Source organism: Cervus elaphus, chromosome 22 (assembly GCF_910594005.1).
Source record: "Cervus elaphus chromosome 22, mCerEla1.1, whole genome shotgun sequence".
In the NCBI taxonomy this organism is placed as follows: Eukaryota; Metazoa; Chordata; class Mammalia; order Artiodactyla; family Cervidae; genus Cervus; species Cervus elaphus.
Window position 1 is genome coordinate 59011535 of NC_057836.1, and position 144179 is coordinate 59155713.

Genomic DNA, 144179 nt, shown 5'->3' on the forward strand with positions numbered 1-144179 from the left:
ATGAGCTGTAGTCTATCAGGCTTCTCTGTCCATGGGATTCTCCAGGCAAGAATATTGGAGTGGGTTGCCATGCCCTCCTCCTCCTGAGCTGGGGATCTTCCCAACTCAGGGGTTGAAGCCGTGTCTCCTGTGGCTCCTGCATTACTGGCAGATTCTTCACCGCTGAGCTATCAGGGATGTGGGTTTATCAAACATGACCTTTGTTATGTTTATGTATGTGTGTATATTATAGGATGCAACGATTACTAATTTTACATCATAGTATTTAAGTTATGGGATATAAAGGAGCAGAGTAAACATCACTCAAGGGTTTTACCTTCTTTTTTGGGGAAGTGATTAGTGCATTTGGGTTGTATGTAAGATAGCTGTATCATATTAGGTGGAGTTATGACCTTATTATTGTATTTGTGGGGGGGGATTAAGTATGGCTCAGGCTTCCCTGGTGGCTCAGGTGGTAAAGAATCTGCCTACAAGGTGGAAGATCAGGATTCAATCCCTGGGTCAGGAAGATTCCATGGAGAAGGAAGTGGTAACCCACTTCAGTATTCTTGCCTGGAGAGTTCCATGGACAGAGGAGCCTTGTGGGTTACAGCCCATGGGGTTGCACAGAGTCGGACATGAGAAAGCGACTAACACTTTGACTTTGAATTACGGTTCAGAGAGATGTGTATGGTTTCCAAGTTGAGAAGGGGTGAATTTATTACTAATTTATTTCATGTGTCAACTTGACTACGTCACAGGATGCTCAGATATCTAATTTAATATTATTTCTAGTGTGTCCATGAGGGTGTTTCTGCAAGAGATTAGCTTTTGAATTGGTGGCCTGCATAAAGCAGACTGCCTTCTCCGGTGTTGTAATGCTCATTGGCCTGAATAGAAGAGGCTGAATTCTCTCTCTCTGCCTCTGACTGTTTAAGTGAAACATCTAGCTTTCCCTCCTCTTGGACTGAGATTTACATCACCATTTTTTTTGCATCTCCAGCTTGCAGAGGGCAGACTGCGAGACAGCCTCTGTAACCTCATGAGTCAACTCCATAAAGCAAACCTCATTCTAGATATTTCTGTCTGTGTATTATCATCTATCATCATCATTCATCTGTATACCTATTTACTATGTATCTATCTATACATCTATGTAGTTCGATCACCTGTTCATCCTATGGGTTTTGTCTCTCTGAAGAATCAAGATTAATACAACTATTAAATGGTAGAGTTTTATTTGTAACTTACTATACTATGATATTTTGATACTTCTTCCAAGAATTCTCAAAAGGTTTGTATTATTTCTTTTTCTTGTATGGTAAAGTTTCTTAGTCTTGGTGTATCTGAGAATATCTTTATGGCATCCTTTCATTTAAATTAGAACATTTTAAAGTCCTAAGTTCTTGACTCAATTCCCTCAGTGCAGCCTTTAAAAAGTCAGATGGCAATATCACTCTTTTTCCCCTTAAGGTCATCTATTCTTTCTTTCTGAAAGGTTTTAGGAATTCTTAAATATTACTATATTCTAAATAGCATGTGTGCATGCTAAGTCATTTCAATCATGTTCAATTCTTTGTGACCCTATGGGCTGTAGCCCTCCAGACTGCTCTGTCCATAGGGTTCTCCAGGTGTGAATACTGGAGTGGGTTGCCATGCCCTCCTCTAGGGGATCTTCCTGACCCAGGGATCAAATCTCTGTCTCTTAAATCTCCTGCATTAGCAGATGGGTTCCTTACCACTAGCACCGCCTGGGAAGCGGTGCTTTAGATATAAGAATATCTAAATAGCATAGATATTCTTAAATTTTACCATACTATGTATCTGTGTTTTCCTTCTTAAATGTTATATTTAGTCTTCTATGAGTGTTTTCTATTTGAATTTGTATACACACACACATACACACAAATATGAAATTCAGATAAATTCTTAATATAACTGTTTTTCCACCCATGTCTAGCCTGGAGCAAAAAAAATAATGAGATGGCTGTGGTGTTCTCTAAGTTCAAAATAAATACCTATTTATTTAAAGATTGTGTTTCTTTCTTTCCCCCAATTGCTTAGCGGAAAGGAAAAGAAAACATGAAAAAGTTATTGTCAGAGACAGAAAAGTCTTTCTTAAAAAGTGTTTCCTAAATCATGGTCTTTGATTCTTTACTTCTACTTTTACAATGACAATTAAGAAACAATGATTATAACAATGACAAAAATTACCAAAACTTGACTAGGCCTACAAGGCACCATGCCAAATGAAGCAGAAAAAAATTGCTCAGAAATTCATTAAATTTAAATCTATTACACACTATTCTCTGTCTGAAAACAACTTGTGTATAATAAATCCCAGTGGGGAGATTCTAGGTCTGTTTGATAGGACGGTAATGAAGGAAGTTTTTGTACAATGTAGTTACAAACATTAAAAGTTCAAGAAGAGAAGCTGTAAGATCACTGGTGATTGGGAGACATGTTTCTTCTGTATATGCAGATTCAACTCAAATATCACAGATGATTTATCATGTCATCAAGTGACTTTTTCTGTCCTAATTCATCTCTTCTAACTTCTGAAACTGAAAAAACTCCTAGATAATCTCTATTAGCACCAAAATTACTTAATGAATATATTACACAATTGTTTATTTTAGTCACCTATTTTGATATTATTTCTAAAAAATTTATTCAATGTGGATAATAGATCCCAGATTCAAGGAGTAGAATTATTTATTCTTTATAATTAGAAAAATATATCAGTTCCTAAGCTAATCTCTAAACTTTTCTATCTTTTAAATTTTTAATATGGTGGATTAAACTGAGTTGACTGTTAATTTCTTTTTTTAATTTTTAAATTGAAGAATAATTGATTTAATTTTATTTTAAAATTGAAACATAGTTGTATTTAATTTCTGCTATACAGCAAAGTTCTTCTGCGTATAGTTCTTATGTGTGTTCTTACCACCTCTTCTTAATATTTTCTGCTTCTGTTAGCTCCATACCATTTCTGCCTTTCATTATGAAGAACTTTACAAAAAAGATCTTTATGACCCAGATAATCATGATGGTGTGATCACTGACCTAGAGCCAGACATGCTGGAATGCAAAGTCAAGTGGGCCTTAGGAAGCATCACTACACAGAAAGCTTGTGGAGGTGATGGCATTCCAGTTGAGCTATTTCAAATCCTAAAAGATGATGCTGTGAAAGTGCTGCACGCAATATGCCAGCAAATTTGGAAAACTCAAACAGTGGACACAGGCCTGGAAAACTTCAGTTTTCATTCCAATCCCAAAGAAAGGCAACACCAAAGAATATTCAAACTACTGCACAATTGCACTCATCTCACAGGCTAGCAAAGTGATGCTCAAAATTATCCAAGCTAGGCTTCAGCAATGCATGAACTATGAAATTCAGGATGTTCAAGCTGGATTTCAAAAAGGCAGAGGAACCAGAGATCAAATTTCCAAAATTCGTTGGATCATTGAAAAAGCAAGAGAGTTCCAGAAAAACATTTACTTTTGCTTTATTGACTATGCCAAAGCCTTTGACTGTGTGGATCACAACAAACTGTAGAACATTCTTAAAGAGATGAGCATATCAGACCACCTGACCTGCCTCCTGAGAAACCCATATGTAGGTCAAGAACCAACAGTTAGAACCAGACATGGAACAACAGACTGGTTCCAAATAGGGAAAGGAGTATGTCAAGGCTCTATATCGTCATCCCGCTTATTTTACTTACGTGCAGAGTACATCACGCGAAATGCTGGGCTGGATATAGCACAAGCTTGAATCAAGATTGTTGGGAGAAATGTCAATAATTGCAGATATGCAGATGACACCACCCTTATGGCAGAAAGTGAAGAAGAGCTAAAGAGCCTCTTGATGAAAGTGAAAGAGGAGAGTGAAAAAGTTGGCTTAAAGCTCAGCATTCAGAAAACTAAGATCATGGCATCCAGCCCCATCACTTCATGGCAAATAGATGGGGAAACAGTGGAAACAGTATACTGAGACTTTATTTTCTTGGGCTTCATAATCACTGCAGATGGTGACTGCAGCCATGAAATTAAAAGATGCTTGCTCCTTGGAAGAAAAGTTATGACCAATCTCAGTTCAGTTCAGTTCAGTCGCTCAGTCATGTCCGACTCTTTGAGACCCCATGGACCACAGCACACCAGGCCTCCCCGTCCATCACCAACTCCCAGAGTTTAGTTTACCCAAACTCATGTCCATCGAGTTGGTGGTGCCATCCAACCACCTCATCCTCTGTCGTCCCCTTCTTCTCTTGCCTTCAATCTTTCCCAGCATCAGGGTCTTTTCAAATGAGTCAGCTCCTCACATCAGGTGGCCAAAATATTGGAGTTTCAGCTTCAACATCAGTCCTTCCAATGAACACTTAGGACTGATCTCCTTTAGGATGGACTGGTTGGATCTCCTTGCCATATAAGGGACTCTCAAGAGTCTAGTTTAAAAGCTAGACAGCATATAAAAAAGCAGAGATATCACTTTGCCAACAAAGGTTCATCTAGTCAAAGCTATGGCTTTTCCAGTAGTCATGTACGGATGTGAGTGTTGGAATATAAAGAAAGCTGGGTGCTGAAGAATTGATGCTTTTGAACTGTGGTGTTGGAGAAGACTCTTGAGAGTCCCTTGGACTGCAAGGAGGTCAAACCCGTCAAATCCTAAAGGAAATCAGCCCTGAATATTCATTGGAAGGACTGATGCTGAAGCTGAATAAACTTTTTAATGATGGCCATTCTGACTGGTGTGAGTCAGAATGTGAGATGGTACTTCAGTGTAGTTTCACTTTGCTTCACTGTAGTTTCAATTTACATTTCTTTAATAATTATTAATGTTGAGCATCTTTTCACATGTCTATGGCCATTTGTATATATTCTTTGATTAAATGTCTGTCAAGGTCTTTTGCCTATTTTTCAATTGGGTTTTCGTTGTTTTTTTTGTTGAGTTGTATGAGCTGTTTGTATATTTTGGAAATCGAGGCCTTGTCAGTTGCATCATTTGCAAATATTTACTCCCTTTCTGTATGCTGTCTTTTTGTAAGATTATTAATTTCATGAACTACACAAGGAACATATATGTATTAGATATGACTAGTGTTATAAAATGTAGAAATTGACTTTCAGGTGAAATACAATCAGAACATTTTATTCCAAGGGCAGTTCTAGCAGGTGCTACAAACCTCAAAAAGGAGGTGGCTAAAACTTACTAACACAACCATTAACCTCTCATCTTCAGTAGGTATATAAAATAGTCTAGAGGATTTAGAAGGACATAGAGGAAAACTGTTGTGTAGTGCACCTCTCTCGGTCCACAAGGATCTGAAGTGTGATATACTTCCATCTTAAGCTGAAGTCAAGATTGCAGTTTGGTCCTGTTGGCTTAGAGAGCATAATATGTGTCTCCTCACATGAGTGGGATACAGTGTACAGGTTTCTGACTCCACCAATTAAAATGGCAAGAAATAAGCCCTTTAAAAGGGGAAGAAATTAAAAGGGCAAGAAATTAGCAGGCTAAACACTTTAAGGTAGAGGAACAGATGTCTCGGAATAGGCAGGTTTGCCTCCACATTTTTAGGGCAAGATGTGCCAGCTTTACCTGTAGACTAGACATGAACTACACACCCTTTCTAAGATGCTGTTCAATATGGCTTCTTGGGGAGATGGGTCACAGATCTCATGGAGAGAGGCTGGTGATATCATAGGATTTCCAAATGCAGAGGCAAGACTAGTTCAGTTCAGTTCAGTCGCTCAGTCGTGTCCGACTCGTTGCGACCCCATGAACCGCAGCATGCCAGGCCTCCCTGTCCATCACCAACTCTCAGAGTTTACTCAAACTCGTGTCCATTGAGTTGGTGATACCATCCAACCATCTCAACCTCTGTTGTCCCCTTCTCCTCCTGCCCTCAATCTTTCGCAGCATTAGGGTCTTTTCAAATGAGTCAGCTCTTCAGATCAGGTGGCCAAAGTATTGGAGTTTCAGCTTCAGCATCAGTCCTTCCAATGAACACCCAGGACTGATCTCCTTTAGGATGGACTGGTTGGATCTCCTTGCAGTCCGAGGGACTCTCAAGAGTCTTCTCCAACACCACAGTTCAAAAGCATCAATTTTTCGGTGCTCAGCTTTCTTCACAATCCAACTCTCACATCCATACATGACCACTGGAAAAACCATAACCTTGACTAGACGGACCTTTGTTGGCAAAGTAATGTCTCTGTTTTTTAATATGCTGTCTAGGTTGGTCATAACTTTCCTTCCAAGGAGTAAGCGTCTTTTAATTTCATGACTGCAATCACCATCCGCAGTGATTTTGGAGCCCAAGAAAATAAAGCCTTAGTATACTGTTTCCACTCTTTCCCCATCTATTTGCCATGAAGTGATGGGGCTGGATGCCATGATCTTAGTTTTCTGAATGCTGAGCTTTAAGCCAACTTTTTCACTCTCCTCTTTCACTTTCACCAAGAGGCTCTTTAGCTCTTCTTCACTTTCTGCCATAAGGGTGGTGTCATCTGCATATCTGCAATTATTGATATTTCTCCCGACAATCTTGATTCAAGCTTGTGCTACATTCAGCCCAGCATTTCACATGATATACTCTGCACATAAGTAAAATAAGCAGGATGACGATATACAGCCTTGACATACTCCTTTCCCTATTTGGAACCAATCTGTTCATGTCTGGTTCTAACTGTTGGTTCTTGACCTACATACAGATTCCTCAAGAGGCAGGTCCGGTGGTCTGGTATTCCCATCTCTTTAAGAATGTTCCACAGTTTGTTGTGATCCACACAGTCAAAGGCTTTGGCATAGTCAATAAAGCAGAAATAGATGTTTTTCTGGAACTCTCTTGCTTTTTCAATGATCCAGTGGATGTTGGCAATTTGATCTCTGGTTCTTCTGCCTTTTCTAAAACCAGCTTGAACATCTGGAAGTTCACAGTTCACGTATTGCTGAAGCCTGGCTTGGAGAATTTTGAGCATTACTTTACTAGCATGTGAGATGAGTGCAATTGTGCGGTAGTTTGAGCATTGTTTGGCATTGCCTTTCTTTGAGATTGAAATGAAAACTGACCTTTTCCAGTCCCGTGGCCACTGGTGAGTTTTCCAAATTTGCTGGCATATTGAGTGTAGCACTTTCACAGCATCATCTTTTGGAATTTGAAATAGCTCTACTGGAATTCCATCACTTCCACTGGCTTTGTTTGTAGTGATGCTTCTTAAGGCCCACTTGACTTCACATTCCAGGATGTCTGGCTCTAGGTGAGTGATCACACCATCGTGATGATCTGGGTCGTGAAGATCTTTTTGGTATAATTCTTCTGTGTATTCTTGCCACCTCTTCTTAATATCTTCTGCTTCTGTTATGTCCATACCATTTCTGTCCTTTATTGAGCCCATCTTTGCATGAAATGTTTCCTTGGTATCTCTAATTTCTTGAAGAGATCTCTAATATTTCCCATTCTATTGCTTTCCTCTATTTCTTTGCATTGATCACTGAGGAAGGCTTTCTTATCTCTTTTTGCTATTCTTTGGAACTCTTTATTCAATGGGTATATCTTTCCTTTTCTCCTTTGCTTTTCACTTCCCTTCTTTTCACAGCTATTTGTAAGGCCTCCTCAGACAGTCATTTTGCTTTTTTGCATTTTTTTTTCTTGGGGATGGTCTTGATTCCTGTCTCCTGTACAATGTCACAAACCTCCGTCCATAGTTCATCAGGCACTCTGTCTATCAGATCTAGTCCTTAAATCTATTTCTCACTTCCACTGTATAATCATAAGGGATTTGATTTAGATCATACCTGAATGATCTAGTGGTTTTCCCTACTTTGTTCCATTTAAGTCTGAATTTGGCAATAAGGAGTTCATGATCAGAGCCACAGTCAGCTCCTGGTCTTTTTTTTGCTGACTGTATAGAGCTTCTCAACCTTTGGCTGTGAAGAGTATAATCAGTCTGATTTTGGTGTTGGCCATCTGGTGATGTCCATGTATAGAGCCTTCTCTTGTGTTGTTGGAAGAGGGTGTTTGCTATGACCAGTGCTTTCTCTTGACAAAACTCTGTTAGCCTTTACTCTGCTTCATTCCATACTCCAAGGCCAAATTTGCCTGTTACTACAGGTGTTTCTTGACTTCCTACTTTTGCATTCCAGTCTCCTATAACGAAAAAGGAATCTTTTTTTTGGGTGTTAATTCTAAAAGATGTTGTAGGTGTTCATAGAACTGTTCAACTTCAGCTTCTTCAGCGTTACTGGTCGGGGCATAGACTTGGATCACCATGATATTGAATGATTTGAAGCAAGATAGGTAACCAGTAAAAATTTAAAGTAATTATTGTCACCAAGGGAAACACAAGGAATTGGAAAGCATTCCTGAAAAACTTATAAAAACTCTTAGTGAAATAGTCATTTTTTCTAAGATTTACTTGGCATGTCCCACATGGCTCAATGGGTAAAGAATCCACATGCAATGCAAAATACACAGGAGATGCGGGTTTGATCCCTGGGTTTGGAAGATCCCCTGGAGGAAGAAATGGCAACCCACTCCAGTATTCTTGCCTGGAAATTGCGTGGAAATAGCCTGGCAGGCTACAGTCCATTGGGTTGCAAAGAGTCAGACACAACTGAGCAACTAGGCAAGCAAGCAACTTGGCATGTGAGTATCATGGTAGCTCATAACAGCCCTTACAAGGTGGGTCTAAGTCGACAACTTTCATAAGCTTTTTACACGATTAGTACTTTTTTTATTGTAATACTATTAAACGAATAGTATCCATCAAGTAAGAATTTTGTTCTTTCCCCTTCCTGCCCTCTCATTATGAAATGTTATGAAACATACACAAGATGGGAGAGAAGAGTTCCCAGACAAAGAGAAATTAAAGCTTGGTTCTATTCTACTACTGTAGGAGTCTTCTCTTCAGCAAACTCTATATATGTGTGTTGTGTTATAAATTATGCGATAGTTATTCACCTACTCTTTTGTGAATTTTACCTCATGGTATAATATACCTTGAAATGTGGTGTTTATCATGTGTGTACTTCCAGCTAAAATACCCAGACACTAGTGTCATAAACCGTTCCTTTATTTTCATCCACAGATGTACATTTACCTATAGGTAATATCATGGGAGGTCTTCCAAGGCAGGTCTAAGTCTATAATTATTTTTGAACTCTTAAAATGATTACTACTTTTAACTGTAATGCTATTAAATGAATAGCATCTTGGGTCAAAGCCATTCCTGTTCAAAACATAAAGCACATATACAAATAAGCTTATTTTCCAGAGATATCTACTGTCAACATTAATGTTTCTGTATATATCTATATAAACACTATTCTTTACTATTTAAGGGAAATTGTACTGCATAGGTTTTTAATTCAGCTTTGCCTATTTATTAATTTTGTTAATTGGTTACATTATTTTTATCATTAGTTTTCTTTTACTTTTCAGTTTTTTTTTCCTTTTGATCAGATGTGGTTCAAGCTGCATTATCTCAACATATTTTGGGGGGTCTTTAATCACATAAATATCTGATGAATGTCTATGTGCCAGAGATAACATTTATGCTGTTTCAAAGTCTCCATTTTGTTATTTTATGTTAATTCAGGGTTTTATTTTATTTTTTTGTGGTTACATCAGATTTCAGTCTTAAATATATAAAACAGAACTATTTTTCTTTTAAATTTAAGTTAATGTCATCCTTTCTGTGGTCTGGAGATCTTTTTTTTGGTACCTAACATATTCAAGTAGACATTTAGAAATGTGTGCTGCTTAGAAAAGTAGACATACTTCAAGAAAGGAACGGTAATGCCCAGTAGTAAGAGATCAGTAGGGAGACCCCTTAAGAAACTAGGAATAAAACTACCATATAACCCGAGTTTTTAAAGGAATTCCCATACTGTTCTCCATAGTGGCTGTATTAATTTACATCCCCACCAATAGTGCAAGAGGCTTTGCTTTTCTCTACACCCTCTCCAGCATTTATTATTTGTAGATTTTTTGATGACGGCCATTTTGATTGGTGTGAGGTGATACCTCATTGTAGCTTTAATTTGAATTTCTCTAATAATGAGCAATGTTGACCACCTTTTTGTATGTTTAGTAGCCATCTGTATGTCTTCTTTGGAGAAATGTCTGTTTAGGTTTTCTGCCCACTTTTTGATTGGGTTGCTCTTCTGGTAGTGAGCTGCATGAGTTGCTTGTATATTTTGGATTTTAATCCTTTGGTGGTGGTTTCATTTGCAATTAATTCCTCCCATTCTGAAGGTTGTCTTTCCACCTTGTTTATAGTTTACTTTGCTGTGCAAAAGTTTGTAAGTTTAATTAGGTCTCATTTGTTTATTGTTTTTATTTCCACTACTCTATGATATCTCTGAGGAAAGCCTTCCTCAGCGATCAACGCAAAGAAATAGAGGAAAACAATAGAATGGGAAGGACTAGAGATCTCTTCAAGAAAATTAGAGATACCAAGGGAACATTTCATGCAAAGATGGGTTTGATAAAGGACAGAAATGGTATGGACATAACAGAAGCAGAAGATATTAAGAAGAGGTGGCAAGAATACACAGAAGGACTGTACAAAAAAGATCTTCACGACCCAGATCATCACGATGGTGTGATCACTCACCTAGAGCCAGACATCCTCGAATGTGAAGTCAAGTGGGCCTTAGGAAGCATCACTACGAGCAAAGCTAGTGGAGGTGATGGAATTCCAGTTGAGCTATTTCAAATCCTCAGAGATGATACCATCAAAGTGCTACACTCAATATGCCAGCAAATTTGGAAAACTCACCAGTGGCCACAGGACTGGAAAAAGGTCAGTTTTCATTCCAATCCCAAAGAAAGGCAATCCCAAAGAATGCTCAAACTACCACACAATTGCACTCATCTCACACGCTAGTAAAGTAATGCTCAAAATTCTCCAAGCCAGCCTTCAGCAATATGTGAACCATGAACTTCCAGATGTTCAAGCTGGTTTTAGAAGAGGCAGAGGAACCAGAGATCAAATTGCCAACATCCGCTGGATCATCGAAAAAGCAAGAGAGTTCCAGAAAAACATCTATTTCTGCTTTATTGACTATGCAAAAACCTTTGACTCTGTGGATCACAATAAACTGTCGCAAATTCTTAAAGAGATGAGCATACCAGACCACCTGACCCACCTCTTGAGAAACCTATATCCAGGTCAGGAAGCAACAGCTAGAACTGGACATGGACCAACAGTCTGGTTCCAAGTAGGAAAAAGAGTACATCAAGGCTGTATATTGTCACCCTGCTTATTTAACTTATATGCAGAGTACATCATGAGAAACGCTGGGTTGGAAGAATCACAAGCTGGAATCAAGATTGCCGGGAGAAATATCAATAACCTCAGATATGCAGATGACACCACCCTTATGGCAGAAAGTGAAGAGGAACTAAAAAGCCTCTTGATGAAAGTGAAAGAGGAGAGTGAAAAAGTTGGCTTTAAGCTCAACATTCAGAAAACTAAGATCATGGCATCCAGCCCCATCACTTCATGGCAAATAGATGGGGAAACAGTGGAAGCAGTATCAGACTTTACTTTTTCTGGGCTCCAAAATCACTGCGGATGGTGACTGCAGCCATGAAATTAAAAGACACTTACTCCTTGGAAGGAAAGTTATGACCAACCTAGATAGCATATTAAAAAACAGAGACATTACTTTGCCAACAAAGGTCTGTCTATTCAAGGTCATGGTTTTTCCAGTGGTCATGTATGGATGTGAGATTTGGATTGTGAAGAAAGCTGAGGGTGGAAAAATTGATGCTTTTGAACTGTGGTGTTGGAGAAGACTCTTGAGAGTCCCTTGGACTGCGAGGAGATCCAACCAGTCCATCCTAGAGGAGATCAGTCCTGGGTGTTCATTGGAAGGACTGATGCTGAAGCTGAAACTCCAATACTTTGGCCACCTCATGGGAAGAGTTGACTCATTGGAAAAGACCCTGATGCTGGGAGGCATTGGGGGCAGGAGGAGAAGGGGGCGACAGAGGATGAGATGGATGGATGGCATCACCGACTCGATGGACATGAGTTTGAGTAAACTCCGGGAGTTGGTGATGGACAGGGAGGCCTGGAGTGTTGCGATTCATGGGGTCGCAAAGAGTCGGACATGACTGAATGACTGAACTGAACTGATAATATCTCTACAATGATAAAAGTTATATACAAGAGGTTGACGCTAGTAGGTAAAATTGTTTTGAAGTTCAAAATATGCAGTTTATATGAAAGTACTTAGAAAAATGCTTGACATAATTTGAGTTTTCAATAAATTTAATAAATTATTTTGTCACAACTGTTTTCAAATTACTTCAAAAATCATTTTTATAATAAAAAATACATGAATTCAATGAATTAAAAACATTTTTTTTGACTATAAGATTAATAAGATGAAATAGTCAAAGCAACTTTCAGTCATCTGTCTTAAAAGTAGTATATATCACAAGTAATTAGGCAGTGATATTTCAAGGTGGTAGATTATATCTAGCCTGATATAAAATATTGGCAATGGGATTTTTTCAAGGGACACTAGCAAGATATTATAAAAATAATTCAGTTGCTGCTGAAAGGAGATCCTAATTGAAAATAGGGACATTGCATCCGGAGATGAGAAGTAGTATGGGACAATAATGCATTTGTCTTTTTACATTTTAAAAGATGCCATTTAGAGAATTAAACAAAGATACTGAGTATTGATTCAGGAGCAGAGTTTTGGAAGGAAGCTCTGATAGTCAGGTGGGTAGAACTGCTACAGGGAAGCAAACTTTAAAGAAAGAACTTTCTAATAAGGAGTCTTGTCCAAAATAACTTAGTCCCAGGAGTATTCTATAAGTGAAGAAATCACTCTGAGTGTTCCTTGTGTAGTCCTCATGGGATGGTTCTGGAGTTTGTCCTTGTTACAAAATTATAATTGACTTATTTTACAGTCCCCTCTCAGAGGGACTTCTTCCTCCAAAATTCTGGAACACTTTCTGCTGCAATTCTCTGAAATAGTTTCATGGGACTGGAAAAAAATTTGACTACCATGGATTCTGGCTGCCACTATTTGTGTAGCTCATCGGGGACCAGGGAGTCTAGCTGCTTGTCTTAAATTTCCATTTTGCTCCCATCTTCACTCTAAGGCCTGTGAAGCATGTAGCATGGAGGCAAGAGATTTTCATGTAGTTTGATTTCATAGATTCCTTGTCACCTATTTCAATTTTGGTAGCAAAATATCCATAATTCTCTAAGAGAACGAAAGAGACCTAATCCATCATCTCCACCCAGTGTTCGTGAAGACAGATACAACCGGTTTTCAGACAAGAATGTATTAAAGAAAGAGCAAGCTTTAATAATAGGTAATGGAAAATTATGGACCTATAGGCAATACCACTAACGAAGAATATGGTTATGCCATGCTTAAGAGTGTTGTTGTTTTATTGCGGAGTAAACAATATTTGAGATTAATTTTGATGCTGTCTTTGAGAGTTTTTATTTTTCAACTACATCTTTTTTCCTAGACTGAAATAAAAAGAATTTGGATCTCTGCAATTTTCATGAAAAAGTTCACAAGATAGAAATATACATTCAGGTAAGAATAATTATAGAAAAAGCACACCTATTTTAGTCACAAATAAGGCAGCCAAGAACACTTTCTATATGATTAAAATATATTTTTCTTGAATTTCAAAATGTGCCATGAGTGAAAGATTATCAAGATGAAAGTGAACCTTGATAATTCATATTCCAATGCTTGAAGGAAAGTCATGGTTAAATCAGACTGGCGAATGATAACTGATGTTTAAAATATATTACTAAAGATGTATATTCTATGATCTTTTTTATCTCTTGTTGCATTTCTTAGAATTCAAAATTATAAAAATCCTCTGTTTTCTCTAATTTATTTCTTGCCTAATATGAACTCTTTATAATTCTTCTATGAATAGAGGTGAATCTTTTCATAGTTCACATCCTATAATTTTGTACAAAGGTGATATATATGATATTACTCTACTATACTATCCTAGGTTAGGTTATCCTTGAAATATTAATATATTACTTTTATTGATATGGCATCAAAAATGTAACATTTGACTTGGCCTAAGAACAAATTTTCTTCCCCTTCTCCATGTTCTACTCCTTCTTCTTCTTCTTTGCCTCCTTTTTAAACAGGAGCAAAGTGCAAGGTTTATTAATCATGTGACTCTTTGCAGAAAGAAGTTACATGTAAAATAATTTTAGCATGTTTCAAAGGTACTTTCTCTTTTGAGTCTTTTTTTGACTGTAAACCAACATATGGTGACCTATGCTTGAAAATGTTCCATTCAGCTTTATGCCTAAAAAGAGTCATTCTATTAGTTCTAGAATAAAATTTAACTGTCTTCATGGATGTTAACCTGTAAACTTAATTTAATTTATTCTGTCAGACCCTATTAAAACCAAATTGCAATTATTTGAATGGGTTTCACACATGTAGTTTAGCAGTAGAGTGAGGCTAGCGACTGAGAATAGTATTATTTTGTTCAGCCATTTACCCATGAATTAAGTTCATGGCTTTTTTTTTTTTTTTCTGGCCTTGCACTGTGTGGCTTCTGGGATCTTAGTTCTCCAACCAGGGATTGAACTTGGGCCCTTGGCAGTGAAAGCATGGAGTCTTAACCACTTGACCACCAGGGAATCCCCTTATGTTCTTTTTGAGAAAGTTTTTGGGAAAAGCAACAAATGAAAGAAGCAGAGAAAGTCATGAAGGTTTCAGGATCCAGGGGATTTTTTTGTAGATCATAAAAAACACAAAATAAAAGCTCTTACAATTGAGGGAATCTTCAGATTCAAAATGAAACTCAGCATATTTTCTAAGGTTTTGATTGTTAGTATACATTCATTTTAATTTTGTTAAAAATATTTTGTGGATCATTTGCTAGCTTTTATTATTCATACCAGTCTTTGAAAGGATAAATGACAGTTGCTTGAAGTATCATCAAGAAGAAAAGACGTGTAAGGTTATCCTTAACTGCTAGACAACTTAATTGACAACGAGTGCATTGTTTCATGGAGAAATAATAAAAATATTTAAAATTAACCAAAATTGTCTTGATTGCTTAACAGGTCATCCAAACCCAAATAAGTTAATTTGGATGCTTCCAGAAAGTCAATACTTTTGTTCTCAAAACTACTCAATACTACTGAGCTCTAACCTCATATTACGAGTTCAGTAAAATTTGCTATTTAATATATTCTTTTACACAGTTAACATTTTTGATTGGTTCTTTCTCTCATTTGGAAAAGTCTGAGATGAAGTGAATGTCTTGACAGATTTACACAGAGAAAACCAGGATCAATAAACTTCACAGGATCAAAAATATAAAGGTATCACTCGCATTTTACTTTCTCACTTAAATAAAATTAGACTAGTTCCAGAAGTTGAAGATTTATTTTATTTTAAAAGATCTCAAAGTAAGGCAATTTAGTTCTTTAGTAATATACTTGGAATTGTAAAAGCTCTTTTGTGTAGAAAGTTCATACAATCTTGGAATGTACTTTTAGCTTCTTTTCCTTCATTAATCTTTTATTACTGAATTGAAGCAAAGTATTATGTATAAAAGTGAATATTTAATGATAAAATTTATGGAAGTGTCTTTTTCGTAGTACAAACTTATCAGATTTTAGTATTTTGAAATCACAGATGACATCTCACAAAATATCTCATTTGACAAACTCTGTTGTGTTGAAATTAACACTAGACTTGATTTCAAAATATTTCATCTTGAGTCTAAATTCCATTTTTAACCAGTTGTGTTACCTCAGGCAACTCAAACTCTCTCTCATATTTCTTTTGCTTTGTGTAAGCTTAATAGAATAATGGATATGAAAATATTATGTCAACTATAAAGTATTTTTGGATGTAAAGTGTTATTTGTGATACTAGCGAGAGAGGAGAAACTTCGCTGACTTTCTCTTGTGCCTTTAAGCAGAAGTCTGCATGGGTGACCAGGGAGGAGACAACCGCTCAGAAGTGACCGACTTCATCCTCGTCGGCATCAGGGTCCGTCCAGAGCTCCACAGTCTCCTTTTCCTGCTTTTCCTCATTGTTTACTGGATGGTCCTTCTGGGGAACCTTAGCATGATTGGCATCATTGTGACTGATCCCCGGCTGAACACACCAATGTATTTCTTCCTAGGCAATCTCTCCATCATTGACCTCTCCTACTCCACTGTTATTGTACCCAAAGCCATGGTCAACATCCTATCTCAGAAAAAGACCATATCCTTTGCAGGCTGTGTGGCTCAGTTGTTTCTTTATGCACTTTTCATGGTAACAGAGGCCTTTGTCTTGGCAGCCATGGCCTATGACCGCTTCATTGCCATCTGCAACCCGCTTCTCTATACTGTCCGCATGTCAAGAAGTCTCTGTATCCAACTGGTGGCTGGTTCTTATCTTTGTGGCTGGGTCAGTTCCATCCTTCAAATCAGTGTAACATTTTCAATGTCTTTCTGTGCCTCTCGAGTCATTGATCACTTCTACTGTGATTCAAACCCAATTGAGAAGATCTCCTGTTCCAATGTCTTTATGAATAAGATGGTGTCACTTAGTTTGGCTATTCTTATTATTTTGCCCACGATAGTTGTTATTGTAGTATCTTACATGTATATTGTGTCCACAGTTTTAAAGATCCGCTCTAGTGAAGGAAGGAAGAAAGCCTTCTCCACTTGCAGCTCTCATCTGGGGGTTGTAAGTTTGCTTTATGGGACTGTCTCCTTTGTGTATCTCACACCTCCAAATAACCCGGAACTTCGTAAAGTGGCTTCAGTATGTTACATTTTATTCACACCTATGCTGAACCCTTTAATCTACTCTCTAAGAAATAAGGATGTTAAAGATGCTATGAGAAAAGTTGTATGGAAGAAACAAGTTTTACTCTAAATATGCTTCCACTTTTACTTTTTCTCGCATCCTTTGATTTTGTTCTCCAAATCTTCTAGACTTATGCATTTAAACCTCAAGTTGTTTCTCAAACCAAAGCAAAACCAAAAACCTTAACAGTTTTATTCAACAGCATTAATAATATCCTATAAAAAATTCCACAAATTCACTTTTCACTATTTACTTTTCACTTTTCCATAAGGCAACGTTAAACCTGAAAGTTTTGGACAGCCATAAGAAAAATTCATTGTATTTCTACAAAGAGATGTATTTTTCACTCTCCAGGTAATAATATATATGTAAATGGAGAAGAATGAAATACTATCGTTTCTCTTCCAAGTATACCTAAGTAAAATTTAGAAAATATCTAAGTATAAGGATTCATTTGGAAACTGTGTGACCCAATTGGTTTACATGCAAATAATGGTATAAATGCTAGTGTTGTGTTTTGTTTTTGACATCACGCCAAAGATGTGAGGACATGTGTATATGATGAAAAGAAAAAGGAAAGATTACATAAACAGTGATTTTTGTTGAATTAAATAGGGGCCAAATAAAAATGAACATGGGAAGATTGCATTCATTTGGTTTAAATTATGACATTTGTTTGGTTTTCCTTGAATGGCATGGTCATTCTACTTTCCTCCCATATGATGAGAACATTTTATGATATTTATGAGGTTTTATAGCTCATGTCCTCTATCTTTTGGGTAATACAAATTATTGGTAGTGAATATGCTATTAATGGGGGCCTTCCCAGGTGGTGCTAGTGGTAAAGAATCCACCTGCCAATGCAGGAAATGCAAGAGATACAGGTTTGATCCCTGGGTCAGGAAGATTCCCTGGAGTAGGAAATGGCAACCCATTCCAGTATTCTTGCCTGGAAAATCTTATGGACAGAGGAGACTGGCAGGTTACATGGAGCCACATGACTGAGTGACTGAACACACACACACACACACACGCACGTGATTAATGAAAACACTCAGTTGAAATAAAGTCAGTTTGAAAATCTCAGTTAAAAATATCTTAAGGCTTTATAATAAGCTCTACGGATAGTTGGGTTATACATAAATGTACATACATGATTGTGTGCACGCATGTGTGCATTTCTCTGTGTATGAATATGTTTGGGTTATTTAAATATAGGGTAATTTTAAAATGTGATTAGTTCTAAATATCAGGTGTCAATTGAGAAGGGAAGTCAGGTTAAAGCAGCATCCCATAGGTCTGATAGGTATTAAACTTAGGAAGCCAGGTTCTAGAGAAAGTTGTGCCAGAGTTACCATTTTTACAGTTGATGTAAGTAATGCTTTAGCTAAAAAATTACAGTGCCTAAGTCAGGACAACATTAAATTCTAGGCAAGAACTAATCTTAAGAAATAAAATAAAATTATGAGTTTTGTCCATACGCTTGGCATTGAGAAAACCTAAAATATGGGTCTTTGATAAGGTCTTCTGTTTTTCTGCTTTTAAGATAGCAAAACTTCCTTTGATGAATGCACAAAGGCAAACATCATGGGTTAATGTTGATTAGGGTAAGAGATTTGAGAGGGTAATATTCATTTGAGAAATGAATATTTTTATTGACTAGACAAAGTGAGAAGCTAAGTGACTTAATAAATCAAGGTTATATTTATCTTTCTCCCTAAACTGGTGAATATACCATTTTTCTTGATGCTCAGATGCTGCCATTTTCCTTGATATTCAGAAAAATATCATTTAAGAGGGAAATGTGAATTCAAATCAGCTTGGGAAATTGATCTTTGGCATTGATTATTATAAGTCTGGAAAACACCCTTTTTAGGTTTCAGTTTTACTTATTTCCATTGCATATTTGATACTCTTAGAATGTCACTCTTTGATGTTTCTAACAAGTGTGAGTTATTAAAAACTACTTGGAAAAAGCAACAAAATAGTGATTAACAATAAGGCCTAGATTCATTTGCTTTAGATTTTAGTCTGGAGGATTATATTTTCTGTTTTGCAGCTATAACAGATTACAGTATTCCAATGCATAACCTTCAAAGTGGCATTGCTTAAACCACTCCAGGTGTCGGAAGAAACCTGGGAAAGTTGAAAACCAAGGCAGAACGCTCTCAAGGGTGTTAAGTTAAGCTCTCTCTTACTTTCTTCTAATTGTCATAAACAATATTCTTGGTAAATTCTTTTTCTGTTTCACAGGCCTTATGTGAAAAGTAGTGCCTAATTTATATCTCTCCCATTATGTGTGCCATCGAGATTCCATCTGAACCACCTGATGTCCTATCAACGTTTTGTTGGCTTTTATTGACGAAGTGTTTCCTTTTTCAGTGTTGCATGAATTGCTTATGAAATACCGTCACATTCCAAGGGAGTCTGAAAATTGTATTCTCCATCATGTACATCATAAGTCATTACTTTGAGGGAACTTTAAGTCTGTATTCACATGTAGAAGTCTCTCAATAGTGATATGATATTGAGAGGCAGAAGATTGCATTAGATGTCTCAAACATTCTCCTTCGCAATGCACTGTCTATTCCTCCCCGGTTCCAAGTTTTGGGACATGTGCATATATTGATTGTCCTATAATTCCATGTGTTACATTTTGTCTTTAAATTTTTTGGGTTGTTAATGTTTACCTAATGTTTAGTGCATTGAGCTTTGGTGAGGACATTTAGAATATTTTCTATTGCCAGAGTGCTAAGATGATCTGACTTAGATAATTTCAAATGATAATTCAAATATTCATAAATATAAGTTAAAATTACTAAATTAAACATCGGTTGGATAAGCACCCAAAGCACGCTCCATTTGTTTTCCTTAGGATAGTTTTAACTCTTATTATGAGGTTTAAATTATTGTAGTAATTGGAGTAGCTGAACAGATTAGATATTGCAAAAATGTTGAAATTTGAATTGATATTGGACTGTTACTCTTGTGTAAAGTATATGTCACTTTATCCCATCCCATAATACCAGTATAAGTCATAAAATCAATAAAAATTTTTGAGTGTGTGTACCTATTATATAATTGAAGACAAAGCTACTTACTGTTAAGGGCTGGGCAGGGAGGGAGGGGAAGAAGAGGGAAAGGATGGGATAAGAGAGAAGCAAGGTATCCTAGAACTTAAAAAAGAATCCTTTTCAATCATTTTGTTTTTCTTTTTAACGTGAAGTACAGATTTTATTTTCTTTTTAAACACTATTTTTTCAAATTATTTTCCCATTTAGGTTGCTACATAATATTGAACACATTTCCCTGTGCCAAGCAAGTAGGTCCTTGTTGGTTATCTGTTTTAAATATAGCAGTGTGTCCATCCCAAACTCCCAATCTATCCCTCCTACTCTCTTTCCCTCACCCTTCCCCTCTTGTGACATTAAGTTCTTTCTCTAAGTCTGTGAGTCTGTTTCAGTTTTTTTAAAATAAGTTCATTTGCATCCTATTGTTTTTTAAGATTACACATATAAGTGATATCTCATGTGGCTTAATATCATCAAAACAAAGAGCCCAATTAAAAAATGGGCAGAGGCATATATACACCTATGGCTAATTCATGTTGATTTGACAGAAAACAACAAAATTCTATTAAGCAATTATTCTTCAGTTAAAAATTAAACAAAATTTAAACAATGGACAGAAAACCTATACAGACATTTCTTCAAACAAGACATACTGAGGGTCAACATCATTTCTTAACTCTTATAATACTGTGAAAAAAACAACAACAACAACAAGACAAATGCCCCAAAAAAACTTCAATCAAAGACTAAAGTTGGCTTAAAACTCAACATTCAGAAAACTAAGATCATGGCATCTGGTACCATCACTTCATGGCAAATAGTTGGGGAAACAATGGAAACAGTAGGGACTTTATTTTTTGGGACTCCAAAAATCACTGCGGAGGTGACTGCAGTCATGAAATTAAAAGACACTTGCTCCTTGGAAGAAAAGTTATGACAAACCTAGACAGCATATTAAAAAGCAGAGACATTACTTTGCCAAGAAAGGTCCATCTAGTCAAACCTATGGTTTTTCCAGTAGTCATGTATGGATGGAAGAGTTGGATCATAAAGAAGGCTGAGCGCCAAAGAATTGATGCTTTTGAACTGTGGTATTGGAGAAGACTCTTGAGAACTCCTTGGACAGCAAGGAGAGCCAACCAGTCCATCCTAAAGGAAATCAGTCCTGAATATTCATTGGAAGGACTGATGCTGAAGCTGAAACTCCAATTGTTTGGCTACCTGATGAGAAAAATGGACTCATTTGAAAAGACCCTGATGCTGGGAAAGATTGAAGGCGAAAAGAGAAGGGGACAACAGAGGATGAGATGGTTGGATGGCATCACCAACTCAATGAACATGAGTTTGAGTATGCTCTGGGAGTTGGTGATGGACAGGGAAGCCTGGAGTGCTGCAGTCCATGGGATCGCAAAGAGTTGGACATGACTAATCGACTGAACTGAACTGAATTTTCATAGTTCTTACTTTTACTGAATATGACCTCTAGATTTTAGAAATAGTTTTTTTCCCCCCTTATCAATGTGTAAACATTGTTTGACATTGTGATGATTGGTATCGGGTTTCTCAATTGCATGTCTTATAGTTGGGTGTCTATAGTGGTAACCTACATAAATGAACTTTGGATATTTTAAGCAAAAGACAAATAATTGGACACATACTTTTTTCTTTTGCTCCAGCTGCACATACACAATGAGAGGGCTGGAGAGGGTGAGTCCTTTGGCAGCAATCTAGGAAGTTAGAATGTGAAAAATAGGCAAGAGTCTTCAAGTAGGATTCAAACTTGTCAAATGTCACACTATTAGAAACTTTTACTCTAAGAAATTTCAAGTTCTTTGTCCCTCTGCTGGACAGTCCTGAGACGGGATCTAATATATAGCTCTGTTGTTGCGGTTACTGTTGCTTAGTCATTAAGTCACGTTCGGCTCTTTTGTGATCCCATGGACTGTAGTCCTCCTGGCTCCTCTGTCCATGGGGTTTTCCAGACAAGAATACTAGAGTGGGTTGCCATTTCCTTCTGCAAGGGATCTTCCTGACTCAGGGATGGAACCCATGTCTCCTGCATTAGCAGGTGGATTCTTTACCACTTAGACACCAGGGAAGCCCAATAAATAGCTCTATAACACCACAAAATGTTTGGAGAGTTCCTCAAACATTTTCTTCAGTGTTCAGTCATTTGAAAATTAGTCACCAAAATATTTGGAAGGTTTTGGAAGGAATTCAGTTCACATCTTATTCAAGAGTGAATTCAGTGATTTCAGTTCACATCTTATTCACATCTTCATTCCACTGACTCTCTGTGACTCAGCTCAGGTCTAAGAATTGGGAGATGGGCATTATCTGAATCATGGTAGCTCAGGTCAACTTTTGATCTTATCTAATGCCTCTCTCTTTTTGTCTCTCTGTCTTTTGCTCTCTCTCTAAAGAGGGTTCACTTATTTTCTTCCTAGATACCTTATGATTAGCTAACCTTAGGTGGAGATTACTATGCCATATTCATTTTTGAACTAATAAGTTGCTACTATCATGTTAACCAAATCTTCCTTTGCTCTCAGTCAGAAGCCATAATCTGAACACTCACTCCTCTATTCTCACTGATATTAGAAAGGCCACTTTAACCTCAATGTCTGCTACCAACATCCTTAGAGAGAAGTATCACATCTGCTTTGAAAATTTCTAGCTGTTTGCTTTGTCATTGGTGGAGGAACACCTCAGGGACAACTAGGCAGGATATATGAGAACAGAATATCTATGGTTAATCCTCCTTAGCACTACTGTCTCCTAAAGATATTAAATTTCTATACTTTTCTCAAAGTGTTTCTAGTGTCTTAATTTCCTTTAATATCCAGTATTAATTAATAAATTACACTTGTCATCTCAACCAAGCATTAGACTTCAACTTAATGACATTAGCTAGCACACTAATTATCAAATTTTGGTAAGTAAGAATTCTATCAAATAGCTTCCTCCCTCTCAAGTAAGAGAGCCCTAAAATTCATTCACATCAAAGCAATTTTGCCAATATGTACCCCAAAAATATACAAAAATTTAAGCCAGTCTTCTATAAATACTCCATCTGCCTTGGGGCAGTATTCATGTTCTTGCACTAATAAATGAGCTCATAGAATGAAAATGAGGAGTGGAAAGGGGGAACTATAGCTTCTTCCTTCAAGGAAACTTCTTCAGGTAAAGGAGTAGCAGTATTTTAAATTGAGCAGGGAATAACTGTTAGGAAGATAGGTCTGCTTCCTTCTGCAAAGGTGGTTGAGGTAGTTTCCAAAATGTCAGGATTTTCAAATGTTTTAAGTATTGTTACAATTCAGGACTCTTGCCTGGAAAACTCATGGACAGAGGAGCATGGTAAGCTACAGTCCATGGGGTCACAAAGAGCTGGACATGACTGCGCAACTTCATTTTCACTTTCACAAACCGGGAATCGTCAGTTAATTGTGTGAGAGAAATTGAAGGAATGAATCAACATACTTTGTGTTCAGCAAGCCAAAGATTCATACTCTGGGTTTAGCTTTCAGCAATTTCATCTCTACAGCTGTTTACTATAGGAGATTATCTTGTCATGGTGACAAGTTCCCTATAGAAACAGAATTTAAAAATCCAAGCTCAATTTTTGCTTTAATTTGTCAGAAGTACTAACAGCATGTTGCAGTCCTTGAATTACCCATGCCATAATTACAATTCAGATGGTGACTCTATTGGTCCATCAGATTCTTGCTTTCGGTGGGTATATGATTCAATTTAACTGTACGGTAGGTCAGTTCGTTGCTCAGTCGTTACCGACCCTTTGCAACCCCATGGACTGCAGCATGCCAGGCTTCCCTGTCCATCACCAACTCCTGGAGCTTACTAAAACTCATGTCCATCGAGTCAGTGATGCCATCCAACCATCTCACTCTCTGTCATCTGCTTCTTCCACCTTCAATCTTTCCCAGCATCAGGGTCTTTTCAAATGAGTTAATTCTTTGCATCAGATAGTCAAAGTATTGGAGTTTCAGTGTCAGCATCATTCCTTCTCATGAATATTCAGGACTAGTTTACTTTAGGATTGACTGGTTGGATCTCCTTGCTGTCCAAGGGACTCTCAAGAGTCTTCTTCAAAACCATAGTTCAAAAGCATCAATTCTTCGGCACTCAGCTTTCTTTATAGTCCAAATCTCACATCCATACATGACTACTGGATAAACCATAACTTTGACTAGATGGACCTTAATTGGCAAAGTAATGTCTTTGCTTTTTAATATGCTGTCTAGGTTGGTCATAACTTTTCTTCCAAGGAGAAAGCATCTTTTAATTTCATGGCTGCAGTCACCATCTGCAGTGATTTTGGAGCCCAAAAATATAAAGTCTCTTACTGTTTCCATTGTTTCCAAAACTATTTGCCATGAAGTGATGGGACCAGATGCCATGATCTTTATTTTCTGAATGTCAAGTTTTAAGCCAAAATTTTCACTCTTCTCTTTCACTTTCATCAAGAGGTGCTTTAGTTCTTCTTCACTTTCTGCCATAAGGGTGGTGTCATCTGCATATTTGCAATTATTGATATTTCTCCCAGCAATCTTGATTCCAGCTTGTACTTCATCCAGTCTGGCATTTCGCATGATGTCCTCTGCATTTAAGTTAAATAAGCAAGGTGACAATATACAGCCTTAACATACCCCTTTCCCAATTTGGAACCAGTCTGTTGCTCCAAGTCAGGTTCTAACTGTTGGTTCTTGACCTGCATACATATTTCTCAGGAAGAAGATAAGGTAGTCTGATATTCCCATCTCTTTAAGAATTTTCCAGTTTGTTGTGATTTACACAATCAAAGGCTTTGGTGTAGTCAATAAAGCAGAAGTGCTCTCTCTTTTGGGTGCTCTCTCGATTTTTCAGTGATCCAGTGGGTGTTTGGAATTTGATCTCTGGTTTCTCTGCCTTTTCTAAATTCATCTTGAACATTTGGAAGTTCACAGTTCACATACTGTTGAAGCGTGCCTTCAAGAATTTTGAGCATTACATTGCTAGCATGTGAGATGAGTGCATATGTGCAGTAGTTTGAGCATTCTTTGGCATTGCCTTTCTTTGGGATTGGAATGAAAACTGACCTTTTCCAGTCCTGTGGCCACTGCTGAGGTTTCCAAATTTGCTGGCATATTGAGAGCAGCACTTTCACAGCATCATCTTTCAGGATTTGAAGTAGCTCAACTGGAATTCCATCACATCCACTAGCTTTGTTTGTAATGACGCTTCCAAGGGCCCAGTTGACTTTGCATTCCAGGATGTCTGGCTCTTGATGAGTGTCACACCATCGTGGTTACCTGGGCTATGAAGATCTGTTCTGTAAAGTTCTGTGTATTCTTGCCACCTCTTCTTAATATCTTCTGCTTCTCTTAGGTCCATACCATTTCTGTCCTTTATTGAGCCCATCTTTGCATGAAGTTTTCCCTTGGTATCTCTAATTTCCTTGAAGAGATCTCTAGTCTTTCCTATTATATTGTTTTCCTCTACTTCTTTGCTTTGATCACTGAGGGAGGCTTTCTTAACTCTCCTTGATATTCTTTGGAACTCTGCAGTCAAATGGATATATCTTTTCTTTTCTACTTTGTCTTTCACTTCTCTTCTTCTCAGCTCTTTGTAAGGCCTTCTCAGACAACCATTTTGCCTTTTTGCATTTCTTATTTTGGGGGATGGTCTTGATCACTAACTCCTATACAATGTCACAAACCTCCATCCATAGTTCTTCAGGCACTCTGTCTATAAGATCTAATACCTTGAATCTATTTGTCACTTCCACTATATAATTGTAAGGGATTTGATTTAGGTCATATCTGCATGGTCTAGTGGTTTTCCCTACTTTCTTCATTTTAAGTCTGAATTTGGCAATAAGCGATTCATGATCTGAGCCACAGTCAGCTCCCAGTCTTGTTTTTGCTGACTGTATAGAGCTTCTCCATCTTTTGCTGCAAAGAATGTAATCAATCTGATTTTGGTATTGACCGTCTGGTGATGTCCATATGTAGAGCCCTCTCATGTGTTGTTGGAAGAGGGTGTTTGCTATGACCAGTGCGTTCTCTTGGCAAAACTCTATTAGCCTTTGCCCTGCTTCATTCTGTACTCCAAGGCCAAATTTGCCTGTTACTCCAGGTATCTCTTGACTTCCTTCTTTTGTATTCCAATCCTGTATGATGAAAAGGACATCTTTTTTGGGTGTTAGTTCTAATAGGTCTTGTAGGTTCTTATAGAACTATTCAACTTCAACTTCTTCAGCATTACTGGTTGGAGCATAGACTTGGATTACTGTGATGTTGAATGGTTTGCCTTAGAAATGAATAGAGATCATTCTGTTGTTTTTGAGATTGCACCCAAGTACTGCATTTAAGATTCTTTAGTTGACTATGATGGCTACTCCATTTTTTCTAAGGAATTCTTGCTCACAGTAGTTGATATAATGGTCATCTGAGTTAAATTCACCCATTCCAGTCCATTTTAGTTTGCTGATTCCTAAAATGTTGATGTTCACTCTTGCCATCTCTTGTTTGACCACTTCCAATTTGCCTTGACTCATGGACCTGGCATTCCAAGTTCCTATGCAATATTGCTCTTTACAGCCTCAGACTCTACTTCCATAACCAGTCACATCCACAACTGGGTGTTGTTTTTGCTTTGGCTCTGTATCTTCATTCTTTCTGGAGTTATTTCTCTACTGATCTCCAGTAGCATATTTGGCACCTACCAACCTGGGGAGTTCAGTTTTCAGTGTTCTATCTTTTTGCCTTTTCTTATTGTTTATGGGGTTCTCAAGGCAAGAATACTGAAGTGGCTTGCCATTCCCTTCTCCAGTGGACCACGTTTTGTCAGAACTCTCCACCATGACCCGTCCATCTTGGGTGGCCCTACACAGCATGACTCATAGTTTCATTGAGTTAGATAAGGCTGTGGTCCATGTGATCACATGATTTTCTGTAATTGTGGTAGACAATTTTGCCACAAATCATGTGAACATTTAGGCTCCATGCCCAGTATAAAGGTTTTTTTTTTTTTTTTTTTTGCATCATATTTTTGGCCATATAAGCAATTACCAGATCCTAGTTTTCCCTGAAACAATTATATTGGAACAGTGTTTGAGTATCTGCTTAAAGTTTTGGGTGCTAATAACAGAAACTCAGTTAAGTAACTGATGCAGATTTATATATTAGAAGGGTAAGGGCATTGGTTAACACACAACATTGATAGGAAGGCAGAAGTTTCTGATTTAAAAGAGGGTAATATCAAATACACTGCAGAGAACGAAGAAGCAAGACATATAGGAATGGTCTGGATGGGACCCATCTAAAAATAATGTCACAAGTGGGAAATGTGAACTTCAAGTATCATAGTTCTCTGAGCCACTCTGCTAAAACTTCAAATTCCAGTGAGAATACTTTATATTGGCCTTTATTGTCATGGGCCTGTTTGTTTGTCAAGGGAAGATAAGACATCTAAATTGAGTCCAGTAGACTGTATCAAATTGAAAATTATTAATGCCTCAAAAATAAGTTAGGCATTATAAAGGAAGGGAAAATGGAAACCAGATGGCAAAAAAGTAATACACAGACACTATACAGTTTGTATTTCATGTAATAGCTCATGAAAAAGAGATAAGAATTATATATATAGTAGTGTGTATATGTTAATCCCAAACTCCTAATTTATCTCTCCACTATCCCCTTTGGTAAACATAAGTTTGTTTTCTATGCCTGTTAATCTATTTCAATTTTGTAAATAAGTTCATGTGTATCTTTTTTAGATTCCACATATAAGTTATAAGATATTTATCTCTGTCTGACTTACTTCACATAGTATGGTAGTCTCTAAACCCATCCATGTTACTGCAAATGGCATTTTTCATTCTTTTTTATGACCAAGTAATATTCCACTACATATACACATCACATCTTCATTCACCTGTTGACGACATTCAGGTTGTTTCCATGTCTTGGCTATTGCTAGTGCTGCTATAAGCATGTGTCTTTTCTTTAGATATATACCCGGGGTGAGATTGCTGGATCATGTATTAACTCTATTTTTAGTTTTTAAAGGAGTCTTCATAGTATTTTCCATAGTGGCTGCACCAAATTGCATTCCCACCAACAGTATAGGAGAGTTCTCTTTTCCTCACACCCTCTCCAGGATTTATCATTTGTGGACTTTTAAATCATGGACATTTTGACTGGTGTGAGGTAAAAGTAAGCCCCTTGGCCTTCAAAGCCAGACTTTCTGGAAGCTCATCTCGTCTTCCTAGAGCAGGAACCTCATCCTGGGGATCCTGATATGAGCCTCAGACCACTCACTCCTTGGGGAGAACCTCTGAAACTGTAGTTATTTTCCTGTTTGTGGGTCACCCAGCTAGGAGTATGGGTCTTGGCTATACTGTGACTCTGTGCCCCTAGTCTTATCACTGTGGTTTCTTCTTTATACTTTAAGTTTTTGAAGATATTTTCTTGTAAGTTCTGATTTTATTTATAATGTGCCCATGAGAGGAGGTGAGCTCAGGATCTTCTTACTCCACCATCTTGGGAATTCTCTGGTAAAATTGCTTCTGCTAATACCATCCTATTAGAACTCAGCAAATTCTTTGCTCACTATTATACCATATCTTACTGGTGCTTTGGCACAAGGCTTACAGGGCTTCCCTGGTGATTAGCAGTAGAGTCCTCCTGCAATTCAGCAGCCACAGAAGATGCAGGTTTGACCTCTGGGTTGGGAAGATCCCCTGGAGGAGGGCATAGCAACCCACTCCAGTATTCTTACCTGGAAAATCCCATGGACATAGGAGCCTGGAGGACTGCAGTCCAGAGGGTAGCAAAGAGTCAGACATGACTGGAGTAACTTAGTACACACATCTGCCCTCGCTTCTCATGAAGAGAATTAAGTCAATGCACTCATATCCACAAAAGTCAAAAGAACTATCATGCATCTGGTCAGTCAGATGAACTTATGGAATTGTGGAATCACTCATTGAAGTGTGACTTACTAATTTGCTGAACCAATCAGCTGGCAATACTTTACAGAAGTGGGTTACTGTCATCTAGGATATGGTCTGTGCTCTGCATTCACAACCAATTTATGAAGATTTTTTTTCATAATCAGACTATGGTCCAAGTACAGTGGGTCAAAGTGGGAATGCCAACCATCACTATAAAATCTACTAACCCACTCTCAACATATTTTCTTCACTGCCTGAGACATTTGACATTGCTGAATTAGAATATTTACTACCAATAGAGAGATGACTTTACTAGGGAACACAGCAATTGTTCCTGCCTCCTTGGCATACATTTCACTGAACCACAAGTGAACAAAACACTCTGCATTCTTTTGGGTAACTGATACTGATAAGCAAAAGATATTAATAAAATGGAGACAAAGAGGAGTATGGTAGTGATCCAGGGAATTTTCCAGGATGCCTCCTAATACTATTAATGAACAACTATAGCATTTCAGCATGACAAGACCACACGTGATCAGATCCTTCATTAATGAATATTTACATTCCCCACCCTCACCACCTCCCCGGGAATACAACTTCTGGATACTGTGGTCATTAGTGAGACCAAGGAGAATATGGAAAGGAAAATACCAACTATTGCCTGTAAACAGTTGCATATATGAAGATTTTATGAGCCATCATTATTTTCTTCCTTTTTACCTATTCTCCTTCCCTTACTATGTTACAAGATGTATTTATGGCAGTTAATGATTTTGTTTATATCAAAAACAAATCAGGATTTTCTTGACTGATATGGAATTGTTTAAAAATTATTTTGAAGTGTATAGCTATTAAGAAATTATTAACATAATATATGACAACTGGGTAAACATCTTTGAATCAAAGTTACAAAGTGAACCAATCTCTAGATCTCACCAACCATTATTTATTCTTCACTTAACTAATTAGGGGGCACTTATTGGGCTTTGTCTTTCATCTTGTTCATGGTGCTGTATTTTTACTATCAATTATTTGATACAATATACCTAACGAATAAATATGGGGAATTTTGAGTGAAAATGAAATGAATATTATGGCTAGGAGAAACATTTTCTATAAGTTATACCTCATAATATAATATTTCCTTTCATATTTATTTCTATTTTCCTACCAAAACTTTGCTGCCATGGAAAACTGAAATGATACTTTTCAGTGGAGAAGTTAAGACTGGAAGATCTTCTTCATCCCTCCTAAAGGATTCTCACGAGAAAACAGCTCTTGTATGTGTGCTGACTCCTAGTACACTCAGGCTGCTTTTCCCCTCCATTTTCTTGTTTCTTTTCTTCTTTCTTTTTTAAATTTGGAGTCCCTATCTCCAGGTCTCATGGACCTTGGCTCTGGAGCCTAGACATCTTAATAACTAATTTATACTTCTTTTTTTCCCCCAGGAGGACTATTTCCCAGAAGGCAAAGGAAACCTCAATGCTGCAATTATTACAAAAATTGATACTGTTATCCCAAAACCATAGCCATTATAAGTAACTGCTGCTGTTATCTTGGAAGATCATCGGAGATTCCAGGTGACTCAGGGCCTCTGCTTGGATGTATAAGACAATCTATTTTCCTTCTTAAAAGCATTCAAACACTGGAGAATGCAGGAGAGAGATTATCCTGCTGATGGATTCCTCAGGTTCACCTTGCATAACTACAGAATATAATTTCTGGAAGTATTTTAGATGTAGCCAAGCATCATTGGAAGATTCATTTGTGTCTCTTCTACAAAGGACAATAACATTTTCCAATGTCAACTACTAAAGGAAAGGCCAATAGTTTACATAGAGCAATAAGGAAAATATGCCTATTTTCTCTATGGGAAGAATATGAAACTGGGAAAATGAACACATATTTGGAAATACTGAGAGGAAGGGAGTTCTTTTTATTTTGACATAAAGATTTTTTCAGTATTTGTAGTTGTAACATAGTCATTAACCTTGTTTACTCTTTCTAGAATTAAAACAATAACAAGACAAAAACATTGGAATTCTGCTGCTTTTTACAGAATATGACAAATTACCAAATAATATAAGGTAAGAGCAAATTTTAAAGCATAATCATGTAAGTTTTTGACAAATAATAAATCACTAACTGACTACTTGTCTATTGACTACTCTGGGAAAAACACTATCTCTTTTCCAGATATAAATGTCTTCAGCCATAAGTGAAGGGAAAGTCGCTCAGTTATGTCCGACTCTTTGCGACCCCATGGACTATACAGACCATGGAATTCTCCAGGTCAGAACACTGGAGTGGGTAACCATTCCCTTCTCCAGGGGCTCTTCCCAGGGATCGAACCCAGGCCTCCCACATTGCAGGCGGATTCTTTACCAGCTGAGCCAACAGGGAAGACTGCTGACTACTCTAGGAAAAACACTATCCCTTTTCCAAATTTAAATGTCTTCAGTTTTTAAGGAATCTCCACACTGTTCTCCATAGCGGCTGTACTAGTTTGCATTCCCACCAACAGTGTAAGAGGGTTCCCTATTGTCCACACCCTTTCCAGCATTTATTGCTTGTAGACTTTTGGATAGCAGCCATCCTGACTAGCGTGTAATGGTACCTTGTTGTGGTTTTGATTTGCATTTCTCTGATAATGAGTGATGTTGAGCATCTTTTCATGTGTTTGTTAGTCATCTGTGTGTCTTCTTTGGAGAAATGTCTGTTTAGTTCTTTGGCCCATTTTTTGATTGGGTCATTTATTTTTCTGGAATTGAGCTGCAGGAGTTGCTTGTATATTTTTGAGATTAATCCTTTGTCTGTTGCTTTATTTGCTATTATTTTCTCCCAATCTGAGGGCTGTCTTTTTCACCTTGCTTATAGTTTCCTTTGTTGTGTAAAAGCTTTTAATAGAACTGCCATATAACCCAGCAATCCCACTTCTGGGCATACACACCAAGGAAACCAGATCTGAAAGAGATACGTGCACCCCTATGTTCATCGCAGCACTGTTTATAATAGCCAGGACATGGAAGCAACCTAGATGCCCATCAGCAGACGAATGGATAAGGAAGCTGTGGTACATATACACCATGGAATATTACTCAGCCAATAAAAAGAATTCATTTGAATCAGTTCTAATGAGATGTATGAAACTGGAGCCCATTATACAGAGTGAAGTAAGCCAGAAAGATAAAGACCAATACAGTATACTAACACATATATATGGAATTTAGAAAGATGGTAACAATAACCCTATATGCAAAACAGAAAAAGAGACACAGATGTACAGACTTTTGGACTCTGTGGGAGAAGGCAAGGGTGGGATGTTGTGAGAGAACAGCATCAAAACATGTATATTATCAAGGGTGAAACAGATCACTAGCCCAGGTGGGATGCATGAGACAAGTGCTCGGGCCTGGTGCACTGGTAAGACCCAGAGGTATGGGATGGGGAGGGAGGCGGGAGGGGGGATTGGGATGGGAAATACATGTAAATTCATGGCTGATTCATGTCAATGTATGACAAAAACCACTACAATATTGTAAAGTAATTAGCCTCCAACTAATAAAAATAAATGAAAAAAGATGTCTTCAGCCATAAACTTATTAACTATAGAATGAGTTTGATAGGAATAAATCTCAAAAATTAAAATGATCTGATCCCTGTCCCTGTTTAGGATTAAAGAAATATAAATAAGACATATTATTTTTCAAAAAACATTTCACAACACAAATTACAGTGTTTCCTTTCACTGCCCAAATAGTTTATACTTCTTCAGAACCTAAGTATGATCTATTTAAAATCTTGCCCCTTTTTTAATGTAATTATTTGCACATTCAAGTTTTAATGGAGCTGATCAATAACAAAAATCTATCAAGAAGACATAATGCCATTTTCTTGAAAGCCATCTTTTTCTCAGGCAAATATACTTCTCTCAAATTTCTTTATCAAAGAAAAAGATGATAGATATCACACAGTGTTTAAGAGCATGGATTTTGAAGCCAGATATCTTTAAAATTTTGACCCTAGTTTGTGTCTTTCAACATATCTTATTTCTTGATACTTCATTTTCCTTACTGTAAACTGGGGAATACAGTAGTACTCACCTCATATTATTTTTTTTCACCTCATATTATTATTGCATGTATTAATTGAGCTACTATAAAAGCATTAGGAAAAGTAGCCTATAAAAGATGCCACATAATGTTTGTTATTATTGTTGTCTACACAGAGTCATGCATATACCTGAAGAGAAAGAATGATCTTATGTGAACTGTCTAGTAAATGAACTAATGATGACTGTGAAAGTCACATTCAGGGTAAATAAGAATGCAATCAACAATTTCTTCATTGTTCAGTATCCGTATCTAAAGTAATTTTATATAGACAGTATAAGTCTCTTTCATAAAACTATGAGCTGTCAGTTGAGGAAATGAGGGAAAATTGTTTTTATGAAAGAGATTTTGAGGCTCATCTGGAGAAATTCTAGCATGCGAATGCTAATAATTTTTGTGTTTGGTTGTGCACAACTTATTCTTTCTGAGTATGTAACTTACATCAGAATCTAAATTTTCCATGACACAGAAAAAGCAATTGCACCTTTTAAATAGTCTTAAAATTCAATCATTTTCTTTGGATCTACTGGTACTCTAAGCCCGTCAAGCTAAGTTTTACCAAACTAGACTGATGAAGCCCTTAATATATTCGAAACTAGACACCAAAACTGCTTCCAAAATATCATTTATTGAAATATTTGTGCTCTTTCCCAATCACTGCTTCCTGACATTACATTTATTGTACAAATCCTGAGTTGTAAATATGTACAGAAGTGATACTTGCAAATGTGAACAGCATTTGGTGGAAAGGCACTGGAGTATATTCAGAAGGAAAAGATCTAATTCCATGACTTACATGAATTAGTAATTTTTAAGGTTAAAGTAAATAATGATTGTAGAATAGCTTTATGACTCCTATACTGAAAGAGATGATTTGTAACTAGGATGAATGTCAAGAGTTCATTTGTTTATTTTGTCTTGTACCTCTAAGCAGATTTCTGCCATGGGTGACAGAGAAACATGCAACGACTCAGAAGTCACTGACTTCATTCTTGTCTGCTTCAGGGCCCGCCCAGAGCTCCACATTCTCCTCTTCCTCCTATTTCTGCTTATCTACACTATGATCTTCTGGGAAGTTTGGCATGATGGTCATTATTATGAAAGATCCACGGCTGAACACACCAATGTATTTCTTCTTAGGCAACCTCTCCTTCATTGATCTCTTCTATTCTTCTGTCATTGCACCCAAGGCTATGATCAACTTCTGGTCTGAGAGCAAGTCCATCTCCTTTGCAGGCTGTGTGACTCAGTTCTTTCTCTTTGCCCTCTTCATTGTGACTGAGGGGTTTCTCCTGGCAGTCATGGCGTATGACCGCTTCATTGCCATCTGCAACCCACTCTTCTACACTGTCCAGATGTCAACACGTGTCTGTGTTCAGTTGGTGGCTGGTTCCTATTTTTTTTTGGCTGTATCAGCTCAGTTCTTCAAACCAGCATGACATTTACTTTATCCTTTTGTGCTTCTAGGACCATTGACCATTTTTACTGTGACACTCGCTCACTTCAGAGGCTATCTTGTTCTGACCTCTTCATCCTGAGAATGGTTTCTTTCACCTTATCTGGCATCATTATCTTCCCTACCATCATAGTTATTGTTATTTCATATTTGTACACTGTGACCACAGTCCTAAAGATACCCTCCACCGAGGGACGTCAGAAAGCCTTCTACACTTGCAGCTCCCACCTGGGAGTCGTGAGTGTCCTCTATGGTGCTGGCTCTTTTATGTATCTCACTCCTGACACATTTCCTGAGCTGAGTAAAGTGGCCTCCTTGTGTTACACCCTGCTCACTCCCATGCTGAATCCTCTGATTTACTCTTTGAGAAACAAAGATGTCAAAGAAGCTCTATACAAACTTTTGGAGAAGAAAAGTGCTATTCTGTGATTATTATTTCTCTTCCACTAATGAGTGGTGTCCGTTTATTTTGTACTCCTCTGGTCATCAATGAGATTATTCTCCTGAGTATCATAGAAATGTTATCAAAAGCTTTTTAAAGATAATGTATTATTTCCATATAGTACTTTTTTTCCATCTTAGCATTATCAAACATAAATGTCTTGGATATTGGAGATGCTCAGGACATTGCAGATACCTTTTTCAAGATGAATCTTCATTCTAATCTCAAATAACTTTTTATTTCAAAAAACTGGAATTTTATGGTGTACTGCAGAACATTGTTTTTATATATTATTATAGTGCTTAAGCAATTATTTTGTCTAGTTTAGTCACCCTTAGTGGCTCAGACGGTAAAGAATCCACCTGTAATGCAAGAGACCCTGGTTTAATCCCTGGGTTAGAGAGATCCCTGGAGAAGGGAATGGCTACCCACTTCAGTATTCTTGCCTGAAGAATTCCATGGACAGAGGAGCCTAGCATGGTACATTCCACAGGGTCACGAAGAGTCAGACTTGACTGAGCAGACTTTGGGATCCAGACTTTGAGATCAGGAGGTGCCAAAGAGTCAGACTTGACTTAGCAGACTTTGGGATCATCAGAGAATTGCAATTTGTGGTCTGTATTCAGGGTGAGCCACATGCAAGTCTCTGCATGCCAAAGGAAGGAGAACAGTTCTATAATAAGGAAGAGTAACTTGGGAAAGCTCTTGTGCACAAGACCATGACTTTTCACTGGCTGAGACTTTGCAGGGTAAGAAGAGTAATCTTGTAGCCCTTCAAAAGAACTAGATCAAAGGCCGAAAAGCCTAACATTGTTTCACAGAAGAAAAACCCCTGTTCCTGAATGAATGGGTTGAAGGCTAGCCACCTTAGAAGGATCAGCCCCCCCGTTCTGCAGAGTACAGGCTGAAGACTAGTCAGTTTCATGAAATGGTCTGATCTCACATCACTTCAAAGTGCCAAACAACTACTAGCCTAAAAGCAACAGCTTAACCAGAAAGGTAAACTTTTTAATAGATCCCAAATAAAGCCAGGAGAGCTTCAAATGCAAAGAGGGTGAAAGCTCAGTTCCAGGAGTAAGACATCCTTCAAACCCCAGGGTTGGTAAGAAAAACAGTAAACAACAATGACTCAAATGAGGATATTGGACCTGTTTGTACACCAGCCCTAGAACTGTTGGGAGTCTTCTCAGGCCCCTGTGGAGCCCACTGAAATGTTGACCTGAAACGGGTAGACTGACAGATATTTCTCAGCAAACATGGAAGAGAAGCAGAGTTGCAATTCAAGGTCTGCAACCAAGGCCAGACACATGCAAGTTCCCGAATGACAAAGGAAGGAGAACTCTTTTAAAGAAGAAAAAAGAAATATTGATCATGTCAAATACAAACTGGCATTTGCCATCTACCTCTACAAGGATTAAATCATATGCTGGTATAACTGCTGATTTTCAATACCCCTGAAGGGAGTTCAGGGTAGAGAGCAGAAATGAGGTATTATGTGCTCTGGGAAAAACTGGCAGAACAAGTCTTAAGACAGGTTGATATTTTCAGGAGCTAATTTGATGAGCCCAATTTTTGTATCTCCTCATATCTAGAAAAAGCATTGAAGTCCATGGTGATAACTGTTCCTTGTGAGTATTAGAAACCTTCTGCAAAGAACATGCACTTGATTGCATGTACTCCTGCTTCACCAAAATCACATGTATATGGACCATCTTTGGAGCAGTTTCTCAGAGCTATCTGAGATGCCATCTCCTGGATCACAGTTCTCATTTTGTCCCAAATGAAATTTGACTCACGAGTCTCATGTTGTGTATTTTTCTTAAGCTTTGACCTGCGCTGTAGTGAAAAAAAGTGCCCTTGGCTTTTCGTTGGCTGAGTCCTTGGCAAGAAAGAAGAGGAGACTTTTTCTTTACAGTTGGGCTCTGCTTTTGTTGTAGGTGTGAAAGTCCTCCACTTTTAGTTTCCAACTTTATTTCATTGAAGTTTTGGTTTACTAATTTTTACAATCATTTTTGAATTTTCACTTGAATCAACTCTTTTATACATTTTCTATCAACAGGAAGTGATAATAAGAAGAAAGAAACAATAAGTAATCTTTGTTACATACATGAACTTGGGAAATTGTATATTGTGTTTGTCAGACATTGGGGAGTGCTCTGAGGACCTGCTTGTTCCAGGACATTAATAAAAAAAATCAAAGTGGGAGACAGAGATATCAAATTTTTGAGGCAATCATTCCCTTGAATGAACTTTGATTAATTGTTCCTATATTAATTATTTAAGGAATATTTAATAACAGAATAGAAAATAGGTAATCACTAAAATAGAGTGTGATCCAAAATTTACATGCTATGCCTCTGTATCTTCATTTATTCTATTAATTTTATTTAATGCCTGTAAACTCCAGGAGATGATGAGGAACAGGGAGATGGTGAGGCATAGTAAGGCCTGGTGTGCTATAGTCCATGGAGATGCAAAGAGATGGACATGACTTGGTGACTGACCAGCAACAGCATGTTCTGATCTTGTGGTAGCTGTGGGTACAGATAACCTGATTCTTCAGGAAACTTATAATTTAATGTTGGAATCAGATCATTGGACATACAATTAAATACAGAGATTTTATTTTACTGCTTATTGTATGCAAGCAGTGACAATGGAGATTGTAAGTTTGGATGCCTGAGAGTGGGTGTTGGTAACCAGGGAAAATCTTAAGGATACATGGAAAATATACTTGAAGGACGTATGATTGTAGTCAGGGAAACTGCTTTATCAGTTTATATTATTGATGGGGATTGAAGTATGCCAATGTAATTTTAAAAAGCTTTACTTAAAAATACTAGTAGGGGTTCCATTTCAAGATGGTGGATGGAGTAGAAGGGTAGAAGGACGTGTGCTCATACCCTTCTGCAAGAGCACTAAAATCACAACCGTCTGTTGAACAACCATCGGCAGGAGGACGCTGGAACCTACCAAAAAAAGATACCCCATGTCCAAAGACAAAGAAGCAGCAGCAGTGAGATGGTAGGAGGGGCACAATCATGATAAAATCAAATTCCATTCCCATGATGGGGGTGACCCACAAACTGGAGAACAATAATACCAAAGAATATTAATACCCAAAGAACAATAATACCAAAGAAGTTCTCCTACTGTTGTGAAGATTGAGAAGACTACTTCAGGCTTCCCAGCCTGGGGACCTGACAAAAGGACTGGGAATCCCCAGGGACTCTGACCTTGAAGCCCAGCAGGATTTGATTAGAAGACTTTCACAGGACTGGGAGAAACAGGGACTCCAGACTTGGAGGGCACAAACAACCTTGCATGCACCAAGAGGAAAGGAGCAGTGCCTCCACAGGAAACTGAACCCAAACTACCAGCTAGTCTTGGAGGGTCTCCTGTGGAGGCGTGGGTCAGCAGGGGCTCACTGCAGGGACTGGGGGACTGGCAGCAGCTGTCAGGGAAGGTTCTGTTTGGCATAAACACTCTTGAAAGTCACCATTAACTTGACCATAGACCCCAGGGCTGGGTTACCTCAGGCCAAAAAAACTACCAGGCAGGGTGTGCAACCCTACTCAACAGTAGATAACTGGGTTAAAGCTTTACTGAGCAAGGCCTTGCCCACCAAAATAAGACCCAGTTTTTCCCACCACCAGGCCCTCCCATCAGGAAGTTCTTACACAAGCCTCTTAACCTTCTCCATCAGAGGGCAGACAGAAAAACAAGAAGAACCACAATCCCACAGCGACTAAAACAAAACCACATTCAGTTCAGTTCGGTCGCTCAGTCATGTCTGACTCTTTGTGACCCCATGGACTGCAACACGCCAGGCTTCCCTGTCCATCACCAACTCCTGGAGTTTATTCAAACTCATGTCCATCGAGTCAGAGAAGCCATCCATCCATCTCGTCCTCTGTCGTCCCCTTCTCCTCCTGCCTTCAATCTTTCCCCCCATGAGGGTCTTTTCAAATGAGTCAGTTTTTTGCATCAGGTGGCCAAAGAATTGGAGTTTCAGCTTCAGCATCAGTCCTTCCAATGAATATTCAGGACTTATTTCGTTTAGGATGGAGTGGTTGGATCTCCTTGCTGTCCAAGAGACTCTCAAGAGCCTTCTCCAACACCACAGTTCAAAGCATCAATTCTTCAGTGCTCAGCTTTCTTTATAGTCTAACTCTCACATCCATACATTTCTACTGGAAAAACCATAGATTTGACTAGACAGACCTTGGTTGGAAAAGTAATGTCTCTGCTTTTTAATATGCTGTCTAGGTTGGTCATAACTTTTCTTCCAAGGAGCAAGCATCTTTTAATTTCATGGCTGCAGTCACCACCTGCAGTGATTTTGAGCCCAAGAAAATAAAGTATGCCACTGTTTCCATTGTTTCCCTATCTATTTGCCATGAAATGATGGGGCTGGATGCCATGATCTTAGTTTTCTGAATGTTGAGTTTTAAGCCAACTTTTTCACTCTCCTCTTTCACCTTCATCAAGAAGCTCTTTAGTTCTTTGCTTTCTGCCATAAGGGTGGTGTCATCTGAGTATCTGAGGTTATTGATATTTCTCCCAGCAATCTTGATTCAAGCTTATGCTTCATCCAGCCAAGCAGTTCACATGATGCACACTGAATATAAATTAAATAATCAGGGTGACAATATGCATCCTGGATGTACTCCTTTTCCTATTTGGAACCAGTCTGTTGTTCCATGTTCAGTTCTAACTGTTGTTTCTTTACCTGCATTTAGATTTTCAGGAGGCAGGTCCAGTGGTCTGGTATTCCCATCTCGTTAAGAATTTTCCACAGTTTTTTGTTTCCACACAGTCAAAGGCTTTGGTATAGTCACTAAAGCAGAAGTAGATGTTTTTCTGGAACCCTCTTGCTTTTTCGATGATCCAGCGGATGTTGCAAATTTGATCTTTGGTTCCTCTCCCTTTTCTAAATCCAGCTTGAACATCTAGAAGTTCACAGTTCACGTATTGTTGAAGCCTGGCTTGGAGCATTTTGAGCATTACTTTGCTAGCATGTGAGATGAGTGCAATTGTGTGGTAGTTTGAGCATTCTTTGGCATTGCCTTTCTTTGGGATTGAAATAAAAACTAACCATTTCCAGTCCTGTGGCCACTGCTGAGTTTTCCAAATTTTCTGGCATATTGAGTGCACGACTTTCACAGCATCATCTTTTAGGATTTGAAATGGCTCAACTGGAATTCCATCACCTCCAGCTGTTTTGTTCATAGTGATGCTTTCTAACACCCACTTGACTTTGCATTCCAGGATGTCTGGCTCTAGGTGAGTGATCACACCATCATGATTATCTGGGTCATGAAGATCTTTTTTGTATAGTTCTTTTATGTATTCTCGCTACCTCTTCTTAATATCACATTAAAACCACATTACAGAAAGTTAATCAGCATGAAAAAGCAAAAAGCTGCCTCCCAGATGAAGGTATAAAACCCCAGAAAAACAACTAAATGAAGTAGAGATAGGCAACCTTCCAGAAAAAGAATTCAGATAAATGATAGTGAATATGATTCAGCTTCTCAGAAAAGGAATGGAGGCAAAGATTGAGAAGACACAAAAAATGTTTACCAAAGATCTACAAGAACTAAAGAACAAGCAAACAGAAATGAATAATACAGTAGAAGGAATCCAGAGCAGAATAACTGAGGCATAAGCACAGATAAATGACTTGAAGGACAGTTTGATGGAAATCACTGCCGCAGAACAGTTATAGAATAAAGAATGAAAAGATACGAAGATAGCTTAAGAGACCTGGAACAACATTAAAAGCATGAACATTTGCATTATAGGGACCCCAGAAGGAGAGGAGAGAGAGAGAGAGAGAAGACCTGAGAAAATATTTGAAGGGATAATAGCTAAAAACTTCCCTAACATGCAAAGGGAAATAATCAAGTCTAGGAAGCAGAGAGAATCCCAGGCAGGATAAACCAAAGGAAGAACACACCAAGACACATAGTAATCACTCTCAAAAAAATTAAAGACAGAGATAAAATATTAAACGCAACAATGGAAAAATGACAACATACAAGGGAACTCCCATCAGGCTTATTTCTTTTTTTCATTTTCTCAAAATTTACTTATTTTAATTAGAGGTGAATTACTTTACAATATTGTAGTGGGTTTTGCCATGCATTGACATGAATCACAGGTTGATTTCTTAACAGAAACTCGACAAGCCAGGTGGGAATGACTTGACATATTTAAAGTGATGAAAGGGAAGAAATTGCAACCAGGAGTACTCTATCCGGCAAGACTCTTCTTCAGATTTGATGGAAAAATCAAAAGCATTCCAGAAAAGCAAAAGCTAAAATACCTCAGCACCACCAAATCAGCTTTACAACAAATGCTAAGGAACTTCTTTAGGCAGAAAACAAGAAAATGGAAAGCCCTATCTACAGAAAATAAACCACAAACAATTAAGAAAGTGGTAATAGGTAATATGATAATTACATTAAAAGTAAATGGATTAAATTCACCAATCAAAAGACACAGACTGGCTAAGCAGTCGAAAACATGTGCATGTATGCACTTCTGCTTACCATATCCTTCTGCTTGGCCCACCAAGTTGTATGTAATTATTTTATATTGTTAGGTTGATTATGTTTCCTTCATGGCTTGCAACAGTAATTATCTTCTATTTTTTGTCTGGTTATTGATTGTGAAAACTGATCAACATCTTTTACTACTGTGATTATGTAACTATTACCCACTTAATACCATGGTATCATGATTGATCAACAGAAAAATTATAAAATTCTATATCACCAAAACTGCCATTGAATAGAAAAATTTGTAATCACTTTTTAAAATCCAGATGCATGTCAGACTTATCTTGGAATTTTTTAAAAAAATACAATTGCCCAGGTATTGCTTATTTTATTTTATTTTTTTTTGCCAGAGCTCCAGATATGTTTCTAATGAACAACTATGTTAAAAACAACTGGACTATATGAGGATCTTTTATCTAGTTTGTTTCACTTTTTCTATTTCATATTCAGTGCTCCTATTTCATTTAGGTTATGTTTTCCAATTTCTCCATCTGCTTTTTTATTGATGTTCTTTCTCAAGCCTTTATCAAGGGTAGTAGAAAAGTTTTTGTATACAGATATATAAATAATATGTATAACATATATATTTTAGAAAAAGTATGGATTTTTGCCTAACTAAAATTTTATGACATTTTGATTCCAATTGTTTGACTTATTATGAGTAGAATGCTAGATTTCTAATTTAAAAAAATAGATATGAAACAAGCAGGAAAGGTTTACTGTATAGCACAGGGAACTATAGTCAATACCTTGCAATAACTTATAATGGAGAAAAATATCATATTTGTATATGTATAACTGAACCACACATACAAAAAAAAATTCTACTTTTTGAAATGTAGTAATGTTTATCTTTTTGCCAGTTTTTATAAATGTCCTACGGACTTCTAATAACACATGAGATACAAAATTCTAAATATATTTATATAGGATATGATTAACATAAATTTATTAGATAAATATATATTATATTAAATTATTAATGGCCTCTTTCAGAATGCTCCTATTTTTATTTTTTCTACAGTTGATAAAATATTCTTAGGGAAATGTTAATATGTCTCACTATGATTATATATTTTTGTTCTTTTTCCTTATATTTCTCCTGTATTTGCTTTATGAATCTTTGTTTCTTTGTTGTCAAGGGGTCTAATGGTTTATGATGTCTATCTTCTTTGTGAATTGCACTTTTTAATCATTAAAAACATTCATCTTTCTTTCATTTAAAATAAATAAAGCTAATAAAAATTATAAGTAAAATACACATAACATAATAACTAATTAGTATGAGACAGATACAGCAAAGAAGGTGTGTCTCATCATTTTAAATCTGAATGATATGTGTGGTGATGGTACAAACACATAAAAAGTAAAGGAGCTCTTAGGAAGCCAGGAATAGAGAATTTCCTTAACTTGAAAAGTAACATCTATCAAAAATATAGAGCTAAGATCATATTTAAGGTGAGAAGCAGAAGCTTTCCTTGTAAAATTAGGAACAAAGCAAGGAAGTCCCCACTGCAAAACCTTTTCAACATTCAACTGTAAGTCTTAGCTAAGGCAATAGACAAGAAAAGAAAGTGTTATGGGCTGAATTATGTGTTTCAGAATTTGTATGTTGAAGACCTAACCCCAGTACCATAGTGTATGACTATAGAGTTGACCCTTGAACAACACTAGTTTTAAATGTGCAGATTCACTTGCACACAAATTGCTTTTAATAAATGTATTAGAAGTTGTTTTTGAATATTTGCAACAATTTGAAAAAACTTGCAGATGAACTAGGTAGCCTAGAAATATTGAAAATAATTAAGAAAAATTAGGTATGTCATGAATGCATAAAATATATATAGATACTACTCTAGACCATACCTGGCACCATTTTCAGTTGAGAGAAATTTAAAAAATGTAACATTGGAGTATTAAATAATAATGACAGGAAATTGATTGTAGTACATGTTGTACTACTATAATATATTTGTAGCTACCTCCTGTTGCTACTGTGGTGAGCCCAAGTGATGTGAGTATCCACTTAAAACACTACAGGACACTAATCATCTCTATGTGAGCTGTTAATCTTTGCAATAAACTGGGTACCACAGTAAAAAGTGACCTCTCCCAGTTCTTGTAAATTTTTCATTATGTTTAGTGCAATACCTTAAATAACAACATCTCAGGACTCCTATGAAATGCCACTAATAATGCGGGAAGTGCTCCTAAGAAGCAGAGAATAGTCATAACCTTACAAGAAAAAGTTGAATTGCTAGGTATATACTGAAGATTGAGGTCTATAGCTATGGTTGCCTGCCATTTTAAGATGAATGAATCCAGTGTAAGGACTCATTTTTTTTTTTAAAGAATTTGTGAAGCTGTAGCTTGCTGTGGCTACACCAGCAGGCATGAAAATGTTGTACTTTTGTGAATATTTTATTTCATATTAAAAATGCATATTTTACTGGGTGCAGGGTTGCCAGGAGAAAGACATATCTATACATTCTAATGTGATTTGAGAAAAAGTAAAGTTATATGCCAACATAAAACAAAAGCAAGGTGAAGGACTAAAACTGGAGAATTTGATGAAAGCAAAGGATGGTTTGATAATTTTAGAAAGAGGTTTGGCTTAAGAAGTCTCAAGAAAATTGGGGAAGCAGCTTCTGTTGATCAAGAGGCATCAGATGAGCTCCCAAATGCCAGTAAAAGAATCATTGAGGAGAGAGGATATCTGGCTGAACCAGTTTTTAATGCAGAAAAAAGTGCCCTAGTCTGTGAAGAAACTGCCACAGAGGATACTTATTAGAAGGGGGAGGAAGTGAGCCCCAGGATTCAAGGCAGGAATGGATAGGCTTACCCTACTGTTTTGTGCAAATGTGTTTAGGCTTATGATCAAGAATGTCCTTATCTATAAAACTACTAATCCCCAAGTTTTAAAGGGAAAAGATAAATTGCAGCTGCCAGTCTCTTTTTGTAAAACAAGAAACACTAGATAAGTAACCCCTTTTCTCCTGAATTGATTCTACTGATGCTTTTGGAAGCACCTTGCAGGAGAGGTCTGTCTTAATTTTTTTTTTTTTTTAAATATTGGACCATGTCCCTGGCCAGAACTCCATGAGTTAAACACCAAAGGTGTCTACTTGTCCCCCGAACACAACATCTCTAATTCAGCCCCTAGATCAGGGGGCATAAAGATCTTTAAGGCTCATTACGCATGATAATTTAGGGAAAGATTGTCAGTGATATGGAAGAGAAACCTCATAGACCGATCATGAAAGTCTGAAAGGATTATACCATTGAAGATGCCATCATTGTTATAGAAAAGCTATGAAAGCCATCAATTCTGAAATAGTAAAGTCCTGTTGGAGAACTTGTTCAAGATGTTGTGCATGACTTCACATGATTTACAACAGAGCCAATGAAGAAAATCATGAAGAATTGAAGATATGACAAAAAAGGTGGTGATGTGGGTAAAGTGTTTCAAGAGATGGATGTTGGAGAAATCCAAGAACTGGTAAACACAACAAAAGAATTAACAGAGGATTTGATGGAGGTGAGTGGCTCTCAGTCAGTGCCAGATGACAGGAAGAAGATGCAGAAGCAGTGCCAGAGACAAGTGACATCAGGCAATTTGGCAGAAGGACTCCAGTTATTAAAGACTGCGTTTGACTTTTATGACATGAACCCTTCTACTACTGGGTTGACCAAAAAATTCATTTGGGTTTTTCTGTTATGAAAATCCTGAGTAAACTTTTCGGACAATGCAATACATTATGAATTACAATATGGTACAGTACTGGTGGGCTTCCCAGGTGTCTCAGTGGTAAAGAATCTGCCTGCCAATGCAGGAGATGCAAGAGATGTGGGTTCGATCCCTCAGTTGGGAAGAATCCCTGTAGTAGGAAATGGCAACTCACTCCAGTATTCTTTCCTGGAGAATTCCATGGATGGAGGAGCCTGGTGGGTGACAGTCCAGGGGTTGCATGACTCAGTGAATGAGCATACAAGCATGGTATGTGTACATCACTCTGTAATAATTAGAGAAACTACATCATAGGTAGGAGGGTGTTTTAAAAAATAAAACTGTTTCTAATACTGTATTATGAATATGACTATAATACTCTATGTAATAAAAGTTTATAGTGATTCATTCATTTGTTTGTAGGTTGCACTACTATGAAGCAACTAAATTGAGTACACAGTTCTCATAAAGCAATCATATTGCTGCTTCTTAATTATCAGTAAAAGAATCCTTATACCTGTAAATAAATATGAATTTCTTTTTCTCATCATCTTTTCATTTTTTTATATCTTTCTATATTTTTCATTTTTGATGTCGTGTTAGCAATATGTATAATATATACAATATTTTGTATTATGTAAGATGTATTGTTATAGGCACTGACAGATGATTTGACAGATGTTCTTGCTCCTTGGAAGAAAATCTATGACAAACATAGACAGTGTATTAAAAACCAGGAACATCATTTGCTGACAAAAGGCCATATAGTCAGAGCTATGGTTTTTCCAGTAGTCATGTATGGATGTGAGAGTTGAGCCATAAAGAAGACTGAGGGCTGAAGAATTGATGGTTTTGGATTGTGGTGTTGGAGAAGACTCTTGAGAGTTCCTTGGACTACAAGGAGATCAAACCAATCAATCCTAAAAGAAATCAACTCTGAATATTCATTGGAAGGACTGATGCTGAAGCTGAGGCTCCGATACTTCAGACATCTACTGCGAAGAGCCAACTTATGGAAAAAGACCCTGATGCTGGGAAAGATTGAAGGCAGGAGAGAAGCGGGTGACAGAGGATGGTATGGTTGGATGACATCATCAACTCAATGGATATGAGTTTAAGCAAAATCCAGGAGATAGTGAATGACAGGGAAGCCTGGCGTGCTGCAGTCTACAGGGTCACAAAGAGTTGGACAAGACTGAGTGACTGAACAACAACAACATTTGTTGACTGTAAATTTCACTACTCAGCAAATTGCCTCCAGTAATTCTTGTATCATTTTCTAAAAATTCTGGGACATATATTGTTCTACATTCTAATCCAATTAAATTTGTCCCTTTGGTGGACAATATCCACATATATGAATGATGCATATAATTCAACAATAAAAAAACCAAACAACCCGAATGAAAAATGGGCAAAGAGACATACAGAAGGACTTGCGAACACAGAGGATGAAGGAGAGGGAGACAAACTGAGAGAGTAGAGTTGACATATATACTCTATCATGTGTAGAATAGCTAGCTAGCGGAAAGTAACTGTTTAGCACAGGGAACCCAGCTCCATGCGGAGAGAGCTGGGATGCCAGGGGTGGGAGAGAGGTCTTCGAAGGAGACTTATAGCTGGTTCCCTGTTGGATAGTACTTCCCTGGTGGCTCAGACGGTTAAGTGTCTGCCTACAATGCAGGAGACCCGGGTTCAATCCCTGGGTCAGGAAGATCCCCTGGAGAAGGAAATGGCAACCCACTCCAGTGTTCTTGCCTGGAGAATCCCATCCATGGGGTTGCAAAGAGTCGGACACGACTGAGCGACTTCACTTTCATAGCTGGTTCATGTTGTTGCACAGCAGAAACCAACACAACATTGTAAAGTCATTATTGTCCAATTAAAAATAATTCTTTTAAAAATGTAAGCTCTTTAAGGGCTTACTTTTTCTCTGCTTTCATCACTGATTTTTATTTTACATTTACAACAGTGTGTGTTTCAACAATAAATGAGTGAAATAAAAAAAGTGGTCAAAGGACTTGAATATACATTTTTCCAAAGGAGACAGATGTATGGCCAACAGGCTCATGAAAAATGTTCAACATCACAAATTAATGCAAATCAAAGTCACAATGAGATACCACCTCCTGCCTATTAGAATGGCTATTATCAAAAAGGCAAGAAATGAGAAGTATTGGTGAGGATGTGGAGAAAAGGAAACAGAGTTTCGGTGAGAATATAAATTGGCTTAGCCACTATAAAAAATTATGGATATTTCTCAAAATATTAAGAACAGAGCCAGCATATGAATCAGTCATTCCACTTCTCGGTATTTACCAAAGAATATGAAAATACTAGTTGAAAAGATATATGCACCCTTATGTTCATCACAGTGCTATTTACAATAACCAAGATAGAGAAACAGTTTAAAGGCCCACTGATGGATGGGTAAAGAAGATGCTGTGTATATACAGAATAGACTTATATTCAACCATAAAAAAGATGAAACCTTGCCAATTGTGGTAACACAGATGGACTTAAAGGATATTATACTAAGTGAAGTAAGTTAGATAGAGAAAGACAAATACCATATGACTTCACTCATACGTGGAATACAAAAAAAAAAAAAAAAGCAAAAATCAAAATAGGTAAGCAAACCAAACCAATCAAAAACAAGCATGTAGATACAGAGAAGAGAATAGTGGGGGAGTGGAGAGTGAAATGGGTTCAGGAGATCAACTATATGGTGATGGAAACTGTTTTTGGTGGTGAGCACTGTGCAGTGTATATAAAAGGAGAAATATAATGTATTCATGAAACTTGTATAATATAGACCAGTTGTTACCTCAATAAACAATAAATTAAAAAATAATATATCTTGAAATGCAACAGATACCAAAAAAATTTTTTTTATCTCCTTTACAAGGACAGTCTTTAAGGCTAGTTTTTAATGCTTGTTCAAAACCAGAGAAGGCATTTCTTAGCTGGCTCCTTCTCTACTTCTCTCTAGTAAACTTCTAGTTGGTCAACAGTTGGCTTTTTGCTTTCATGGAGCTAACCATCTCTACTTCATTACTTATCACCAAATTATTTTTAAGTTTCAGAATTCACTTATGCTTGAACTTTTCCACACTTTGTTCTAAATGCAGTTCACTTGGAGCTCTCTGTTACGGTACACTTTTCATTCTAGGCAAAACCTGTGGTTCAGTTCTCTGAGTGACACCTCTGATTCTGGGTATGGTCAGTAGCCGATGGTATTATTGCTCTTGGCACAGAAACTTCATCCTTTGAACTGAGGCTACTTAAATCAGATCTCCAGTATTCTTGGTGTAACATGACAGAGGTCAAGCTTCTACACTATGAATGGAGGCTGGATAAAAAAAGAGATCTTCAAGATATTTTAGCCACTCTTGCTTTGAATAGACTTTCTGCATTATTTATATCTTGGGGATAAGATATATTTGCTGCCTGATACTCTCAAGGTGATGGGCTTCCCAGGTGGCGCTAGTAGTAAAGAGCTCATCTGCCAATGCAGGAGACGAAAGAGTGGTTCAATTCCTGGCTTGGGAAGATCCCCGGGAGGAGGGCGCAGCAGCCCTTCCTAGTAGTCTTGCCTGGAGACTCCCATGGACAGGAGAGGTTGGTGGACTCAGTCCATTGGGTTGCAAACAGGGGGACATGAATATAGTGACTTAACTCTCAAGGTGATATGGTCGCCTTTGTCTGGGACCAAGGGGAAGAGAAATCTGTGTGTTTTTTCCTGCACTTGCTTGAGTGTAGGAAAGTTATGCTGTGCTGAGAGAGGAGAGGAAGGAAGGGGGTCCTTGATCAAATAAGTGTGTGTGAATATTTATATTGACTTTATTCACAATATCTGAAATCAGAAAACACCTCAATTGCCCAAGATTTAAGAGTACCAAAATTTGGTACATATGTAAATGGAATACTCATCAATAAATAGAATGAGTTACTTATAGATATTACAAAATGAATAAATCTCAAAATCATTTTATTAGTGAAAGAAACCTGAGAAGAGAAGGTGCATACTATATGCAAACATATTTATATGCAAAAAAAAAAATCATATCACTGGTTAGCTGAAAATGGAGTTGGAAGCAGGCATGGTTAAAAAAGGGCATGATAAGTCTCTTGGAGGAAATACTCTGTATCTTGATATGGTGGTGGTCTCATTGATGTGTAAAGCTGGCAAAACTCACAGAAATGTATATTCAGCGAATACAGTTTGCTTCACACTAATTATTTCTCAGTGAAGTGTTTGAGAAAAAATAATGACTAGAGCTGCATTTTTAGATGCAAGGAGTTGTGTTTTAGAACTCTGACTCAGATATGTCTTTTTTTGGATTGATGATTTTAAAAAAGATCTTTTTGGTCCTTCCCAAAGGATTCTCACAGGAAAACAGCACTTGTATGTATGCTGACTCCTATTAGACTCAGGCTGCTTCCACACACCCCCACCCCATTTTCTTTCTTTTCTTCTTTTCTTTAAGTCTGAAGTCCCTATGTTCTTCATGGATCTTGACTCTGGAGTCTAGACATCTTAATAAAAAATTTATACTTCTTTCTTTCCCAGGAGGGCTATATCCCAGAAGGTAAAGGAAACCTCAATGCTGCAATTAATACTGTTATGCCAAAGCCATTATGAAAACTGCTGCTGTTATTTGAGCAGATTATCAGAGATTCCAGATGACTCAGGGCCTCTACTTGGATGACTAAGACAATCTATTTTTGCTTCTTAAAAGCATTCAAGCACTAGATAATGCAGAAGAGGGACTATCCTATTGATTGATTCCTCAGACTCACTTTGCATGACTATGGAATATAATTTCTGGAAGCATTTCAGAGTTATCCAAACATCACTGGAAAATACACTTGCTTTTCTTCTACAAAGAACAATGACTTTTTCCAATGTCAACTACTAAAGGAAAGCCCAGTAGTTAACACAAAGCAGTAAGAAAAATAAGGCTATTTTCTCTAAGGGAAGAATATGAAACTGGGAAAATGAACATGCATTTGGAAATTTTGAGAGGAAAGGGGTTCATTTTATTTTGACATAATGATTTTTTAAATTCTTTTTGTAACATAGTCATTAAATTTGTTTACTCTTTCTAAAATTAAAACAATAACAAGACAAAAACATCAGAATTCTGCTGCTTCTTTTTACAGAACATGACAAATTACCAAACAATATAAGGTAAGAGTAAATTTGAAAGCATGTGAGTTTTTGACAAATAATAAATCACCAACTGACTACTTGTCTATTGATTACTCTGGGAAAAACACTCTCCTTTTTCCAGATATAACTGTCTTTAGCTGTAAACTTATTAACATTAGAATGTGTTTGATAGGAATAAATCTCAAAAATTAAAATAATCTGGTCCCTAGGCTCTAGACAGGATTTTAAAGAAATATAAATAAGATACATTATCTTTCAAAAAATATTTTACAACTATGACAGTGTTTCCTTTCACTGTCTAAATAATTTATACTCCTAAGACCCTAATTCTGATCTATTTAAAATCTTGCCCCTTTATAATATCATTATCTTCATATTTAATTTTTGATGGATCTGGTGAATAACAAAAATATATCAAGACAACATCATACCATTTTACTGAAAGTCATCTTTTCCTTACCAAAATATTAAACTTCTCTCAGATTTCTTTATCAAAGAAAAAGGTGATAGATATCACACGGTGATTAAGAGCATGGATTCTGGAACCAGATTTCTTGGCTTCAGATTTCAATTCTGACCCTAGTATGTGTCTTTCAACATATTTTATTTCTTGGTACTTCATTTACGTTACTGTAAACTGGGGAATACAATAACACTCACTTCATATTATTGTTGTATGTATTAAATGAGCTATTATGAAAGCATTTAGAGAAGTGGCCTATAAAAGATGCCACATAATGTTTGCTATTATTATTGTTGTCTACACAGAATCATGTACATAAAGCCTTGGGGAAAAGAGTGATCTTATTTGAAGTGTCTAGTAAATGAACTAATGATGACTGTGAAAGTTATATTCAGGGTAAATAAGAATGCAATCAACAATTTCTTCTTCATGTATCTTTTGTTCAGTATCCATTTCTAAATAATTCTATCTAGACAGAATAAGTCTCTCTCTTTACTATGAGCTGTCAGTTGAGGAAGTGAAGGAAAATTGTTTTTATGAAAGAAAGTTTGAGGCTCATCTGGGGAAATTCTAGCATACAAGTGCTGATAATTTTTGTGTTTTGTTGCACACAACTTTTTCTTTGTGAGTATACAAGTTATATCAGAATCCATGGTTTCCATTATCCACAAAAAATAATTGCACCTTTTAGGGATGTTAAAATTCAATCATTTCCTTTGTATCTGCTGGTACTCTATGCCTGCCAAGCTAAGTTTTCCCAAGCTAGACTACTGAAGCCCTTATCTCCAAACCCAGACTCCAAAATTGCTTTCAACTGTCATTTATTGAAATATTTGTGCTCTCTTGCAAACACTATTTCCTGACATTTCATTTATTGCATAAATCATGAGTTGGAAATATATACAGAAGTGATAGATATTTGGTGGAAAGATATTGTATTAGATTCAGAAGGAAAAGATCTAATTCCACCACTTGTATAAATTAGTAATTTTTAAGGTTAAAATAAATAATGATTATAGAATAGCTTTGTGACTCCTAATACAGTAAGAGGTGATTTGTAACTAGGATGACAGCCGAGAGTTCATTTGCTTGTTTTGCCTTCTGCCTCTCAGCAGGTTTCTGCCATGGGTGACAGAGAAACACGCAACCACTCAGACGTGACTGACTTCATTCTTGTCGGCTTCAGGGTCCTCCCAGAGCTCCACATTCTCCTCTTCCTGCTTTTTCTGCTTGTCTATGCCATGATCCTTCTAGGGAACATTGGCATGATGGTCATTATTATGTTTGATCCCCGGCTGAACACACCAATGTATTTCTTCTTAGGCAACCTCTCCTTCATTGATCTCTTCTATTCTTCTGTCATTGCACCCAAGGCTATGATCAACTTCTGGTCTGAGAGCAAGTCCATCTCCTTTGCAGGCTGTGTGACTCAGCTCTTCCTCTTCGCCCTCTTCATTGTGACTGAGGGGTTTCTCCTGGCAGTCATGGCGTATGACCGCTTCATTGCCATCTGCAACCCCCTCCTCTACACGGTCCAGATGTCAACACGTGTCTGTGTTCAGTTGGTGGCTGGTTCCTATTTTTGTGGCTGTATCAGCTCAGTTCTTCAGACCAGCATGACATTTGCTTTATCCTTTTGTTCTTCTAGGACCATTGACCATTTTTACTGTGACACTCGCCCACTTCAGAGGCTATCTTGTTCTGACCTCTTCATCCTGAGAACGGTTTCTTTCACCTTATCTGGCTTCATTATCTTGCCCACCATCATAGTTATTGTTATTTCATATTTGTACATTGTGTCCACAGTCCTAAAGATACCCTCCACCGAGGGACGTCAGAAAGCCTTCTCCACTTGCAGCTCCCACCTGGGAGTCGTGAGTGTCCTCTATGGTGCTGTCTTTTTTATGTATCTCACTCCTGACACATTTCCTGAGCTCAGTAAAGTGGCCTCCTTGTGTTACACCCTGCTGACTCCCATGTTGAATCCTTTGATTTACTCTCTGAGAAACAAAGATGTCAAAGAAGCTCTATACAAACTTTTGGAGAAGAAAAGTACTATTCTGTGATTTTTATTTCTCTTCCACTAATGAGTGGTGTCTGTTTATTTTGTATCCTTCTGGTCATCAATGAAATTGTTCTCCTGAGTATCATAGAAATGTTATCAAAAGCTTTTTAAAGGTAAGGTATTATTTCCATATAATACTTTATTTCCATGTGAGCATTGTCAAACATAAATATCTTGGATATTAGAGATGCTCTGGACATTACAGAAGCATTGTCCAAGATGAATCTTCACAGTAATCTCAAATAACAGTTTATTTCACAAAACTGATTTCTATTTGTTTTTATTACATTCTGCTGAATATTATTTTTATACATTATTATAGTGTTTAAACAATTAGTTTGTCCAATGTTAATTTTGGAATGGCTCCTTTCCTTATACACAATCCCGATGGCTCAGACTGTAAAGAATCTGCCTGCAATGCAGGAGGCCCAGGTTTAATCCCTGGGTTGAGAAGATCTCATGAAGAAGTAAATGGCCACCCACTCTAGCATTCTTTCCTGGAGAATTCCATGGACAGAGGAATCTGGAGGGCTACAGTCTAGGGGTTACAAAGAGTCCAACACAAGTGAGTGAATAACACATTTTACACAAAAGCATTGGATATTGTAAAATATGTCCAATTTACTTTTAAAGTAAGTGATTCCTGAATTAGTACTGATTTTTCTAACATGTTAAAGGGTTTTGACCTGAAACCGACCACAAGATCTTTCTCTAGTAAATATGGGCTTGTTTGAGATCAGCAGAGAATTATGATTTGTGGTCTGTAATCATGGTGAGCCATATGCAAGTTTCTGCATGCCAAGGGAAGGAGAACCATTTTATAGAAAAAAGAGGAAGCTGGGAACTCTGTAGTGAGCACAGTCCTTGGTTTTTCACTGGCTGAGTCTTTGTCATGGAAAAAGAGTAATCTTCTTGTAGCCCTTCCAAAGTAATAGATCAAAGCCTGAAAAACCCAGCATTGTTTCAGAGAAAAAAGCCCTGTTCACATTGATGCATGGCAAAAACTACCACAATAGAGTAAAGTAATTAGCCTCCAATTAAAATAAGTAAATAAAATTTAAAAATGGGTTGAAGGCTAGCCACCTTAGGAGAAGCAACCTCTGTTCTGCAGGTAACAGGCTGATCAGTTTCCATGGAAGAGTCTGATCTCAAATTACACCAAAGTGCCAAATGACTACTAGCCTAAAGAGCCACATATTAACCAGAAAGTCAAAATCTTAAATAGATCCCAAATAAAGCCAGAGTGCTTCAAATGCAAAGAGGGTGAAAGCTCAGTTCCAGGATAAACACATCTTCACTCTCCAGAGTTGGTGAGTAAAACAGTAGTCAACAATGGGCTCAGAAGAGGGTACTGCACCTGTTTGCACCAGCCCTAGTGCTGTTGGGAGTCATCTCTGGTCCCTGTGGGAGCCACTGAAATGTTGACCTGAAACAAAAAGACTGCCAGATAGTTCTCCAGCAAACATGCAGGAGAAGCACAGAGTTGCAATTCAAGGTCTGCCACCATGGCAAGACACAGTCAAGTTCCTGAATGACAATGGAAAGAGAAATCTTTCAAAGAAGAAGAAAAACTGAGCATGTCAACTACAAATTGGTATTTGCCATATACCTCTGTAAGGATTAGATCACGTACTGACACAGCTGTTGATTTTCAACACTCTTTGAATGGAGTTCAGGGTAGAGAACAGAAATGATGCATTCTGTGCTCTGGGAAAAACTGGGAGAACAAGACTTCAGATAGTTAGATATTTTCAGGAGCTGATTTTATGAACCCAATTTTTGTGTATCTTCATATCTAGAAAAACACTAAAATCCATGGTGACAACTGTTCCTTGTAAGCAGCAGAAACCTTCAAAAAATGTGTGCTTAATTTTTGAACAAAAAAAAAAATGTGCAAAAAATATGTACACCCCTTCAACAAAATCACATCTATACTGACCATCTTTGGAGTAGTTTCTCAGAGCTATCTTAGGTGCTGTCTCCCAGACTATAGACTTCATTTTGCCCCAATAAAATTTGACTCAAGACTGTCATGTGTGTATTTTTTCAAGTCAACAGGTGCTGTAGTGAACAGAGTCCTTGATTTTTCCTTGGCTGAGTCTTTCATAGAAAAGAAGAGGAGTTTTTGTCCTTCCTGTTGGGCTCTACTTTGTTGTAGGTGTGAAAACTCCCAACTTTGAGCCTTCAGTTCTATTTAATTGAGGTTTCTGTTTACTAATTTTTTATAACCTTTTTTGAATTTTCGCTTGAATCAACTATTTTATACATGTTGTATCAACAGGTAATAATAAGATGAAACAAACAATAAATAATCTTCACTTTATGCATCAGCTTGGGAAATTGTGTACTGAGTGTGTCAGGCATAGGGGAGTGCTCTGAGGACCTGCTTGCTCCTGGGTCCTAATATAAAAAACCAAAGTGGGAGATAAAAATATATACAATTTTTGAGCAATCATTTCCTTAAATGAACCTTCATAATTTTTCCTATATTAATTATTTAAGGAATATTCAATAAAAGAATAGAAGCTAAGCAGTCGTCAAAATAGAATGTGATTCAAAATTTTCTTACTATGCCTCTGTATCTTCATTTGTTCTATTAATTTTATTTAATCTCTAACATCATCTGATCTTGTGGTAGGCTTAGGTATAAATAACCTTATTCTTTAGAGAACTTACAATTTAATGCTTGAATCAAATCATGTAATTGAAATCCAGAAGTTTTATTTCATTGTTTAATGCACACAAAGAATAAATATGGAGGTTGTAAGGTGGGGTGCCTGAGAGTGGGTGTTGTTAATCAAGGAAAGTCTTCTTAGGGCTATATGGAAAATATATTTGAAGGATGTAAGATTGGAGTCAGGGATACTGCTTTATCAGTTTATGTTATTGATGGGGCTTGAAGTATGCCAATGTAATTTTTAAAAGGCTTATTTAAAAATATAAGTATAATACCCAGAACACAGTAACTGATTAGTATGAGAAGGATGCAACAAAGAAGGTGTGTCTCATCATTTTGAATCTGAATAATATGTGTGGTGATGGTACAAGCCATAAAAATGAAGGAGCTCTTAGCAGGCTAAGAATAGAGGAGAATTTCCTTAAGTTGAAAAGTAACATCTACCAAAAATCTAGAGCTAAGTCATATTTATGGTGAGAAAGCAAAAACTTTCTTGCTAGAATTAGTAACAAGGCTAGGAAGTCCTCACTACAAAACCTTTTCAACATCCAACAGTAAGTCTTAGCTAATACAACAGATAAGAAAAGGAATGAAAAGTGGTATGGGCTGAATTATGTTTTCCAAAACTCAAATGCTTAAGCCCTAAATCCAGTACTATAGCATATGACTATAGTGTTGACTCTTGAACAACAATGATCTGCACTGTGCAGGTTCACTTACACACAAACTGCTTTCAATAAGTGTATTATAATTTTTAAAAATATTTGCAACTATTTGAAAAAAAATTGCAGATGAACTATGTACTTAGCTTTTCTCCCAAGGAGCAAGCATCTTTTAATTTCATGGCGGCAATCACCATCTGCAGTGATTTTGGAACCCCCCAAAATAAAGTCTGTCACTGTTTCCATTGTTTCCCCATCTATATGCCATGAAGTGATGTGACCAGATGCCATGATCTTCGTTTTCTGAATGTTGAATTTTAAGCCAACTTTTTCATTCTCCTCTTTCACTTTCATAAAGAGGTTCTTTGGTTCTTTGCTTTCTGCCAAAAGGGTGGTGTCATCCATATATCTGATGTTATTGATATTTTCCCCAGCAATCTTGATTCCAGCTTGTGCTCCACACAGCCAAACATTTCCCATGATGTACTCTTCATATAAGTTAAATAAGCAGGGTGACACTATACATCCTTTTTTGATGTACTCCTTTCCTGATTTGGAACCAGTCTACTGTTCCATGTCCATTTCTAAATGTTGCTTCTTGACCTGCATACAGATTTCTCAGGAGGTTTCCCATCTCTTTAAGAATTTTCCACAGTTTGTTGTGATATACACAGTGAAACAGTCAAAGGCTTTGGCATAGTCAATAAAGGAGAAGTAGATGTTTTTCTCTAACTCTCTTGTTTTTTCCATGATCCAATGGATGCTGGCAATTTGATCTCTGGGTCCTCTGCCTTTTCTAAATTCAGCTTGAACATCTGGAAGTTCTCAGTTCATGTACTGCTGAAGCCTGGCTTGGAGAATTTTGAGCATTACTTTGCTGGTGTGTGAGATGAGTGCAACTGTGTGGTAGTTTGAATATTCTTTGGCATTGCCTTTCTTTGAGATTGGAATGAAAACTGACCTTTTCCAGTCCTGTGGCCACTGCTGAGCTTTCCAAATTTGCTGGCGTATTGAGTGCAGCACTTTCACAGCATCATCATTTAGGATTTGAAACAGCTCAACTGGAATTCCATCACCTCCACTAGCTTTGTTCATGGTGATGCTTCCTAAGGCCCACTTGGCTTCACATTCCAGGATGTCTGGCTCCAGGTGAGTGATCACACCATCGTGGTTATCTGGGTCATGAAGATCTTTTTTGTATAGTTCTGTGTATTCTTGCCACCTCTTCTTAATACCCTCTGCTTCTGTTAGGGCCATACCATTTCTGTCTTTTATTGAGTTCATCTTTGCATGAAGTGGTCCCTTGGTATCTCTAACATCTTGAAGAGATCTCTAGTCTTTCCCATTCTATTGTTCTAGTGTACTTTGCATTGATCACTTAGGAAGGCTTTCTTATTATCTCTCCTTGCTATTCTTTGGAACTCTGCATTCAAATGGGTATATCTTTCTTTTTCTCCTTTGCCTTTTGCTTCTCTTCTTTTCTCAGCTCTTTGTAAGGCCTCCTCAGACAACCACTTTGCCTTTCTTATTTTTGAGGATGGTCTTGATCACTGCCTCCTGTACAATGTCACAAACCTCCATCCATAGTTCTTCAAGCACTCTGTCTATAAGATCTAATCCCTTGAATCTATTTGTCACTTTCACTGTATAATCGTAAGGGATTTGATTTAGGTCATATCTGAATGATCTAGTGGTTTTCCCTACTTTCTTCAATTTAAGTTTGAATGTTGAAATAAGGAGTTCATGATCTGAGTCACAGTCATCTTTGGTGACTTTTTTTTTTTGTGACTGTATAGAGCTTCTCCATCTTTGGCTGCAAAGAATATAATCAATCCAATTTTGGTATTGACCATCTGGTGATGTCCATGTGTAGAGTCTTCTCTTGTGTTGTTGGAAGAGGGTGTTTGCTATGACCAATGTGTTCTCTTGGCAAAACTCTATTAGCCTTTGTCCTGCTTCATTCTGTACTCCAAGGCCAAACTTGCCTTTACTCCAGGTATCTCTTGACTTCCTACTTTTGCATTCCAGCCTCCTATGATGAAAAGGACTTCTTTTTTTGGTGTTAGTTCTAGAAGGTCTTGTCTTCATAGAACCGTTCAACTCAGCTTCTTTATCATTAGTGATTGGGGAATAGACTTGGATTACTGTGACATTGAATGGTTTGCCTTGGAAACAAACAGAGATCATTCTTTTGTTTTTGAGATTGCACCCAAGTACTGCATTTCTGACTTTTTGGTTGACTATGAGGGTTACTCCATTTCTTGTAAAGGATTTTTGCCCACAGTAGTAGATATAATGGTCATTTGAACTAAATTCACCCATTCCAGTTCATTTTAGTTCACTGATTCATAAAATGTCAATATTCACTCTTGTCATCTCCTGTTTGACCACTTCCAATTTGCCTTGATTCATGGACCTAACATTCCATGTTCCATTGCAATATTGTTCTTTTAGCATTGGACTTTACTTCCATCACAAGTCACAACTGGGCATTGTTTTCGCTTTGGCTCCATCTCTTCATTCTTTCTGGAGTTATTTCTCCACTCTTCTCCAGTAGCATATTGGGCACCTGCTGACCTGGGGAGTTCATCTTTCAGTGTCCTATCTTTTTGCCTTTTCATATTGTTCATGGTGTTCTCAAGGCAAGAATATTGAAGTGGTTTGCCATTCCTTTCTCCAGTGGGCCACGTTTTGTCAGTACTCTCCACTATGACCTGTCTGTCTTGGATGGCCTTACAAGGCATCGGTCATAGTTTCATTGAATTAGACAAGGCTGTGGTCCATGTGATCAGTTTGATTAGTTTTCTGTGATTGTGGTTTTCATTCTGTCTTTCCTCTGATGGATAAGGATAGGAGGCTTATGGAAGTTTCCTGGTGGGAGAGACTGAATGTGGGGGCAACTGGATCTTGTTCTGATTGGCGGGACCATGCTCAGTAAATCTTTAATCCAAGTTTCTGTTGATGGGCAGGGCTGTGTTCCCTCCCTGTTGTTTGACCTGCAGGCAAACAATGATAGGAGTAATGAAGATAATGGCGACCTCCTTCAAAAGGTCTTTTGCATGCCCTGTTGTATTCAGTGCATGCAGAAGGCCACTGTCGACCCAGGCTTCTGCTGGAGATTCCTGGACATTCACAGACAAGTCTTTATTAACACTCAAAAACACAAATCTATCACAAAATGTTAAAATTTACCAAAACTGATGAACACAAATCCTTATAGGCCATACTTGCCTGGTACAATTCCCAGTTGAGAGAAATGTAAAGAACCTAAGAATGCAGTATTAAATCATAAGTACAGGAAATTGACTGTGGTGCATATTGTACTATTGTCATAATTTTGAGTGCTGTGAGTATCCACTTAAAACACTACATGATACTAATCATCTTCATGTGATTTGTTAATCTCTCCAATAAACTGGGTACCACAATAAAAAGTGATATGTCCCACTTCTTGTATATTTTTTCATCATATTTAGTGTAATACCTTGAATATTAACACCATTAGACTCCTATGAAATGCTGCTAGTAATGCTGGAAGTGCTCCTAAGAAGCAGAGAATAGTCATGACCTTACAAGTAAAAGCTGAATTCCTAGGTACCTACTGAAGACTGAGGTCTGTAGCTCTAGTTGCTTGCCATTTTAAGATGAATGAATCCAGTGTAAGGACTATTAGTTTTTAAAAAAGAAATTCATGAAGCTGTAGCTTCCTGTAGCTATGCCAGTAGACATTAAACTTTGCACTTTTGTGAAATACCTTATCTCATATTAAAAATGCATCTTTTACTGGGTGCAGGATTGCCAGGAGAAAGACATATATCTATACATTCTAATATGATTGGAGAAAAAGTAAAGTCATTATATTACAACTTTAAGCAAAAGGAAGGTGAAGGATTGAAAACTGGTGAATTTGATGACAGCAAAGGATGGTTTCATAATTTTAGAAAAAGGTTTGACTTAAAAAGTGTCTAGATAACAAGGGAAGCAGCTTCTGATGATTAATGAGCAGCAGAGGAGTTCCAAATGTCAAGAAAATCACTGAAGAGAGAGGATATCTGCCTGAATCGGTTTTTAATGTAGATGAAAGTACCCTATTCTGGGGGAAAAAAATCACAAAGGATATTTATTGGTGAGGAACGGAAGTGAGAACCAGAATTTAAGGCAGGAACAGATAGGCTCACCCTACTGTTTTGTGCTAATGTATTTGGATTTATTACCCATAAAACTACTAATCCCCAAGATTTAAAGGGAAATGTAAACTGCAGCTGTAAGCCTTCAGGTTGTATAGCAAGAAGGGCTAGACAAGTACCCTTTTCTTTTCTGCATTGGTTCCATGGATGCTTTGGTGCTAAGGTAGGAAGTACTGTGAAGGTATGCCTTAACTTTTTTTTTTTTTTCAAACTGAACAGTGTCCCTGGCCTCCCAGAACTCCTTGAGTTAAATACCAAAAGTGTCTACTTGCGCCCTTAACACAACATCTCTATTTCAGCCCCTAGATCGGGAGGCATATTGATCTTTAAGGCTCATTACACATGATACTCTACAGAAAATATTGTCAATGATATAGAAGAGAACTCTGACAGAGAGAACACCATGAAACTCTGAAAGGATTATACCACTGAAGATGCCATCATTGTTATAGAAAAAGCTGTGAAAGCCATCAAGCCTGAAATAGTAAATTCCTGCTGGAGAAACTGTGTGCTGTACATGATTTTACATGATTTACAGCAGAGCCAATCAAGAAAATCATGAAAGATATTGAGGACAGGGCAAGTGGTGAAGTGGGTATTTTGTTTCAAGGTATGGATGTTCAAGAACATCCAAAATTCAAGAACTGCTAAATACCCCAACAAAGGAATGAACAGAAGGTCTGACGGAGGTGAGTGGCTCTCAGTCCGTGCCGGATGACCAGGAAGAGGACGCAGAAGAAGCAGCGCCAGAGACAAGTGACATCAGGCAATCGGGCAAAAGGACTCCAATAATTTAAGACTGCTTTGGACTTCTTTTATAACGTGAACCCTTCTATTATTGGGTTGGCTAAAAAGTTCATTCTGGCTTTTCTGTACACTGGTATGAAAAACTGGAATAAACTTTTTGGCTTACCCAATAACATTATGAATTACATTCATAATGAATTACACTATGGAGCTTCCCTTGTAGCTCAGTTGGTAAAGAATCTGCCTTCAATGCAGGAGACTCAGGTTTGATTCCTGGGTCAAGACAATCCCCTAGAGAAGGAAATGGCAACACATTCTTGTATTCTAGCATGGAAAATCCTATGGACAGAGGAGCTTGGCAGGCTACGTTCCATTGGGTCACAAGAGTCAGACATGACTTAGTGACTAAACCACCACCACAGTATATGTGGGCTTCCCAGGTGGAAGCCCTGAGTTGAGAAGACCCCCTGGAGGAGGAAATGGCAATCCACTCCAGTATTCTTGGCTGGAAAATCCCATGAACAGAAGGACACATAGGGCTACAGTCCACGTGGTTGCAAGGAGTCAGACATGACTTAGCAATTGAGCATGAATGCATGGTATGTGTACCTGTCTCTCTTGTAATTAGAGAAACTGCATATTACCATCATAGGTAGGTGGGTTTTAAAAAATGTAACAATGTTTCTAATACTGTATTATAACTATGATTATAATACTGCATGTTTTAAAAACTTTATAATAATTCATTGATTAGTTGCATAGGTTGGGCTAGCATGAAGCGATTATACTGACTACAGAATTCTCATGAAGCATTCATGTTGTGCTTTAGTTAACAAAACATCTGCATTGATACAGGTGAAAGAATCCTTACACCTGTAAATAAATGCGAAGTCCTTTTTCACATTATTTTTTTAATATTTTTTTATCTTCTCATTTTTGATGTCTAGTGTTAGTAGTATGAATAACATACAGTGTTTTGTATCATATAGAGCCATACTGATGTAGGATTGAGAGATTATTTGACAGATGACCATTTGTTGATTGATGTGCATCTATAAGTTTCCCTACTTGGCAAATTGCCTCCAGTAATTCTTCTTGTTATATCATTTTAAAAATATTCAGGGACATATTTTGTTCTACAGTCCAATGCAATTAAATTTGTCCTTTAGGGGGACAATATAAAGAATGCATGAAATTCAACAAAAAAACCCAAACAAATTGATTAAAAAATGGGCAGAGTCATAGAGAAGGACTTGTGGACCTATTAGGGGAAGGAGAGGGAGACAAACTGAAAGAGTAGCATTGACATATACACACCAACATGGGTAAAATATCTGGAAATATCTGTATAGCATAGGGAATCCAACTTGGTGCTGAGAAAGCTGGAATGGGGAGTTGGGAGGGAGGTTCCAGAAGGAGGGGATATACATATACTTAGAGTTTATTCATGCTGTTGTACAGCAGAAACCAGCACAACATTATAAAGTAATTATCCTCCAATTAAAAATAAATTAAAAGAAAAGCCTCACCCAAGGGCAGGGTCAGCAACCGAGAGGAGCTATCCCGCATCAGAGGTAAGGAGCAGCGGCTGCGCTTTGCTGGAGCAGCCGTGAAGAGAGACCACACGTCCAAGGTAAGAGAAACCCAAGTAAGACGGTAGGCACTGAGAGAGGACATCAGAGGGCAGACACACTGAAACCACAATCACAGAAAACTAGCCAATCTGATCACACGGACCACAGTCTTGTCTAACTCAATGAAACTAAGCCATGCCGTGTGGGGCCACCCAAGATGGTTGGGTCATGGTGCAGAGGTCAGACATAATGTGGTCCACTGGAGAAGGGAATGGCGAACCACTTCAGTATTCTTGCTTTGAGAACCCCATGAACAGTATGAAAAGGCAAAAAGATAGGACACTGAAAGATGAATTCCCCAGGTCGTTAGGTGCCCAATAAGCTACTGGAGAAGAGTGGAGAAATAACTCCAGAAAGAATGAAGGGATGGAGCCAAAGCAAAAACAACACCCAGTTGTGAATGGGACTGGTAATGGAAGCAGGGTTCGATGCTGTAAAGAGCAATATTGCATAGGAACCTGGAATGTTAGGTCCGTGAATCAAGGCAAATTGGAAGTGGTCAAACAGGAGATGACAAGAGTGAACATCGATATTCTGGGAATCAGTGAACTAAGATGGACTGGAATGGGTGGATTTAACTCAGATGACCATTATATCTACTACTGTGGACAGGAATCCTTTAGAAGAAATGGATTAGCCATCATAGTCAACAAAAGAGTCCGAAATGCAGTACTTGGATGCAATCTCAAAAATGACAGAATGATCTCTGTTTGTTTCCAATGCAAACCATTCAATAACATGATAATCCAAGCCTATGCCCCAACCAGTAATGCTGAAGAAGCTGAACTTGAACAGTTCTATGAAGACCTACAAGACCTTTTAGAACTAACACCCAAAAAAGATGTCCTTTTCATTATAGGAGACTGAAATGCAAAAGTAGGAAGTCAAGAAACACCTGGAGTATCAGGCAAGTTTGGCCTTGGAGTACAGAATGAAACAGGACAAACGCTAATAGAGTTCTGCCAAGAGAATGCACTGGTCATAGCAAACACTCTCTTCCAACAATAGAAGGGAAGACTCTACACATGGACATCACCAGATGGTCAACATCGAAATCAGATTGATTATATTCTCTGCAGCCAAAGATGGAGAAGCTCTATATAGTCAGCAAAAACAAGACTGGGAGCTGACTGTGGCTCAGATCATGAACTCCTTATTGCCAAATAAACTGAAATTGAAGAAAGTGAAGAAAACCACTATACCATTAAGGTATGACCTAAATCAAATCCCTTATGACTATACAGTGGAAGTGAGAAATGTCTGATAGACAGAGTGCCTGATGAACTATGGATGGTGTTTCATGACATTGTACAGGAGATAGGAATCAAGACCATCCCCAAGAAAAAGAAATGCAGAAAAGCAAAATGACTGCCTGAGGAGGCCTTACAAATAGCTGTGAAAAAAAGGGAAGTGAGAAGCAAAGGAGAAAAAGAAAGATATACCCATTTGAATGCAGAGTTCCAAAGAATAGCAAGGAGAGATAAGAAAGCCTTCCTCAGCAATCAATGTAAAGAAATAGAGGAAAACAATAAAATGGGAAAGACTAGAGATCTCTTCAAGAAAATTAGAGATACCAAGGAAACATTTCATGCAAAGATGGGCTCAATAAAGGACAGAAATGATAGGGACCTAACAGAAGCAGAAGATATTAAGAATACATATAAGAAGTGTACAAAAAAGATCTTAATGACCCAGATAATCACGATGGTGTGATCACTCACCTAGAGCCAGACATCCTCGAATGTGAAGTCAAGTGGGCCTTAGAAAGCATCACTACGAACAAAGCTAGTGGAGGTGATGGAATTCCAGTTGAGCCATTTCCAATTCCAAAAGATGACGCTATGAAAGTGCTGCTCTCAATATGCCAGCAAATTTGGAAAACTCACCAGTGGCCACAGTACTGGAAAAGGTCAGTTTTCATTCCAATCCCTAAGAAAAGCAATGCCAAAGAATGCTCAAACTACCACACAATTGCACTCATCTCACACGCTAGTAAAGTAATGCTTACAATTCTCCAAGCCAGGCTTCAGCAATATGTGAACCACGAACCTCCAGATGTTCAGGCTGGTTTTAGAAAAGGCAGAGGAACCAGAGATCAAATTGCCAACATCCTCTGGATCATCGAAAAAGCAAGAGAGTTTCAGAAACACATCTATTTCTGCTTTATTGACTATGCCAAAGCCTTTGACTGTGTGGATCACAATAAACTGTGGAAAATTCTGAAAGAGATGGGAATACCAGACCACCTGACCTGCCTCTTGAGAAATATGTATGCAGGTCAGGAAGCAACAGTTAGAACTGGACATGGAACGACAGACTGGTTCCAAATAGGAAAAGGAGTATGTCAAGGCTGTATATTGTCACCCTGCTTATTTAACTTACATGCATAGTACATCATGAGAAACACTGGGCTGGAAGAAGCACAAGCTGGAATCAAGATTGCCGGGAGAACTATCAATAACCTCAGATATGCAGATGACATCACCCTTATGGCAGAAAGTGAAGAAGAACTAAAGAGCCTTTGATGAAAGTGAAAGAGGAGAGTAAAAAACTTGGCTTTAAGCTCAACATTCAGAAAACTAAGATCATGGCATCCGGTCCCATCACTTCATGGCAAATAGATGGGGAAACAGTGGAATCAGTGGCTGACTTTATTTTTCTGGGCTCCAAAATCACTGCAGATGGTGATTGCAGCCATGAAATTAAAAGATGCTTGCTCCTAGGAAGGAAGGTATGACCAACCTAGACAGCCTATTAAGAAGCAGAGACATTCCTTTGCCAACAAAGGTCCATCCAGTCAAGGTTATGGTTTTTCCAGTGGTCATGTATGGTTGTGAGAGTTGGACTATAAAGAAAGCTGAGCACTGAAGAATTGATGCTTTTGAACTGTGGTGTTGGAGAAGACTCTTGAGAGTTCCTTGGACTGCAAGGAGATCCAACCAGTCCATCCCAAAGGAGATCAGTCCTGGGTGTTAATTGGAAGGACTTATGTTGAAGCTGAAACTCCAGTACTTTGGCCACCTGATGCAAAGAGCTGACTCAGTTGAAAAGACCCTGATGCTGGGAAAGATTGAGGGCAGGAGGAGAAGGGTACGACAGAGGATGAGACAGTTGGATGGCATCATGGACTTGATGGACATGGGTTTGGGTGGACTCCGGGAGTTGGTGATGGACAGGGAGGCCTGGAGTGCTGCGATTCATGGGGTCACAAAGAGTCAGACATGACTGAGTGACTGAACTGAACTAAAGCTGTTTAAGCGCTTGCTTTTTCTCTGCTTCCATCACTGATTTCTTTGCATTTACAAACAAAAGTGTGTGTTTTAGCAATAAATGAGTGAAATAAAATCATGGGTAAAAGATTTTAATATATATTTTTCCATAGAAGTGATACAGACAGTCAACAGGCACAAGAACACATGCTAAACATCACAAATTATTAGGAAAATGCAAATCAAAGCCACAATGAGATACCACCTCTTGCCTGTTAGAATAGGTTTTACCAAAAAGGCAAAACGTAATAAGTGTTGGTGAAGGTGTGGAGTAAAGGAAACTCTCATACATTCTTGGTGAGATTATAAATAGGCTCAGCCACAATAGAAAAAAGTATGGAGATTTCTCAAAATATCAACAGCAGAGCTACCATATGATTCAGCTATTCTGCTTCTGGGTATTTATCCAAAGGATATGAAAATATCCAAAGGATATGAAAATACTAATTTGAAAAGATATATGCATCCTTGGGTTCATCACAACATTATTTACAATAACCAAGGTAGAGAAGCAACTTAAGTGTGCACTGATGGATGGATAAAGAAGAAATGATATATATACAGAATAGAATCATACTCAACCAAAAAAAAGATGGAACCTTGCCATTAGTGATACCATGGATGGACTTCAAGGGTATTATTCTAACTGAAATCAGTTAAATAGAGAAACACAAATACCATATGACTTACTCATATACGGAATACAGAAGACAAACAAATGAAAGCCAAAATAACTGAGCAGATGAAACCAATCAAAAACAAACATGTAGATACAGAGAACAGAATAGTCACTATCAGAGAGAAAGAGGTGGGGGAGTGAGTGGAGGGTGAAATGGGTAAAGGAGATCAACTATATGGCGATGGAAACGAAATCTTCAGTGATGAGCACTCTGCAGTATATACAGAAGTAGAAATATAACGTACTCATGAAACTTGTATAATATAAACCAGTGTCACCTAAATAAATAGCATATTAAAAATGATAAATCTTGAAATATCAGCTATCACAGAAAAAAAACTTTTTGGTCTCCTTCACAAGGACAGTCTTTAAGGCCAGTTTTTTTATGTTTGCTCCAACTCAAAGAGGGCATTTCTTATTTGTCTCCTCAAGTTCTCTCTGGTGTACTTATAGCTTTCTGCTCTCATGGAGCTAATAGTCTCTTCTTCATTGGCTATCACCAAATTATTATTACATTTCAGAGTTCACTTGTGTTTGGACTTTCCCACACTTTGTTCTAAACAGAGTCTGTTCACTTGGATCTCTTTGTTATGGTACACTTTTCATTCTAGGCAAAGCCTGTGTGTGGTTCAGTACTCTCAGAGTGACCCCTCTGTTTTAGAAGCATGTGTCTGGGTGAGGTCAGTAACCTAACGGCATTATCTCTCTTGGCATAGAACCTCCATCCTTTGAACAAGGGCCACTGAAACTAGTTTATCAGGCCAGAGGTCAAGCTTCTACCCTATGAATGAAGGCAGGTAAAGAAAGAGATTGCCAAAATATTTTAGCCATTCTTGCTTTGAATAGAGCTTCTGCATCATTTATATCCTAGGGAATAAGATATGTTTGCAACATACTGCTCTCAAGGTGATGGGCTTCCCCTGGCACTAGTGGTTAAGAACCCACCAGTCAATGTAGGAGACATAAGAGATATGGGGTACGATTCCCGGCTTGGAAAGATCCCCTGGAGAGGGGCATAGCAACCCATGCCAATATCCTTGCCTGGAGAAGCCCATGGGCAGAGGAGCCTGGCGGCTGCAGTCCATTGGGTTGCATAGAGTTGGACATGACTGGAGAGACTTAGCGTGCAGGGACACAGTCTCAAGTTGATATGGTAACCTTTGTCTGGTACCGAGGGGAAGAAGAATCTGTATATTTTTTCTTACACTTGCCTGTAAGAAAGTCATGCTGTGCTGAGAGAGGAGAGGAAGGAAGTGGGCCCTGGATCAAATAAGTATGTGTGACTATTTATATTGGCTTTATTCACAATATCTGATAACTGAAAACACCTCAACTGCCCAACAATTTAAGAGTACCAAAATTTGGTACCTATGTAAGTGGAATACTCATCAATAAAAAGAATGAATTACTTATAGATATTACAAGATGAATAAACCTCAAAATCATTTTACTCAGTGAAAAAAGCCTGAGATAAAAGGGTGAATATTGTATGCAAACATATTTATATCCAAAAGAAAATCACATCACTGGTTATTTGAAAATGGATTTGGAAGGAAGCATGGTTAATAAAGGGCATGATACATCTTTGGGAGGTTATGGAAATGTTCTGTATCTTGATATGGTGATGGTTTCACTGATGTATAAAACTGGTTAAACTCACAGAAATGTATACTCAATGAATACAGTTCATTTCACACTAATTATTTCTCAATAAAGTATTTGAGAAAAAATCATAAGTAGAGCTTCATTTTTAGATGCAAGGAGTTATGTTTTAGAGCACTGGCTCACATATATCTTATTTTAGATTGAAGATTTTAAAAAGATCTTTTTGGTCCCTCCCAAAGGATTCTCACAAGAAAACAACTCTTGTATGTTTGTTGACTCCTATTAGACTCAGGCTGATTTTCCCCCCCATTTTCTTTCTTTTCTTCTTTTCTTTTTTAAGTCTGAAGTCCCTGTTCCTCATGGACCTTGGTTCTGGAGTCTAGATATCTTAATAGCTAATTTATACTTCTTTCTTTCCCAGGAGGACTGTCTCCCAGAAGGTAAAGGAAGCCTCAATGCTGCAATTATTAGAAAAATTTATATTGTTATGCCAAAAGCATAGCTGTTATAAATAACTGTTGCTGTTATTTTGGCAGGTTATCAGAGATTCCAGATGACTCAAGGCCTCTACTTGGATATCTAAGACAATCTATTTTCCTTTTTAAAAGCATTCAAGCACTAGAGAATGCAGGAGAGAGACTATCCTGATGATGGATTTCTCAGGTTTATTTTGCATAACTACAGATTATAGTTACTGGAAGTATTTCAGAGTTATCCAAGCATCACTGGAAAATTCACTTCTTTCTCTTCTACAAAGGATATAACATTTTCCAGTGTCAAATACTAAAGGACATTTCCTCATAAAGGAAATTTATAAGCCAACAGATATCCTTATTACATAGTGTGATAAGGAAAATAAGCCTATTTTCTCTATAGGAAGAATATGAAACCGAGATACTGAACACGTATTTGAAAATTCTGAGAAGAAGGGAGCTCATTTTATTTTGACATAATGATTTTTTCAGTATTGGTAGTTGTAACATAGACATTAACTTTGTTTACTCTTTTTAGAATGAAAACAATAAAAAGGCAAAAAAACATCAGAATTCTGAGGCTTCTTTTTACAAATATGCAAATTACCAAACAATATAAGGTAAGAGTAAATTTTAAACGTGTGAGTTTTTGACAAATAACAAATCACCAACTATTTTTCTATTGACTACTCTGGGAAAAACACTCTCCTTTTGTCAGATATAAATGTCTTTACCTGTAAACATTAATATTAGAATGAGTTTGTTAGGAATCATTTCAGTTCAGTTTCGTTGCTCAGTCCTGTCCAACTCTTTGTGACCCTGTGGACTGCAGCATGCCAGGGCTGTCTGATCCATCACCAACTCCTGGATCATTAAAATGATCTGATACCTTGCCCCCAGGCAGGATTAAAAAAATATAAATAAGATATATTATTTTTCAAAAAACATTTCACAACTATTACAGTGTTTCCTTTCACTGTCTAAATAGTTTATACTTCCTCAGATCCTAAGAATGATCTATTTAAAATCTTGCCCCTTTATAATTAGCTGCATATTTAATTTTTGATGGCGTTGGTGGATAACAAAAATATATCAAAATGACATCATCCCATTTTACTGAAAGCCATATTTTTCTCATGCAAAATATTATACTTCTCTCAGATTTCTTTATTAAAGAAAAAGGTTATAGATTAAGAGCATGGATTCAAGAGCCAGATTTCTGGGCTTCAGACTTCAATTCTGACCCTAGTAGGTGGCTTTCAACATATTTTATTTCTTGGTACTTCATTTTCCTTACTGTAAACCAGAGAATACAATAGCACTCACCTCATATTATTGTTGTATATATTAAATGAGCTGATATGAAAGCATTTAGAAAAGTGGTCTATAAAAGAGTCCACATAATGTTTGCCATTATTATTGTTGTCTAGGCAGAGTCATGCACATAAAGGCCTGAGAAGGAGTGATCTTATTTGAACTGTTTAGTAAATGAACTAGTGATGACTGTGAAATTTATATTCCGGGTAAATAACAATGCAATCAGTAATTTCTTCATATGTATCTTTTTCTCAGTATCCATTTCTAAAGTAATTCTATGTAGACAGTATAAATCTCTTTTTTAAACATTCTGAGCTATTAGCTGAGGAAATGTGAGAAAATTGTATTTATGAAAAAGAATTTGAGGCTTATCTGAAATTTGAAGAATTTGAGATTTATGCATGAAATTCTAGCATACAAGTGATAATAATTTTTGTGTTTGGTTGTTCACAACTAATTCTTTGTGAGTATGTAACTTACATCAGAATCCAAAGTTTTCATTATCCACAAAAAATAATCACAACCTTTGAAGTGAAGTGAAGTCGCTCAGTCATGTCCGACTCTTTGCGACCCCAAGGACAGTAGTCTGCACCAGGCTCCTCCGTCCATGGAATTTTCTAGGCAAGAGTACTGGAGTGGGTTACCATTTCCTTCTCCAGGGAATCTTCCCAACCCAGGGATTGAACCCAGGTCTCCCACATTGTAGACAGACGCCTTACCGTCTAAGGCACCAGGGAAATCCTGGTGTCACAACCTTTAAGTAGTCTTAAAATTCAGTCATTTTCTTTGTATCTCCTGGTAATCTAAGTTTGCCAAGCTAAGTTTTACTAAACGAGACTACTGAAGCCCTTAATATCACCAAACTAAGATACCAAAATTGCTTCCAAAATGTCATTTATTGAAATATTTGTGCTCTCACAACTAGTTTCATGATGCTGCATTTATTGCATAAATTGTGAGTAGGAAATATATACAGAAGTGATACTTGCAAACATGAATGGCATTTGAGTTTGAAGGCGCTGTATGTTTCATAAGGAAAAGATCTAATTCCACAGCATGTATGGATTAGTAATTTTTAAGGTTAAAATAAATAATGATTATAGAACAGCTTTGTGACTCCTATACTGAAAGAGATTATTTGTAGCTAGGATGACAGCCAAGAGTTCATTTGCTTGTTTTGCCTTCTGCCTCTCAGCAGGTTTCTGCCATGTGTGACAGGGAAACATGCAACTACTCAGAAGTGACTGACTTCATTCTTGTTGGCTTCAGGGTCCGCCCAGAGCTCCACATTTTCCTCTTCCTGCTATTTGTGCTTGTCTATGCCATGATCCTTCTAGGGAACATTGGCATGATGGTCATTATTATGACTGATCCCCGGCTGAACACACCAATGTATTTCTTCTTAGGCAACCTGTCCTTCATTGATCTCTTCTATTCTTCTGTCATTGCACCCAAGGCTATGATCAACTTCTGGTCTGAGAGCAAGTCCATCTCCTTTGCAGGCTGTGTGACTCAGTTCTTTCTCTTTGCCCTCTTCATTGTGACTGAGGGGTTTCTCCTGGCAGTCATGGCGTATGACCGCTTCATTGCCATCTGCAATCCTCTCCTCTACACGGTCCAGATGTCAACACGTGTCTGTGTTCAGTTGGTGGCTGGTTCCTATTTTTGTGGCTGCATCACCTCAGTTCTTCAGACAAGCATGACATTTGCTTTATCCTTTTGTGCTTCTCGGACCATTGACCATTTTTACTGTGATATTCGCCCCCTGCAGAGACTATCTTGTTCTGATCTCTTCACCCTTAAAATGGTTTCTTTCACCTTCTCTGTCCTCATTGTCTTCCCTACCATCATAGTTATTATTGTTTCTTATTTGTACATTGTGTCCACAGTTCTAAAGATACCCTCCACCGAGGGACGTCAGAAAGCCTTCTCCACTTGCAGCTCCCACCTGGGAGTCGTGAGTGTCCTCTATGGTGCCGTCTCCTTCGTGTACCTCACTCCTGACACATTTCCTGAGCTCAGTAAAGTGGCCTCCTTGTGTTACACCCTGCTGACTCCCATGTTGAATCCTCTGATTTACTCTCTGAGAAACAAAGATGTCAAAGAAGCTCTATACAAACTTTTGGAGAAGAAAAGTACTGTTCTGTGATTATTATTTCTCTTCCACTAATGACGTGGTGTCTGTTTATGTTGTACTCCTCTGGTCATCAATGAGATTATTCTCCTGAGTATCATAGAAATATTATCAAAAGCTTTTTAAAGGTAATGTATCCTTTCCACATATTACTTTTTTTTATGTGAGCATTGTCAAACCTAAATGTCCCAGATATTGGAGGTTATCTGGACACTACAGAAGCATTTTTCAAGGTGAATCTTCAGACTGATCTCAAATGATATTTTATTTCACAAAGTTGATTTCTATTTTTATGGCATACTGCTGGAAACTATTTTAATATATTATTACAGTGGTTAAGCAATTGTTTTGTATGGTGTTAGTCTTTGGCATTGATCCTTCCCTTGTACACAGTTCCTGGTAATTCAGACCATAAAGAATCTGCCTGCAATGCAAGAGATCCAGGTTTGATCTCTGGGTTGCGAAGGTCTCAAGAGAATGAGTGGCTACCCACTCTAGTATTCTTGCCTGGAGAATTCCATGGACAGAGGAACCTGGCAGGCTATAGTCCATAGGGTCACAAAGACAGACAACTGAGAGACCAACAGATTTTACACACAATCAGTCACTGGACATTGACAAGAATGTCCATCTTACTTTTAAAGTAAATTATTTCTCAGTTAAATCACTAGTTTCTCTGGCATGTTAAATGGTGTTGAAACAAGCAGACTGTCAGTAATTTCTCTAGCAAAGATGAGTTTATTTGAGATCAGCGGAGAATTGCAATTTGTGGTATGTAATCATGGCGAGCCACATGCAGCACTGTATGCCAAGGGAAGGAGAATAGTTTTACAGAAGGAAGAGGAATTTGTGAATGCTCTAGTGAACAGTCTATGGCTTCTTAATGGCTCAATCTTTGCCAGGTAAGAAGAGTAATCTTCTTGTAGCCCTTCTGAAGCCTGAAAATCCCAGGATCATCTCAGAAAAAAAGCCCTGTTCATGAACAACTGGGTTGAAGGCTAGCCACCTTAGGAGAAGCTGCCCCAGTTCTGCAGGGAACAGACTGAAGGCTAGTCAGTTTCCATGGAACAGTCTGATCTCAAATCACACCAAAATGTCAAATGAGTACTAGCCTAAAGAACAACACCTTAACCAGAATGTCAGAAACTTTAAACAGATCTCAAATAAAGCCAGGAGGGCTTCAAAGGCAAAGAAGTGGAAGCTCAGTTCCAGGAGAAAAACATCCTGCAATGTCCAGGGTTGGTGAGAAAAACACTATGCATCAATGGGCTCAAATGAGGGTACCACGCTTGTTTGCTCACCTGCCCTAGAGCTGGTGGGAGTCTTCTCTGGTCCCTGTGGGAACCACTGAAATGTTGACCTGAAGCAAATAGACTGCCAGATATTTCACCAGCAAACATGGAAGAGAAGCACAGAGTTGCAATTCAAGGTCTGCAGCCAAGGCCAGACACATGCAAGTTCCTGAATGACATGGGAAGGAAAACTCTTAAAGATGAGGAAAGAAAGACTGACCATATCAGCTACAAATTACCATCTACCTCTACAAGGATTGAATCATATGATGGTACAGCTGCTGATTTTCAACAACCTCTGAAAGGAGTTAGGGTAGAGTGCAGAAATGAGGCATTCTGTGCTCTGGGAAAAACTGGCAGGACAGGTCTTCAGAAAGATATTTTCAGGAGCCAATTTGATGAGTCCAATTCTTGTATCTCCTAATATCTAGAAAAGCACTAAAATCCTTCATGATGACGAATGTTCCTTGTGACCAGCAGAAACCTTCTGCAAAAAATCTGTGCTTGATTGCATGTACTCCCACTTCAACAAAATCACATACATATACTGACCATCTTTGGAGCAGCTACCTGAGGTGCTGTTTCCCAGACTATAATCTTCATTTTGTTCCAAATAATGTTTGACTAATGACTCTCATGCTGTGTATTTTTTTAAGTTTTAATAGGCGCTGTAATGAAAAGGGTACTTGGCTTTTCATTGGCTGAGTCCTTGATAGGAAAGAAGAGGACTCTTTGTCCTTCTCATAGGGTTCTGCTCTGTTGTACGTATGAAAGCCCCCCACTTTGGCTTTCAACTCTATTTAATTCAGGTTTCTGTTTACTAATTTTTTTATAATCATTGTTGAATTTTCACTTAAATCAACTATATTATACTTGTTCTATCAAGAGGAGGTAATAATAAGAAGAAACCAACAATAAGTAATTTTCATCATATGCATGAACTTGGGAAATGGTATATTGAATGTGTCAGGCATAGGGGAGTGCTCTGAGGACCTGCTTGCTCATGGATCCAATATAATAAACAAAGTGGGAGATAGAGATATACAAATCTTTTTGAGCAATCATTTCCTTAAATAAACCCTCATAATTTTTCCTGTATTAATTATTTAAGGAATATTTAATAAAAGAATAGAAGTTAGGCACTTGTCAAAATAGAGTATGATCCAAAATTTACTTACTATGGCTCTGTATCTTCATTTACTCCATTAATTTTATTTAATCTCCGTCTAACATGTTTGATCTTGTAGTAGGCTTAGGTATGAATAAACTTATTCTTTGGGGGAATTTACAGTTTAATGTTGGAATCAGATCATTGGACAGGTAATTAAAATCTAGAGATTTTATTGTTTAATGTATGCAAACAGTAAACAGGAAGATTGTAAAGTGGGGTGCCTGAGAGTGGGCTTTGGTCATCAAGGAAAGTCTTCCTATGGTTGCATGGAAAATATATTTGAAGGACACAAGATTGGAGTTAACGAAACTGCTTTATCAGTTTGTGTTTTTTATGGGGTTTTAAGTATGACAATGTAATTTTTAAAAGGTTTATTTAAAAATTATAAGTAAAATATGCAGAACATAGAAACTGATTAGTATGAGAGGGATGAAGCAAAGAAGGTGTGTCTCATCATTTTGAACCTGAATGATATGTGTGGGATGGTAGAAATACATAAAAATAAAGCGGCTCTTAGCAGGCTAGGAATAGAGGATAATTTCCTTATCTTGAAAAGTAACATCTACCAAAAATCTAGAGCTAAGGTCATATTTATGGTGAGAGAGCTGAAGCTGTCTTGATAAAATTAGGAACAAGGCTAGGAAGTCCCCATTACAAAAACCTTTTAACATCCAGCTGTAAGTCTTAGCTAATGTAATAGACAAGAAGCAGAAAGAAAAGTGTTATGGGTTGAATTATGTTTTTCAAAACTCATATGTTTAAGCCCTAACCCCATTATTATATTGTATGACTATAGAGTGGACCCTTGAACACACTGGTTTGAAATATACATGTTGTCTTATACACAAATTATTTTCAATAAATGTATTAGAAGTTTTTGAATATTTGCAGCAATTTGAAAAAAACTTGCAGATGAACCATGTGGCCTAGAAATATTTTTAAAAAATTAAGAAAAAGTTAGATGTGCCATGAATGCATAAACTGTATGTAAGTACTACTCTATTTTGTCATTTATTATCATAAAATATACACAAATTTATTATAAAAAGTTAAAATTTACCAAAATAAATGCACACAAATACTTACAGACCATACTTGGAACCATTTCCAACTGAGAGAAATGTAAAAACATAAGAATGCAGCATTAAACCACAATTACAGGAAATTGACTGTAGGACATCCCGTGCTACTGTCGTAATTTTGTAGCTGCCTCCCTGCTGCTGTTGTAGTGAGCGCAAGTCCTATGAGTGTATACATAAGGCTCCACATGACACTCCATGTGAGCTGCTAGTCTCTCCAATAAACTGGGTACCACAGTAAAAAGTGATCTCTCCCACTTGTATATTTTCCATCCTGGTTAGTGCAATACCTTAAATAAACACTATAGGACTCCTACGAAATGCCACTCACTAGTGATGCTGGAAGTTCTCCTAAGAAGCAGAGAATAGTCATGACCTTGGAAGGAAAAGTTGAATTGCTTGGTACATTCAACTGATTGAGGTCTGTAGCTATGGTTGCCCATCATTTTAAGATGAAAGAATCCTGTGCAAGGAGTATTAATTTAAAAAAAAAAAGAAATTTGAGAAGATACAGCTTACTGTAGCTATTCCAGTAGGCATGAAAACTTTGAACTTTTGTGAAATACTTTTATCTTGTATTAAACATGCAGCTTTTATTGTGTGCAGGATTGCTATAAGAAAGACATATCTATAGATTCTAATACATTATTACATGACAATGTAAAGCAAAAGGAAGGTGAAGGATCTAAAACTGGAAAATCTGATGACAGAAAAGGATGGTTTCATAATTTTAGAAAGAGTTTTGGTTTAAAAAGTGTCAGGATAACACAGGAAGCATCTTCTGCTGATCAAGAGGTGGCAGATAAGTTCCCAAATGCCATTTAGAAAATCATTGAGGAGAGAGGATATCTGTCTGAACCAGGTTTTAATGCGGATAAAAGTGCCATTTTCTAGGGAAAAAACTGTCACAAAGGATATTTATTAGTGAGGAAGGGGAGTAAGCACCAGGATTTAAGCCAGGAATGGATAGGCTCACCCTATTGTTTTGTGCAAATGTGTTCAGGTTTATGTTCGAAACTGTCCTTACCTATAAAACTACTAACCTCCAAGATTTAAAGGGAAACAAACGACAGCTGCCAATCTTTTGTTGTACAGCAAGAAGGACTAACAAGTACTCTTTTCTTTTCTGGATTGGTCCCACTAAGGCTTTATCCCTAAATTAGGAAGTACCTTGCTGGGGGGATATGTCTTAAATTTATTTATTTTATTTTTGATATTGAGTAGTGTCCCTGGCCACCAAGATCCCTGTGAGTTGAAAACCAAAGGCGTCTACTTTTCTCCTGAACACAACATCTCTAATTCAGCCTCTACATCAGGGGGCATATGGATCTGTAAGGCTCATTACACATGATACTCTGGAAAATATTGTCAATGATATGGAAGAGAACCCTGATAGAGACAGAACATAATGAAAGTCTGAAAGGATTATACCATTGAAGATGCCATCATTGTTATAGAAAAAGCTGTGAAAGCCATCAAGCCTGAAACAGTAAATTCCTGCTGGAGAGACTGTATCCAGATGTTGTATGACTTCACATGATTTACAATAGAGCCAATCAAGAAAATCATGACAGGCATTGAAGACAGGGCAAAAAAGCTGGTGAAGTGAGTAAGGTGTTTCAAGATATGGATGTTGGAAAAATTCAAGAGCTGATTAACACAACAAATGAGTTAACAAAAAATTTGATTTATTTTTACTTTTGCTACCCTTGTTAGAGGAGATTGACCAAAAAAAAAAACAAAAAAAATAATACTGCTAAGAGTAATATCAAGAGTGTATTGTCTATGCTTTCTTCTAAGAGTTTTATGATTTCAGATCTTACATTTGAGTTTTGAATCCATCTTGAATTTATTTTTGTATATGGTATTAGAAAGTAAACCCTTTTGTATGATTCTTTTGCGTACAGCTATCCAGATTTATCAACACCATTTATTAAAGAGTCTGCCTTTATTGTGTATTTTTGTGTATTTTTTTCTATTGTGTATTTTTTTCTCTGTTATTGTAGATTAATTGATGTGTAAACCTGGATTTACTTCTGGGCTTCCTATTCTGTTCCACTGATCTATACGTTTGTTTTTGTGCCAGTACCATGCTATTTTGATTACTTTGCTTTGTAGTATAGTATGAAATAAAGGACTATGATATTTCCAGTTTTGTCCTTCTTTCTCAAGATTGGTTCAGCTATCTGGGAACTTTTGTTCCCATACAAATTTTAGAATTACTTGCTATCATTGTGTTTAAATATGTCATTGGTAATTTGATAGGGATCACACTAAATCTGTAGATTGCCTTGGGTAGTATGGCTATTTCTACAATATTAATTCTTACAATTCAGGAGCATGACAGATATTTGTTTGTTTTGTTGTCTTCAATTTCTTTCATCAGTGTCTTACAGTTTTCCAAGTCCAGATTTTTTTTTATCTCATTTGTTAGATTAAAACTTAGGTACTTAGTTCCTTTTGAACCAATTGTAAATTGAATTTTTCTTAGTTTCTCTTCCTGATAGTTTGTTGTTAGTGTACAGAAGCACTATACATTTATGTATGTTAATTTTTATTCTGTAACTTTAATGAATTCACTTAGTTCTAATAGTATTTTTGGTGGCATCTTCTAGGATTTTCTATAAATAGTATCATAACATTTAAAAATACTGATAGTTTTATTTTATTTTTTCCAATTAGAATTCTTTTTCTTGTCTGATCATCCTTACTTTATTCCTAATTTAGAGGAAATGTTTTCAGCCTTTCACTCATTGTTGATCATTTAAATCATAAATGGATGTTGAATCCTGTTCAAAGCTTCTTGGGGCTCTACTGAGATGGTCATATAACTTTTATTTTCAATTAGTTAATGAGGTGAACAAATGGACTGAATTGTTGATTTTGACTCATCCCTTCATCCCAGGTATAAATCTCACTTGAAGATGTTTTATGATACTATTTATGTATTTTTTTGTTTTTTTGCTAATAGGTTGTTGAAGATTTTTGCATCTATATTTAACAGTGATGTTGGCTTGTACTTTTCTTTTTTTTCATTTTATGTCTGGTTTTGTCATCAGGGTGTTGGCCTCATAGAATGACTTTGGAAGTTGTTCCTTCCTCTTCAATTTTTTGTGATAGTTTGAGAAGGATAGGTGTTAAGTCTTCTTTAAATGTTTGGCAGTATTCTTGTGAAGCTGGTCTGGTTGTTTGTTGGGTAGTTGCTATTACTGATTCAATTTCATTACTGGTAATCAATCTGTTTATATTTTCTATTCCTTCTTGATTCAGTCTTGGGAGATTATACACTTTTAGTAATTTCTCCTTTTCTTTTACTTTTTTGCATTTTATTAGCCTTTACTTTTTCTTAGTAATGTTTTATAATTATTTGTATTTCAGTGGTGTTGTTTGTAACTTCTCTTTTATTTCTGATAATACATACTTGGGTTCTCTCTCTTTTTTTCTGACAATTCCAGCTAAACATTGATCAATTTTCTTTATCTTTCAAAGAAACAGCATTTTGTTTCATTGGTCTTTTCTATTGTTTGTTAATTGATATTTTACTTATTTCTGCTCTGATCTTTATTATTTCTTTCCTGCTACTCACATGTAGTGGTTGGTTTTTCTTTTCATTTAATCTTTCTTACCCCTAACTTCCTTTCAGAATAAGATTGGAGTGTTTATTTGAGATTTTCTTCTTTCCTGAGGTGGGATTGTACCAGTATAAACTTCCTTCTTGTGATCTCTTTTGTTGCTTCCCATAATTTGGATCATTTCTTTTCATTTTCATTAGTCTCCATTTAATTATGACTTCCCTTTTTATTTCGGCACTGACCCATTGGTTATTTAATAGTGTACTGTTTCATCTTCACATGCTTATGATTCTACAGCTTTTTCTTATAATTGATTTCTAGTCATATACTATTGTAGTCAGTAAAAATGCTTGATATGATTTCAATCTTTTAAAATTTACTGAGACTTGCTTTGTAGCCTAGCATGTGATCTATCCTGAAGAATGTTTTGTGTCCACTTGAAAAAATGTGTTCTGCTGTTTGGGGATGCATACATACATACATCCCATATATATACTCTATATATATACTTTTGCATGTATAGAAATAGAGGAAAACAACAGGATGGGAAAGAATAGAGATCTCAGAAAATTGGAGATATCAAGGGAACATTTCATGCAAGATGAGCACAATAAAGAATGCATAAGTATATTTTCTAGCTAAAGGGAAATATTATTAGAAGAAACAATCTCAAGGAACATTTTGAAATGCACAGAACATAACTGTGAAGTCTTAAAAATATTTCATGTAAGATTTCTTCTTTCCCAACATATTCATTGAGGAATCTTTATATAGTCTAGAGTCATCCAACTATAGCCTCTAGGTCAAATGTTTGCACTTGTTCATTTACCTGTTGTCTGTGGCTGGTTTCATGCTATAAAGGCAGAACTGAGGATACAGGAATACAAGACATATGTTTCTCTTTCAATTGGACTGTTTCTCTTTTCTGGTTCTATCACTTAGTGTTCAAACCCCACCATGGTTCTCAGTCTTGAAGAGATTTCCAGGCTTCTGAGATCTTTTAACACCTCCTCTTCTAGTGCCTTGAAATCATAGGTGGAGTTATAATCTCCTGATCTTGCTAATACCTATGTTACTTCAAAATCATCCCCACTTTTCCCCCCAGCTCTTCCATGGACTGTTTAGATTATTCTGTGTATTAATACAAGCATGATATATTTATAGTAGAGATAAGAAATTAATTTCTAAAATGGTTGTAACCCATTCAAATGAAAAATTATGAATACCTCTCTGGGTAAATCATGAATTAAAAGAAGAATCAAATATTTCTTATCCAAATGTGTTTTTTAAAATCATTAAGTTTTGTAACTATAACTCTAGCCCTTATGTCCTCTAGAGAGAGTATCTAACTCTCTAACGGTCTTGTGAGCTTACTAATTAATAATTTTTTCTCTCATTTTTCTTTTTTCATTATGATATCAATAGAAAATACATCATAGGTGAGAAAGGCCTTAATCCCCGAAGAATACCCTGCATAGGGAATGCTCACCATCAAGGTTTCCCTTCCCATGAAAGAATTTCTCTCAGGACCCATTTCTAGTATATTTGTTGGTTTAATCAATGAAAAGTATAGTAAATGAGAGAGAGAGATAAACCACAATTTGTGTTAGCAACTGTTCACCTTAGCAATTTGAGACATGATCTTAACAGTGACGGAATGCAACCTATGTTGCAGAAAAACTTCCTGTTAAACAAATGTTTGTTTCTTTTCAAACGCTTGTTTCTTCATGAATGTACAATACAATACTTATCATAGAGGATATACCAAGATGAGAAGTAGTATCCATTGTTGTGAATATATTTTTATAGGTAAGTTGTTCTCAACACTTTTCCCTTTTAGATAACTTTTTTTTCTGTTGAAATCAGAAACTTTATATATGAATTTTAAGGAAAGTAAGCATTTTGTAGTTGACAGTCTTGACAGAGGTTTTTTTTTTTAACCATTCCTCTGCCTTCTAAAATCTATCAGTCAACAATTCTAATAACCTTTAAAATTTTCAAAAAAGTAGATACTGAAACTGTTTTGAATTGATTTTAATACACTTTCACAATTCTAACTAGTCTGAGAATAATGTCACAGGAATAAAATCATAATACTGGCAACAAAAAATATAAAAAAATTTAGGAGACGTTTCCTAATTTAGATCATATGTGATTTTATTTATGTGCTGTAATTATATAGTTTATATATATAAAATTATAAATTTTATTATACAAGATATTTCTATAGCACATGAGCTTTTTATGTATCATTTTTATAGTATGTGAGTTTTTAAATTTATTGTCAGTTTTCTTTAGTATTTTATGATTACTGAATAACAAGTCACTATGCTGCTCAACCTCATGACTCTAAATAAATCTCTTGAATATGTTTTTGTCTCAATATCCCCATTCATAAAATTAGAAGAAAAACTTTTTCTTTACCTCTCAGTGTATTTTATCTGAGGACATTTTATAGTCAAAATAGCATAAATCTAAATAAATATAGTACAAGCTTGTTTAAATACATAGTTTTTCTTTTGTGACTATCTCTAAATTGTTCTATGTGCCTTGCATGCTGCATATGAACAGATCTTTGTATTTGTTATTAATTTTTTTTCTGCTTCTGAAAAGACAGAAAAATATGTCAAAGATCTTTGAATTCTCCACTTGCATTCTAATCTGCAAAATCCAAAGTAAGCAAAAGAGAGAAGAAACAAAGGAAGAAAATTAGGAAGGAAAGAAGTGTGGAAGGAAAACAATAAAGTCTGATTTCATTGTGTTTAGGAAATATAAGCAAGAATCATTCTGTTTTTTAGCAAACTGTGCCGTTAAGAGTGTATGTCACCATAGGGACAAAAATAATGGAAGAAACAAGGATGTGATGTAAATGTGTAAAATGCATTTGAGTCAGTTCTAATGAGGTGGATGAAACTGGAGTCTATTATACAGTGTGAAGTAAGTCAGCAAGAAAAACACCAATACAGTATATTAACACATATATATGGACTTTAGAAAGACGGTAATGATGACCCTAGATGTGAGACAGCAAAAGAGACACAGATATAGAGAACAGACTTCTGGACTCTGTGGGAGAAGGCGAGGGTGGGATGGTTTGAGAGAACGGCACCGAAGCGTGTATATTACCATATGTTAAATAGGTCAGCAGTCCAGGTTCCATGTGTGAGACAGGGCACTCAAAGCTGGTGCACTGGGATGACCCAGAGGAATGGGATGGGGAGGGGGGAGGAGCACATGTATACTGATGACTGATTCATGTCAATGTATGGTGAAAATCACCACAATATTGTAATTAGTCTCCAATTACAATAAATGAATTAATTTAAAAAATTTAAAAAAGGATCATGCTTTTGTCAGGATCTGAAGTGTTTTCTCTAAAGATAGAAAGACAGGTACAATATTTACATATTATTTTTCTAAAGTAGATAAATAATCATTAACAATAAAATGAGATTATAAATTAAACAAATTTTACTCCAGGTAAAATCTTAAGTGGGAAACACCATCCATTAAAGGAGGCAGCTTTCAACACCAGCAAACATAATAAATCCAGGGGGAAGAAGCTCGTATTTCCAAACATTTTCTTAGAATCTCCATTTTACCAAAGCACATTTGGAGAGCGAATCCATAATATTTGCAAATAAGCATATCTGAAAAAGGATAACCAGTCAGATTTAACTCTTCACTAGGAAGACTTTGAAAGTAGTTCTTTTATTTTTTTTCATTGATGATTTGTAAAATATTGGGAACAATATAGTATGAAATGATTTTCTCCCATGCTGGTTCCTTCTTATTTTTACTAGAACATGTATTCTGATTGTTCACTTCTTTTATGTTACTATCCCTCCAGCCCTGCCTTTATCTCAGCTATGAAGAGTGAGTTTAATAGGAACCTCTCAGAGGTGACTGAGTTTGTTTTGCTGGGATTTAGAAACCCCCCCAAAGCTACAGATCCTCCTGTTTCTAGGATTCCTGCTGGTCTATGTGGTCACTCTGGTGGGAAATATCAGCATGATAGTTGTCATTAAGATGGACTCCAGACTTCAAATGCCTATGTATTTCTTCCTTAGAAACTTGTCCTATTTAGATCTCTGCTACTCCACAGTCATTGTTCCCAAAACTTTAGCCAACTTCTTGTCTAGTGAAAAGAAAATTTCTTACAGAGGCTGTGCAGTCCAGTTTTTCTTCTTTGCTCTGTTTGTCACCACTGAGGGCTTTCTTCTGGCTGTCATGGCATTTGATCGATTCTCGGCCATTTGCTCCCCACTCCTGTGTCCTGTGCATATGACCCCAAAACTCTGTGTTCAGTTGGTAACCGGCTCTTATACTTGTGGCTGCATCAATGCTGTCGTCCAAACAGGTTTCACCTTTAGTTTGCGTTTCTGTGGGGAAAACAGATTGGACCACTTTTTCTGTGATGTCCCAGCCCTCATCAAGATCTCCTGTGTGGACACCTTTGTGAACGAGGTTGTTCTGTGTATTCTTTCTGTTCTCATCATCATCACCACCACAACTGTCATTCTGGTTTCCTAGGCATATATCCTCTCTTCTGTCCTAAAGATCCCTTCAACCCACGGCAGGAGTAGGACGTTCTCCACCTGTGGCTCTCATATAGCAGCGGTGAGCTTATTCTACGGGACTGTGTTCTTCATGTATGCCCAACCTGGAGCCATCGCCTCTCCAGAAGAGAACAAGCTTGTAGCTGTGATCTACACCCTTGTAATCCCAATGTTAAATCCTCTAATATACAGTCTGAGAAACAGGGATGTGAAAGATGCTGTGAAAAGAATATTACACAGTAAATGATTCTCTGCTCATATTTGTAATGTTATTATAATACATAATGGGCAAACCGTGTTTTCTAAATGTCATCGTTATTCTTGTTTTTGCAAAATTACTATACCAAAGATAGTTATATATATGACACAAATATTTTTCTAAGTTTTATAATATGATATGTCTAACAGATACAGGTATATAGATCATTATTTTATTTCCTTAAAACATATGAAAACATTGTATGTTTTCAACTTGTGATGTGACAATATTTTCATTTCAATGTTACTTTGATTAGGAATTAAATATTAAAAGCATCTCTTACTCATTAAAATAATATTATATCAGTGTGAATCATATATATGTGTGAACAATATTATATCATAGTTTCTGCAGATATAATAACTATTTTTCAGTTCAAATCAAGTGAACTGATATTTCTTTGGACAACAGCCTCACTGTGTATTAGTAATGGAATAGTAATGGTTGGTTACATAGAATACTTTTGACACGAGGTCTATCCTTCTCCAAATTTCCAGGTTTGTAATCTGAGGAGTATCATATCCATAGAGTTACTATTCTTATAAAACAGACCCCATAATATAATATTTGAGGACAATTCTTCAGATGGAAAATATGTCAACATTCTCCTAATTTTTTGCCCAGGTTTCTTCTTAATATAAAATGATATATCTTATAATAATAAAAGCTGATACATAAACAACAGGTACTATATGCCATAATCATTTTTATTCACTATTTTCAAGTGAGAAAATTGATATTAAGCAACTTGGTGTACCTAAAACTGTATATCAATATGGCTCCAAAATTTTAATTATGCAAATATATCTTTCAAAGCATGTGGCTTTTTTAAAAAATGTAATCTCACAACCTAAAAACAACCATTTCTGAATGGAGGTATCAATGTGGAGCCAGTCTGGGAACTAGAATAAATTTGATGGTTCTCCTTTTATTATGTGTGTAAATACTATTCTGGTTTCTATTTCAATATTTTAATCAATTTTTTGGTGTAGAGAAGTACATTCTTTTTATCAGTCTTTTCTCTTTTAAATTGTATATGTTTATACACTGAAAATCACGTATTTTCTAATGTCAGTTTTTAAATTTATTATCAATATTTTATTTTAATTTTGGCCATGGTGTGAGGCTTGTGGGGTCGTCATTCCCAATCTGTGGTCAAACCCTTGCATTTGAAGCACAGAATCTTAACTGTGACTGCCAGGGAAGTCCCTTATATATTATTTTCAAATATTTGTTAATATAAAATACTTTTTCTATACGATGTAAACTGAGGTTTTTACTCAAGTTTTTTCTATCAACTAACTATTTTTTCTAACACTTAAAAAATATAGAGAGGAGTTGCTTGTATATTTTTGAGATTAATCCTTTGTCTGTTTCTTCATTTGCTATTATTTTCTCCCAATCTGAGGGCTGTCTTTTCACCTTACTTATAGTTTCCTTTGTAGTGCAAAAGCTTTTAAGTTTCATTAGGTCCCATTTGCTTAGTTTTGCTTTTATTTCCAATATTCTGGGAGGTGGGTCATAGAGGATCTTGCTGTGATTTATGTCGGAGAGTGTTTTGCCTATGTTCTCCTCTAGGAGTTTTATAGTTTCTGGTCTTACATTTAGATCTTTAATCCATTTTGAGTTTATTTTTGTGTATGGTGTTAGAAAGTGTTCTAGTTTCATTCTTTTACAAGTGGTTGACCAGTTTTCCCAGCACCACTTGTTAAAGAGGTTGTCTTTTGTCCATTGTATATCCAAGCAACTCCTGCAGCTCAATCCCAGAAAAATAAATGACCCAATCAAAAAATGGGCCAAAGAACTAAACAGACATTTCTCCAAAGAAGACTTACAGATGGCTAACAAACACATGAAAAGATGCTCAACATCACTCATTATTAGAGAAATGCAAATCAAAACCACAATGAGATACCATTACACGCCAGTCAGGATGGCTGCTATCCAAAAGTCTACAAGCAATAAATGCTGGAGAGGGTGTGGAGAAAAGGGAACCCTCTTACACTGTTGGTGGGAATGCAAACTAGTACAGCCACTATGGAAAACAGTGTGGAGATTTCTTAAAAAACTGGAAATAGAGCTGCCAAATGACCCAGCAATCCCACTTCTGGGCATACACACTGAGGAAACCAGACCTGAAAGAGACACGTGCACCCCAATGTTCATCACAGCACTGTTTATAATAGCCAGGACATGGAAGCAACCTAGATGCCCATCAGCAGGTGAATGGATAAGGAAGCTGTGGTACATATACACCATGGAATATTACTCAGCCGTTAAAAAGAATTCATTTGAATCAGTCCTAATGAGATGGATGAAACTGTAGCCCATTATACAGAGTGAAGTAAGCCAGAAAGATAAAGACCAATACAGTATACTAACACATATATATGGAATTTAGAAAGATGGTAACGATAACCCTATATGCAAAACAGAAAAAGAGACACAGAAATACAGAACAGACTTTTGAACTCTGTGGGAGAAGGTGAGGGTGGGATGTTTCAGAAGAACAGCATGTATACTATCTATGGTGAAACAGATCACCAGCCCAGGTGGGATGCATGAGACAAGTGCTCGGGCCTGGTGCACTGGGAAGACCCAGAGGAATCGGGTGGAGAGGGAGGTGGGAGGGGGGATCGGGATGGGGAATACGTGTAAATCTATGGCTGATTCTTATCAATGTATGACAAAACCCACTGAAATGTTGTGAAGTAATTAGCCTCCAACTAATAAAAAATGAAAAAAAAATATATAGAGAGGAAAGGAAAGTTTTTGCCCTACTTTTTCTTATTTCTTTTCTTTAGAGATATGTGAATAGTAATTTAGAATTTAGGAATCTATCAAGTCAAAAGTATTAATGGGTGTGCATCACTTGTTTTAAAACTATATGTGTGGTTTGTCACTGTTCTGGTAGTTACCCACATTTGGTCAGACCAGAAGGTTAGTTCTTTAATTTCTCTTCCTCTCACACATGAATTATATTCAATTTCATAGTGGCAAGGTTGTTTTTTCCCCCTTACCTAGTATCCATAATGGAACTTAGGCAGAAAGGGAATGTCTTTCAAGATCTCAAGGCTTCCCCAAATACTTTAGTTCAACCTGATAATCAGTTCCCACCAATTAAATAATTTGTTTCTAACTTACTACTGTACTTGCAGCAAGTAAGTTTTATAGATAAATCATGATAGGATGCACAGCCAAGCAGGATCAAGAAATTACTGATATTCTGGTAAAATATTAGCCAATAGGGCCCAAAATATATATAAAATTCCTAATAAATTCTAATTTCTTTTATTTTATGGAATTTATTGTATGACCATGTATTAATAGTACATTTTATACATACTAGATATATTTCAAGCTTTTTGTTTCTTTCATTGATTTGCTGTCTTTTTATGCTGGAATCACATGCTTATTGAAAAATAAGATTTAATGCCTGAAAAGCTACATCTTTTTCAAAAATTTCTCAGCTAGTATTACTATTTTACTGAACTTCAGAATTGTTTTGCATTAAAAAGAATTCTTATTTGCACTTTAGCAGAGTTGCATTTAGGAAATCACTGATTTGTTTACAACCCTCATCTGTAAGAATACAGTAAGAATACCGCTTTGATATCAGACAACCTAGCTATGAGGCCCTGCACTGCTACTAAGCATAGCTTTTGAGAGGTTCTTGAATGGTTTTAAGGTTGAATGAACTCTATCAGTTTACCTGTTTTATTCAACAGATGTAAGCAAAATGAAAGAGTTAGTCACTCAGTCCTGTCTGACTCTTTGTCACCCCATGGACTGTAGCCAGCCAGGTTCCTCTGTCCAGTGAATTCTCCAGGCAAGAACACTGGAGTGGGTAGCCATTCCCTTCTCTAGATTTCCCAACTTAAGGATCAAACCCATGTTTCTTAGGTCTCCTGCCTTGCAAGCAGATTCTTTACCATTTGAACCACCAGGGAAACTCATAATACACCATAATCAAGCTTTCGGCATAAGAAAGTTTTCAATTAATAGTAGCTTTAATTATTATTATTACCATTATCATCATCATCTATTTTAAATTTGCTTTTTATTGTGGCAACATTGGTTTGTAACACATTATTATATAGGTTTCATAAATACGCATTACATTTCCACTTCTATATACTACAGCATGTGTGTGTGTGTATGCATGCACATGTGCGTGTGCGCTCAGTCATGTCCAGCTCTTTGTGACCCTTGGATTGTAGTCTGCCAAGCTCCTCTGTCCATGGAGTGTTTCAGGCACGAATTCTGGAGTGAGTTGCCATTTCCTCTTCCAGGGGATCTTCCCGACTCTGGGATCCAAGCCCCATCTCCTGTGTCTCCTGCACTGGCAGGCGGATTCTTTACCACTGTGCCACCTGGGAAGCCATCCTACAGCATGTTAAAACCAAAAATTTAGTTTTCATCCATAATCATACAGTTGACCCACTTTACTCATTTCATCTTCCCTGTCGACCTGTTCCCCTCAGATAACCACCAATCAGTTCTCTGTATCTATGCTTGTTTTCTTGATTTGTGGCATCATCTTGTCTATAAGTTTTAGTAGTGTGAAATTTCTATATTTGAGAAACACAGGTTTTTCAGTAAACATATTACTATACATTTCATACATTAGTTGCTATTAGGACAAGAATCTTCATCACCTTATGTGCCTAATGGATAATTCAAGGGTTCAGAGAACTTTTAAAATTATTAACTTCCCTCATAGCTCAGTTGGTAAAGAATCCACCGGCAATGCAGCAGATTTGATTCCTGGGTCGGGAAGATTGGCTGGAGAAGGGACAGGCTACCCACTCCAGTATTCTTGGACTTCCCTTATAGCTCAGCTGGTAAAGAATCTGCCCACAGTGAGGGAGACCTGGGTTTGATCCTTGGGTTGGGAAGATCCCTTGGAGAAGGGAAAGGCTACCCACTCCAGTATTTTGGCTTGGAGAATTCCATGGACTGTAAGTCAATGGGGTTGCAAAGAGTCAGACACAACTGAGCAATTTTCACTTTAAAATTATTATCTATTTATTTTATATGAGCTCAACTTGCTAAACTGTCACTCAATACTTAGATTTTTAAAATTATGTATTAGATTTGAGGCCTGCCTGGAAAAGAGTCAAGTTTTAATGTTCTCATTGGAAAGCTTCCATGAGCATTCTCTCAGAGTTGATATTAGCAAAAAATACTTTCTATGTGTTGCAGTTACTATATAAAGTACACATATACTTTCCTACTACTCAGTCAGACTTATGGTGAGGTAACATTATATATATATATATAATATATAATTTATTAATATAAATTAATGTGTGTATAGAGATTGTATCTTAGAAGAATTATGTAATGTGTTTAATTTCACATTGCCAGTAACAATGAAGAAGGAAATGGCAACCCACTCCAGTACTCTTGCCTGGAAAATCCCATGGACTGAGGAGCCTGGTAGGCTATAGTCCATGGGATCGCAAAGTCGGTAACAACAAAGGCCAGGGCTGGACCCTGAACTTTCTGATCCTACAGCCCATAGAGGTAAACATTATGTGGCAATGGCTCAGAGAAAGTTTTGTCCTCTATAAGTTTTCACATTGTGAAGATATTTGTTAACTAACAAATATTAATTTTATTCTTATGTCATTAACATTTGCTTTCTTGATATATCATAAACTTTGTTAAAATATTGAGTGAGCTTTTCTTTGGTAATTTTATTCATTGCAATAATTTTTGCTTTATTGTATTGTATATGCCATTAAGTTACATATTTTATTAATATAGATGCATTTCTTGCATATATAGATGCATATTTATAATCTCATTAGACTGAAATCTACTTTATTTAATACTGATATGGCACTTGATTTATTTAACAGTTTTATCTGGTATGGGAAGAACTAAAGAGCCTCTTGATGAGGGTGAAAGAGGAGAGTCAAAGAGCTGACTTAAAACTAAATATTAAAAAACTAAGATCATGGTATCTGGCCCCATTACCTCATGACAAATAGAGGGAGAAAAGGTGGAAGTAGTGACAGATTTCCTCTTCTTGGGCTTTAAAACCACTATGGATGGTGACTGCAGCCATTAAATCAGAAGATGTTTGCTTCTTGACAGGAAAGCTATGACAAACCTAGACAGTGTGTTGAAAAGCACAGACATTACTCTGCCGACAAAGGTCTGTGTAGTCAAGGCTGTGGTCTTCCCAGTGGTCACGTATGGTTGTAAGGGTGGGACCATAAAGAAGGCAGAGCACTGAAGAATTGATGCCTTGGAACTGTGGTGCTGGAGAAGATTCCAGAGAGTCCCTTGGACAGCAAGGAGATCAAATCCGTCAATCTTAAGGGAAATCAACTCTGAAAACTAATTGGAAGGACTGATGCTGAAGCTGAAACTCCAGTATTTTGGTCATCTGATGCAAACAGCTGACTCATTAGAAAAGTTCCTGAGTCTGGGAAAGATTGAGGGCAGAAGGAGAAGAGGGTGTCAGGATGAGATGGCTGGATGGCATCACTGATGCAATGTACATGAACTTAGGCAAGCTTTGGTAGATGGGGAGCGACAAGGTGGCCTGGTGTGCTGCAGTCCATGGGGTTGCAAAGAGTCAGACATGACTGGGCAACTGAACAATAAAAAAATCTGGTATGTATTATTAAAATGTTAATTTAAAAAATTTTATATAACTTTTTACAGCTGTGACTTCTAAAAACTCATGAATGGAGAGTCAAATATATGCAAATCAGGAAGGATAATTACCATACATTAAAATATGAATGTAAGAGGAAATATTTTGCTAAAAATATAGTAAGCGTTTGATGGAACTACTTGTTATGATTGAATGTACTCAATCATAGGATATTTCTCAACTTCAGAAGATAACAACAAATCATATCCAAATAGGTTTAGCCAATGTATATTCCCACATCAGCATATGAAATGCCACATTGATTCTCATCCTTTCACATCTCATTCTTGACGAAAAGGTATTTCAACAAAATGAGAAGTTGCAAGAAGGTCTCTGAGACTCCTCTTTTTCTTCCTGGAAGCAGGAGATAAACCCTCATGACAGACCTTGTTACAGTAATCCTTAACTTCCTTTATCCTCCCCACAGTTTCCTACTTCTCCGCAACTGACTCTTTTGTTCAGCTTAGTGTAAAGCACTCAGGTTTTGTCACTTGGGTCTTCATGCTTTTATAAGTGCTCCTGTGTCACGTTAAATATACTAAATAAATTTGTACGCTTTTCTCTTATTTTTCTGTCTGATGTATATATACTTACCAGGCCCAGCCAAGACCCAGAGGACAGAAGTAAAATTTTGCCTCTTATCAGGCCCAGCCAAGACCTTAGAGGACAGAAGTAAAATTTTGCCTCTTTTGCATTATCAGGGCTTCCCGGGTAGCTCAGCTGGTAAAGAATCTGGCTGCAGTGCAGGAGATCCTGGTTTGATTCCTGGGTTGGGAAGATCCCCTGGAGGAGGACATGGCAACCCACTCCAATATTCCTGCCTGGAGAATCCCCCATGGACAGAGGACTGTAGCCTGCCAGGCTCCTCTATCCATGGGGGAGCAAAAAGCCAGACACGACTGAGCAACTAACACACAACATGACATTATCAAGTGTTTTTTATAACTCTATTGAGATAGTGATTTCCTTCATGCTTTCTATGAGTGTGGTGAGCTACACTAGTCGATTTTCTGATATGAAACCAACTCTGCATTCCGGGGATATAATCAACTTTGTTATAATATTTTAAGCTCGTTTTATACTACAGAATCATTTTTCTAATGGTTTAAGATTCTACTTTAACATGAAAGAAATAATTCCAAAATATTTTTTCTCTAAAAGTAAATGTCTAATTATTGTGAAGTCGATATGATTCAGGCAAGGATGTGCAGAACTGCTCAGGATTCCTGGAGGGTTCTGGCTCAAAAAGCAAACACTTGATGCAGCTGCAGTTATCAAGTCTGACTAAATCAAAGACAAAGATTCTAGGTACTATGATAGGATGGAACTTTCAGGATAACAGTTAATAAATCAGAGTATTTTTGAGTTACTTGGTTTCCATCCCTATCATCCTGAGCAGGGGAGGCTGACTGGAAATAACTAGCAATGTGCAAAGTCCCCAACATCTTTCTGCCTCCTGAGATGAAGTTGTTTCTAGCATTGTCAGTCCTGTTCATCCTCCCTTCCCTCATCAGAATCCTCCCTTCCCTCATCAAAATCCTCCCTTCCCTCATCAAAAATGAGTCCTGTAAGATGTCATTCGCTGTTCCAAAAATATATGAATGTAAATGGAAAATAGTTTCCAATAATTATATCTGAATTTGTCTAATCTTGAGATATATTTTCATGCATCTTCCTTATTCAGTTGTATTTAGAATTGTGTATATATTCAGGGGGCTTTCCTGGTGGCTTAGCAGTAAAGACTTTGCCTGCAATGCAGGAGTCCCAGGAGACACAGGTTTGATCCCTGGATCAGGAATATTCCCTGGAGGAGGACATGGCAACCCGCTCCAGTATTCTTGCCTGGAGAATCCCGTGACAGAGAAGCCTGGCAAGCTACAGTCCATAGCGTCAAAAGAGTCGGACACGACTGAGCGACGACACACACATGATGGTTCCATGAGAGCAGAACCTATCTGTAGACCAACTAGGAGGTTATTAAAAGTAACCCAGGAGGAAACGGTAAGAAAGGCACTTCAGGGGTTGGAACAACCCTCAAACACTGTCCTTAGGAGTCATGGCGCTGCCACAGCCAGACAGGCAAGCTCCCTGCCCCCTGCGCCCACTCCCACACTATAGTTTCAGAGACCCACCACAGATGGCTATAACACACAGTCCACACAGGTGACACCCTGTGTCTCTTTTGGCCTGGGGGGATGGCATTTCTAGACCCCACACGTCATCTCCTGTGCAAGGCAATGCTGTTAAGACCAGGGGAGGTAGATGCTTCACCGATGCATAGAAACAAACACAGAGAGACAAGAAAACAAGGAAATAGAATATGTTCCAAATTAAAGAACAAGCTAACACCTCAGAAACAAGACCTTAATGAACAGAAAGAAGTAATCTATCTGATAAAGATTTCACATAACAGTCATAAATATACTAACAGAACTCAGGAAAAGATAACCTTCTAGTTGGTCTACAAGTAGGTTTTGCTCTCATGGAACCATCAGTCTGCTTTAATTGCTTATCATCATGTATTTATTAAGCTTTGGAGTTCACTTTAGTTTATTTCCCACACATTTTTTCCACATAGAGTCAGTTCACTTGAAGAGATCTGTGGAGCCCTCTGTTACCATGGTACACCTTTCATTCTAGGTTAAACCTGTGTTCAGCTGTTCTGGAACAGGAGCAGGAGTTGGCCCAGTTTGCTCAGAATTATACTCTTGCTTGAGGAGCAGGATTCTGAGAGGTCAGTAGCCTATAGCGTTCTGAGCACAGAATTCTGTCCTTTGAGAGAACTGGAGCTGCTACGATTGGAGCCCAGTACTCCTGGCCTGGCATGCTCTGGGCAGAGCTTTTGCCCTATGAATGGGGGCTGGGCAGATGTAACCAGACATTTTAGCTACTCTTGCTTTGAATAGATCTTCTTCAGTGTGGAGCTGGAGGGGACATGTTTGCAGCAACGACGATCAGGAGGACACGGTAGCCTTTGACTGGGGCCCAGGGGCAGAGGGATCTCGGTGTCCCTGTCTGCACTTGGCTGACTGCACTCTCAGCTCTGCTGGGATGAGAGAGGGCAGGGAGCGTGAGGGCCTGGCTCAAATGTCATAGAGTCTTGCTATTCTTCCTGAGATCTAGGTTTTGCTGTGTCAATATTTTTGGTTTGCTGTTTCCTTATTTCAGGATATTTCCCTGGTAGGCCCTTCAAGTTGAACATATATTTATTATAAGATCTCAGGATCTTAAGCCCAAAATTTTTCAAGGATAAAGAAAAAAAATCTAGGCAAATATATATCAAAACCTATACCAGCTTTATTTATAATATCTAAAAACTGAACTCACATCAACTGCCCATTTACTTAGCATATAAACAAATTTTCATATATGTATACAATATAAAATGGAATACTACCCAGTGACAGAAAGAATAAGTTACTTATACATGACAAAATAAATAAATTTCAAAATCATTCTACTCGGTGAAGAAGCCTGAGAGAAAAGAGCACATGGTGTATGATTCTAGTATATATCATTCAGATCATTGGTTATCTGGAGATGGGTTTAGAGGGAAGAGTGAACTCAAGGGAGGCATAATCATCTTTTGGAAAAGATGGTACTATTCTCTATTTTGATGTGGTATTTTCGTCGATGCCAAAACTCATGGAATTGTGCACTTTGAATGCATAATGTTTATTTCACACCAATTATTTCTCAATAAAGTGCTTTAAAAAAATAATGATTAGATTTTTTTTTAGACCCAAGTATTTTCTTTGTAAAGCAAAGACTCAGAAATACTTTGTTTTTAAAAGAAGTTTTTATTTTCACCTGTAAAATAGAAAGTTATGCACAAAATTTAAAATTTATTATTGTTTGTAATAATTATATATTTATTATTTATGACAATAAACAATATCTTTTATTATTATTAATTCACAATTTATTTAGATAACTCATATAAAATCTGAATATTAAAAGTAGGTTGAAACTTTTGAATATAATTGCTGTTAGTGAAGCAGCAGATGAGTGAAAATTCAATACTATTAGCATTATTATTTAAATTAAGAACATCCTACTAGTTATGACACTGCAATCAGCTATAATTATAAATGTAATGGGACGTCACAAGATGATTTTATAGAAGTAAGAATGTTTAGACAAGTGTAGCCTTTAAGTTACTTAGGCATATATTAAATAGCATTCTTTCGAGTGTAAAATAAAAAATCTTTCCTGCAAGACTTTGAATCCTATGATGGAACAAACCTTCAATGAAAGAAATTCCTGATTCTTTTCAGTTCCTGCTCATCTAAATCCCAGGCACAGGGTCTTTGCCCATTAGACATTAGTAATCTTATGTTAAACTGAGAAACAAGAGTTACTGCAAAGTCAAGACAGTTGACCTTGGAACACATAGGCAAAAGCAGAATTTGAAAGCTCAGTCTGAGTTCTGAGATTATTTTCTTAACTCTTAATGATTAAATATTATTAATTGTATTTTCTTCCTTATTTTATGAGGTAGCATTTTCCCAGTGAGAGATTCTTAAACATTGGAATAATTATTCACTTCCACCCAGATCTCATTTTGTTAACCATCCCAATATTTAGCTTAGTTTATCCATGGTTTCAAAGATATTCCCTCTCTTCACTGTCTCATGTAAGATTGTGATCATTAAAACAATAAGAACAGCATGTATACTATCTATGGTGAAACAGATCACCAGCCCAGGTGGGATGCATGAGACAAGTGCTCGGGCCTGGTGTACTGGGAAGACCCAGAGGAATCGGGTGGAGAGGGAGGTGGGAGGGGGAATCGGGATGGGGAATACCTGTAAATCTATAGCTGATTCATATCAATGTATGACAAAACCCACTGAAATGTTGTGAAGTAATTAGCCTCCAACTAAAAAAAAAAAAAAAATAATCCAGCATGGCAAAGAAAATAAAAAAAAAAAACAACAATCATAACTTCTCATTTGGATAATCAGAGGCTTTCTGTGATTATCTTCTTCCATGAATATTTATCCAAAGTTAAAATGCAATTTTTCTAAAATACCAATTTGAACACAGTATATCCCTTTAAAAATCCACGGTGCTTCCCTGCTGGCCACAGAATAAAAGAAATCTTCCTTGTCTTGTTATATAGGTCTGTATGAGTTCCATGAATTTCCTTTTAAGTTTCTCTCACTCCCTCTCTTGTGCATTAAAATCAAGGACTAAATTTCAGGAAGTTTTGAAAATTTCCTTGATCATTTAGATCACTCATCTTTAAAGACTGCCCTCTATATGTATTTCTACATTTGCTTTTATTTACTGGGTTTAACAAAGGGCTTCCCTAGTAGCTCAGATGGTAAAGCTTCCGCTTGCAATGCAGGAGACCTGGGTTCGATCCCTGGGTAAGGAAGATCCCCCGGAGAAGGAAATAGCAATCAACTCCAGTATTCTTGCCTGGAGAATTCCACAGACAGAGGAGCCTGGTAGGCTGCAGTCCATGGGGTCACAAAGAGTCGGACATGACTGAGTGACTTCACTTTCACTTTCACTTCACTTTAACATATGGCATGTTAGCTCTGTAGTCAGTTACTTTCCCCTCAATTACTGTGACCTCAAGTAGAGAAATTATTTATACCTAGGAATTTTTATAGGGCAAAGAGTACATCAAAATTCAATAAATATTAAATTGATATAAGAATTCTCACTAAGGCACATATAACAAAATAGTAAATTTACTCATGTTGATTATAATTTTCTTGTAAAAAGGAAGGATATCCAAAAATAATTTATCAGTTTAGTAACTATTCAAATGATGGGGAGATATAATTATTCAAGTCAGAGAAACCATGAAATAAATGGGTCATTCATTTAGCCTCTGGGTAATTAAGAGTTACTTACATGTCACCCTTCAGACTGTGAACTGCAGAGTGATTCTCTCACTAAGACTTCACAAAGATTTCTTCAGTAAATATGATATTTTCATTTACTTATTACATTAGATTTTGCTACCTCTAGCAAGTACATTTGTATCCACATAACACATGTTAACTAACACAAGCAAGATGAAGATGAAACACAGAGAAGGTCACTCCATTCTTGAATCAAAATAGGCAAACAATAGTCCAAACATACTTTTCAGCTGTAAGTACATGGAATTCTAATAAATGAAAACTTTATGATTAAATATTTCTAAGATCAGTGGGTACATTTTTTAGTCAGTTTCTTCCCCAAGTTGTTATAGTTGTTATGATTCCCAGGACTTTTGGTTACATCACTGTAAAAACAGAATTAAAGTATCTTTTCTCTAGGAACTTCCTCAGAGCTTCTTTGACATCTTTGTTTCTCAGAGAGTAAATCAAAGGATTCATCATGGGAGTGAGTAGGGTGTAACACAAGGAGGCCACTTTACTCAGCTCAGGAAATCTGTCAGGAGTGAGATACATAAAAAAGACAGCACCATAGAGGACACTCACAACTCCCAGGTGGGAGCTGCAAGTGGAGAAGGCTTTCTTTCGCCCCTCAGTGGAGTGTATTTTTAGAACTGTTGACACAATATACATGTAGGACACAATAATGACAATTATGGTAGGCAAAATGATAACGCTGCATAAGAAAAAAGAAACCAGCTTATGAATATAGAGATGAGAACAAGAAATCTTCTGAAGTGGACGGTCATCACAGTAAAAATGGTCAATGGTCCGAGAAGCACAAAAGGATAAAGTAAATGTCATGCTAGTTTGAAGAACTGAGCTGATGCAACCACAAAAATAGGAACCAGCCACCAACTGAACACAGAGACGTGTTGACATCTGGACCGTGTAGAGGAGTGGGTTGCAGATGGCAGTGAAGCGGTCATACGCCATGGCTGCCAGGAGAAATCCCTCAGTCACAATGAAGAGGGCAAAGAGAAAGAACTGAGTCACACAGCCTGCAAAGGAGATGGACTTGCTCTCAGACCAGAAGTTGATCATAGCCTTGGGTGCAATAACAGAAGAATAGAAGAGATCAATGAAGGACAGGTTGCCTAGGAAGAAATACATTGGTGTGTTCAGCCGAGGATCAGTCATAATAATGACCATCATGCCAACATTTCCTATAAGGATCATGGTGTAGATAAGCAGAAATAGCAGAAAGAGAAGAATGTGAAGTTCTGGGCGCACCCTGAAGCCGACAAGAATGAAGTCAGTCATTTCTGAGTGGTTGCTTGTTCCCCTGTCAACCATGGCAGAAACCTGCTGAGAGGCAGAAGGCGAAAGAAATGAAATTGCGACTTTGAATCATCAATTCATCAATACTCTCTTAAATGTAGATATACATTATTTACTTCTTCATGAGAAAAGGTATACAAAACAATTTTAACATCAAGAAGATGCAAGAATTTGGATTTACATATTACTGAACTTCAGGAATTGTTATTCTATTAAGCAATGAAAGAAGCTATTTGGTTAATTTATTTAAATCATACATTGGCAAGGATTTCCGCAAGAAATTAGTGTATTTTATTGTCTAAGATTACTCACATTCTGAGTTTTTACTTGTATTATATTTATTGTTAAAAATTATCTTATCCAAATTAGGAGTATTACATTTTATCTAAAATAGGCATATTGCATGTAATCTCTATGGTAGTGTTTATAGCCATCATGATAACTAAATCAGTATTTGTGTCATTACATGACAGTATTCAAAATATTTGAGATATTTTTATTTTATTTTACCTCAATATATTTAGTTTCCATTGTTATTGGAGCCATCTTTGAAAACAATGTAAGTGGACAATATTCGTATGTTAAGTAAAATAAAAAATCACTGAGTAGATAAAGTTCTCTAACTCTACTTCTAAACATATGTTCCTTTTCTCATATCAAAGTCATTCCCCAAAATACATGAATTTTAATTGCTTCATTACAAATGTTGAACTTCCATTAATAGTCATTTAATTTTTAAAAATGTCGTAATTACTTGGCCCTCTTTTTAAAAGCAAAGAGGGAAGCTGGTGACCGTTCCAACCCTTATACCGCAATGAACAACTTTTTACCGAGGCTGCATCAATTCCAGAGATCTCACCCTTTAGACAGAGAAAGTAAACTTCAGTGATATACATAAGGAAAATCCCATTCCTGAATTCTAGTATACCTGATATGTCTTAAAGTAAGGATAACTGGATAACGATGGATATTTAAAGATCATAGCAACCTTGTGTCACCCAGAACTTATGATCATGAGCTAGTGAATCAAAAGCGGTGTTTTTAATGGCCTCGGTTATTTTTAAATCTCTGATACCTCTTTCAAGGGTATTTTAGCATCTAGCTTTTGCTTATCCTCTGTGATGGATTCTACTGGGAGTCGAGTAAGCCTGAAATCAATTATGGAGACCTAATTGTAGACTCCAGGGCTGTTGTCCATGAGGACTGAAATAACCTCAGGTACAAACAGTTTAATAATAGTCCAAATACAAGGAACTTTTCCTTCTATAGTTGTGTATATCCTTTGGGAAATATTTCTGGACTTTATTTTCTTTACTGACAATGAAAAACTTTACGGTATTATCTCAACATATCGGTAAGCATAGAAAAGAGATTTAACAGTTTGCATATGAGGAAAGTTTAAGTAAATATTTTAAGTTATGTAGTAAATTATACTTATGATTTTAAAAAGAAGAAAATTCCACTTCAATTTGTAATTATGCTTCTTAATGTAGGTGTATTTCATGATATGACAAACACCCACTAAATCACAAATTCAAAGTGAGATAATGGTTGATAATTCTATGTATTCCTATATTTTAATATAAAACAGTTACAGAATATATTGGAAGATATGATAGTACTCAACACATTTTTTAAAAATCCTTTGTAAAAATAGTTTAAGATCAGGATCTACATTGGAAAATTCTCTCAAAACTATAGGGTGACTGAAAGACTACATTAAAGTCACAGTCATAATATGCTAGTTATCAAGCCTAATTTTTTAAGAATGCCATTTTTTCTAAATATGTTTGTAATTTAATTTTTTTTTAGAAAATAATTTTCTAAATTAAAAAAAAGCATTTTTAGATTTATCTGGGTTTTATGAGTGTATAGACAGCAAAATGATGTGGGACCAGGTCTTCTTTTTATTATAATACAGTATTAGTAAAAGTTTAACCAGTAGAGGAAGAGAAAGCAGTTTAGATATTTTAAAAAGGAAAATACTAATTAAGGTTAGTTAAAGCCTGTTGACAATCATATGTCTTTGTGAAAAATGGATATTCAGATCCTCTACTTGCTTTTAATCAGGTTGCTTTTTTGCTTCGTTTTTGTTTGTTTACTTTTGTTTTTGAAGTTGAGTTGTATGCGGTTTTTTTTTTTTTTCATATTTTGAATATTAACCTCTTATAAGATATATTGTTTGCAAGTATTTTCTCCTAGGTAGTTGGCTGCCTTTTCATTTTGTTCAAAGATCCCTTCACTCTACAAAAGCTTTTCGGTTGATGTAGTCCCATTTGCTTCTTTTTGTTTCTGCTTCCCTTGCCAGAAGAGACAGATCCTGCCTCCTCAAAATGTATACATTGCTGAGACTGATGTCAAAGAGTTTACTGCCTATGTTTTTTTCTAAGAGTTTTGTGGTTTCAGAGCTTACATTTACGTTTTTATCCATTTTGAGTTTACTTTCGTACATGGTGTAAGAAAGTACACCAGTTTGATTCTTTTGCATGTATCCGTCTAGGTTTCTCAACAACATATATTGAAGAGCCCGTCTTTCCCCATTGTGTATTCTTCCTCCTTTATTGTATGTTAATTGATATATAAACCTGGACTTATTTCTAGGCTCTCTATTCTGTTCCACTGATCTATGTGTATGTTTTTGTGCCAATACTGAGAGGGTAACAGGCAGGAAGGCCAGGGGTCTCATAATGGAGGAAAGAGGCTGTAAGTGCCAGACATTTTTATCTCTCTTAAGTGGCAGGAAAAAAAAAAACAAAACAGTGATATATTTTTCTTCTCTATACAAATTTAAAAGGAGGTTTCTCTTAAAATGCTGTGTTGCCATGACACCTGGTCTCACCTAAAGCTAACTACTCTCAAACCTTGAGTTAACCAATACATTTCTTTTTCTTATGGAAATGTTGTCTTAAGCTATGTTAATGAACCCCAGACTCTATCTTCAAGTTGGTTCCGCCAAAGGGCCTAACTTACTTACTCAGGTATTGTTCCCCTAATCTATGTAAACCGAACTATTTGTTGGTATTCTGCCCTTCTACAAGATTCAAGTCAATCGTTTTATGGCTAGGGATGAATTATCTGGTGCCATTCTAAATTTTATGACATTCCTTTTGTTTCATTAACAGACTGTGAGTGACTATATAACTTACAGCTAAAGACTAGGAGGGGGGTACTCTTTTGCCCCCTTCTGATGCCTATATCAGAAGCTTTCTCTATCGCCTTTATACTTTAATAAAACTTTATTACACAAAAGCTCTGAGCGATCCAGCCTCGTCTCTGGCCCTGGATTGAATTCGTCTCCTCCGGAGGCCAAGAATCCCGTCTTATCGTTCAGCAACAACCTTTCAATACCATACTGTTTTGATTACTTAACATTGTAGTATAATTGAAATAAAGGATCACAATACTTTCAGTTTTGCTCTTCTTTCACAAGAATGTTTTGGCTATTTGGGATCTTTTGTGCTTCCATACAAATTTTAGAATTACTTCTTGTAGTTCTGTCCAAATATGCCATTGGTATTTTAATAGAGATTGGATTGAATCTGTAGATTGCCTTGCATAGTATTGTTATTTTAATAATTTTAATTCTTCCAATCCATGAGCATAGTATATCTTTCCATTTGTTTGCATTGTCTTCAATTTCTTTCATCAGCATCTTCGAGTTCTCCAACTTCAGATCTTTTACCTCTTTAATGAGATTTAAGTGTAGTTACTTTATTTTTTGATGCAATTGTAAATTGAATTTTTATTACTTTCTCTTTCTGATAGTTCATTGTTAGTATATAGAAACACTATGCTACACAGATTTCTGTATATAATTTTTTTAATCCTGCAACTTTATTGATTTATATACTATTTCTAATAGATTTTTGATGGCATTTTTATGATTTTCTCTATATAGTATCATATTTTTTGTAAACATTGACAGTTTTCTTTCTTTCTGTCCAATTCAGATTCTTTTTCTTTTCTTTTGTTTTATCATCCTTGTCTAATTTCTAATTTTAGAGGAAGCATTTTCAGCTTTTCAACGTTAGGTATGAGGTTGGCTGGGGGCTTGTAATACACGACCTTTATTATGTTGAGATATAGTGCTTCTTAAAGGCAATGGCAACCCACTCCAGTACTCTTGCCTGGAAAAATCCATGGACGGAGAAGCCTGGTAGGCTGCAGTCTAGGGGGTCACGAAGAGTTGGACACGACTGAGCGACTTCACTTTCACTTTATAGTGCTTCTAGACCCTCACTGTTGATCATTTTAGTCATAAAGGATGTTAAATGTTATTAAAAGCTTTTGTGCATCTAGTGAGATGATCATATAGCTTTTATTTTTAATTAGCTAAGAGGTGATGACATTGACTGAATTGTTGGTACTGACACATACTTGCATGCTGGGGATAAATCCCACTTGAAGATGGTGTATGGTACTTTTAATATATTGTTCAAAATTTTTTTGTTAATATCTTGTTAAGGATTTTGCATCTGTGTTAAACATGATGCTGGCCTTTTCTTTGGTTGTGGTGTCATGTCTGGTTTTGTCATCAGGGTGATGTTGGCCTCATAGAATGAATTTGAAAGCTGTTCCTTCCTCTTCAATTTTTGTTTGTTTGTTTTTAATATAAATTTATTTTAATTGGAGGCTAATTACTTTACAATATTGTAGTGGTTTTGCCATACATTGACATGAGTCTGTTACAGTTGTATATGTGTTCCCCATCCTGAACCCCGCCCCCCTTCCCTCCCCATCCCATCCCTCTGGGTCATCCCAGTGCACCAGCCCCGCACACCCTGTCTCATGCATTGAACCTGGTCTGGAGATTCATTTCATATATGATAATATACATGTTTCAATGCCATTCTCCCAAATCATCCCACCCTCTCCCTCTCCCACAGAGTCCAAAAGACTGTTCTATACATCTGTGTCTCTTTTGCTGTCTCACATATAGGGTTATCGTTACTATCTTTCTAAATTCCATGTATATGCATTAGTATACTGTATTGGTGTTTTTCTTTCTGGCTTACTTCACTCTGTATAATAGGCTCCAGTTTCATCCACCTCATTAGAACTGATTCAAATGTATTCTTTTTAATGGTTGAGGAATATTCCATCGTGTATATGTACCACAGCTTTCTTACCCATTTGCTGATGGACATCTAGGTTGCTTCCATATCCAAGCTATTATAAACAGTGCTGTGATGAACATTGGGGTACATGTGTCTCTTTCAATTCTGGTTTCCTCAGTGTGTATGCCCAGGAGTGGGATTGCTGGGTCATAGGGCAGTTCTATTTCCAGTTTTTAAAGGAATCTCTACACTGTTAATCTTTGAAATAGTTTGAGGATAGGTGTTAACTCTCCTTGAAATGTTTGGTAGTATTCACCTGTGAAGCTGTTTGTTGGAATTCTGTTTGTTGGGAGGCTACTATTACTGATTAAATGTATTTACTGGCAATCAGTCTGTTCACATTTTCTATTTCTTCTTGATTCAGTCTTAGGAGATTATACATTTCTAGGAAGTTGTCTTTTGCTTTTAAGTTGTCCACTTTATTGGCATACAGTTTTCCTTAGTAATGTTTTATAAGTTGTGTTTCTGTGGTGTTGGTTGTAACCACTTTTATTTATGATTTTATAGATTTGGGTTCTCTCTCTTTTTTCTGTTGGGTCTAGCTAAAAACTTATCTTGTTGGGATCCTTTAATGGACCAGGACCTGGCAGTCTGGAGTTGATGATAAGAAAGTGAAAGAGAGAGCCAAAGGGAGGGAGAGAGAGAGAGAGAGAGAGAGAGAAAGAAAGACAGACAGAGGGACCCAAGCTCTGATGGAGCAAAGGTGTTTTAATGATTTTTCTGTGAGTATATATAGGCTGTAGTACAAGAAATTTCTTTTAATAATGATAAAGATCAGAAAACCAAACGTAGAGTAACCGTTACCAAGGGAACAAAGGATAATAATGGTCACAAGGTCAGGAGACAATCTATATCTCAAGAAAGGGGGGTGAGACTAAGCAGTTTTGTCGTAAAGAGAATGTTTTATTAAAGGAGACCCAAGCCCGTCTCACGCAATGACCTCAGTCCTGAGAGCCGCCTGCAGTTCTACTCGCTTCTGGCAGAAGCTGATAAGGAACAGAGGATTTATGAAAAACAGCATGTAGGAATCCTCCCATCAAACACTCCCTGACAATTCTCCCTTATTTATAATATTTGTAAAAAGAGTTCTGACCATAAGAGTTTGTTTAGTTTTAACAATCTTTGCATGAAGGTAATGGTAGATGACAAATATAATTGCCAAGACAATCACTAAAATTACAGTTCCAGACCCGATGCTGTGAGTAATGTTTTGAAGCCATCCACGTGGGTCTAGCCTAGATAATTGATCAGCTAGTTGTTCAGCTAATGTTTCCAAATTAGTGGAAAAGGGCATATTATTAGAAAAGCTTTCAAATATTTCAGTACAAAAGAAAAAAAAATCATCTAGAAATCTGTTTGGGACTGGTATTTGGCTGTGGTTTTGAATTAATGGGTTGATTTTCTCTTCATTTAGTACATACATTTTTTCCTGATATAAAAAGAAATGGGATCTGACTGTGTTTTAAGTGGTTTGTGCTATTTGGGGCAAAGGATTAGAAGCAAACATTCAAGCATTTTTTCCTAAGTGAAATTATTGAAAAGCTGATGCAGAGCAACTTGACAAATGAAATGTTGTTCACATTCAAATATATTTGACCTTGTCCTTGGAAAAGAAATGCAGCCTGGCAGCTGTTGAATCTCTCTGTTCAGTGTGTTAAAGAAGGTGATTGTATTTTCAAGACAGACCTGAAAAGAAGGTGAATATTTTGCATTTTTGATATTCTTAGGAACAAATAACTTATTCGGCAAATTGTGTCTTTTAATGTTGTTTTTGTTTAGTATTGTGAAACAGGCATTGTAGTTGATGTTTTGTTTTAAGAATCTTACAGACTGGAAACAGAAATAAAGCTATATTAATAATAGTTATAGGCTTAAAGAATTATTGCATTAGAATCTAGTAAAGTTTGCTCTGGATAAGGAAGATAAAAGTGTTCCTGTGTATTTCCTCTTATTTAATTTTTTATTTGCAGTTACACAGAGGGTGAGGTGGCTGGATGGCATCACCGATTCGATGGGCATGAGTTTGAGTAAACCCCGAAAGTTGGTGATGGACAGGGAGGCGTGGCATCCTGCGATTCATGGGGTCGCAAAGAGTCGGACACGACTGAGCGACTGAAATGAACTGAACTGAACTGACAGTGTGTAATGTGTTTGTTTAATTATGTCTTGTGTTTGTGGATTATAAGGAATGTCTGTAATCTGTTTAATAGAGAAGGAATGTAAAAATTATTTGAACTGCTTAGAAATACAGGCAGGGCCATTGTCTGTTTTTATAGAATTAGGTGTTTTCATTATTGCAAAGTAAGTCGATAGGTGGGTTATAACATGTGTAGTTTTACCTTGGAGAGGTGTGGCCCCTAGGAAAGAGGAATTTGTATTGATTGAGACATGTAAGAAGGAAGAGGAAGAAAGTTCAGGGCAATGAGTTACATCTATTTGCCATAAAATTCTCTTTCATTTGTCATAAACTTTTTTTTGTATTTTTGTATTCATCATTTTATTTGCCATTTCTTATATCTTTTTATTAAAAGCATATATCTTATTTTTCTTTAGCAACTATGAAGTGTCTTGTATGTTAGTATTTTATAGATTGGTGAATATATTTATTATATCATATTATATATTATCATGTATATATTTATTTATATATATATTAATAGCTTAAAATCTCTAGTTTTTCTGTAAGAAAAACTTTTTGTAAGAGGAAGTTAATGTTCAGCAATTAATGTTTTAAAATCTTCCTTCATTTGGAAATGTCCTAGTGTTTAATAAACGTTTATTATTTAGTTTAGTATAACTTCAGAAACTTAAGTTACCCCAATCTTAAGAGATTGTTTTAGATTATAATAATAGAGTATTGTATCAAAAATATAACTATTTTTAATAGAGTTTATCTAAAAGTTTTCATCTTTTATATATATATATATAAACAGTTACCTTTTTGTTGACAAATTTAGTTTACCTTAAACCTAGGCATAATAAAAGTATTATATAATGTTGATGACTTAAGACATGTCTTAATTAGATTAACAAATAATTATATTTAAATTACATTTATATTTAAATAAACATTATATTTGATATTGAATATTTTTCAGTTCATGTGAAGTTGAATTTAAATAGAGCTTATTAACTTCATATTATCCAAAAACAAAGACATATATTGAGTCACAGATAATTTAAGATAGATAGGCATAGTTTTCCATTTGAAATTTAAAATATCTTTTTGTTTTATTTATTTATTTTGAGTTCTACCAATTTGTTTATGGCTGGAGTCCTAGATAGAGTGGGCTGTGTATCCCAAGAACATGATAAGAGTTAACTTTAGGTTTTTTCTTATGTCTGTTTGTGTTTCCCAGGCAGAACTGGAGCTCCAAAAAAGTATTTTAACAGGTTAACCTTTTCCTAACTGCACGTGTAAGAAGAACCAGTTTTGCAATTTCAAAAAAGATTTTATTTTAATCAGTCTTCTCTGGAGTCTAAAGAATATCATGGCCATTCAGTGTCAAAAATATCATTTCTCCTTTTTGTAGTTATAGTATATTATTAATGATATATGCATGATGGAATTGCTATCACCTAGGAAGTAAAGCCTTGGCTACAAAATTTTGACAAATACTAGGACTGTTAAGCATACCTTGAGGTAACATAGTCTATTGAAATCTTTTATGAGGCCGGATATGATTAGGATAAGGGAGAGAGAAAGTGAATCTCTCCTGGTCTAAAAGGTGTAAAGGTATATTAAAAAAGCAATCTTGTAAATCAGTAACAATAATGTGCCAATTTTGAGGACTAGTAATAGGTGATGGGATCTCTGGTTGTAATGCACCCATAGGATTCATAAATGCATTAACTTTTCTAAGGTCTATTGAGAAACACCATTTGTTAGATTTCTTTTCGATAACAAAAACAGAAGAGTTCCAAGAAGAGCAAGATTCCTCAATATATTTCAATTCTAATTGTGTGTCTATAAGTTCTTTAGTAGCTTGTAATTTTTCTTTCGTAAGGGGCCATTGTTCTGTCCAAACAGGCTCATCATTTTTCTCAGTTATTTTAATAATTGTTTTGTTTGTTAAATAAGCAGTGGCCCCTAGGAAAAATGTGGAATGTATATCTGAGTTTGCCATTGCATAAGTAAGTCCCTTCCTATTAGATTAAGTGGTGCATCTATCACATAAGGTCTTAGTGCTGTAGATTGGCCTTTTGGTCTATCATATGGGTACATTTGAACATTTTGATAAATTTCTTGTACTTTGGAATTTTGAGAAATTCCTGCAATTTGGCAAGAGACCTTTTGTATAGGCCAGGATTTGGGCCATAAGTGTTTGGAAATAATAGCAATATTAGATCCAGGGCCGAGGAGACCAGAAAATCTTTTGCCATTAATTTTGATATTTATATTTGGTCGGGCATATTCAGATACCAATGATGTCCATAAGGACTGTTTTTGATCTGTACTGCCAAATACGCCTGTCCACAGGCGTATTATTAGAGGAGCTAATAGAAATGTAAGGTAAAAGAAGTAATTGAGCAATTTTGTCCCCCTTTTTGAATTGCCACAGAATCTGGAATGGCATCATAGCTTGAATCTCTCCTTTATAATTTGAGTTAATTATTCCAGGGTGAACAGTAATTCCTTTAGAAGCCAAATTAGATCAGCCAAATAAAAGACTGAAGGTTTGTGGGGGCAGGGGTTCAAAAAGTCCGGTAGGTATTCTAGAAGGAACTGCTTAAGGGTAAAGGAAAAAATCATTTAGGGCTGGTATATTAATGGCAGCACTGCTGGACGTTGAGGGTTTGAGGGAAAAGATAGAATTTGCCCCTGGCTTTTGTTGTAGGGGACCTGGGGGGCTGCCTGTTTGGAGTTTCCTGGAATAGGTTTTCCTTCAATATCCAATTTAGATTTACAATCTTTGGCCGAATGCATTCCTCTATGCCAGCAAGGGAGAATTCTTGGAGGTTTTTTATTAGCCTTCTTAGGGCAGTCCCTTTTTAAATGGTTTTTGTCTCCACATATAAAGCATCCTTCATTTCCCTTTTTAAAAGTAGTAGTCATTGTTTCAGCTAGTATTTGCATCTTTTGAGTTTTTGATCATAGATTGTGACAAGCCTTCAAATAATCAATAATAGTCCCAGTCTCACGAATTGCAGCAATAGCTCTTTGACATTCCTGATTTGCATTCTCATAAGCAAGTAATTTCTCTAGCTGTTTCTTGGTTTCTTCTCCGATTACAGTACGGGAAATAGCAGTTTCTAATCTAGCTAAAAAATTAGCATAACTTTCATTTGGTTCCAACAAAGGAGAGACTTTTGGAGTTGCGCCTGTTGGCAGAGGAGGAGCATTTGGAGCAGCCAGCGCAGGGGTAGTAAGAAAATTTTGAAATATTTTAGGTTGTTTTAATTGGGCCTTTTGTAAAGTTTTATCATTTAATTTATATTCATGTAATAAGTGTTCTGTCTGTTGTAGAATATTGAAAGGGCTAGAATTTACCTTGAAATGGCAGCTTTAATGAGAGCCCACAGGGGTTAGAAATCAATTGGAATATTTTTTCCTTGTTTGGTGGCTCATTCAACATTTTCTTTGACCCAGTGCCAAATTTCTGAATCAAAACTGCATTTATCAGGGAACCAAGGATTACATTTAACCACTGTTTGAAAGTAAGCTTCTATTCATTGGTGTGAAACCAAAAGTCCCTGAGTTTCAAACAAATGATGAACTAACAAAGAGAAATGATGTGACTTTCCAGCTGTTTGACCCGTGTCTTAGTACTTACCAACCTCAATAGGCCCTGACCTCAACAAGCCTGGAGTCACTCCATCCGAAATGCCACATATACTAGTGTCCCTGTTCAGGTGCCACTTGTTGGGGTCCTTTAAAGGACCGGGACCTGGCGGTCCAGAGTCAATAGTAAGAAAGTGAGAGAGAGAGTGGAGGGAGAGAGAGAGAGAAAGAAAGAATGACACGGGGACCCAAGCTCTGATGGAGCAAAGGTGCCTTAGTGATTTTTCTGTGAGTATATATAGGCTGTAGTACAAGAAATTTCTTTCAATAATGATAAAGATCAGAAAACCAAACATAGAGTAACCGTTACCAAGGGAACAAAGGATAATAATGGTCACAAGGTCAGGAGACAATCCATATCTCAAGAAGGGGGTGGGGGGGGGCGAGACTAAGCAGTTTTGTCGTAAAGAGAATGTTTCACTAAAGTAGACCCAAGACTGTCTCACGCAATGACCTCAGTCCTGAGAGCCGCCTGCAGTTCTACTCGCTTCTGGCAGAAGCTGATAAGGAACAGAGGGTTTATGAGAAACAGCACGAAGGAATCCTCCCATCAAACACTCCCTGACAATCAATTTTGTTATCTTTTTAAATATCAGATATCTGCTTCATTAGTCTTTTCCACTTTTTATTGTCTCTATTTTATTTATTTCTTCTATGATCATTGTTCATCCTTACTACCCACTTTGTAGTCTGATTGTCTTCAAATTTATTCTTTTTTCAAGTTCTTTTATGTGTAAGATTGCTTATTTGAGATTTTTCCTCTTTCTAGAGGTAGAATTATGCCAGTATAATCTTCTCTCTTAGAACGTCTTTTGCCGCTTCCCACAATTTGGATCATTGTTTTTCATTTTCAACTGTCTGCAGTTATTTTGATTTCTTCATTAATTTCTGCAATGACCAACAGTTTATTTTATAGCAAATTATTTCATCTCCACATGATTTTGTCTCTGAAGGTTTTCTGCAGCTATTTTCTTATACTTGATTTCTAGTCTCATATCTCTGTCTAGTCTCATATCTCTGTCTAGTCTCATATCATGCCTTCTCCATAGCAAGATGACACACATATGTATAACATCTATCTGTCTGACTTCCTGAAGAAGGCAATGGCACCTCACTCCAGTACTCTTGCCTGGAAAATCCCATGGATGGAGGAGCCTAGTAGGCTGTGGTCAATGGGGTCGCTAAGAGTCCGACACGACTGAGCGACTTCACTTTCACTTTTCACTTTCACACATTGGAGAAGGCAATGGCAACCCACTCCAATGTTCTTACCTGGAGAATCCCAGGGACGGGGAGCATGGTGGGCTGCCGTCTATGGGATCACACAGATTTGGACACGACTGAAGTGACTTAGCAGCAGCAGCAGCAGTCTGACTTCCCAGATGGCTCAAGGTAAAGAATCTGCCTGCTAATGCAGGAGACACAGGAGACATGGGTTCAATCTTTGAGCCAGGAAAATCCCCTGGAGGAGGAAATGGCAACTCACTCTAGTATTCCTGCCTGGAAAATCCCATGGACAGAGGAGCTTGGTAGGCTACAGTCCATGGGGTTGCAAAGAGTCAGACAAAATTTAGCAACCGAGCACTATCTATCTATCTATCATTCTTCCTTTCTATAGATATGATTAAGCTGATGATCTCTGAAGTTTGAATGTGCATGTATGTGCACTCAGTGCTCAGCTGTGTTAAACTCTTTGCCACCCAAGGGCTGTAGCTCATAAGGCTCCTCTGTCCATGGAATTTTCCAGACAAGAATTCTGGAGTAGGTTGCTTTTTCCCACTCCAGGGGACCGTCCCAGCTCAGGGAATGAACCCATATCTCCAGTATGTTCTGCATTGGCAGGTGAATTCTTTTGCATTCTAGCAGCCTTACATTTTAAATCCTTGTCCTACTTTTAATGGTTTTGACACCATATTTTATATCTTTTTGCTTTGGGTATCCTTATCACATATTGTGAGTATAAAATATTTTACTACTTTTGTCTTTTAACCTTCTTATAACTTTATAAATGGTTGATCCACTACTTTATATGGTTTTTTTTGTTAATCAATGAGATTTCTCATTCATAATTCTCCCATTTTTGTTGTGGCCTTTCCCCCTCTGCTTAAAGTTCCTTTACCATTGCTTATAAAGCCAATATAATGATTCTTAACAATTTTAGCTTTTATTTGTCTGGAAAAATCTTTATCACTTCTTCAAATCTGAATAATTACATTTCTGGGTAGAGTATCCTTAGTTGTAGGTTTTTCCTTTCATCACTTTGAATGCATCATGCCCATGCTACTCATTTCTGGCCTGCCTATTTTCTACTAAAAATTCATCTGATAGTCTTATACAAGTTGCTTTGAATGTAACTATTTGTTGTTCTCTTTCTGCTTTTAAGATTCTCTCATTATCTTTAATAGTTGATAATTTAATGTTAATGTGTCTTGATGTGGATCTATGAGTTAATGTAACTTGAATTTCTATACTTCCTGGACCTGGGGTCTGTTTAGTTCCTGAGGTAGGGTTGTTTTCAGCCATTATTTCTTCACATAAGTTTTCTGTTAATTTCTCTCTTTTCCTTCTGCGATCTCTATAGTGTGAATGTTGGCATACTTGATGTCATCCCAAAAATCTCTTAGATTATTTTAATTAAAAAAAATTCTTTTCTTCTGTTTTATGTTCATCATGTGTAATTACCAATGACCTGTTTTTCAGAGCACTGATCCATTCCTCTGGTCTAATCTACTGCTAATTCCTTCTGGTGTGGATTTTATTTCAGTTATTATATTCTTCAGCTCTGTTTGATATTTATCTATAGTTTCTAACTTTGCTGAAATCCTTATTGTGTTCATTCATTCTCTTTGTGAGTTCCATGAGCATTTTTAGATCATTACCTTCAACTCTCTATCAAGTAGGTTGATTATCTCCTCTCTGTTTAGTTCTTTTTCATAGGGTTTGTCTTATTTCATCATCTGGAACGTATTCCTCTGTCTCCTTATTTTGCCCAGTTCTCTATGTATTTTCCTATGTACATCAGTTATAGTTTTCAAGCTTGGAGAAGTGACTTTGTGTAGGAAACATCCAATGAGTCCAGAAGCATTCTCTCATTTGGTCATCAGAGGTATAGGCCCTAGTGTTGCCCTCGTTTGGGACGCATGCACCCTTTTGTAACAGTAGGACTTAGTATATTAGGCATGCTGGCAGGTGGGGTTGGACCCCAGCTGAGTTGGCTATGTGGCTATGCTTTGTACAATTGCTTTGAACCCCTTGGAGGGTAAAGGAGCCCATCCTCATGGTTGATTGAGTAGCCAGGGGGTGGTGTGTAGTGCTGCTGCTGGCCCATTGGAGAGTAGGGCCCGGTCCTCATGCAGCTGTCTGCCTAGCCAAGGGACAGTCAGGCTGGTGCTGGCCTTCTGGGGGTGATGAGAGGTCCCTGATTTGCTGTCTGCACAGCTCAATGGACTTTGGTCTGGAACTGACCTGCTGGAACTGTGGGTGGGTATGTCCTCCAGTACTGATAGGTTTAAGTTTCCAAAATGACACTTAGTAGGCTGATGTCATCACAGTAGAAAGAGCTCCTCAAAACGGCTACTTCCAAATGGCTACTTTCCAGTGTTCCCTTTCCAAGGGGGCGTCTCAGTTGCCTTCAGCCTATCCAGGAGGCTCTCCAAGATCAGCAGGTGGGTCTGACCCATGCTTCTTTCAAATTACTGCTTGTGTACTGGGACTCAGAGTGTGACATTTTGTGTGCACCATTAAAGAGTGAAGTTTCTGTTTCCTATAGCCTTCCAGCTTTTCCAAATAGAAAGCTTGCAAGCTGTCAAAGCTAGATTTTCCGAGGGCTTGTCTTCCCTGTGCATGCCCTTCTGGGCTCAGAAGCCTAATGTGGGGATGTTGAACAGCTGTGCTGTTCATTGGCAAGGACGTCTACATATGATACTGCTTCCATTTGTGGTTTGCTATCCTAGAGGTGTCAGTCCTGACTATAATGTGTCTCTGCCTCTCCTATCCACCTCACTGTTGTTCCTGATTCAGGTCTTTAGATGTGGACAATTTTTCTGACAGTCCTTAGGTTATTTATATAGATAGTTGCTTTGTAAGTGGTTGCAATTTTGGTATGTCTGTGGGAGGAGGTAAGCTCAAGGTCTTCCTACTCTGCCATCTTTGCCACAACCCCCATCAATAATTTAGCTTCAAAAGATATAACCACAATATTAACAACTAATGCACTTCAATATATAAAGAATAATACATTCTCACTGAAATGTGTGCTTATCCTACAAATATAAAATTCAAATAACATTGAAAAAACACAGAACTTAAGATGCTTCCACATCTACTTGTGAGCAAGTAATTACTATAAGATCTGGCTTCGATGACAAAATCTAAACTTTGTAGAAATTATATGAACCAACCATATTTAGATACTGTACAATAAGCAGCAAATGACTGTAATTCCTGAGAAAAAGGAGACAATTCAAGAAAAATTTAAACATGAATACAAAGCAATTGAAACAAATCAAACACAATCATAGAGTTAAAAATGAAAAAAACAAAAGACCTAACAGACATTCAGTGATAACTGAGAAAATATTACAAATATAATTAGAAAGGAGGTGATTAGAAAAATATTAGAAACTATAATGGTCAAATTTTCTTTTGAAAGTGGATAGCAACTCTAAACAAACAGATACAAGAAAATTCACAAAAACCCAAGTAAAGGGAACAGAAAGAAAATGGAATGAAGGCACAGGAGGATAAAATTTCTGAAAATGGATAAAAAATACTGTCAAACCAACAAGAAGGAAAAAAAAAACATTATATATTATCAAGCAAAAAGTGAAGCATAGATGTTTTTTCAGAAAAATTCAAACCAGAAGACAATAGAATACTTTCCTTAAAGTGCTAAAAGACAGGACAATGGGAGACCAAATGAAAACACTACATCCAGGAAAAACATGCTAGAACTGAAGGTAAAATAATAAACTCATTGGATAAAGGGAACTAATAGAATGCATTATGCCAAATTGGCACTAAAAGAAATGGTTTCTTATTTCCCAACATACTTGTTGTGGGATCTTTGTATATTCTAGAGTAGTGATCATACAAGTATAGCTTCTGGAGCAAATCTTGCACTCATTCATTTACCTTTTGTCTATGGCTGCTTTAACAGTATAAAGTCAGAACTGAGGATGTAAGAAGGGAAGGTATTTCTTTCTCTTTCAGTATGCTTCTTGGATTGTTCCTTATTTTGGTTCTAGCATCTAGTGGGCAAACCTCACCATGGTTCTCAGTCTTGAAGAGATTTCCAGGCTTCTATAACACTTTAATACCACCTCTCCTCATGCCTTGCAATCACAGATGCAGCTATGACTGTCTGATCTTGCTAATACCTATGTTACTTCCAAGTCACCCCACAGAAAACCATAATTCAGAACGATATAGGCGGCTTCCAGTTCAAGATGGCAGAGTAGAAGGATGTGCGCTCATCTCCTCCTTTGGGAGCACTAAAATCTCAACAAGTTGCTGAACAATCATTGACAGGAGGATGCCGGAATCTACTGAAAAAGATACTCCACATCCAAAGGCAAAGAGGAAGCCACAGTGAGACAGTAGTAGGGGCACAATCATGATAAAGTCAAATCCCAAACCTACTGGGTCAGTGACCCACAAACTGGAGAACAATAATACCAAGAAGTCCTCCTTCTGCTGTGTAGGTTCAGAACCCCACATCAGGCTTCCCAACCTGGGGACCAGACAAAGGGACTAGGAATCCCTGGGGAATCTGACCTTGAAGGCCTTCAAGATTTGATTATAAGACTTCCACAGGACTAGGGTAAACAGAGACTCCATTTTAAAGGAACAAATAAAAGCTTGTGCACCAAGACTCAGAAGAAAGGAGCAGTGACTCCACAGGAAACTGAACCGAGCCACTTGCTAGTGTTGGAGGGTGTCCTGAGGAGGTGTGGGTCGTCAGGGACTCACCATAGGGACGGCGGGACTGGCAGCAGATGTCTGGAAAGCCCGCTTCGGTGTAAACCCTCTTAGAATTTGCCATTAATCTGACCATAAAGCCTGTAGACCTGAGGGCTGGATCGCCTCAGACAGAAAACTACCAGGCTGGGAGTGCAACTGCCACCATCCGCACATGAGTAGATCAGGAGAGTTCCAGAAAAACGTCTGTTTCTGCTTTACTGACTGTGCTAAAGCCTTTGACTGTGGGGATCACAATAAACTGTGGAAAATTCTGAAAGACATGGGAATACCAGACCACCTGATTTGCCTCTTGAGAAATCTGTATGCAGGTCAGGAACCAACCGGCAGAACTGGACATGGAACAACAGACTGGTTCCAAATATGAAAAGGAGTACGTCAAGGCTGTATATTGTCACCCTGCTTATTTAACTTATATGCAGAGTACATCATGAGAAATGCTGGGCTGGAGGAAGCACAAGCTGGAATGAAGATTGCCAGGAGAAATATAAATAATCTCAGATATGCAGATGATACCACCCTTATGGCAGAAAGTGAAGAAGAACTCAAGAACCTCTTGATGAAAGTGAAAGAGGAGAGTGAAAAAGTTGGCTTAAAGCTCAACATTCAGAAAACTAAGATCATGGCATCCGGTCCCATCACTTCATGACAAATAGATGGGAAAACAGTGGCTGACTTTATTTTTTTGAGCTCCAAAATCACTGCATATGGTGCTGCAGCCATGAAATTAAATGATGCTTGCTCCTTGGAAAGAAAGTTATGACCAACCTAGACAGCATATTAAAAAGCAGAGACATTGTCCACAAAGGTCTGTCTAGTCAAGGCTATCGTTTTTCCAGTGGTCGTGTATGGATGTGAGAGTTGGACTATAAAGAAAGCTGAGTGCAGAAGAATTGATGCTTTTGAACTGTGGTGTTGGAGAAGACTCTTGTGAGTCCCTTGGACTGCAAGGAGATCCAACCAGTCCATCCTAAAGGAGATTAGTCCTGGGTGTTCATTGGAGGGACTGATGTTGAAGCTGAAACTCCAATACTTTGGCCACCTGATGCGAAGAGCTGACTCCTTTGAAAAGACCCTGATGCTGGGAAAGATTGAAGGCAGGAGGAGAAGGGGACGACAGAGGGTGAGATGGCTGGATGGCATCACCGACTGGATGGACATGAGTTTGAGTAAACTCCGGGAGTTGGTGACGGACAGGGAGGCCTGTCGTGCCGTGGTTCATGGGGTTGCAAAGAGTTGGACACGACTGAGCGACTGAACTGAACTGAACTGAACTGATGAGCAAGGCCCTGCCCACCAGAGAGCGGTGTAGTTGGTCTACAGTTAGCTTTTCGCTCTCATCGGACCACTGGTCTCCTCTTAATTGCTTATACCGAATATTTATTAAGTTTTGGAGTTCACTTAAGCTTGAATTGCCTACACATGTTTTTCCAAATAGAGTCAGTTCAAGTGGAGAGAGCTTGGAGCCCTCTGTTATCACGGTACAACTTTCTTTCTAGGTAAAACCTGAGTTCATCTGTTCTGAAACAAGCAGGCACAGTGGTCCAGTTTGCTTAGAATGACACTCCTGCTTTTGAGAAGGTTTCTGAGTGAGGTCACTAGCCTATGGTGTTCTGAGCATAAAACTTCTGTCTTTTAAGAGAATGGGAGCAGCTGGAATTGGGGCCCAGTACTCTTGGCCTGGCATTCTTAGGATAGAGCTTTTGAATGGGGGCTGGCTAGAGATCATCATATGTTTTAGCTACCCTGGCATTGAAAGACCGTCTTCAGTGTGGAGCTGGAGGGGACAAGTAATGGTTGCAGCAACAACAATCAAGGGGACATGGTAGCATTTGACTGTGACCCAGGGGCAGAGGGATCTCTGTGTTCCTGCCTGTACTTGCCTGACTGCACTTTCAGCTCTGCTGGAATCACAGAGGGCAGGGAGGGAGTGGGTCCTGGCTCAAACGTCATAGAGTCTCACTTTTCCTGAGATTTAGTAGATTTTGTTTGGTAAATATGTTTTTGTTTGTTCTTTATTTCCAAATATTTCCCTGGTAGTCTCTTCAAATCAAACATATTTATTATGAGATCTCAGAATCTCAAGCTTCAAAAATCAGCAAATATGAGAAAAACAAACTAAGCAAACACATATGAACACTTATCAGCTGTATTCACAATATCTAAAAGCTGATCAAACATCAATTGCCCATTTATTTCAGAGTGCATAAACAAAATTTGGTATATACGTGCAATGGAAAATGAAATATTACCCAGCATTAAAAAGAATGGGTTATTTATACATGACAAAATGAAGAAATCTCAAAATCATTTTACACAGTGAAGAAGCCTGAGAGAAAACACGACATGCTGTATGATTCTATTGCATACTATCCAGATCACTGGTTATCTGGAGATGGGTTTGGAGGGAAGCATGGCCTGAAGAAAGGTATAATCAACCATTTGGAAATGAAGGAAATATTTTGTATCTTGACGTGGTGGTTTTTTATTGGCCACAAAACTCACAGAGTTCTTTACTCTAAATACATACTGTTTATTTCAAACCAATTATTCCTTAATAAAGTGTTTAAAAGAATAAGATGCAGGTCTTCTTTAGATCCAAGAATTTATATTTTTGAGCAATGATTCAGAAACATCTTTTTTTTTTTTGAAAAGGTTTCATCTTCATCTGAAGAAAAGGAAGCTGCACAAGAAAATAGAAAATTTAGTTTTGCTGATTTATAATAATTATATATTTATTATTTATAATAAATAATAACCTTCATTATTATTAACTAACAATTTATTTAGATATTTCTTATATTAAAAACTGAATATTAAAAGGAGGCTAAATTTTTAAATATAATTGCTGTTAGTGTAGCAGTAGCTGAGTGAGGATTAAATACCATGAACACTACCATTTAGTAAAATTAGCTAGTTATGGCTCTACAATCAGCTATAATTATAAATGTAATGGGATGCCACAAGATGAGATTAAATTAGTAATAATGTTTTAGATAAATGAGGTCTTCAATTTATTTAGGCATGTTTTACTAGCACTCTTTGCTTGTAAAATACAGAATTTTTCATGCAACACGCTGAGTCCTATAATGGAAAAAGCCTTCAAGGAATTCATAATTCTTTTCAGTTTCACCTCACCTAAATCCCAGGTACAGGTTTTTGGTCACTGGACATTAGTATTCTTTTATTAAACTGAGAAATAAGAGTTTCTGCAAAGTCAAGACAGTTGACTATCAAGCACATAGGCAAACCAGGATGAGAAAGTCAGTCTGATTTGACTTTATTTTGTTAACTCTTAATGATTAACTATTATTACTCATACTTTCCTTCTCATTTTGTTAGGTGGTATTTCCCCAGTTAGAGATGCTCAAACATTAGAAGTCATTACTCACTTCTACCTTAACCATTAATATTCAGTTTAGTTTATCTGTAATTTTAAAGGTATTCCCTCTCTCCACTGTCATAAGACAGTGATTATCTTCTTCTATGAATGTTTATCTACCACAAGTTACCAATGTGATTTTTCTAAAATGCCAGTTTGAACCCAATATATTCTTTAAAGAAAAATCCCTAGTGCTTCCCTGTGGTCTGCAGAAAATAAGCCAACCTCCTTGTCTTCTTAAATAGATGTGCACAATTTCCATGAATTTCCTTTCAAGTCTTAACTCTCACTCCCTCTCTTTTACATTAATATCAGGAATTAAACTTTTGGAAGTTCAACATATCATTATTTAATTGCCTTTGCACAGAAACTTTTCTGTTTCACCTTGCTCAAGTTCATTTATGTTTAGAAATGTGCTTATGACGTTTTCCCTGATCATTTATATCACTCATCTGTAGAAGCTGCTCTGTCTTTGTAACTTCTACCCTTGTGGCTCAGCTGGTAAAGAATCTGCCTGCAATGTAGAAGACCTGGGTTCAATCCCTGGGTTGGGAAGATCCCCTGGAGAAGGGAAGGGCTACCAACTCCAGTATCCTGGCCTAGAGACTTCCACGGACAGTCCATGGAGTTGCAAAGAGTTGGACATGACTGAGCAACTTTCACTCACTTTATTCACTGGGTTTACCATATGACATGTTATTAGTAGCTCTCTATTTAGATACTTTTTCCACGAATTAGTGTGAGCTCAAGTACAGAAATCATTTAAAATTGGGACTTTTTACAGGGCACAGAGTATATAAAAATTCAGTAAGTATTAATTTGATGAATGAATTCTCACTAAGGCATATATAACAAGATATGAATTATCTTTACTCTTATTTTTATTACAGTTTCCTTGTGAAAAGGTGCAATATTCAAAAACAATTTATCAGTTTAGTAGGTATTCAAATGAAGGGGAGAAATAATAATGATTCAAGCCAGAGAAACCATGAAATAAATGTGCCATTCGGTTAGCCTCTGAAAATTAAGTTACTTACATTTCACACTTAAGATTGTGTGCTGCAGAGTATTTGATTCTCTCACTAGACATTCACCAAGATTTCTTTAGTAAATCTCATATTTTGTTCTGTCTTTCTTAATACATCAGACTGTGTTACCTCTACCAAATATACATATATATTTTATATATATATATATATATATATATACATACACATCTACGTAACATATGGTACTGACTCAAGATAAACAATATATCCCAAACAACAACCTCAAAGAGTCAGAAGTAAAGTTGGAATATATATGTCCTAAAAACAAATTACATGGAAATCATTAGCATTATCCAAAAGGAAGTCTTTCCATTCCAAAATCAACAGCCAGACAAAATATAGTCCATCTTCCTGATGTATGTATTCTGATTAAGTCCAAATACATCTTCCAAAGTATGTATTCTTCGTATATGGTATTCAAACAAATGAAGTCTCTTAAGATTTTAATCAATGCTTCTCTAAGTTGTTATAAAGCTCAGCACTTTCAGAATATTACATTACTTGATTCTATTTTCAGTTAATATAGAATTAAATAAAAATAGTTTTTTGCCCAGGATCTTCCTCAGAGCTTCTTTGACATCTTTGTTTCTCAGAGAGTAAATCAAAGGATTCAACATGGGAGTGACTAGGGTGTAACACAAGGAGGCCACTTTACTCAGCTCAGGAAATCTGTCAGGGATGACATACATAAAAATGATGGCACCATACAGGACACTCACAACTCCCAGGTGGGAGCTGCAAGTGGAGAAGACTTTCTTTCGCCCCTCAGTGGAGCGTATTTTTAGAACTGTGGATACAATATATATGTAAGACATAGTAATGACCATTATGGTAGGCAAAATGATGATGCTGCATAAGAAAAAGGATACCATCTTATGAATGTAGAGATCAGAACAAGAAATCCTCTGAAGTGGACGGTCATCACAGTAAAAGTGGTCAATGGCCCGAGAAGCACAAAAGGATAAAGTAAATGTCATGATGGTCTGAAGAACTGAGCTGATGCAACCACAAAAATAGGAACCAGCCACCAACTGAACACAGAGACGTGTTGACATCTGGACCGTGTAGAGGAGTGGGTTGCAGATGGCAGTGAAGCGGTCATACGCCATGACTGCCAGGAGAAACCCCTCAGTCACAATGAAGAGGGCAAAGAGAAAGAGCTGGGCCACACAGCCTGCAAAGGAGATGGACTTGCTCTCAGACCAGAAGTTGATCATAGCCTTGGGTGCAATAACAGAAGAATAGAAGAGATCGACGAAGGACAGGTTGCCTAGGAAGAAATACATTGGTGTGTTCAGCCGAGGATCAGTCATAATAATGACCATCATGCCAATATTTCCTAGAAGGATCATGGCATAGACAAGCAGAAAAATCAGGAAGAGGAGAATGTGGAGCTCTAGGCGGACCCTGAAGCCGACAAGAATGAAGTCAGTGACTTCTGAGTGGTTGCTTGTTTCCCTGTCGCCCATGGCAGAAATCTGCTGAGAGGCACGAGGCAAAATAAATGAAACTGTGGCTTTCATTCTAGTGCTATTAATACTTTCTTAAATATAGAATTAAATTATTTACAGCTTAATAAGATATTGCATATAAAACAATTTTAACATCAGGAAGATGCAAAAATTTGAAGTAGATGTCATTAGGCTTCTGAAACTCTTATTCTATTAAGCAGTGAAAGATGTTCTTTGGTTATTTTATTTAAATCTTAATTGCCAGGGATTTCTGCAAGAAATTAGCCTATTTTATTGCCTAAAATCACTCACATTCTAAATTTCTAGTCTTAAAATATTTATAGCTAGAGGCTTTCTTCATCTAAAATTGTAGTATGCACATTATCTAAAATAGAAGTATCTCATGTAATCGCTATGATAGTGTTTATAGCCCTTATGAGAGCGAGGTTACTGTTTGATTCATTACATGAGAGTAGTGAATAAATTGAAATATTTTTACCTTATTTTAGCTCAATATATTTCATTTTCCTTATTTATGTAGTCCATCTTTGAAAATAGAATAAAAATAGACATTATTGGCATAATTAATAACATCCAAAAATTACTGAGTGAAGATAAAGTTCTCTAATGGAATTTTCAAATATTTTCCTTTTCTCAGGTCAAAGTCATTCTCTCAATATATACATTTTTATTGCCTCATTATAAATATTTCATTTCCGTTTAGTCATTTAAAAAATATCACAGTCATTTAGACTTCTTTTTGAGGCAGAGAAAGAAGGTAGTGAATATTCCAATGCTTACACTGCAGTGAATGACTTTCTACCAAGGCTCCATCAATTCAAGAGACCTCACTGTTTAGATAATGCAAGTAAACTTCACTGATATACATACAGGGAAATTCCTTTCTTGAATTCTGTTAAACCTTAGGTGTCTAAAGATCAATATAATTGGATAACCATGGATGTTTAAAGACCATAGCAACTTGTATCGTCCAGAGTCCATGATCATGAGCTCGAGTATGGGTAATGGTGTTCATGATGGTGTTAGTTATTTAAAGCCTGTGAAACCTTCCTCAGGATATTTCAGCACTGAATTTTTGCTCATCCTCTGTGATGGATTCCACTGGGAGAGGAGTAATCGTAAAGTCAATTATGGTGCCATAAGTGAAGACTCTTGGGCTGTTGTCCATGAGGACTGAAGTAACCTTAGGTACAAACAGTCTAATAATCATAAAAACAAGGGAAAAAGAGAAAAATTCACTTGAAATTATTACCTGTATATCTTGATATAGCTATGTTTCATGATATGACAAATGCCCTCTAAATCACAAATTCAAAGACAGATTGTGGTTGCTAATTCTGTTCTCCTATATTTAAATACCAAACAGTTAGAAAATATACTAAAGGGAAAGATAGCATTCATACAATTAACTTTATATTTTTAGTAAAAATATTTATGAGATTAGGATCTCTATTTAAAAATTCCTTTAAAACTGCAGTATGACTAAAAGACTACATTAAAATCAGAGACATACTACCCTATTTAGTAAGCCCAAGTTGATAAGAATGTCATTTTTCTAAAATATTTTTATAAGTTAATTTTAATATTATTTTAACAAAATCAGTTTTTAAATTAAAAATTATGTTTAGAATTTATCTGGTTTTTTTAAGTGTATAGATAGCAAAAATGATGTGGGACCAGAGCTTCTCTTTTATTATAATTCAGTATTAGTAAAAGCTGAATCAGTTTAGGAAGAGAAGGTAGATTGGGTATTTTAAACAGGAAAATATTAAATAAGGTTAGTTAAGGCCTGTTGGCCATCTATATATCTTTTGGTAAAATGGCTATTCAGATCCTCTGCCTGTTTTTTAATCAGGTTGTAGTTTTATGTTTGTTTTGTTTTTTTGAATTTGAGTGGCAATAGTTTTTTATATATTTTGGATATCATCACTTTATCAGATATATTGTTCACAAATATCTTCTCCTATTCAGTAGGCTGCCCTTTCATTATATTGACAGTTTCCTTCACCCTAGAAAAGATTTTTGGCTTGATGTAGTCCCATTTTTTTTTTTTTTTCACTTCTGTTACCCTTGCCAGAGGAGACAGATCAAAAAAAAAAAAAAATACTGTTAAGACTGACGTTAAAAAACATACTGTCTATGGTTTCTTCCAAGAGTTTTATGGTTTCATATCCTATTTTAAGTTTTAAATTCAATTTGAGTTTATTTTTGTATATGGTATGAGAAAATAAACCAATTTGATTCTTTTGCATGTAGCTACGCAGGTTTCTGAATATACCGTGTATTTAAGAACCTGCCTTTTCCCCATGGTGTTTTCTTACCTACTTTATTGTAGATTAACTGACAGGAAACCTGGATGTTCTTATGGGCTCTCTATTCTGTTCCATTGATCTGTGTGTCTATTGTTGTGGCAGCACTATATTGTCTTTGATTAATTAGCTTTATAGTACAGTTTGAAATAAAGGCTCATGATATTTCCAGTTTTGTCCTTCTTTCTCAAGCTAGTTTTGGCTATTTGGGAACTTTTATTCATGTGTTTCCATAAAAAGTTTTAGAACTATAGTTCTGCTGTAGTTCTGTGACCTGTGACCTGTGACCTGTGACGTCGCTCAGTCGTGTCCGACTCTTGGCGACCCCATGGATTGTAGCCCACCAGGCTCCTCAGTCCATGGAATTTTCCAGGCAAGAGTACTGGAGTGGGTTGCCATTTCCTTCCCCAGGGGATCTTCCCAACCCAGGGATCGAACCTGGGTCTCCCGCACTCCAGGCAGACGCTTTACCGTCTGAGCCGCCAGGGAAGCCCGTAGTTCTCTTTAAATATACAATTAGCATTTTATTAGGGATTGCGCTAGATCTGTAGGTTGCCTTGTGTAGTATGGTCACTTAAACAATACTAATTCTTCCAATACATGAGTATGGTGTACCTTTCTGTTTGTGTTATCTTCAATTTTTCCATCAGTGTCTTACATTTTTCCAAGTTTAGATCTCTTATCTCCTTAAATTTAAACCTAGATACTTTATTATTTTTGATGCAACTATGAATTGTATTTTTTCTAAATTCCCTTTCTTGTTCATGGTTAGTGTATAGGAACACTACAGAATTCTGTATAAACTTTTTATCTGATAACTTTACTGAATTCATTTATTAAGTCTAATAGTTTTTTTTTTTTTTTGGAAACTTTAGGCTTGACTGTGTATAGTAACATACCATTTGCAAACACTGACAGTTTCTTTCTTTCTTTCCAATTTGGATTATTTTTCTTTTCCTTGTCTGATCATCTTGCTTATTCCTAATTTAGAAGAAGTACATTCAACTTTTCATTGTTAAGCATAAGGTTGGTTGAGAGGTTGTTTTATATATATATATATATGTATGTATGTATATCCTTTATTATGTTGAGATATGATCCATCTAGATCTTCATTGTTGATCATTTCAGTGACAATGGATGTTGAATCATGTCAAAAGATTTTTGTGTATCTAGTGAAATGATCATATAACTTTTATCATCAATTAGTAATGAGGCTATCACCCTGAATTGGTGACACGGACCAATCCTTGCATCCTGGGGGTAAATCCCACTTGAAGATGGTGTGTGATACTTTTAATACATTGTTGAAAAAAACTTTTTTTGTTAATATATTGTTGAGCGTTTTTGCATCGTGTTCAACAGTGATGTTGACCTTTATCTTTGGTTGTCCTGTCATGTCAAGTTTTGTGATCAGGGTGATGTTGGCATCATAGAATGAATATGAAAGTTGTTCCTTCTTCTTCAATTTTTAGAATAGTTTGAGGAGGATAAGTGTTAACTCTCCTTGAAATGTTTGATATGACACAGGAGATGTGGGTTCAATCCCTGGGTCAAGAAGATCCCCTGGAGGAGGGCATGGCAACCCACTCCAGCATTCTTGCCTGGAGAATACCACGGACAGGGGAGTCTCACAGACTACAGCTCAAAGGATCACAAAGAGTGAGACACAACTTGCAGTGAGCACAATATTTTTTGTATTTCTGTGAATTGTACTTTTTTTTCTTTGCTTCTTATTTTATATATTTGAGTTCACTCTCTTTTTTTTTTCTGATGAGTCTGGCTAAAAGTTTATCAATTTTGTTTATCTTTTCAAAGAACGGGTCTTTGTTTTGTTGGTCTTTCTATTGTTTGTTAGTCTTGATTTTATTTATTTCTGTTCTAATCCTTATTATTTCTTTGTTACTACTCACCTTGTAGTGGTCTTAATTTATATTTCCTCTTCCTTCTTTTTTTTTTTTTATATTCCTTTAGATATAAGATTAGATTGTTTATTTGAGATTTTTCTTTCTTCCAGAGGTAGGATTGTACCATTATAAACTTCCCTCTTGGGACTTCTTTTCCTGCTTTCCATAATTTGAATCACTGATTCTCATTTTCACTTGTCTCTAGTTATTTTTGATTTCCTCACGATTTCTGCACTGACTCATTGGTTATTTAGTAGCATATTGCTTCATCTCCACATGTTTTTGTAGTTTTTTTTCTTATAGCTGATTTCTGCATGCATGCATGCTCAGTCATTTTAGTTGTGTCCGACTCTTTGTGACCCTATGTACTTTAGCCTGCCAAGCCCCTCTGTCTATGGCATTTCTCCAAGCAGAATACTGGAGTGGGTTGCCATGCCCTACTCCAGGGGATCTTCTCGACCCAGGGATTGAACCCACATCTCCTGTATCTCCTTCACTGCAGGCAGATTATTTACTACTAAGCCACCATAGATGATTTCTAGTCTCATGCTGTTATAGTTAGAAAAGATGCTTAATATTATTTCAGTCTTAAATATACTGAGACTTGTTTTCTGGTCTAGCATGTGATCTGTCCTTAAGAATGTTATGTGTACACTTGAGAACAGTGTGAATTTATATATATATAAATTCACACATCACACAGACACACACACACACACACACACACACATGCACATATATATCACCCACACACATATATACATGGGCTTCCTTAGTACGTGTAAGCAACCTGGATGTCCATTGGCAGACGAATGGATAGGAAAGCTGTGGTACATATACACAACGGAATATTAGTCAGCTATTAAAAAGAATGCATTTGAATCAGTTCTAATGACGTGGATGAAACTGGAGCCCATTATACAGAGGAAAGTAAGTCAGAAAGAAAAACACCAGTACAGTATATTAATGCATATATATGCATAGAATTTAGAAAGATGGTAATGATGACTCTATATGTGAGATAGCAAAAGAGACACAGATGTATAGAACAGACTTTTGGACTCTGTGGAAGAAGGCGAGGGTGGGATGATTTGAGAGAATAGTATTGAAACATGTATATTATCATATGTGAAATAGATCACCAGTCCAGGTTCGATGCATGAGACAGGATGCTCAGGGCTGGTGCACTGGGATGACCCTGAGGAATGGGATGGGGAGGGAGGTGGGAGGGAGGGTCAGGATGGGGAACACATGTTCACTCATGGCTGATTCATGTGAATGTATGGCAAAAACCACCACAATATTGTAAAGTAATTAGCCTCCAATTAAAATAAACTTAAAAAACAAACAAACAAACATGGGCTTCCCTGGTTGTTCAGCAGTAAAGAATCTGCCTACGATGCAGGGGATGGATGTAGGTCAGGAAGATCCTCTGGAGAAGGAAATGGTAACCCAGTCCAGAATTCATGCCTGGAAATCCCATGGACAGACGAGCCTGGTGGGCTACAAGTCCATGGGTCACAAGAGTCAGACACAACTTAGTGACTAAACCACCACCACCAAATAACTATATCATATCTATGTCTATGTCTGTATCTATACGTCTACCTGTCTCTATGTCTGTATCTATATATTTATATCTATGTGTGTATATATATGAATTTTATATCATGTAAGATGTCATTTAAGGTCACTGCTTTCTGATTGATTTTCATTTTGGATGAGCTGTCCTTTGACGTGTGGGGGATGTTATCATCCCCTACTCTTATTGTGTTATTGTCAATTTCTCCCTTTATGTTTGTTAGTGTTTGCTTTATATATTTAGTTGCTTTAATATTGGGTACATATAATGTATAATTTGTGATATCTTCTTTTACAAGTGATATTTTTATGATTATGTAATGTTCTTTTTTGTCTTGTTATTGTCTCTGCTTTACAGTCTACTTTGTCTGATATTAAGTATTGATGTAAGTATTGTCACCTCAACTTTTGTTTGTTTCCAGTTACATGGAATACCTTTTTTCATCCCCTCACTTTCGGTCTATTTATCTCTAGATCTGAAGTGAGTCTTTTGAAGGCAGCATATATAAGATCTTGTTTTTGTATACTTTCATCTACTTTATCTCCTTGGATTGGAGCGTTTAGTCTATTCAAAGCCATTATGGATATGTATATACTTATTACCATTTGTTAATAGCAGCTTTTCTTTCTCTGTAGAAATCTGAATAAATCTCTATCTCTTCTTCAAATCTGAATGGTAACATTTCTGGGTAGAGTATTCTTAGTCCTAGGTTTTTCCTTTTATTATTTTGATTATATCTTATCCATGCTACTCCTTTCTGGCATGCTTATTTTCTGCTAAGAAGTTAACAGATATTCTTATGCAAATTTCCTTGAACATAATTACTTCTTTTTGTCTTGTTACTTTTAAGTGTCTCTCATTATCTTTAATAGTTGGTGTTTTAATTTCAGTGTGCTTTGGTGTGTGTCTATGAGTTCATCTTATTTGAAACTCAGTACTTCTCAGACCTGAGTAGGAACCTTCCACTGGTAGGGAATTTTTCAGCCATTTTTTCCCTCCAGATAAGTTTTCCACTCCTTTCTTTCCTTCTGGAACCTCAAGAATGTGAGAGTTGGTATACCTGGTGTCATTCCAAAGGTCCCTTAAATTTTTCTAATTTTTCAAAAAAGATTTTCCTCTTTTTTTCCTGTCCATCTTGTGTGGTTATGAATGACCTGTTTTTAGAGCACTAATCCATTTCTCTGTTAGATCTAATCTACTGCTGATTACTTCTGGTGGTGTTTTTTTATTTCAGTTAGCATATTCTTCAGCCCTGTTTGATTTTTATTTATATTTTCAAAATCTCCTGAAATTCATAATGTGTTCATCCATTTTTCTTCTGAGTTCAATGTGCATCTTTAGATCATTACCTTCAACTCTTTATCAAGTAGATTGCTTACGTCGACTTCATTTAGTTTTTTCTCCCCCAGGGTTTTATCATCTGGAATATATTTCTTTCTCTCATTCAGTTTAGTTCATATCAGTCACTCAGTCGTGCATGACTCTTTGTGACCCCATGGACTGCAGCATGCCAGGCTTTCTTGTCCATCACCAACTCCTGGAGCTTACTCAAACTCATCATGTCCATCGAGTCGGTGATGCCATCCAATCATCTCATCCTCTGTCGTCCCCTTCTCATCCCACCTTCAATGTTCCCCAGCATCAGGGTCTTTTCAAATGAGTTAGCTCTTCGCATCAGGTGGCCGAAGTATTGGAGGTTCAGCTTCAACATCAGTCCTTCCATTGAACACCCAGGACTGATCTTTAGGATGGACTGGTTGGATCTCCTTGCAGTCCAACAGACTCTCAAGTGTCTTCTCCAACACCACAGTTCAAAAGCATCAGTTCTTCAGCGCTCAGCTTTCTTTATAGTCCAACTCTCACATCCATACATGACTACTGGAAAAACCACATCTTTGACTAGATGGACCTTTTTTGACAAAGTAATGTCTGTTCTTTTTAATATGCTATCTATGTTGGTCATAGCTTTTCTTCCAAGGAGTGTCTTTTAATTTCATGGCTGCAGTCACTATCCGCAGTGATTTTGAAGCCCCCCAAAATAAAGCCTGTCACTGTTTCCATTGGTTCCCCATCTATTTGCCATGAAGTGATGGGACTGGATGCCATGATCTTAGTTTTCTGAATATTGAGTTTCAAGCCAACTTTTTCACTCTTTCACTTTCATCAAGAGGCTCTTTAGTTCTTCACTTTCTGCCATAAAGGTGGTATCATCTGCATATTTGAGGTTATTGATATTTCTCCTGGCAGTCTTGATTCCAGCTTGTGCTTCATCCAGCCTGACATTTCACATGATGTACCCTTCATATAAGTTTAATAATTAGGTTGACAATATGCATCCTTGATGTATTCCTTTCCTGATTTGGAACCAGTTTATTTTCCTATGTACATCAGTTATATTTTCCAATCTTTGAGGAGTGATCTTGTGTAGGAAACATCCAATGAGGTCTGGGAGCATACTCTCTTCTGGTTACCAGAGTTAGTCACTCCGGTGATGCCCTTATATTGGCTGAATGCACCATTCTGCTATTGCAGGGCTGACTATAGTAGATATCCTGGTAGGTGGTGCTGGCCCCCAGCTGAGTTGGCCATTAGACTGTGATTCACACATTGGCTTTGGGCCCGCCAGAGGACAAGGCAGCTATCGTCATGATTTGCCGTGTAGCCAGGGGTGTTAGGTAAGGCTGCTACTGGCCCACTGGACATGGGGCCAGGTCCCCATGCGGCTGTCTGCTTAGTCCAAGGGGAGTGAAGACTGGTGCAGGCCTGCTGAAAGCTGGGCAGAGGCCAGTTAGTGGCTGTTTGTGTAGCTCAGTGGAGCTTGGGGCTAGAGCCGGCTTGCTGATGGGCGGCCAGCTCTCCAGTGACGATAAAGAGAAGTTTACAAAATGACACTTTCAAGGCTGACGTCATCACAGTAGAATGAACTCCTCAAAATGGTTGTTTGTAATGGACAGGGAAGCCCTGGCGTGCTGCAGTCCAAGGGGTTGCAAAGAGCTGGGCATGACTGGGCAACTGAACAATAGCAATAATAATTGAGTTTAGGTAGAAGGGGAATTACGTCAAAAACTCATGGCTTCCCCAATTGCTTTAGTTCAATTTGACACTCAGCTCCAACCAATTAAAATAATGTGATACTTTGGTACTGTTACTTTGGGCAAATAAGTCCTACAGATAATTTATGATAGGATCCACAGTCAGGCAGATTCAAGAAATTACTGGTCTTCTGGTAAAATATTAGTCAACAGGACCCAAATTACATAAAGTTTCTAATGAATAATAATTTATTGCAGTTTATGAGATATTGTTGTGTTCATATAGTACATTTTATACGTATTAGATATATGTCAAGTTTTGTTTTCTTCCATTGATTTGCTTGTGTCTTTATGCTGGTATACCATACTTATTACACAGTAGGATTTAATGCCCAATAGGGCTACATGTTCTTTAAAGATTCATCAGCTAATATTACTTACTATTTCAGTGAGGTTCAGAATTCTTTTGCATTAAAAATACTTCTTATTTGCATTTTAGCAGAATTGCCTGTAGTATATCATTGATTTGTTTGCAACCTTCGTTTATGAGAACAGGTAAGCGTGCTGCTTCTGATATAAGATAGTCTAGTTTAAGGTCCTGCACCACTAAGCACAGAGTTTGAGAAATTCTTGAATGGTTTTTAAGGTTGAATGAACACTATCAGTTTCCCTACTTCACTCAACAGGATTATATAAATTACTATACAGGTGACCTAAAGTACCACAAATTAAGCTTTGGCAGAAGAAAGTTTTCAGTTAATAGTAGCTTTAAACATTACCATTATTACCATCATCATCATCATCTATTTTTGAATTTGCTTTTTATTTAGGCAACATTGATTTGTGACATTAGGTGTTTCATGTGTACAGCATTTAATTTCTGCTTCTAAACACTAGAACATGCTCACATCGACTGTTTAGTTTCTATCCATCATCATGCAATTGACCCATTTCATCCTGCATCCCTCCACTCCAACCTGTTTACCTTTGGTAACCACTGTTTTTTTTTTTTTTTTAATCTACATTTCTCTTTGTTTTGCTGACTTGTGGCATAATTTTTTTTTTTACAAGATTTAACAATGTCGTGGAGTTTCTATATTTGAGAGCCACATGTTTTTCAGTAAACATAGTACCATTCATATATTAGTTGTTATTGTGACAAAAATCTTCATTAGCTTCCTAATGGATAATTTGGGGACTCTAAGAACTTTTAAAACTACCATGTATTCTATTATATGAGTTCCTTGCTAAACTTTCATTCAAAACTTAGAATTTTTCAATTAAATATTAGATTTGAAAAAAGCCATGTTTTAAAAAGTTTCCATCAGCACTTTCTCAGTTGATATTAAAAAACACTTTCTCTACATATCAGGTGCTGTATAAAGTACACATGTCCTTCTTATTTCTCAAATCAGGCTAATGGTGAAGGCAACATTACGTATTGATATGTTAAATGTAATGAAGGCCATATATGACAAACCCACAGCCAATATCATTCTCAAATGGTGAAAGCAGTTCTAAGATCAGGAACAAGAAAAGATATCTACTATCACCACCACTATTCAACACAGTTTTGGACGTCCTAGCCAGGACCATCAGAGAAGAAAAAGAAATAAAAGCAATCCAAGTTGGAAAAGCAGAAGTAAACCAGTCACTGTTTGCAGATCACATGATACCATACATAGAAAGTAAAGATGCCACCAGAAAACTTCTAAACCTCAGCAACACATTTGTTAAAGTTAAAGGATACAAAATTAATAAACAGATCTCTGGCATTCCTATACACTAACAAAGAAAGAGAAATTAAGGAAATAATCTCATTTACCATTGCAACAAAAAGAATAAAATACCTAGGGATAAACCTACCTAAGGAGGCAAAGACCTTACTCAGAACACTATAAGATATTGATGAAAGAAATCACAGATGACACAAGCAGATGGAGAGATACACCATGTTCTTAGATTGGGAGACCCCAAGTTGTGAAAATGACTTTACTACCCAAAGCAATCTACAGATTCAGTGCACTCCCTATCAAATTACCAGTTGCACTTTTCACAGAAATAGAACAAAAGCTTCCACAATTGGTATAGAAACACAAAAGACCTCAATAGCCAAAGTGACCCTTTCTAAAAAAAAAAAAATTCACTTTTACATTGGAGGATAATTGCTTTACAGTGTTGTTATTAATAGCTTCTGCTTTACAAAAACATGAACTAACTATAAGTATACACGTATCTCCTCCCTCTTGAGCCTATAACCCTCTCCCTCCCATTCAACCATCTAGGTCATCACAGAGCACTGAGTTGAACTCCGTGTGTTATGTAGCATGTTCCCACTAGTTATTTTGAACATGGTAGTGTACATATGTTAATGCTACTCTCTCAATTCACCCCACATTCTGCTTTTCATACTCTGTCTACATTTGCATCTTTATTCCTGCCCCAGAAATAGATTAATCAGTACCGTTTGTCTAGATTCCATACATATGATTTAATATATAACATTTGTTTTTCTCTTTCTGACTTACTTCATTCTGTATGACAGCCTCTAGGTTCATTCACATGAATACAAATGACCAAATTCCATCTCTTTTGTTTGTGGGTGAGCAATATTCCACTGGATATATGTACCACAATTTCCTTGTCCATTCATCTGTGGATAGACATATAGATTACTTCCATGTACTGGCTACTGTGAATAGTGTTGCAATGAACTTTGGAGTACATATTCTTTTTTAAGTATGGTTTTCTCAGAGTATGTGCACAATAGTGGCATTGTTGGGTCATGTGGTAGTTTTATTCCTAGTTTCTTAAGGAATATCCATATTGTTCTCCACAGTGGCTGTATCAATTTGCAGTCCCACCAAAGACCTTGAATAACCAAAGCAACCTTGAGAAATAAAAACAGAGCTAGAGGACTCAACCTTCCTAACTTCAGACTATACTACAAAGCTACAGTAATGAAGACAGTATAGCACTGACATGAAAACAGAAATACAGATCAATGGAACAAGGTAGAAAGCTCAGAGGTAAACTCATGCACCCATGGGCACCTTATCTTTGATAGTGGTACTGAGAAACCCAGGCAGCTACATGTGAACAGAATGGCATTAGAACACTTCCTGATCCCATACACAAAAATAAACTCATATGGATTAAAGACCTAAATGCAAGTCCACACACTACAACATTCTTTGAGGGAAACACAGGCAGAACATTCTTTGACATAAATCACAGCAAAATCTTTTTTGAACCACCTCCCAATGAAAATAAAAACAAAAATAAATAAATGGGACCTAATAAAACTTAAAAGATTTTGCACAGCAATGAAAACCATAAACAAGATGAAAAGACCACCCTCAGAATGAAGCAACTGACGAGGGACTGATCTCCAAAACATACAAACAGCTCATGTAATTCGATATCATAAAAACAAACAACCCAATCAATAAATGCACAGAAAACCTAAATGGATATTTCTCCAAAGAAGACATACAGATAGATAGCAAACACATGAAAAGATGCTCAATATCATTAGTTATTAGGGAAATGAAAATCAAAACGCAAAGAGGTTATCAACTCACATTGGTCAGAATGGCCGTCATCTAAATATCAACAAGCAATAAACTCTGGAGAGAACTGGGAAAGGAAACCCGCTTACACTGTTGCTGAGAATGTAAGTTGATATAGCCACTATGAAGAATAGTATGGAGGTTCCTTAAAAAACATGAACAGAACCACCAAAGAGCCAGCAGTCCCGCTCCTTGGGACACAGGCACCACAGTGCTTATTGCAGGGCTATTTACAATAGCCAGGACACGGAAAATGCCTAAATGTCCACTGACAGACGAATGGATAAAAGAGATATGACACACACATCCAGTGGAAAATTACTCTGCCATGAAGGAACAAAGTGGTGTCATTTGCAGAGATGTGGATGGACCTCAAGACTGTCATACAGAGTGAGATTAAGTCAGAAAGAGAAAAACAAGTCTCATGTATTAAAGCATTAAAGCATTGCAGAATCTAGAAAAATGGTGTAGAGGAACCTATTTGCAAAGTAGAAATAGAAACGCAGGCGTAGAGAATAAATGCAAAGAAGCCAAGGAGGGAAGAGGAGGTGGGATGAACTAGGAGATGTGGATTGACATATATTCTCCAGGCATGAATACCCTACAGTGCATAAAATAGATAACTAATGAGAATTAGTATATAGCACAGGGAACTCTGTTCAAGGCTCCGTGGTGACCTGAATGGAAATAAAATGCACAAATGGGGGCTATATGTATATGTATGGATGACTCACTTTGCTATATAGCAGAAATTAAACCACATAAAGCAGGTGTTAGAACAGGTAAAGAAGGGGTATTTGAAACAAACATTCCAAAAAATTAATGGCATGGTTATACATACAAAGCTTTAGCAAAAATGTGTAATTTATATGAATATGCTTATGGGAGTAAAAATTATACATTAAAAGAATTAAGTAACATGCTCAGTTTCACATTGTCAGTAACAACCAAGGCCAGGGCTGGACACAGAACTTTCTGACTCCAGAGCCCTTCAAGGTAAAGATTATTTGGCAGTGGCTTGGGGAAAGTTTTGTCCTCTATAGGTTTTCACATTATAAAGGCATTTGCTAACTAAAATGTGTTAATAATTGTACTCACATCTTATTAACACTTGCTTTCTTGATTTATCATAAACTGTATGTTTTAAAGTATTGCTTGAGATTTTTTGGCCATTTTCTCCATTGCAATAACTTTTGCTTTACTATATAACGTATTTAATTTAGGTACATATTTTATAAAAGTTAATGCATTTCTTTGTCATATTTATAATTACATAAGCCTGAATATTACTTTATTTAATAGCAATATGACAATTGATTAAAAAAATTTATTTAGTATATATTATTAAAACTTTCATTTAAATAATTTTATATAGCTTTTTATAGATGTGATGTTTTAAAACTCAACAATGAAGATTCAAACATATGCATATCAGGAAGGTTGATTACCATAAATTAAAATCAGGATGCAAGAAGAAATATTTTGTTAAAAATATGGTAAGCTGTTGATATATGTAGATATGACTGAATACACTGAATCATAGGATATCTCTCAACTTTAGAAGATAGTCATCTCCAAACAAGTTTTGCCAAACTAGATTCCCATCATCAGCATATAAAATGCCAGATCGATTCCCATCCTTGTCAAGAGCTGGTAGCAAACATAATTAAATATTTTTCTTTACAAAATCACGGGTCATGATATCACATTGTGCACTTACTTCACATTTCCCTGATTTTACTGAAGGTGGCAGAATATGCCAACACGAAACATGCCATGTTATCACAAGGATTATTTTGACCTAAAGGTACTTTAACAAAATGAGTGGCTGCAAGAAGGCCTCTGAGTCTCCTCTTTTTCTTCCTGGAAACAGAAGACAAAACCCTGGTGACATTCTTATCATCAAAGATGGAAAATTGAGACTGAGACCCAGTTACAATATTCTTAACTTCCTTTATCCTCCCCAGATCGTTTAGTTACTTTTCCACAATTGATTCATTTTGCTAAACTGAATACAAAGTATTTGCATATGTGCTTGCTAAGTTACTTCACCTGTGTCTGACTCTTTGCAACCCTATGGACTGTAAACATAGCCCATCAGGTTCCTCTGTCCATGGGATTCTCCAGGCATGAATGCTGGAGTAAGTTGTCATTTCCTTCTCCAACAAAGCATTTAAGTTTTGCTATCTCTTTGGGTCTTCATGCCTTTTAAGTGCTCCTGTGTCACATTAGATATATCAAATAAAGTTGCATGCTTTTCTTTTATTAACCTGTCTCATGTCAATTTGACTATCAGGATCAGCTCGCGACTAAAATGCAGAAGTAAAATTTTGCCTCCTCTACACTGTGCTCAGTGGCTAAGACATGTCTGACTCTGTGTGGCCCCATGGACTGTAGCCTTCTAGGCTCCTCTGTCTGTCCATGGGATTTTCCAGGCAAGAATACAGGAATGGGTTCCCATTTCCTCCTCCAGGGGATGTTCCCCACCCAGGAAACAAACCTGTGTCTCCTGTCTCCTGCATTAGCAGGCAGATTCTTTACCACTGAGCCACCTGGGAAGCCAAGTGCTTTTTATGCCTCTATTGAGTTGATATTATGATTTCCTCCTTGTTTTCTGTGAGTGTGTTGAGCTATTTTAGTTGATTTTCTTATATGAAATGAACTTTGTATTTTTGGAACATAATCAACTTTGTTATAATGTTTTATGTTCTTTTTTATATACTGATGAGTCAATTTCCCAATGCTTTAAGATTCTACTTTAACATGATACAAGGAATTCCAAAATATTTTTCACTAAAAGTAAGTGCCTCATTATGGTGAAGTCAATGACATGATTCAGGCAAGGGTGTGCAGAACTGCTCAGGATACCTGGAGGGTTCTGGCCCCAGAAGAAACTCCTGATGCAGCTGCAGTTTGGTGCCACTTGGTGGCTGTTATCAACTTTGACTAAATATAAGGCAAAGTGATAGAATGAAACTTCCAGAAAAATGGTTAATACATCAGAGTATTTCTTAGTTACCTGGTTTCCATCCTCATCATATGGTCTTAAGGAGGGGAAGTTGGCTAGAAATAACTAGCAACATGCAAAGCCCCCAACTTCCTTTCTTTCTGAGATAAAGTTGTCCCTGGCATTGTCATTCCTGTTTTTCCTCCGCTCTTTTGGTTCTTTCCCTCATCAAAAATAAGTCCTGTAAGATTTCACTGCCCTTTTTCAAAAAAGGATGAACAGACAATGGACTTATATGCTCCAATAAAATGTTGCCAATTATATTACATCTCAGTTTGTCTATTCTTGAGATACCTTCTCAGAGTTTTACTGAAAATTTTTTAGAACTGTTGTGTACATATTGATCGGGGCTTTCCAAGTAGTTGATCAGTCTCTCAGTCATGTCCAGATCCTTGCGACCCCACGGACTACAGCACACCAGGCTACCCAGTCCTTCACCATCTCCCAGAGTTTGCTCTCTCCCCAATGTGCAGCGAGGATCTGCCATTTACACTAACCAGAGCGCCTCAAAGATGGGAATGACTACTTCACCATAAAGATCATTCTCTTTTCTCCTGAAGCAAGCAATGTAACTTCTTAAAAGGTTAGTGTTCCTTCCCAATTCTGTAGGGGTCACAGTGACTTGCTCTCTGCCTTGCACGTGATTATCTGGACTATGTATCTTTGGTGAACTTTACGTAAATATCAGTATTTGGTGTACATGACTATGCTTTCAACTTCTACCAAGTGGAACAGTTCTCAAAGCTCCCTGAAAGTCTGTCTCTCAGATTATAATGGGTTTGAATGAAATTCTCTTTTTCTCCTTAACTGGCTAATTGAATTTTCATCAACACAGGTTACTGATCTGATTCTCTAGTTATCTAGTGTGTCGCTGAATCCCTCCGCTTTGTTTTCCAGTTTAGCTATTGTATTCTTCAGCTCTGTCACTACTATTTGGTTGTTGTTTTTGATGTTCAGTTGCTAAGTCACATTCGACTCTTTGGACCCCATGGACTGTGGCAGAACAGGCTGCTTGTCCTCCACCACTTATCAGAGGTTGCTCAGTTTCATGTTCATGGAGTTGGTGATGCCATCCAACCATTTCATCCTCTGCTGCCCTCCTCCTCCTGCCTTCAATCCTTCCCTTTGCCGAAGAGTTGGCCTTCGCATCAGGTGGCCCAAGTATTGGAGCTTCAGTAACAGTTCTTCCAATGGATATTCAGGGTTGATTTCCTTCAGGATTGACTGGTTTGCTCTTCTTGCAGTCCAAGGGACTCTCAAGAGTCTTCTCCAGCACCATAATTTGAAAGCATCAATTCTTTAGTGTTCAGCCTTTTTTTATGATCCAACTCCCACATCCATGTATGACTTTAGGAAAAAAATTTAGTTTTGACTATACTGATCTTTGTCAGAAAGTGATGTCTCTGCTTTTTAACATGCTGTCTAGGTTGGTCTTAACTTTCCTTCCTTTAAAAGGAACAGGCATCTTTTAGTTCCATGGCTGCAGTCTCTATCCTCAGTGAGTTTGAAGCCCAAGAAAAGAAAATCTGTGATTGTTTCCACTTTTTCCCCTTTGTTTGCCATGAAGTGATGGGACCAGATGCCATGATCTTAGTTTTTTGAATGGTGAGACTCTTTGGTACTTTCTTATGCTTTTTGTCTCTTGTTGAAGTTCTCACTGTGTTCATCCTTTCTTTCTCTTGAAGTCTGTCAGTATCTTTATGAGTATTAGTTTGATCTCTGTATCAACTAGATTATTTATGTCTGTTTTGTAAAGTCTTTTTGATGAGGTTTTATCTGTTCAATAATTTGAAACATACTCCTCTATCTCCTTGTATGCTTTTTGTCTCTTGTTGAAGTTCTCACCGTGTTCATCCTTTCTTTCTCTTGAAGTCTGTCAGTATCTTTATGAGTATTAGTTTGATCTCTGTATCAACTAGATTATTTATGTCTGTTTTGTAAAGCCTTTTTGATGAGGTTTTATCTGTCCAATAATTTGAAACATATTCCTCTATCTCCTTGCTTTGCTTGACTGTCTGTGTTTGTTTCTGTACATCAGATGAAACCGCTCTCTCTCCCAGTCTTGAAGGCATGGCCTTGTGCAGATGATGTGTGAGGTCTAGAAGTGCCCTGCCTCCAGGTCACCGGAGCCAAGGGGCATGCCTCATGTGAACTGTGTGAGATAACCATCTTTGGTGGGGCCACTACTTCTGTGTAAGCAGGGCAGGGAGCAGGGTACTCCCCCAGCTGGCTGAGGCATGGCCACAGCTTGAGGCTTACCCAACCCTAGAGGGACCCTTTTTAGCTGCTTTCTTCCTTGGTTCTTTCTGGTAAACATCTAGTTGGTCTACAGTTAGATTTTTGCTCTTGTGGAACCACCAGCCTCCTTTTAATTGCTTATCACCAAATTTATTAAGTTTGGAGTTCACTTAAGGTTGAATTTCCTACACATTTTTCCAGAAAGAGTCAGTTCACATGTAGAGAGGTGTAGAGCCTCTGTCATCACGGTACACCTTTTGTTCTCGGCAAAGCCTGCATGCATCTGTTCTGAAACTGGAGCAGCAAGAGTAGCCCAGTTAGCTCAGAATGACACTCCTGCTTTAGGAGGAGGTTTCTGAGGGAGGGCACTAGCCTATGGTGTTCTGAGCATAAAACTTCTATCCTTTGAGAGAACTGGAGCAGCTGGAATTGGGGCCAGTACCCCTGGCCTGGTATGCTTAGGGTAGAGCTTTTACACATGAATGCGGGTTGGGTAGAGATCACCAGACATTTTAGGTACTCTTGCCTTGATTAGACTTTCTTCAACGTGGAGCTTGAGGGGACAATTAATGTTTGCAGCAACTATAATCAAGGGGATTGATTGTACCATCTTTTTTAGGTGGCAACCTTTGACTGTGACCCAGGGACAAAGGGATCTCTGTGTTCCCGCATGCACTTGCCTGACTGCACTTTCAGCTCTGCTGGGATGAGAGAGGGCAGGGAGGGCGTGGGTCCTGGCTCAAATGTCACTCTTCCTGAGATTCAGTAGATTTTGTTGGGTAAATTTTTTTTGTTTGTTCTTTATTTATTTCTGTATGTTTCCCTGGTAGTCTCTTCAAGTCAAATATATATTTACTATGAGATCTAAGAATCACAAGCCTCAAAAATTCAGCAAAGATAAAGGAAACAAACTAGCAAACACATATGAACAGTTATATCAGCTGTATTCACAATATATAAAAGCTTAACAAACTTCAATTGCCAATTTAAGAGTGCATAAAAATTGGTATACATGTGCAATGGAAATTGGAATATTATATATGACAAACTAAATCTCAAAATCAATTTACTCAGTGAAGAAGCCTGAGAGAAAAGAGCACATGCTATATGACTCCATTATAAAACAGCCAAAGCACTGGTTATCTAGAAATGGGTTTGGAGGGAAGCATGGCCTGAAAAGAGGCAGAATCAACCTTTGGGAAATGAAGGAAATGTTCTGTATCTTGAAGATGTGGTGTTTTTATTGACACCAAAACTCACAGAGTTGTTCACTTTAAACACATACTGTTTATTTCACACAAATTCTTCCTCAATAATGTGTTTTTTAAAAAAATAATGAGCATATCTTTTTTAGATCCAAGAACTTGCATTTTTGAGCAATGATTCAGAAATATCTTTTTTTAAAAAAAGGTCCAATTTTCACCTGAAAAATAGAAAGATACTCAAGAAAATAGAAAATTTATTTATGTGTATTTATTATATATTTATTATGTATTATAATAAAAACATTATCATTATTAACAATTTATTTAGATATTCCTTATATAAAAACAGAATAATAAAGAAGAGACTAAATTTTTAAATATAATTGTTGTTAGTGTAGCAGCAACTGAGTGAGGATTCAATACCATGAACTCTACCATTTAACTTAATAAAATTTACTAGTTATGACTCTACAATCAGCTATAACTATAAATGTAATGGGATGTCACAAGATGAGATTAAAGACATAAGAATGTTTTAGATAAAGGTGCTCTTCAATTTATTTAGGCATATTTTACTAGCACTCTTTTGCATGTAAAATATAGAATTTTTCATGCAACACTCTGAGTCCTATAATGGAACAAGCCTTCAAAGAAAGAAACTCCTAATTCTTTTCAGTTCCACCTCAGCTAAATCTGAAGCACAGAGTCTTTGCCTGTTAGACATTATTTACTGTCATCATTATATTAAACTGAGAAACAGGAGTTTCTGCAAAGTAAAGACAGTTGACTATGGAGCACATAAGCAAAACCTGAATTAGAAAGCTCAGTCTGACCTGACATTATTTTCTGAACTCTTAATCGTTAACTACTATTACTCATATTTTCCTCCTCATTTTGTGAGGCAGCATTTCTTCAGAGATGCGCAACCTTTAGAAGTCATTATTCACTTCCACCTATTTCTTATTTTATCAACCATTAATCAGTGTTCAGTTTAGTTTAACTATAATTTTAAAGGTATTCCCTCTCATCACCATCTTGTGTAAGACTCATCCTTAAAGACACCGGAATCTCTTACTTGAACAATCACACATTTTCTGTGATTATCTTCTTCCATGAATATTTATCTACTGCAAGTTACCAATGTGATTTTCAGAAAATGGCTATTGGAACACATTATATCTTAAAAAAAATCCCCAGTGCTGCCTGCAGAAAAAAGTCATTTACATCATCATCTGTAGAAGCTGCTCTCTCTTTGTAATTTCTACATATGCCTTTATTCACTGGGTTTACCATATGACTGTTGTTTAGATATTTTCCCTCAATTAGTGTGATCTCAAGTACAGAAATTATTTACACCTAGAAATTTTTATAGGCAGAGAGTACATTAAAATTCAATAAATATTAATTTGATGAATGAATTCTCACTAAGTCATATATAACAAAATATGAATTATCTTTACTCGTTTATTTTTATTAGTTTTCTTGTGAAAAAGGAGAATTTTCAAAAATAATTTATCAGCTTAGTAGATATTCAAATGAAGGGAGAAATAACAATGATTTAACTCACAGAACCATGAAATAAATGTGCCATTTATTTAGCCATTTGGCAACTGTTAATCACTCAGTCATGTCCAACTCTTTGTGACCGTATGGACTGTCGCCTGTCAGGCTCCTCTGTCCATGGGATTCTCCAGGCAAGAATACTGGAGTGGGTTGTTATTCTCTTCTCCATTGAGTGCTACTTACATTTCACATTTCAGACTCTATGTACTACAGACTATCTGATTCTCTCACTAGACATTCACAAAGATTTCTTCATTATTTTGTTCTGTCTTGCTTAATACATCAGATTGTATTACCTCTACCAAGTAAACATATATCCACATAAAATATGTTACTGACTCAAGATAAACAATACATCCCAAACAATAATTTCAGAGTTTGGAGTAAAATTGGAATATGTACTTCCTAAAAACAAACTACAAGGTAATCATGATCATTGTCTGAAATGAAGATGAACATGAAATGAAGTACAGAGAAAGTAATTTCATTCCAAAATCAACAGCCTGAGAGAACATAATCCAAATGTATTCTTTGGCAGGAAGTATATAGAATTCAAACAAATAGTCTCTAAGATTAATGGGTACATTTTTTTTCTTTTGAATCAGTCCTTCCCCAGGTTGTTATAAAATTGGTGCTTTCAGTTATATTATATTTACTTACTTCTATTTTCAGTTAATATAGAATTAAATAAAAATAGTTTTTTGCCCAGGATCTTCCTCAGAGCTTCTTTGACATCTTTGTTTCTCAGAGAGTAAATCAAAGGATTCAACATGGGAGTGACTAGGGTGTAACACAAGGAGGCCACTTTACTCAGCTCAGGAAATCTGTCAGGGATGACATACATAAAAATGATGGCACCATACAGGACACTCACAACTCCCAGGTGGGAGCTGCAAGTGGAGAAGGCTTTCTTTCGCCCCTCAGTGGAGCGTATTTTTAGAACTGTGGATACAATATATATGTAAGACACAATAATGACAATTATGGTAGGCAAAATGATAATGCTGCATAAGAAAAAGGATACCATATTAGGAATGTAGAGATCAGAACAAGAAATCCTCTGAATTGGACGGTAATCACAGTAAAAGTGGTCAATGGCCCGAGAAGCACAAAAGGATAAAGTAAATGTCGTGCTGCTCACAAGAACTGAGCTGATACAGCCACAAAAATAGGAACCAGCCACCAACTGAACACAGAGACATGTTGACATCTGGACCGTATAGAGGAGTGGGTTGCAGATGGCAGTGAAGCGGTCATACGCCATGGCTGCCAGGAGAAACCCCTCAGTTACAATGAAGAGGGCGAAGAGAAAGAGCTGGGTCACACAGCCTGCAAAGGAGATGGACTTGCTCTCAGACCAGAAGTTGATCATAGCCTTGGGTGCAATGACAGAAGAATAGAAGAGATCGACGAAGGACAGGTTGCCTAGGAAGAAATACATTGGTGTGTTCAGCTGGGGATCAGTCATTATAATGACCATCATGCCAACGTTCCCTAGAAGGATCATGGCATAGACAAGCAGAAAAAGCAGGAAGAGGAGAATGTGGAGCTCTAGGCGGACTCTGAAGCCGACAAGAATGAAGTCGGTCACTTCTGAGTGGTTGCTTGTTCCTCTGTTGTCCATGGCAGAAACCTGCTGAGAGGCACAAGGCAAAATAAATGAAATTGTGGCTTTGATTCTAGTGCTATCAATACTCTCTAGATGTAAAATTAAACTATTTGCAGTTTAATGAGATATTGCATACAAATAAATTTTAATGTCAGGAAGATGCAAGAATTTGAAGTAGATGTCATTAGGCTTCTTAAACTGTTATTCTATTAAATAGCAAAAGATGTTCTTTGGTTATTTTATTAAATCAGATGTGGCATGGATTTCTGCAAGAAATTGGCATATTTTATTGCCTAAGATTACTCACATTCTAAATTTCTACTCAGTATATTTATAGGTAAGAGATTTTCTTCATTTAAAATAGCAGTATTTCATATTATCTAATATAGGAGCAATTAATCTAAGCTTTAAGATAGTATTTATAACCATTATGATAGCTACATCAGTGTTTTGACTCATTACATGACAGTAGTAAATATATAAAAAATATTTTCACCTTATTTTAGCTCAATATATGTAGTTTTCCTTATTGTAGCCATCTTTGAAAACAGAATAAAAATAGTTGTTATTGGTATGTTAATAACATACAAAAATGACACTTAGAAGATAAAGTTCTCCAAAGCTATTTTGAAACAGTATTCTTTTCTCAGGTCAAAGCCATTATCCCAAATATACACATTTTTATTGTAACATTATAAATACTTCTTTTCCATTAACAGTCAATTAAAAAAATCTAATCATTTAGCCCTCTTTTTGAAGCAGAGAGAAGGTAGCAGATATTCCAATCCTTATACTGCAATGAATGACTTTCTACCAAAGCTCCATCAATTTAAGAGATCTCACTATTTAAACAATGCAAGTACACTTCACTGGATTCCAGACAGGAAAATTCCTTTCCTAAGTTCTGTTACACTGGATGTGTCAAGATAAAGATAAGTGGCTAATTACAGTTATTTAAAGCCCACAGCAACTTGTATTGTCCAGAGTCCATGATCATGAGCTAGAGTAGCAGCAGTGATGTTTGTGATGGCCTTAGTTATTTATAAGCCTGTGAAACCTTCCTCAGGATATTTCAGCACTGAGGTTTTCCTCATCCCCTGTGATGGATTCCACTGGGAGAGGAGTAGCCTGCTAATGCAGGAGACATAAGTGACACAGGTTCAATCCCTGGGTCAGGAAGATCCCCTGGAGAAGGTCATGGCAACCTACTCTAGTATTCATGCCTGGAGAATCCTATTGACAGGGGATCCTGGTGGGATACAGTCCACAGGGTCTCAAAGAGTTGGACACGACTGAAGTGACTTGGCACATACGCAATCGTAAAGTCAATTATGGTGACATAA

The 144179-nt window shown here is 37.0% G+C and overlaps 4 protein-coding genes and 4 pseudogenes across 4 annotated transcripts; 5 read left to right on the forward strand and 3 right to left on the reverse strand.

The window, feature by feature from the left end:
- The first annotated feature begins 15952 nt into the window (after window positions 1–15952).
- LOC122680815 (olfactory receptor 9K2-like) lies at window positions 15953–16925 on the forward strand. Its single transcript, XM_043882518.1, has one exon. The coding sequence runs from the start codon at window positions 15953–15955 to the stop codon at window positions 16892–16894; it is 942 nt and encodes a 313-aa protein (XP_043738453.1). The 3' UTR covers window positions 16895–16925.
- A 16943-nt stretch (window positions 16926–33868) lies between these two features.
- LOC122680439 lies at window positions 33869–34852 on the forward strand (annotated as a pseudogene).
- Window positions 34853–51864: 17012 nt separating this feature from the next.
- On the forward strand, window positions 51865–52863 carry LOC122680438 (olfactory receptor 9K2-like). Its single transcript, XM_043881794.1, has one exon. The coding sequence runs from the start codon at window positions 51922–51924 to the stop codon at window positions 52861–52863; it is 942 nt and encodes a 313-aa protein (XP_043737729.1). The 5' UTR covers window positions 51865–51921.
- An 18399-nt stretch (window positions 52864–71262) lies between these two features.
- LOC122680811 (olfactory receptor 9K2-like) lies at window positions 71263–72261 on the forward strand. The gene has a single exon (XM_043882512.1). It carries the CDS (start codon window positions 71320–71322, stop codon window positions 72259–72261), a length of 942 nt encoding a protein of 313 aa, XP_043738447.1. The 5' UTR covers window positions 71263–71319.
- A 10968-nt stretch (window positions 72262–83229) lies between these two features.
- LOC122679996 lies at window positions 83230–84166 on the forward strand (annotated as a pseudogene).
- A 12924-nt stretch (window positions 84167–97090) lies between these two features.
- Window positions 97091–98077, reverse strand: LOC122680821 (olfactory receptor 9K2). The gene has a single exon (XM_043882539.1). It carries the CDS (start codon window positions 98045–98047, stop codon window positions 97091–97093), a length of 957 nt encoding a protein of 318 aa, XP_043738474.1. The 5' UTR covers window positions 98048–98077.
- Window positions 98078–119858: 21781 nt separating this feature from the next.
- Window positions 119859–120840, reverse strand: LOC122680831 (annotated as a pseudogene).
- A 21059-nt stretch (window positions 120841–141899) lies between these two features.
- On the reverse strand, window positions 141900–142898 carry LOC122680806 (annotated as a pseudogene).
- Between the last annotated feature and the right edge of the window lie 1281 nt (window positions 142899–144179).

Excerpts from the sequence above, each read along its gene's own strand:
- LOC122680815 (XM_043882518.1), top strand. The coding sequence starts at position 15,953 with ATGGGTGACCAGGGAGGAGACAACCGCTCAGAAGTGACCGACTTCATC.
- LOC122680438 (XM_043881794.1), top strand. The coding sequence starts at position 51,922 with ATGGGTGACAGAGAAACACGCAACCACTCAGACGTGACTGACTTCATT.
- LOC122680811 (XM_043882512.1), top strand. The coding sequence starts at position 71,320 with ATGTGTGACAGGGAAACATGCAACTACTCAGAAGTGACTGACTTCATT.
- LOC122680821 (XM_043882539.1), bottom strand. The coding sequence starts at position 98,047 with ATGGTTGACAGGGGAACAAGCAACCACTCAGAAATGACTGACTTCATT.